The sequence below is a fragment of the Neoarius graeffei genome, chromosome 12, assembly GCF_027579695.1.
Source record: "Neoarius graeffei isolate fNeoGra1 chromosome 12, fNeoGra1.pri, whole genome shotgun sequence".
Taxonomy (NCBI): domain Eukaryota; kingdom Metazoa; phylum Chordata; class Actinopteri; order Siluriformes; family Ariidae; genus Neoarius; species Neoarius graeffei.
Window position 1 is genome coordinate 56,287,865 of NC_083580.1, and position 138,623 is coordinate 56,426,487.

Consider the following 138,623-nt stretch of genomic DNA (forward strand, 5'->3'; position numbering starts at 1 on the left):
CCTGTAGAAGTTGGCTGCCAGGGGTTCATAGGAACATCTACCCAGTGCATCTTGAGGAGCATAGGAGTATCTGGCCCCGAACTCAAGAAGACACTCCGGGACGTTTCAGAGGAGTTGGAACAAGGTAGCTTCTGGCTTTGGCTGAGAAGAAAGGATCAGGCATGGGGAAAACAAGGTCAGCTAGGGTCAGCTGCAGGGGGGCGGTAGAGAGACATCCCCATCATTGCTCCTCCACTACCACAAGATGTTCCATGATTAATGGAGCAAAACATCAATGAAGGGTGGTTCCCGGCTGATGACCCTGCAGCTGTCCTTAAAGCACTGTTGGAGGTACAACAGGCAGCAATGCCCAGCAGGTAATCCTCTACCTGTACTCCCACCTAAACCAACCCATCTAGTACCAAAATGTATACCACAGTAAAAGTCACAGATCACATTTTTCCCCATTCTGATAATTTATTTGAACAAGCAAGTCTTTAAATGTTCTCATACAATTGGTCTGAATACTAGTTAATGACATCATGTATCTGATAATTCTATGCCAAAAACCTCAACCCTATTAGTTTTAACCATGTTATAACCCATATGGTCAAAGTTTTCTGATATTCAGCATTAAAATGATTTTTTAAGGTTTTCAAGAGTAAAAGTATCACAGTAGAAACAATATCAAGAGACAATATAGGAGCAAAGTTATTTATTCAATACTCAGCATATTAAAAAAAACAAAAAAAACCAAATGCTTTCTCTTACAGTTGGTACATCGGCAGTGTACAGAGAGTAGTACAGGGTTCTGTGTGTCCACACTTGTCCTGCTCTCCAGCTTTCTGCCAGTCCAGCGCAGTCTTTCTATTTCCCTGTACCACCTCTGCCGTAGCCATACTCTCATAAGTACTCTGGGTGGCTTTGTGTAGATCTAGTGTGTAGGTGGGAACGATGTTAAACAGGATGAAGCCGACGGTGATCACCACAAATGACACAATGTAGAGGACCGAGAACTGTAGGGGGGAAAGGGAGAAAAAAAAAGTCATTGAGTGTTTGGATAAGCTTAGTACACTACATAACAGATTTATAAAGTGGAGAAAAGTAAAGAAAGCCAAGAGAACATAATTAGGTATGCTTTCTAGGAGGGAGGGATGGCTATCTCCCCCATCAATCACAGTAATATTAGCCAATCATGGGTATCAGAGTTCATGGATGTTGAAGAGGGCAGACAGTGATTTCCTCTGAATGTGTTACACTGCCCTGTGATGCAGCATGAGCAGCAGTTTGAAAATATGTGGTTGGCCGGTTTCACATGTCTCAGAAAAAGCATGCGTTTGTCTTGATAGTTTCTCAACTTTGACAAAACCCCAACTGGGCTTAATAAATACTGAATTAGTATTAGTATTATGACTGAATTAGCCAGCTGTGTTCTTTAAAAATATCACAGGAACTAGGAATTTGCCTTCACTAAGATTCGGCCTTGAAATATAGACAAAATAAGGAGCCTTAAAACATAGTTGTTCCTTCGCTGTCTTCCAAGCGTTTTGTCCAAGTAATCTTGGAAAAGCACAAATGCTGCTCTGAATTGTTTACAGTATCAACAGTATAAATCAGTAATTGCGACTGTCAGTAAAATGATCATGAACTTGCTCCTATTTCCACTGTAACTTTTGCAAGTCTACAGCTGCTATACTGGTAATTATTAACAGAGCAGAGCCCCATACTTAACAGAAATGCATTGACTTGATTTTGATGGCTTTGACTATATGAACGACGAACGTATCTCAAACACATGACCACCGGACAATTAAATATTTTATATTATATATATATATATATATATATATATATATATATCTTTATTTACATACAATAGATGGGTTTTTATCAGCACTTATTTTTAATTTGCTTTTTAGAAAATAACATGGGATTATTTACTAACACATTTCACAGAAAATGTTCACAACACTTTCATATCTCATCTCATCTCATTATCTCTAGCAGTTTTATCTTGTCCTACAGGGTCGCAGGCAAGCTGGAGCCTATCCCAGCTGATTACGGGCGAAAGGCAGGGTACACCTTGGACAAGTCGCCAGGTCATCATAGGGCTGACACACAGACACAGACAACCATTCACACTCACACCTACGGTCAATTTAGAGTCACCAGTTAACCTAACCTGCATGTCTTTGGACTGTGGGGGAAACCGGAGCACCCGGAGGAAACCCACGTGGACAACATGCAAACTCCGCACAGAAAGGCCCTCGCCGGCCACGGGGCTCGAACCCAGGACCTTCTTGCTGTGAGGCGACAGCGCTAACCACTACACCACCGTGCCGCCCACACTTTCATATTAAACTAGTTAAAATGGTTTTATTACTCCACTAACTTGTTGGATAATTGACAGTTTCGGTCATGTAACGGTGGTAGAGGAATGCAAGTGCAGGAAGACTTCTATTGAAAGCACACGAGTAAACAGATCCAAAACATAGACAAAGGCAGAGTTGAAAAACAGGCAGTGGTCAAGTGAGGCACAAAGAGGTAATACAATACTCACAATCCAAAAATATAAACACGGTCAAAACCAGAAAAGCGTTATAAAATACAAGGCATTCGTAAAGACAATGTGTTACTAAGAGTCCTTATATGTATGCACTGTGATTGCACTCTAATGATGTGTGTGCGCTTTACAGTCTGGCTGCGCTCGAGCTCCAACGCGTGACAGTTGTAACCAGACAACTGTTTGATACATCAAGTTTGACATTCAATCGTAACTATGTAGTACTGATGTAAAGAGAAAGCACTGGTTCACTGCTGTCCACCAGGCACCCAGCAGAGTCACGCCATAATAAATGTCGTGGTGTTGTTTCTGGTGCATGGCATGCGGTGTCAAAGAAAGGAATAAATATGTATTCTTAACTGTGACGTGTATCTCATTATTGCATCACTGTCACAAGACAATGCAGAAATTTATTAACATGAAATACACTACACAATTCGATGGTTCATATGCTATAATATTATTATTCTATTCAGGTTGATTTTGTGCCCTTGCAAATATATTGCTCATGCACTCATCAGGAGCTCCGCTTTTAGGCACTGCCTCAATATCTTTCTCAGAAATACTGCAGATTTGCACTATACATGCGATTACTGGTACATCTGAACTGCCTTATGAATCAGTTTTTGTATTTTATATTTCATTAATATACAGAAAACCTGCCATAGTGCATATATTATATTTTATGGCAACACTGGACACTTTACATACACTTGTTTTTGTTAAGTATATAGATTTTATATTTTGTATGTACTGAATTGGGAGTCTGTTTCTGTTGTACAACATAAAAAAATAAAGGTCTTCCACTTGGGTCCTCCCACTAATCCCCAGTATATCAGAAGACCAAAACCCACCTTGTACTGAAAGAGTACAATGCCGCAAAAGAGACTGAAGAGGTCAGCCGTGAGCAGCGAGAGGTTCACTGCTGTAGCACTGGTCATCTTCACCACCACAGGCATGAAACTGTACAGGCCGTACATGCACAGCATGTAGGCAAGGAAGAGCAGACCTGCGGAAAAAAAAAACATTCAGCTGATTATCATTCTCATCTCATTATCTCTAGCCGCTTTATCCTTCTACAGGGTCGCAGGCAAGCTGGAGCCTATCCCAGCTGACTACGGGTGAAAGGCGGGGTACACCCTGGACAAGTCGCCAGGTCATTATAGGGCTGACACAGACAACCATTCACACTCACAGTCAATTTAGAGTCACCAGTTAACCTAACCTGCATGTCTTTGGACTGTGGGGGAAACCGGAGCACCCGGAGGAAACCCACGCGGACACGGGGAGAACATACAAACTCCACACAGAAAGGCCCTCACTGGCCACGGGGCTCGAACCCGGACCTTCTTGCCGTGAGGCGACAGCGCTAACCACTACACCACCGTGCCACCCAGCTGATTATCAGTGTTCTCTAATATAAACACTATTTATACCAGAGCGCTACTGAATTCTGATTGGTCAGGAGGTGTTGATTAATTTTCTGTGACAGCAGCTCAAACAGCTGCAAATCACAGGCATACTGTACATCAATGCGCTCTTTCTAGTATCTTATTGTTTCTACAGTAACAGCTCATTCACAGGGACGTGTATGGCTCTTTGTATAACCCAGATTTAATAATAAGCAGATTAAAACTGTATGGTTACTTAAAGAATTCTTTAAGGAGACGTTTGCAGTTTGACCTTTCTTGGTATCAATGACAAGCTGCATTTTTGTTTTTTTAAACTTGAAGGGAGGCTGGTGAGGGAACAACTGCCATTATAAAAAACTTGTTTCGCGGATGTTCCACAATAGTTAATGTAACTATAAATGGAGAAAAAGTGCAATGTGTCATTCCTTAAGGAATTAAAATGTTGTGGTTTGTGTTGACAGTCAAACTGCTGTGGTATAAAAGGAATAAATCACTTCAGGACATATACTCATAATCAAACTATCAACTTCAGGGTGGTATCGTTAACTCCGCTTCATCACACCACCTGTCGCTGATTATTTTCCTGTAACAGCATATCCCAAGGTGTTTTATTTCTTACATAAATATTAGGAAAACTAAGAGCACCAATGTGAAAATGCTCACATATTATCCAGTCCCAGCTGATCTTACTGACCGCTTCAATCTCAAGTCCAGCCCTAAAGGACAAAAGGACACAGAGGATTAAATCAATATTGAATTTCTGACTCCTCAAATGTAAGAGTTAAAACTGTTACCAGTATTACACAGTGTTAGATGTTTAGAAATGGTCATAATTGTTAGAAAACAAACAACAACTATGATTATTATGTGAGGAGACATTTGCTTAGAAACATGTTAAGGATTAAGCAGTAAATCTACCTGTATCTGTGCTCAAGAGTTCAGCAAACTCAACATTAACAAAATAGCTGAAATAAAACTAAAATATGCTCAGGTTCAAGAAGTCAGGAAAGATATAAATAATAGTAGTAATAATAAAAGGAAATGTAGGCGTTAGTAATCTTGATGAACATCACACTCATTTTAAAAATCCTCCCACCAGCCCAAGGCAACGTTACAGTGGAGCAACTTACATTTGTACACCACTGATCAGTGTCCCGAAAAGTCCCATCATGCCCAAGAACTCCACCCTGCTCAGGTTCTTCACTGTGTATTCCTGACACAAGTTAGACACGGCATACAGAGCAGCGCTGATCAGCACCAAGCCGTCACCCAGTAACACGTCAGAGTCTGACAGACACAAAGAGACAGGAAATACAGACCTGGGATTTTAGAATAAACACAGTTACAGCTTGATTTTTGGTTGGTTGTTTTATTTTGCACATTTAAAAAAAAAACAGCAGTATGAATACAATGATAATAGTCTGGTACGCGCTGGGGGAGGGAGAAAAGCCTCTTTGGCTTGTATGAAGTTGTCCCCATCTAACATCAAATTCTAAGCTAGTACAATAATAAGCAAGTTTTTAACAAGCTATCAATAAAATAAATAAAATAGTATAATTAAAATAGTATAATTAATACAACAAAACTAACAGTATGATTATCAGCAACAATCTACAGTAGATATAAAAAGTGTACACACCCCGTTAAAATGATCGTTTTTTCTGATGTAAAAAAAAATTAGACCACGATAAATAATTTCAAAACTTTCCCACCTTTAATGTGACCTATAACCTGTACAATTCAATTGAAAAACAAACAAATCTGTTAGGAGGAAAAACAAAAAATAAAAAACGTACAATAAGCTGGTTGCATAAGTGTGCCCACCCTTAAACTAATACTTTGTTGAAGCACCTTTTGATTTAATTACAGCATTCAGTCTTTTGGGTTCACACCCGCCATCAATTAAAATGACTCTGATTAACCCCAAATAAAGTTCAGACATTTACTCAGTTTTATCCTCCAGCAAAAGCCAGGGTTCACAGAGAGCTTACAAAGCATCAAAGGGATCTCATTGTTGAAAGGTATCAGTCAGGAGAAGGGGACAAAAACATTTCCACGGCATTAGATATACCATGGAGCACAGTGAAGACAGTCATCAAGAAGTGGAGAAAATATGGGACAACAGTGACATTACCGAAAACTGGACGTCCCTCCAAAATTGATGAAAAGACAAGATGAAAACTGGTCAGGGAGGCTGCCAAGAGCCTACAGCAACACTGAAGGAGCTGCAGGAATTTCTGGCAAGTGCTGGTTGTGTACTACATGTGACAACAATCTCCCATATTCTCCATATGTCTGGACTATGGGGTAGGGTCGCAAGACGGTAGCCTTTTCTTACAAAGAAAAACATCCAGGCCTGACTACATTTAAACAAACAAACAAACAAACAAACAAACAAACAAACAAACAAACAAACATCAACTCTCCCAAAAGCATGTGGGAAAATGTGTTATGGTCTGATGAAACCAAGGTTGAACTTTTTGGCCACAATTCCAAAAGGTATGTTTGGCGCAAAAACAACACTGCGCATCACCAAAAGAACACCATACCCATGGTGAAGCATGGTGGTGGCAGCATCATGTTTTGGTGTTGTTTTTCTTCAGCTGGAACAGGGGCTTTAATCAAGGTGGAGGGAATTATGAACAGTTCTAAATACCAGTCAATTTTGGGCCAAAACCTTCAGGTGTCTGCTAGAAAGCTGAAGATGAAGAGGAATTTCATCTTTCAGCATGATAATGACCCCAAGCATACATCAAAATCAACAAAAGAATGGCTTCCCTAGAAGAAAATTAAAGTTTTGGAACGGCCCAGCCAGAGCCCAGACCTAACTCCAATTGAAAGTCTGTGGGGTGAACTGAAGAGGGCTGTGCACAAGAGATGCCCTCACAATCTGACAGATTTGAAGCGCTTTTGCAAGGAAGAGTGGGTAAATATTGTGAAATCTAGATGTGGCAGGCTGATGGACTCCGACCCAAAAAGACTGAATGCTGTAATTAAATCAAAAGGTGCTTCAACAAAGTATTAGTTTAAGGGTGTGCACACTTATGCAACCAGCTTATTGTACATTTTTTAATTTTATGTCCCCCCCCAACAGATTTTTTTGTTTTTCCAATTGAATTGTACAGGTTATAGGTCACATTAAAGGTGGGAAAAGTTTTGAAATTATTTATCGTGGTCTCATTTTTTTTACATCAGAAAAACCGATCGGGCGGCACGGTGGTGTAGTGGTTAGCGCTGTCGCCTCACAGCAAGAAGGTCCTGGGTTCGGGGCCGGCGAGGGCCTTTCTGTGCGGAGTTTGCATGTTCTCCCCGTGTCCGCGTGGGTTTCCTCCGGGTGCTCCGGTTTCCCCCACAGTCCAAAGACATGCAGGTTAGGTTAACTGGTGACTCTAAATTGACCGTAGGTGTGAATGTGAGTGTGAATGGTTGTCTGTGTCTATGTGTCAGCCCTGTGATGACCTGGCGACTTGTCCAGGGTGTACCCCGCCTTTCGCCCGTAGTCAGCTGGGATAGGCTCCAGCTTGCCTGCGACCCTGTAGAAGGATAAAGCGGCTAGAGATAATGAGATGAGATGAGAAAAACCGATCACTTTAATGGGGTGTGTACACTTTTCATATCCACTGTATAAGTGAACAGCATAATCAATTTAATTCATCTCATCTCATCTCATCTCATTATCTCTAGCCGCTTTATCCTTCTACAGGGTCGCAGGCAAGCTGGAGCCTATCCCCCCTGACTATGGGCGAAAGGCGGGGTACACCCTGGACAAGTCACCAGGTCATCACAGGGCTGACACATAGACACAGACAACCATTCACACTCACACCTACGGTCAATTTAGAGTCACCAGTTAACCTAACCTGCATGTCTTTGGACTGTGGGGGAAACCGGAGCACCCGGAGGAAACCCACGCGGACACGGGGAGAACATGCAAACTCCGCACAGAAAGGCCCTCGCCGGCCCCGGGACTCGAACCCAGGATCTTCTTGCTGTGAGGCGACAGCGCTAACCACTACACCACCGTGCCGCCCATCAATTTAATTACAATATTAAAAGTAAATAAAATACAAAATATAAAAGTAGGACACAAAAAGTGGATGAGGGATTGTCAAGGCAACAATATCTATAGCTTTGATTGTTTTAATAATCTAAGAGTCTAAATGTTACTTGGGTAGGAAAGCAGGTTTTTTTTTTTTTAGGCGTTTTGTAAAAACTGAGAAGTGAAGTGGCGGCTCTGATAGAAGGATTAAGACTGTTCTACACCTTGACACGTCTGAATTTAACATTGGCTTGGGATAGAGTAGTTCTAAAGAGGGGGATATGTAAGAGACTCCTTTGGCGGGTAGGGTAATTGTGCACCAATGAATTAAGACTTATAAAATGTTTTCAAATGCCTGAGGAAGACTGTTTGAAAGGAACTTAAATGCAAAAAGACTAAATTGTAATTTTGTTCATATCAAGGACATTTAAAATTTTTAAATGCTGAAGTACAGAAGCTGCATGTGTATAAAATCTGGAACCAGTAGCTATCCACGCAGCTATCCGCTTCCATTAAATACTCAAAAGGTCAGATAGATTTCTAAACCATTTGGCTTAGGTTTAGGTTCAATCTTAAACTCTGGCTTTTTTGTACATTCTGTGAAAGCAAAAGCTAGGTAATAGCCTTGGTGTAATCCTAAATGTGGGTTTATTGTGAGACTTCTATTTAACCAACATCTCTAAAACAACTTAGAACAGAAATACAGTACCAGTCAAAAGTTTGGACACACCTTCTATTCTAATTCAATGGCTTTACTTTATTTATATTAATTAAAAGGACACTTCATGTCTTAAAATGATGGACTGTTGTTTCTCTTTACTTACTTGAGCGGTTCTTGACATAATATGGATTACTACAGTTGTGAAAGAGGGCTATTTACTGTATTTTATTATTTACTATTTGATCTCAAATGCATTAAGAAGGCAAGAAATTGCACCAATTAACTTTTGACGAGGCATAGCTGTTAACTGAAAAGCATTCCAGGTGACTACCTCATGAAGCTGGTTAAGATAATGCCAATAGTGTACAAAGCGTCATCAAGGTAAATGGTGGCTACTTTGACGAATCTAAAATGGTGAAACATTTTGTTTTTTTAACGCTTGTTTACCATATAATTTCACATATGTTCAATATGTTTAATGGTTTTGATGTCTTCAGTATTGTTCAACAATGAAGAAAATTGTCAAAATACAGAAAAACATATGAATGAGTAGGAGTGTCCAAACTTTTGGTTAGTACGATATACTAACTCGACATCATGCTGAGAGTCTAGTGTATGCTTTTCTAACCTCTAGATTTGACTAAGTCAGGGTAAACAAGTCATGAACACCCAGGAAGAAGCAGATTTCATGTCTGGGCTACTAGTGCTTTATTCATAGTTGCCTGACGGACAAGAACTACATCCTAAAACTACTTCTACAAAAACTACTTCCTATTGGCTTCTGTGAAAGAGGTTTTCATTTAAATGTTTAAACTTAACATGCTTCACACACCTCATGAATTTGGCACCCCATATGATGAGAAAGTGACAAAGTATTTTGATTTGTTTGTGCACACAAGAGAACTTTTTTTAGAGAGATTAACCATTAAATGCTCATTAATAAGTCATCATCCCATTTACACCCATACTATTCATCCATCCATCCATTATCTCTAGCCGCTTTATCCTGTTCTACAGGGTCGCAGCAGGCAAGCTGGAGCCTATCCCAGCTGACTACGGGCGAAAGGCGGGGTACACCCTGGCCAAGTCGCCAGGTCATCACAGGGCTGACACATAGAGACAAACAACCATTCACACTCACATTCACACCTACGGTCAATTTAGAGTCACCAGTTAACCTAACCTGCATGTCTTTGGACTGTGGGGGAAACCGGAGCACCCGGAGGAAACCCACGTGGACAACATGCAAACTCCGCACAGAAAGGCCCTCGTCAGCCATTGGGCTCGAACCCGGACCTTCTTGCTGTGAGGCGACAGCGCTAACCACTACACCACCATGCCACCACACCCATACTAATTAGTCCAAATGACGTGTGTGCATGCTTTACAGCCTGGCTGCACTCCGAGCTCCAATACGTGACAGTTGTAATCAGACAACTGTCTGGCAAATCAAATTTGACATTCGATGGTAACTATATAGTAATGATGTAAAGAGAAAGTGTTGGTTCACTGCTGTCCACCAGGCACCCAGAGTCGCACCATAATAAATGTCGTGGTATTGTTTCTTGGGCATGGCATGCGGTGTCAAAGAAAGGAATTAATATGTGTTCATAACTGCAATGTGCATCTCATTATTACATCACTGTCACAAGACAATGCAGCAATTTATTGACGTGAAATACACTACACAATTTGATTGTTCATATCCTATAATATCAGTGTTCGAAATACCCGTCTGCAGTCTGCAGAATGATTTTCAAGATTGCAGAAGAAAAATTAAACAACCTGCAATTTGCAGAATGAAAAAATCAGGCTTGGGATACAATGGTTCTCAATTTAGCAAACTAGCAGCGCTGTAAATAAACTGAAACCTGCGCCGCGTGAACCTGACAGCGTTTTCCAGGTCAAAGTTGAACAATATTTACGTAATACCGACGAAAGGCGACGACAACCAAATAAGGGCAGTTGCCATTTTCCGATGTAAGATTTCGTCACTTTTAATACCCGCCGGGAGGACCCGACAACTACCTCGGCAGTGTTCGGCAGTTTCCGCCATGCATCTCCCAGAATTCAATACGGCACAACAAACATGGCTCCCAAGAAGAGGATTGTTTCTTCGGGGCAAGAGTCCGACAAAAACGCCAAGAAAACAAGGACGATTTTATCGTATCTTGGCAAAACCGACAGCCACCGTGACTCCAACAACAACAGCAACAGATCGCGCGTCCGCGAGGGTGACAAAAATGAAGACAGTCGCTGCTGACTAGTTCTTATCTTGCATACATATATATTGGTAAATTGTATAGGTTTGTATATATTGTATTGTTGAATCATGCAAAATTATACTGATATTATATCCCTTTTGAAGACAGCAACAGTATTTTACCTTTATTCATAGATACTTTTGAATATTTTGTTTTCTCATACCAAGCTACACTAATACATGTTTTGTGTACATGTTCTATTTTTTTTTTACTAGTGCTGTCTTGCCTGTGGTGCAGACTAGCACAAAGTAAAACAGTTGCCCTGTAAGACAAAGCTCATAGGTTCAGTTCTGTAGCTCAGTAGTTCTGTAGCTCTCAGTTCTGCCATGATTAGTTTGTACCCAGTTCTCTGTTGTTCGTTTAGAGCAGTGAAGCCCCTGCAGTAGTTCTCAGTTCAGTTCATGACCTTGCACTTTAGAAGCCAGGCAAACACAATGAACCCAAACGTCTTTCCATTTGCCAGTTGGGTTTTATTCCTTAATGGCATCAGTTCTTTGCATCATCGTAAGATGTAACAGAGTGTAGAATTGAAACCTTGCTTTCAATTTAAAACTACAGGTTGCAGATGCAAACACTGTGAATGAAGTACATTTTGGGTAACAATCTATTGTTCAAGCTAGAAACTTAATCTTGACAAAATGTAACATGACGTGTAACATGAAAATGAATGTTTTGTTTCTTGAAGAACAGTTGTGTTCTATTTTTTATTGTGGTGATACCTTAATTAGTATGTTGTGTGGAAGGATAATGTGTGGGTGTGATAACTAGTACATTTCTGAATTAGTTGGTATACTTCAAGTTGTAGTAGCCCGTAGTGTCAGGGCGAGGGGGATGAAAGACCTGTGGAGGTATCATGGAATGATAACTTTGCTGCAGAGAAGGATCTGTGAAGACTGAAATTAAAAATAGAGTGAGAGAATAAAGAATTACAGTAATGCTATGAGTTGTAAAGCTAGATATGATGTAAATATAGGCATTATTAGGTTGAGAAGGGTGTAGTATGGAGGCTTGTGTATTTGCAGAAAATATTTCCAAATTGCAGAACAAAATTTTGACATTCTGCAATATTGCAGAACACTGGAAAAAAGTATTTTGACCACTGAATATTATTATTCTATTCAGGTTGATTTTGTGCCCTTGCACAAACTCAACAAGAGCTTTGCAACAGGGAATGGGTTCCGTTCTTGTTCGTACACCAAATTTTGAATTGTTCGGAGCATTTTGACCAAAAAGAAATTGGTTCAGAATCTGAATTTGATTCCCAGCTGGAACCAAAATATAGCTGGTTTTTCCAGCACAAATCAGTGGGTGTGTCATTAGTTTGGAGAGAAAGCGGCGCACAGCAATGGAGCATGCAATGGAAAAGGATACATCTTCAGAAAAAAAATGGACTGAAAACAAATATCTACAATAACAAAACAAAAGCTCTCAATGCAACACCCTCCATTCATGATGCGTCCTTGATTTCAATGGTTCTGTTCACAACGGGTAAAAACGTGGGCCGGTTCGCTAGCTGGCATCAAGGTTCAGAGAATCCTGAACAGAACCGGTTCAAGGTCCCGTTCCCTGTTATTTGAAAAGGGGTATGAACGATTCAACTCTCTCTGGTGTTTCTTGCTGATCTCCTGCAGCAGTATAACCCATCATTAGCACTTCACTTTCAAAACCCTGGAATAGTGTTCCAAATGTTTCTTTTTCAAATCCTCAACCCAATAACCATTTTTAAGTCCAAATTAAAAACCTGGTCTAATTTTAGTCTTTGTTAAATAGATTATCCATGGTTTGCAGTAGTTCCTATAGAGTCCTGGTTAACTCATTAGGGATTTACACTGGTTCTGTAAGGTTTAGATCATAAATTATTTGTTTTGATCTTCTATATGTAAAGCTTATTAGATTATTATGAACACGTTACAAGAGCCACAACAAAAACAACAGGAAAGGAAAAAAGGCAGTGTATAATAGCTGATGGAGAGTACCCACCCGAGCCCTGGTGTCTTCCAGCAAGCAGGTTGGCTCCCACCATCGCGCCGACCCCAAGCAGACACACAACCACGGCGATGAAGTGTAGCAGCCTGTAACAGGTCTTCAGGAAGAACCACGAGAGCACCATCAGCACCGGGATCACAAAGCAGTCCAGCAACTACAACACACGAAACACCTGATGAATACATACACCCATTTAAACATACAAAAATAACAACACTATTTATAATTAGCTTTGATCAAATTTCTTTACTATTTAGAATTTTTTTAATAAACTCAACAAAAATAAAAACTTTACACTCGTTTCAAAGTCAATAATTTGAACATTTTGGAAAATAGGTTTGAAATAACGATTGTATTCAATTATCTTGTCATTAAAGATGCTATAGCATACAGATCATGTTTGTCATGGAATCGGTTCCACCGGAAATGCGATGACAATGTCCATGATCAAAAACTGTGAGTCACAACTTAATGCAGAGCAGAGCGCAGGCGATTTCGAATGGTTTGGGCAGTCACTCGACCTCCAAACAATTCATTCCCAGTGGATGTGGCAGTGACAAACTGATTACGCAAATGACGTAAGACAATCTGTCGGTCTTCTGCGTGTGACGTCACACGTGGTCGACCAGGACGGGGGCGGTCGGCTGTGGTGCCAGTTTGATGGAGACGTGTCTGGAGATTATGGATGGTCTGTCAACTGCATCCCATAACCCTCGCAACGTCAGTGACGGATGTTCCCGTATTCAGCATGCCAATGGCACGTTCACGCTGAATGTTTGACAGTCGTGGCATTGCAAATTAACGAATAATTAACCATAAAACCTTGTTTTCTGAGATGACACTCTACTCTGCTACCGTGAGATCAATAGGTCACGTCACTTGTGTCACGTGGAAACGTGATTTTAGCGTGCAGTGCTCTCGCACGTGCTACGTAGGCCCGACCAGTAGAATGAATGTGTGACGTAATGCCCTTGACAATGCATTTAACCATAATCACAACAAGAACTCTTTCAAGAAAAATTTCTCTAAACACTATTTGAAAAATAATGAGTGTCAAGTTTTTATTTTTGCTGAGTATACATTGACGAAAATGTCCATTTACTTTGCAGTTACTGATCCAAAAAGCAGTTACTATTTTATTAAGTATATAAAATTTTTAATGGTTTTAAACTTTATATACTTACTTATATATTATACATACTGCTATATATACACTAACTTAATATTTATCTCATCTCATCTCATTATCTCTAGCCGCTTTATCCTGTTCTACAGGGTTGCAGGCAAGCTGGAGCCTATCCCAGCTGACTACGGGCGAAAGGCGGGGTACACCCTGGACAAGTCGCCAGGTCATCACAGGGCTGACACATAGACACAGACAACCATTCACACTCACATTCACACCTACGGTCAATTTAGAGTCACCAGTTAACCTAACCTGCATGTCTTTGGACTGTGGGGGAAACCGGAGCACCCAGAGGAAACCCACGCGGACAACATGCAAACTCCGCACAGAAAGGCCCTCGCCGGCCACAGGGCTCGAACCCGGACCTTCTCACTGTGAGGCGACAGCGCTAACCACTACACCACCGTGCCGCCCACTTAATATTTATATACTAACTTATTATATATCGTATACTATCACTATTACATATACTATATATACACTGATATATACTTTAACTATGCCTATCATGTAATATACTATGCTTTTTATCTACCATATACCACTAAACACACTGCACGTGTATGTATCTGTCCACAAAGTATTTGCACTGCTCATTACACTCTTATTTGCACTGTGACTGGTTACTGCCAACTGCATTACCTCACTACCTCCCACACAGAGCTGTATATTCTATTATTTGCTCTTATTGGTAATGTTTTATTTCTCTGGTATTTTGTATTTTAGGTTTTTTATACGACCTCCTTGTATAATGCTATTTAGTTTTTGTATTCATCTTGTGCAATGCGGAAATGTTACTGGATACCTTGAATTTCCGTCTGAGATTAATAAAGTATCTGTCTGTCTGTAACGTTGTTTACAGAGAAATGGGTCAAGATGGGGATGAACACATTGTGGAATTAAAAGTTTACACGCCATAATGTGCATGAAATGAAAAAGAATAAGCAAATAGGATAAACCAGATCAAAGGATGGCGCTCAAGAGCTTCAGTATATCTCATTAGGAGAGTTTCAAACTTTAAACAGGTACATAATCACATCTCACAATCACCAAAGGGGAAAAAAAAGCTGTTTCTGTACATCAAGCAGTTCACACGATAAGAGAAGACTGTATACAAGCTGAAGTGTTAGGAAATGATCTGAGAAACATGAAGCAATACCTGAATGCTTGTAAGTGTAGTAAACTGGTAAGCCTTCACGACTGTGTAGTTTGCCTCAATATCCGTGATTGCCATCAGCAAATACTTCCACCACTTCTTTTTCAAAATCTGAAAAATGCTCTCATCGCCTGTGCAGAAGGGAACAGATTTAAATCAAGAAACTGTGCAGCTTTTTAAAAAAATAGCACATAACCATAAAGCGATAACCTTAACGTGTGCACTACAATATTCTCAGGACAACAAACCTCCTTATAAAGCATATTAATCACTAAGACTTTCTCACACCTTATAACATTAATAGCAAAGAAAGTCTGCTTCAATTTGAAGAGTCTATTGTTCACTGTCTATTAACAAATTCAGTATAATTGATTAAGAAATTTTACAACAAATCCTACTTATAAAAATGATTTATACTAATTTACGTGATGTGACAAATTCATACTATAACATGATACATTTCTCATTAAGAAAGATCTACACCATCTCCAGTGAACTGATGAAAAAATGCAAAAAATAAAAACAGAACTCATTGTGTAAATATGACGCAGTAATATAGCATGCAATCTGAGTTCATAGAGCATAATACGCATTGCTATGACGTGCAATGCATTTTCACAAATAACTATAACAAAAATCTAATTTACCTTATATATTTAAAATCAGGGCGGCACGGTGGTGTAGTGGTTAGCGCTGTCGCCTCACAGCAAGAAGGTCCGGGATCGAGCCCTGTGGCCGGCGAGGGCCTTTGTGTATGGAGTTTGCATGTTCTCCCCGTGTCCTCGTGGGTTTCCTCCGGGTGCTCTGGTTTCCCCCACAGTCCAAAGACATGCAGGTTAGGTTAACTGGTGACTCTAAATTGACCGTAGGTGTGAATGTGAGTGTGAATGGTTGTCTGTGTCTACAGTATGTGTCAGCCCTGTGATGACCTGGCGACTTGTCCAGGGTGTACCCCGCCTTTCACCCGTAGTCAGCTGGGATAGGCTCCAGCTTGCCTGCAACCCTGTAGAACAGGATAAAGCAGCTAGAGATGATGAGATGAGATGAGATATTTAAAATCAGTACAATTTGAACTGCACTGTTATTGGAAAATAATCAATATCAAGGTGGTAAGAGTGACTCTGGTTTACATCAGACTGCATCTCACCATCATGTCACTGATCATTTTTCTATAACAGCATAATTTATTTATTGTAATAATGGTAATTTATTTAATCTCATCTCATCTAATTATCTGTAGACGCTTTATCCTGTTCTACAGGGTCGCAGGCAAGCTGGAGCCTATCCCAGCTGACTATGGGCGAAAGGCGGGGTACACCCTGGACAAGTCGCCAGGTCATCACAGGGCTGACACATAGACACAGACAACCATTCACACTCACATTCACACCTACGGTCAATTTAGAGTCACCAGTTAACCTAACCTGCATGTCTTTGGACTGTGGGGGAAACCGGAGCACCCGGAGGAAACCCACGCAGACACGGGGAGAACATGCAAACTCCGCACAGAAAGGCCCTCGCCGGCCACGGGGCTCGAACCCGGACCTTCTTGCTGTGAGGCGACAGCGCTAACCACTACACCACCGTGCCGCCTATTTATTTATTTAATACTAATAAATTATTTATTTCAACAAACACAGGTTTAGTTAATAATTCATGTTTTATTGGCTGACATTCCAACTGCATGTGTAGGCTATTAATTACACTAGCATGTTATTATTTTGGATTATGTTATGCCATACATTCAGTTTCATGCACAAACTGATAAGGAACACCCATAAAATAGAAATAAAAATGGCAATTATCAGCAGTGAAAATGGGGCCTAGAATACACTAGAGACCATCTAATAATTTAAAATCTTCTGGGGATGCCCCCCCAGTGGGAGGGGGATACCCCCTCTTGCACTCTCCCCCACTGCACCAGGCCCAGGTATCACACGCATTGCTCCACCCCCTACTTCCTTCTTTCCACCCCCTTTCTTAATGAAACCCCTGCATATAGTATAGTATATTTAATGGCTATCCATACAGATTGGAATCAACCTCATACCTCCCCTGAGTGACAGAGTGGTGATGTAGGTCAGGAACAGCAGAGCGTAGTTTAGGAAACTCTGCAGCATTGGTGTCTCCACATGAGCTTCTGCCAGATACTGACTAGTCACGGCCGTCCCACAGATCAGCATGGACAGGACCTGACCCAGCATGATGGTCTTCAAGAGATGGCTGGGGGATGAATAGGGATGAATACAGAGACAGAATGGTCAATAAACCCCACAAACGTATTACAATAGTATGTCTGATCTTGAAATATGGCACACAAATCTTAAATTATATAAATCACTGCTTGAAAATAAGTATGTTGTTCAAATGCTCAGGTGGCCTGTGACCCTCATTCTCTCTGGTCCAATTTGAAAATTTGCATTAAAGGAAGAAGAGTACCTTTAAAGCAGCACTAGGTAGGAATTTTACCTTAAAATATCTTCTCTGAAATAATTTTGATGGTACATTGACTTGTAATAGGGAGAATGTCTTGTCTTCCATTCCGAGTCTGCGCCTGGTTTACCAGTTATAGCGCTATGTAACTCTGGTGGCGTGCCCCTGAGACATCTCACGAGAACTGCGTAACGCTTTACGGCACTTTGGCTAGCTTCCAAAATCGGCCAATAATGGTAGCAGAAAAATAAGCTAAATCAGTATTCTCAGTAGGGACATTATGGCAATCGGGGTGAAAAAGACTAAAGACGACGCTGTAAAGGGAAGCCAGGAAGAGAAAATAAAAAAGAGAGAGAGTGACCAAGAAAGAAATCAGACAAGAGTAAATCTTGAACTGGATTTTACTCGTTGGTGAGAGCAAAGAGCAATAAAAGACTACAATACAAACACTGAGCTGGATTTCTTTCTGTAGAACTAGGAAGGGATATTACATTAGCTGCCTTGCTATGTGTTGTATTGCTTCACTTACTTGATGTTTGGCCATATGAGCAAAGTTGTCAACTCGCTAGCTTTTGATCATAAACCAAGTCAGCGCATTTCGACGGAGATTTAGTTGCTAGCGACATCCTGAGGTGATGTTTGAAATCTTGCTAGACAACACTCAGACACTGGTGCTGGTAATAAGTGCTTGTGTTGGTTGTAGTCTAGCTTTGTTGGCAAGCTTGCCAACCAAGTTTGCAACAGTTTATGTCAGGGGCATCCGAGTTTTGGAAGGTTAATTTAGTTGACTAGCTGTTCTTTGTCCATTAGCATCCCCCCAGTATTAGATATGTCGGCACCAAACTATGCCCAACATTTGAGAATGGCGCGTCAAAACGGCGCGTTGATAAGCTCTTCCCTTTACTACGTCAGCAAGGGAGATGATCCCCACGCCCCCCCTCTGGATTCCCACCCACTGTATGGATTGCCCTGCCCAGTTGTAGTGAGGAGACCATAGAGGACACAACAACATGGCATCACCTAAGCGAGCGAAACATGGAAATTGCGCTGTACATGGATGTGACAACACAGAAAAGAGTCTGTTTTTGCTGCCGACGGGAGAGCCCCTGAAGACACAGTGGCTTAATTTTATTTACTTCAATAATACGCCGTCGAGTCTACCTAAGACGGTGTATGTTTGTCGGAAGCATTTTCCTGAGGAATGTTTCCACAACTTGGGACAGTACAGGGCAGGTTTTGCACATCAACTGTCACTGAAGCCTGGGTCCGTACCAAGCATCCCTGCCGCATCAGCCACAAACACTGAACAAGTAAGTGTATACCTGGTCGTTTTGCCGTGTTTTAAAATCGGTGCATTAGCCTAGCAATGGCTACATTAGCTGTGCAGCTAACCGCTTCCTGCAGTTAGCCAGGTAATCTGCGCTACAAAACTAAAGAGCATGCAGCATGCTCTGTTAAACTGAGTTTAGTCTGGAAATTGACTGTAACTTATGAGCTTATGTTTGACTATTGCTCCGCAATGCATGTCTTCTGTTGGATAAGCGATATGTTGCTGTAGTGGCTGCTTCTATCCTCTTTGGTTATGGAGTGCGTGTTCAAGCCTAGGGTATTATACATTCGTAAACTACCACTCCGAACACTCTCACTCTCTGTTCTCTGTGTCACGTTGAGTTTACGAAAGGAATCCGAGGGAGAACGGGGTTTTGTCTTAGCAGCGTGGCTACAGGCGCTGATAGCAGCGAGTATGTGTGTGCGCAGCTTGGTCAAGCCCCTCCCCCTCCCCCCATGGCCCGCCCTCACCCTCTACCCTTCCCCGCCTCCTGCTTCTCATTAGCAAAACGACGCACTGGGAAAAGCGCTGAAATGGGGCTTTCTCCCAGGAGGCTATATTTACATGCCGAGGGTTCATTTCGAGAAAGGCTGCGGATATAACATCCGGAAGCCTCCACGAGCCCGTTTAAAGCATCAATAAACCACCATGCCATGGGACCTTTAACAATAAAAGAAGTAAATGAAGACATCAGTTTCTTTACTGGACAACATAACATTTATGGCAACGAGGATTGATAGGATTCAAGAGTCATCCAAATGGTCAGTAGAACACAACAACTTTCCAATGACTTTTGAAGTCTACAATTGGATAGCCAAGTTAAGCACGAACAAACCCAAACACCTGGCTTGGGTAATGATGAGAGCCAATGGCGTGATAGAAGTGGTTGGTTGTTCCTGCATTGCAGGGTTAGGGAAATCCTGCAGTCATGCAGCAGCTATCATCTGGAAGGTAGGCTATGTCAGAGTAGAGCGATTGTATTATTGTATTGGTTTACTAATAATGTAGTGTTTATATATTGTAAGCCGCTTTGGACAAAAGCATCTGCCAAATACCATAACCATAACTATAACCATACCATGCTGTCAAACTTTGGAAACAATAAACATACCATTCTTAAATAATTCCTTGTCTATGTATTTGTCCAAGTTTCTTCAACTTCTTAACTACCCTGACCATTCCAGATATTGGATGGTATTTGTAGGCTATTTGTTTACACTAGAACTTCAGCACTGGTCGCTCTTGGATTCTCTCAGCTACATGCACTTATTGTTAGTCACTCTGAATAAAATGTCAGCTAAATGACTGTAATGTTTGAATAAGGTACAATATCATTCATCATCTCTAGCCGCTTTATCCTTCTACAGGGTCGCAGGCAAGCTGGAGCCTATCCCAGCTGACTACGGGCAAAAGGCGGGGTACACCCTGGACAAGTCGCCAGGTCATCACAGGACCGACACATAGACACAGACAACCATTCACACTCACGGTCAATTTAGAGTCACCAGTTAACCTAACCTGCATGTCTTTGGACTGTGGGGGAAACCGGAGCACCCGGAGGAAACCCACGCGGACAACATGCAAACTCCGCACAGAAAGGCCCTCGCCGGCCCCGGGGCTCGAACCCAGGACCTTCTTGCTGTGAGGCAACAGCGCTAACCACTACACCACCGTGCCGCCCAAGGTACAATATCTAAACAACAATTACATAAAATTAATATTGTTGATTCAGGTCCAAAATGCAGTAGTTAGTGGAAAGACAGGAATCGTATGTACAGATGAGCAGCAGATTCCATTCATAAAATCTTTAAGCTTTCGCGAGTTGTTTGTGCACCCGACAATGGCACACATTGAGCCAGAAAAAGACATGATTTAAAAAGACATTATCCTCTGACTAAAACATGGTTGTCGTAGCTAGCTCTGCTTAGCTCCCTCAGCCTCAGCTGCTTGGATAAACCGGAACTCAAAAACCAGCATCCGGGAGAGGCAGGTGTCATAGTGATCCCCATTGTGTCTCACAGGAAAGCCATGGATATATTGTGAACTTGGAGGACAGCAAATTAGATGCAAAATACAAAGATACTCGCTATGTCATGTTAAGAAATACTTCTGACAATTCTTTTGAACTAGTTAATACTGAAAATGGAACTCTAGTGATTAGGAATGCCAAGCACCTCTGACATGCGCCCTTGCCATTGGAGTTTAACATCCCTGAACCAGTGATACCAACCATGGACATGCCAGCAACTGAGGACATATCACAACCACAGCACCTGCCTGCCGTAGAGACACCTCAAGAGACTGTCATTGTACCAGAAACTCAACCACCAGATCAACTAACCACCAGATCCAGGAGGGTTGTCAGGAAACCAGCCCGCTTCAGAATATCCATCCATCCATTATCTGTAACCACTTATCCTGTGCAGAGTCGTGAGCAAGCTGGAGCTTATCCCATCTGACTAAGGGCAAGTTGCCAGGTCATCGCAGGGCTGATACATGGAGACAAACAACGATTCACACCTATGGTCAATTTAGAGCCACGAATGAACCTAACCTGCATGTCTTTGGACTGTGGGGGAAACCGGAGCACCCGGAGGAAACCCACGCAGATACGAGGAGAACATGCAAACCCCACACAGAAAGGCTGTCGCCGGCCACTGGGCTCAAACCCAGAACCTTATTGCTGTGAGGCGAGAGTGCTAACGACTACACCACCATGCCGCCCCACTTCAGAATACAATTATCTCATCTCATTATCTCTAGCCGCTTTATATCCTGTTCTACAGGGTTGCAGGCAAGCTGGAGCCTATCCCAGCTGACTACGGGCGAAAGGCAGGGTACACCCTGGATAAGTCGCCAGGTCATCACAGGGCCGACACATAGACACAGACAACCATTCACACTCACATTCACACCTACGGTCAATTTAGAGTCACCAGTTAACCTAACCTTCATGTCTTTGGACTGTGGGGGAAACCAGAGCACCCGGAGGAAACCCACACAGACACGGGGAGAACATGTAAACTCCACACAGAAAGGCCCTCGCTGGCCACGGGGCTCGAACCCGGACCTTCTTGCTGTGAGGCGACAGCGCTAACCACTACACCACCGTGCCGCCCGAATATGATTATGTGGAAGAAAAAAAAATGTTGTCAATGTTATTTATGAAAGATTGTGATTAGGATGTAACCCTATCGGTGTTATCCTTGTCTCATGGAGATTTGTAGTTTTTTCCAGATGATAAACGTTATCTAACTTCAGTCCTGTCTCAGGCTAGCATGTAAATCAATCAATCAATCAATCAATCAATATCACGCCAAAACATTTAATCAGTCCTTCTCAGTTTCATGTCAAATAAGCTTTGAAAACTCGCAACTTTACAAACCTCTCAGCTGACTTGTAATAGATTACACTGCCCAATGTATATTTCGTGCCTACAGCATAAATAAGCAGGTGATTATAGAAACTCGCGCATGCTGATTGGTCGAGAGATTCAAACTATTTCTTCATAATCACCTCGAGCGACCGTAAGTGAGGAAGAATTAGAAATTATGAAATAAAACGCTGTTCCTAAAAGCACAAAAGATGCTACCAAGTTTGGTCTAAACCCATTCAAAGGTAAGGTGGAATTGTGATTTATTCTTTCGAGTTCAAAACAAAGTATTTTATGTGACTCGGTGTAGATACAAGTCATGCTTTGAGCTCCTTCATGGACAGCTGTGCGTTTGTTTCCAGGGCTCGAACCCAGAACCTTCTTGCTGTGAGGCAAACTTCACACAAGCCCGCACCATGCCTTTATTACATCTCCATGCCTCTTTTGAAGTTTTTAAATATATATATATATATATATATATATATATATATATATATATATGGGCGGCACGGTGGTGTAGTGGTTAGCGCTGTCGCCTCACAGCAAGAAGGTCCGGGTTCGAGCCCCGGGGCCGGCGAGGGCCTTTCTGTGTGGAGTTTGCATGTTCTCCCCGTGTCCGTGTGGGTTTCCTCCGGGTGCTCCGGTTTCCCCCACAGTCCAAAGACATGCAGGTTAGGTTAACTGGTGACTCTAAATTGACCGTAGGTGTGAATGGTTGTCTGTGTCTATGTGTCAGCCCTGTGATGACCTGGCGACTTGTCCAGGGTGTACCCCGCCTTTCGCCCGTAGTCAGCTGGGATAGGCTCCAGCTTGCCTGCGACCCTGTGGAACAGGATAAAGCAGCTAGAGATAATGAGATGAGATGAGGCTCACTGATATTCACCTCGATCACACACTCACTCACTCCACCTACAAATACAATGGTAGTTAATCAAAACTAAAACTTTGTTATTCTTTATTAGTCTTCATCTCTATCACAATAAATAAAACTATGCAGTCATGTGTGTAAAATCCTGTAATATTACTCTACCTTGTCAGTGGACATTTTTCTTTGGCTTCTGCCAGTGTTACGGTTGGAGCTTCAGCTTGTAAACAAACACACAGCTGTCCATGATGTCGCTCAAAGCATGACTTGTATTTACGTCAGTGGTGTAAAAGTGAGTGTAGTAAATTCTGTAACTGTAGGGGGAGCCAGAGAGCAGAAAAATACCATCCATCCATCATCTGTAGCTGCTTATCCTGTTCTACAGGGTCACAGGCAAGCTGGCTATCCCAGCTGACTATGGGCGAGAGGCGGGGTACACCCTGGACAAGTCGCCAGGTTCTCGCAAAGACAAACAACCATTCACACTCACATTCGCACCTATGATCAATTTAGATTAGATTAGATTAGATTAGCTTAGATTAGATTAGATTCAACTTTATTGTCATTACTCATACAGGGTAACGAAATGCAGTAAAATTTAGAGCCACAAATTAGCCTAACCTGCATGTCTTTGGACTGTGGGGGAAACCAGAGCAGACACGAGGAGAGGACGCAAACTCCACACAGAAAGGCCCTCATCAGCCGCTGGGCTTGAACCCAGGACCTTCTTGATGTGAGGCGACAGTGCTAATCACTACACCACTGTGCTGCTCCAGAAAAATAACAGTGCTCATATAATGGAGCTTTAAAAGCAAGTTCTCATATAATGGAGCTTTTATAACAAGCCGTTTAAGCATTTAATAGCTAAGTTTGACTATCCGGAATTACCATTACAGATATCAACAACGTCAGTCTGACTAGTCGTAATTTCATTGTGACTCGTACAAATTTGAATTGAAGATATCTATAATGTCAGACAGCACGGTGGTTAGCGCTGTTGCCTCACAACAAGAAGGTCCAGGTTCGAGCCCCGTGGCCGACGAGGGCCTTTCTGTGCGGAGTTTGCATGTTGTGTCCGTGTGGGTTTCCTCCGGGTGCTCCGGTTTCCCCCACAGTCCAAAGACATGCAGGTTCGGTTCATTCGTGGCTCTAAATTGACCGTAGTCAGCTGGGATAGGCTCCAGCTTGCCTGCGACCCTGTACAGTGCCTTGCAAAAGTATTCATACCCCTTGAACTTTTTCACATTTTTCCACCTTACAACCACGAACTTAAAAGTTTTTTATTGAGATTTTATGTGATGGACCAACACAGAGTAGCACATAATTGTGAAGTGAAATGAAGATGATAAATGGTCTTCAAAATTTTAAACAAATAAAAATCTGAAAATGTGGTGTGCATTAGTATTCAGCCCCCTGTACTCTGATACCTCTAAATACAATCCAGTGCAATCAATTGCCTTCAGAAGTCATCTAATTAGTTAATAGAGTCCTACTGTGTGTAATTTGTACTCTCAGCATAAATACACTTGTTCTGTGAAGGCCTCAGTGGTTTGTTAGAGAACACTGAAGAACAAACAGCATCATGAAGACCAAAGAACTCACCAGACAGGTCAGGGATAAAGTTCTGGAGAAGTTTAAAGCAGGGTTAGGTTATAAAAAAATATCCCAAGCTCTGAACATCTCAAGAAGCACTGTTCAATCCATCATTCAAAAATGGAAAAAGTATGGCACAACTGCAAACCTACCAAGACATGGCCGTCCACCTAAACTGACAGAGCGAGCAAGGAAAGCATTGGTCAGAGAAGCAGCCAAGAGGCCCATGATCACTCTGGAGGAGCTGCAGAAATCCACAGCTCAGGTGGGAGAATCTGTGCACAGGACAACTATAAGTCGTACACTCCACAAATCTGGCCTGTTTGGAAGAGTGGCAAGAAGAAAGCCATTGTTGAAAGACAGGCATAAGAAGCCATGTAGGGGACACAGCAAACATGTGGAAGAAGGTGCTTTGGTCAGATGAGACCAAAGTTGAACTTTTTGGCCTAAATGCAAAGCGCTATGTGTGGCGGAAAACTAACACTGCTCATCACCCTGCACACACCATCCCCACTGTGAAACATGGTGGTGGCAGCATCATGCTATGGGGATGCTTTTCTTCAGCAGGGACAGGGAAGCTGGTCAGAGTTGATGGGAAGATGGATGGAGCTAAATACAGGGCAATCCTGGAAGAAAACCTGTTGGAAGCTGCAAAAGACTTGAGACTGGGAAGGAGATTCACCTTCCAGCAAGACAGTGACCCTAAACATACAGCCAGAGCTACAATGGAATGGTTTAGATCAAAGAATATTCATGTGTTAGAATGGCTCAGTCAAAGTCCAGACCTAAATCCCATTGAGCATCTGTGGCAAGACTTGAAAATTGCTGTTCACAGACGCTCTCCATCCAATCTGGCTGAGCTTGAGCTATTTTGCAAAGAAGAATGGGCAAAAAATTTCAGTGTCTAGATGTGCAAAGCTGGTAGAGACATACCACAAAAGACTTGCAGCTGTAATTGCAGCAAAAGGTGGCTCTACAAAGTATTGACACAGGGGGATGAATACTAATGCACATCACATTTTTCAGATTTTTATTTGTTTAAAATTTTGAAGACCATTTATCATTTTCGTTTCACTTCACAATTATGTGCTACTCTGTGTTGGTCTATCACATAAAATCTCAATAAAAAAACTTAAGTTCATGGTTGTAAGGTGGAAAAATGTGAAAAAGTTCAAGGGGTATGAATACTTTTTCAAGACACTGTAGAACAGGATAAAGTGGCTAGAGATAATGAGATGAGATGGGAGATCTATAACGTCATTCTGACTAGTCACAACTGAATTACAGATATCAGCAGTGACATTACTCAAAACGACATTCAACTCGTCACACATCCTAAATAACAATTGCAGATATCTGTAATTCATCCATCCATCCATTATCTGTAGCTGCTTATCCTGTTCTACAGGGTCGCAGGCAAGCTGGAGCCTATCCCAGCTGACTATGGGTGAGAGGCGGGGTACACCCTGGACAAGTTGCCAGGTTATCGCAGAGACAAACAACCATTCACACTCACATTCGCACCTATGGTCAATTTAGAGCCACCAATTAGCCTAACCTGCATGTCTTTGGACTGTGGGGGAACCCGGAGCAGACACGAGTAGAAGATGCAAACTCCACATAAAAAAAAAGCCCTCATCAGCCGCTGGGCTTGAACCCAGGACCTTCTTGCTGTGAGGCGACAGTGCTAATCACTACACCACTGTGCTGCCCCAGAAAAATAACAGTTCTCACATAACAGAGCTTTAAAAGTGGATGGGTGTAGTATTATAGCAAGCCATTTAAGCATTTAATAGCTAAATTTGACTATCCAGAATTACCATTACAGACATCAACAATGTCAGTCTGACTAGTGATAATTTAATTGTGACTCGTTCGAATTTTAATTGAAGATATCTATAATGCCATTCTGACTAGTCACAACTGAATTACAGATATCAGCAGTGACATTACTCAAAACGACATTCAACTCATCACACATCCTAAATAACAATTGCAGATATCTGTAATTCATCCATCCATCCATTATCTGTAGCCACTTATCCTGTTCTACAGGGTCACAGGCAAGCTGGAGCCTATCCCAGCTGACTACGGGCGAAAGGCGGGGTACACCCTGGACAAGTTGCCAGGTCATCACAGGGCTGACACAAAGACACAAACAACCATTCACACTCACATTCACACCTACGGTCAATTTAGAGTCACCAATTAACCAAACCTGTATGTCTTTGGACTGTGGGGGAAACCGGAGCACCTGGAGGAAACCCACAGGGAGAACATGCAAACTCCATGCAGAAAGGCTCTTGCCGGCCACAGGGCTCGAACCCAGGACCTTCTTGCTATGAGGCAACAGTGCTAACCACTACATCACCGTGCCATTTTTCCAAATAATAGTTGCAGATGGGGCAGCACGGTGGTGTAGTGGTTAGCGCTGTTGCCTCACAGCAAGAAGGTCCTGGGTTCAAGCCCCGGGGCCGGCGAGGGCCTTTCTGTGTGGAGTTTGCATGTTCTCCCTGTGTCCGCGTGGGTTTCCTCCGGGTGCTCCGGTTTCCCCCACAGTCCAAAGACATGCAGGTTAGGTTAACTGGTGACTCTAAATTGACCGTGAATGGTTGTCTGTGTCTATGTGTCAGCCCTGTGATGACCTGGTGACTTGTCCAGGGTGTACCCCGCCTTTCGCCCGTAGTCAGCTGGGATAGGCTCCAGCTTGCCTGCGACCCTGTAGAAGGATAAAGCGGCTAGAGATAATGAGATGAGAATAGTTGCAGATATCTCAAATGTCATTATGACTTGTTGTGCATGACATTGCTCATGCAAGGCTTCCCATTGGATATTGGCCCAGCAAAGCATTATGGCAAGCCCTTTTAACATTTAATAGCTCAGTTTGACTATCCGGAATTACCATTACAGATATCAACATCATTTTGACTAGACGTAATTTCATTCTGACTAGTACGAATTTTAATTGAAGATATCTATAATGTCATTCTGACTAGTCAAAACTAGAGTTACAGATATCTGTAATTCAGTTTTGACTAGTCACAACTGAATTACAGATATCAACAGTGACGTCACTTTTCAAAATATTTGGCAGATCATTGACGTTTATTATTATTATTATTATTATTATTTTAATATACGGCGGCACGGTGCTGTAGTGGTTAGCGCTGTCGCCTCACAGCAAGAAGGTCCAGGTTCGAGCCCCGTGGCTGGCGAGGGCCTTTCTGTGTGGAGTTTGCATGTTCTCCCTGTGTCCGCGTGGGTTTCCTTCGGGTGCTCCGGTTTCCCCCACAGTCCAAAGACATGCAGGTTAGGTTAACTGGTGACTCTAAATTGACCGTAGGTGTGAATGTGAGTGTGAATGGTTGTCTGTGTCTATGTGTCAGCCCTGTGATGACCTGGCGACTTGTCCAGGGTGTACCCTGCCTTTCGCCCGTAGTCAGCTGGGATAGGCTCCAGCTTGCCTGCGACCCTGTAGAAGGATAAAGCGGCTAGAGATAATCAGATGAGATGAGATTTTAATATACATCAGTGATCTGCCAAATATTTTGAAAATTAAAGCCAGACTCTTCAGAGATGACTGTACTAATGTGGATGGGGAACATGACATAGATTCTCTCCAAGCAGACTTAAAGTCTTTGGAGTCATGGCAAAATACATGGAAAATGAGTTTTAATCCATCTAAATGTTCAATCATGGTAATTTCATCTAAGAGAAATCCTCCTCGGTGAGAGTCCTCCTTCTGTGGTCAAGTTCTGCACCAGCCAAACTCTCATCCATACTTAGGGGTCCAGCTGGATAGTAAACTCAACTGAAGGGAGCATGTGAAAAACACAATTTGTAAAGCAAACCATACTTGAGAAGAAATCTCTGGTTTTGTCCAAAGGAAGTAAAAGAAACCATGTATACAACCTTGGTGAGTCCTGTACACTGTAAAATATAATAAGTTGACTTTACTTAAAAAAAATATGCAAAGTCGTTGCCTCAAAAAAAGTCATTTATGTTGATTTAGATAAATTAGATTGGGTTAACTTATTTTTTGTGAGTTTGCAGTACTCAAATTAACTTAGATTAGTTTGATTACATTAACTTATTTATTTTGAGTTTGCAGTACTCACATAAACTTATATTAATTTGATTACATTAACTTATTTATTGTGAGTTTGCAGTACTCATCTTATATAATTTTGATTACATTAACTTATTTATTTTAAGTTTACAGTACAAGTTAATGTAATCAAAATTATATAAGATGAGTACTGCAAACTCACAATAAATAAGTTAATGTAATCAAATTAATATAAGTTTATGTGAGTACTGCAAACTCAAAATAAATAAGTTAACCCAATCTAATTTATCTAAATCAACATAAATGACTTTTTTTGAGGCAACGACTTTGCATATTTTTTTTAAGTAAAGTCAACTTATTATATTTTACAGTGTATTAGAATATGCTTGCTGTGCTTGGGATCCATACAGTCTCATAAATAAGGTGGAAAGTGTCCAACGGAAAGCAGCACGCTTCTGTACGGGAGACTATGCTGCTATGCACTGATGCTTTGGTAAACCCAAAGATAGCAGTGTCACACAGATGCTAGCTGAACTTGGGTGGGATACACTGGCTGACGGAAGAGAAAAATGTCATTTAGTTATGTTATACAAGATTAGAAGGGGATGGTGGACATTGATCAAGACAAATTCATAAAATATTCAACGGCAACTGGCACAAGAAGACTTCAACTTCACATCGATATCCCATTTGCAAAGAAAGGCATTTATAAGAACTTGTTTGTTTGTTTGTTTGTTTTTCCCCCGAGAACATGCCGAGCCTGGAATGCTCTTGATCATACCATTGTTTTTGCCCCATCACTAGAGAGTTTTAAAGGAACACTGTAGCAGGCATTAAAGTCTCCAAAGTTAGCGACATGTTGATACCCACCCTTCTGACTTCAACTTCAGAAGGTTCAGAAGAAGGTTCAAAATGATACTCAACTCATCGCACATCCTAAATAACAATTGCAGAAATCTGAAATTCAGTTTGGACTGTTCCAAATAATAGTTGCAGATATTTCAAACGTCATTATGACTTGTTGTGCATGACATTGCTCATGTGAGGCTTCCCACTGGATATTGGCTCGGCAAAGCATTTGTTTTGAACCAAATTTGAAGACTTAGCAGAGGACATGGCGGTCGCAGTCGTGGATAAGATAGAAAATGCCATGAAATAGAAAGAGCTTATCACGTGCATGGGCTTCAGCGTTAAAAACCCTGTCAAACACCCAAGATTCTGCCTGCTCTGACATGGTAGTATGGTTTTCCCGTCTCCCGCTTGCTGTAGCATTGATTCTGACATAACTACAGATATCTGTGGTGTCATTTTGCCTAGTCAAAACTCTAATTCAAGATATCTGTAATTATATTTTGACTAGGCAGAATAAGCATTAAAGATATCTGCAATTTCAGACATCTCTAATCTAAATTAATTTCAAGATATCAATAACTTGATAATAGATATCTATAATTACATTATGACTGTCTGTCATTCCAGTTTGAGAATACAATGTTATTCTGACTAGTCCTAATTCAAGTTCAAGATATCTACAACTTCATTCTGACTATCTGAAACTTAATTTAAGATATCCAAAAAGTACAATGTAGATATCTTCAACTGAGGGGACTTAAAGATATATTGAACTTGAATTAGGACTAGTCAGAATTAAATTGTAGATATCTGAAACTGGAATTAGAGATAGTCACAACTGAGTTTCAGATATCTGCAATACGAATACAAGGTATTCGCAAATGAACTGTAGATATCTATAATGAGAAACCCCATACAAATGAATTGTATTTAGGCAAAATTACAACCCCGATTCCAAAAAATTTGGGACAAAGTACAAATTGTAAATAAAAACGGAATGCAATAATTTACAAATCTCAAAAACTGATATTGTATTCACAATAGAACATAGACAACATATCAAATGTCAAAAGTGAGACATTTTGAAATTTTATGCCAAATATTGGCTCATTTGAAATTTCATGACAGCAACACATCTCAAAAAAGTTGGGACAGGGGCAATAAGAGGCTGGAAAAGTTAAAGGTACAAAAAAGGAACAGCTGGAGGACCAAATTGCAACTCATTAGGTCAATTGGCAATAGGTCATTAACATGACTGGGTATAAAAAGAACATCTTGGAGTGGCAGCGGCTCTCAGAAGTAAAGATGGGAAGAGGATCACCAATCCCCCTAATTCTGCGCCGACAAATAGTGGAGCAATATCAGAAAGGAGTTCGACAGTGTAAAATTGCAAAGAGTTTGAACATATCATCACCTACAGTGCATAATATCATCAAAAGATTCAGAGAATCTGGAAGAATCTCTGTGCATAAGGGTCAAGGCTGGAAAACCATACTGGGTGCCCGTGATCTTCGGGCCCTTAGACGGCACTGCATCACATACAGGCATGCTTCTGTATTGGAAATCACAAAATGGGCTCAGGAATATTTCCAGAGAACATTATCTGTGAACACAATTCACCGTGCCATCCGCCGTTGCCAGCTAAATCTCTATAGTTCAAAGAAGAAGCCGTATCTAAACATGATCCAGAAGCGCAGACGTCTTCTCTGGGCCAAGGCTCATTTAAAATGGACTGTGGCAAAGTGGAAAACTGTTCTGTGGTCAGACGAATCAAAATTTGAAGTTCTTTATGGAAATCAGGGACGCCGTGTCATTCGGACTAAAGAGGAGAAGGACGACCCAAGTTGTTATCAGCGCTCAGTTCAGAAGCCTGCATCTCTGATGGTATGGGGTTGCATTAGTGCGTGTGGCATGGGCAGCTTACACATCTGGAAAGACACCATCAATGCTGAAAGGTATATCCAGGTTCTAGAGCAACATATGCTCCCATCCAGACGACGTCTCTTTCAGGGAAGACCTTGCATTTTCCAACATGACAATGCCAAACCACATACTGCATCAATTACAGCATCATGGCTGCGTAGAAGAAGGGTCCGGGTACTGAACTGGCCAGCCTGCAGTCCAGATCTTTCACCCATAGAAAACATTTGGCGCATCATAAAACGGAAGATACGACAAAAAAGACCTAAGACAGTTGAGCAACTAGAATCCTACATTAGACAAGAATGGGTTAACATTCCTATCCCTAAACTTGAGCCACTTGTCTCCTCAGTCCCCAGACGTTTACAGACTGTTGTAAAGAGAAAAGGGGATGTCTCACAGTGGTAAACATGGCCTTGTCCCAACTTTTTTGAGATGTGTTGTTGGCATAAAATTTAAAATCACCTAATTTTTCTCTTTAAATGATACATTTTCTCAGTTTAAACATTTGATATGTCATCTCTGTTCTATTCTGAATAAAATATGGAATTTTGAAACTTCCACATCATTGCATTCCGTTTTTATTTACAATTTGTACTTTGTCCCAACTTTTTTGGAATCGGGGTTGTAGTTTGAATCTTACTGGTCAAAACTGAATTACAGATATCTTGAAATAGAGCTTTGACTAGGCAAAATGATGCTGCAGATATCAGTAATGAATATCCAGTCCAGCTATTAAATGTTTAAACGGCTTGCCATAGGTGGTAAATGGGAGTGTGATAGGAGAAATGTCCTGTACTGTATGTGGCAATATCAGCTTCTGACACTCTGGTTAAAGGATATGATCACTGAAAACTAACTGAAATCTAGTCACCATATCAATTCTGGGACAGGGTTTCTGTTTTTATGTGTCTAAAGTGGAATAAACTTGGAGAAATTGTGTAATTTCTAATATAATAAACTTTCGTTCAACCGGCGCAGCCATCATGACGTCAGAATTGCTTCCCATGAGAGCACGCATGTATCCTTGACTTGCAAGTGACTTCAAAGCAAAATAGAAACCCGGATGTCAGCCATGTTGGTGGATATACAAATGCAGGGTCAAGCTACATTCCATACAAAACAAAGTCACACGTGCGCAACTCTCTTTGTTTTTCCACTGCTTTAAGCGTTCTTTTAGCTATGCCATATCTTTGTGCTGTATATGGTTGTGGTCACAACAGTACTCGTGACCATAGCTCATTCCGATTGTTTAGAATTCCGTCCATGATTCGGAAAAAGGGTGAGGAAACTCTGAGGTTTCGTATGGAGAGGAGACATGGAATCAGGACATTTCGTCCAATGACCATTTCATCCAAAGCCTTTTTCATACGCACTATCAATTATTTTATATTTCAGGTATGCAATGACAAGGGCGTTAACTCATCCCAGGGTCAGCAAGTGGCAAGGGCCTACGCGGTTACCCCCCCCCCCCCCCCCCCCCCCAGTACGCTCTTTAGTGTCGAAGCGCACGTACTATGGCATTCATTTGCTTTACAAAAATGTGTTTTGCTTCAGTCAAATTCCATTGAGAATTCCTCCTTTTTTCAAACAAACAAATACCTGAAACATAAAATAATTGATCGTGCGTAAGAAAAAGGCTTTGGACGAAATGACCTGTACTCATACTCGATGGTCGGTAGAAGCGTCTTATCTTCAGAAAAGTCTGACTTTTTAAATAATATGGGTCAAAACCACACATCTGTCTTCTCTTTGTTTCGAATTTTTGCTCAATCATTCAAATTATGGTAATACTGAGAATTCAGCATTGTGTATAGACACGCTTTCAGTGGCTGCCATCCTAGTTGCTTTGTATATCCACCATCATGGTGGACGATCATGATGTAGCACATTTTGATCGTGTGGTTGCAAGTCATTTATACGTTTATCTCGAAAGTGAGTGATATGCTGTAGTCCATATAGACTATAAAAATACTCTACTGCTAATATGTCTGTGAAGGTTCTCAGTCATCCAGGTCGTAATAAACCGTGGTTGCTTAAGAAGGCAACTGGACTTGCTTGAAATTCTTGAAGACGTTTCACCTCTCCTCTGAAAGCCTTCTTCAGTAAGCTTCTTCTGTAGGGGACCTACCGTACACCTACAGAAGATGATTCAACGACCCAGGTGACCTCATTGACTCTCCTTAGGGTTGCTTTTGGTCCACTAGAGGATAAATACCTGGAACTTCCCACTAGTCAGACAGAAGTGAAGAAGCCTTTTGGAGGAGAGGTGAAATGTCTTCAAGAATTTCAAGCAAGTACAGATGCCTTCTTTAGCAACTCTACTGCTAACTTTTACCGCATGCAAGAAGCCAAAAGTAAAATTCTCTTAACATGGAATCCAGCAATGAGGAAACAATTATCCCAGTTCAAAGTAGCGAAGCCATTGGTTTAAAAGGCTAAAAGGGATCAAGCCTGGATCTGGCTTCAGCAACTTGTACGTCATCAATCCTGCAGCCTCATTTTGACTTTTCACGGTGTTCGTGGTGCAGATGAATATTTGCAGCGTACAAGTATTTTGACCGATGCCCTAACTTGGCCACTTTTAAGTGTGAAAATAATCAATATCCTTTCAGAATTACTACCTCAACTTAGTGCTACTTTGAATTACACATCAAAGTGCTTAATTACAAGTATATTCATATTTCACAATTCATTTCCTTTAAAAATGTAACAGTGAAGCAGAGCATGTTCCTCTTGGCGGTAATGTTTTCCAACCAAGACTGTGAAGATGTCTTCAAGAGACCGTCCTTGGATGAGCCCGCTGCTAAAATCAATTCTTAAGCAGAAAGCAAGATCACAGAGGACAGGTGGGAGACATCTAAACGAGCTGTCTGAGAAAATCGGAAAGATCATCGTAGAGAATCGCCAAGCTCTTGCTTCAGGGAAGCTTGGATCGTGTGCATGGTGGAGAAAAGTTGACCAACTTTCTCTCAGGAATGATAAAGGTAGATTTATTTTAGATCAAGAGTTTGTAAACGGATTGAATGACTTCTTTGGAGTTCTGTGCTGTGATCGAGACTACATCAGACCAACTCAAGTAGAGATCGCAGATAGCGAGCCGGCCCCTCAATTAACCACTCGTCAAGTATTTCATGCCTTGTCATGTATCAAACACACGGCTACAGGACCAGATGGGATTCCTTTTTGGGTCTGGCGTGATCACGTGGCAATATTTACACCTGTTATTGAGTCAATCTGGAATTGATCGTTAAAACAACAGTACTGGCCTAGCTGCTGGAAGGAGGCTAATATTAAGCCCCTCCCCAAAGTGGACATTCCTGAAATACACGAGGACTTTAGAGGAATAAATGTCACCCCGGTGATTGCTAGAACTTTTGAACGAACTGTTTATGGTAGTTTTAGTAAAGATTGCATGGAAGCAAGTTTGCATATCGATCCGGTGGGAGTTGTTAACGCGCTGCTAAAAATGCAACATACGTTTCTTGAGTCTCTGGACAAAAGAGAAACTGCGGCTGTGAGAATGTTCACAATGGATTTTTCTAACACGTTTGATAATGTGAAGCATAATCTTTTAGTTGAAAAGCTCAAGCATGTTCCACTAAGTCCGTATATAATTAATTGGTATAGTAGCTTTTTATCAGACAGAAGGCAGCGTGTCGTTCACAATAATATTATGTGAATGGAAGTTAGTAAATAAGGGCACAATGCAGGGCAGCATTAGTGGCCCCTATCTTCAACTTATTTCTTAATGATTTAGAATTCAATGAGCACACTGAAGTATCATTAACTAAATATGCCGATGATTCAACTATTTTAGTTACGGTATTGAAAGAGTCCGTGGATAAGTCTGTTGTAGCTTTGGAACAGTTTATGGACTGGACAAGGAAAAATGGCATGGTTTGCAATTATAGTAAATGCAAGGAGCTTGTATTGCGCAAGCGAGGCAATGATGATGTACTTCCTGTGATCAGTAATATTAAACAATATGATAGTCTAAAAATCCTAGGATTAACTTTGCAAAGTAATTGTAAATTCAGTCAACATATTAAGAGTAAGCTGCATGAAACGAACAAAGGATTGTATATAATCAGAAGCTTGTGCAATGATGGATACAATCAGATTGAAATCGATCATCTTTTTAAAGTTGTTATTATTATGCCCAAGATTATTTATGGGTTACCCGTTTATGGGGCTAGTCAATCTGACTTAAATGTCGTTCAACGATTTTTAGAACATTGTCATAAAAGACGATATACATCGAACAAGTTAGATATTTCGGCTCTATTAGAAAAATGTGACAGGCGGTTATTTGAGAAAATATGTAATTGTAATCATCCGCTCTATAAATTACTACCAAGATATAAAAAGACCGCAATAAATCTTAGAAATAAATCTTGCTATAAAAATAAAATAAATACAGAGCGTTTTAAGAACAGTTTTTTTAATAGAGTAAATTATAGATATAACTTGGGTGTATAAATTAATATAACTTTAAGTATTATCCATAATTACATAGTTTCCATTATTCCTAATGTAAATTTGCACTTTTTATATATATTATTATATATTTTTATATCTTTAAACTTTGTAACACCAGATATGTATTTTATCTTATGAATAAAGACAGAAAAAAAAATAATACCCATGTAGCGATTATGTTTAGTAAAGCAGTTAAACTTTACTCCATTCTCCATGTTTCCTTTTGTGACCGGGATATCAGTGGTGGATACTTCTTTTTCTTTAAGTCAGGGGAAAGACTACCCGCAGTGCACCGAGACTGCTAAAACACCCGTGTATGTGCTGTTACAGGAAAATACAGGAAAGCAACTTTACTGTGACCAGCACGAAGTTGATTATTTTCTCATAACATATACAGTGTCTTGCAAAAGTATTCATCCTCTTGGTGTTTGTCCTGTTTTGTTGCATTACAAGCTGGAATTAAAATGGAATTTTGGAGGGTTAGCACCCTCCAAAAACATGCCTACAATTTTAAAGGTGAAAATTGTTTTTATTGTGACACAAGCAATAATTAAGATGAAAAAACAGAAATCTGGAGTGTGCATAGGTCAGGGGTGTCCAAACATCCATAAAGGGCCATGTGGCTGCAGGTTTTCATTCCAGCCATGCAGCCACACACCTCATTTGGCTCATTCAATCAACTGACACACCCACCCTTTAATCAAGGGTGGGTGTGGCTGCAAGTATTTGACTGTGTGAAGACAGTTCAGTTGATTGAATAAGCCAAGTCAGGTGTGCTGCTGCATGGCTGGAATGAAAACTTGCAGCCACACGGCCCTTTATGGATCAGTTTGGACACCCCTGGCATAGGTATTCACCCCCCTCCCAAAGTCAGTACTTTGTAGAGTCACTTTTTGCTGCAATTACAGCTGCAAGTCTCTTGGGGTATGTCTCTATTAGCTTAGCGCATCTAGCCACTGGGATTTATGCCCGTTCCTCAAGGCAAAACTGCTCCAACTCCTTCAAGTTAGATGGGTTGGATTGGTGTACAACAATCTTCAAGTTATGCCACAGATTCTTAATTGGATGGAGGTCTGGCCTTTGATTAGGCCATTCCAAGACATTTAAATGTTTCCCTTTAAACCACTCCAGTGTAGCTTTCACAGTATGTTTAGGGTCATTGTTCTGCTGGAACGTGAACCTTTATCCCAGTCTCAAACCTCTGGGTGGATCAAACAGGTTTTCCTCCAGAATTGTCCTGTATTTAGTGCCATCCATCTTTCCTTCAGTCCTGACCAGCTTTCCTGTCCCTGCAGATGAAAAATATCCCCACAGCATGATGCTGCCACCACCATGCTTCACTGTAGGAATGGTGTTCTCAGGGGGTTGGGTTTGCGCCACACATGGCATTTTCCATAATGGCCAAATAGATCCATTTTTGTCTCATTTGACCAGAGAATCTTACACGTGTTTGGGGAGTCTGCCACATGCTGTTGGGCAAATGCCAAATGTGTTTTCAAAAGCAGTGACTTTTTTCTGGCCACTCTTCCACAAAGCCCCACTCTGTGGAGTGTATTGCTTAAAATGGTCCTATGGACAGATATTCCCATCTCCGCTGTGGATCTTTACAGCTCCTTTAGTGTTATCTTTGGTGTCTTTGTTGCATTTCTGATTAATGCCCTCCTTGCCTGGTCTGTGAGTTTTGGTGGGCGGCCTTCTCTTATCAGGTTTGTAGTGGTGCCATATTCTTTCCATTTTGCTGGATTTAATGGTGCTCCCTGGGATATTCAAAGTTTGGGATTTTTTTTTTAACCCAACCCTAATCTATACTTCTCCACAACTTTGTCTCTGACCTGTTTGGAGGCTCCTTGGTTCTCATGTCACTTGCTTAATAGTGTTGCAGAGTCAGGGTCCTTCCAGAATAGGTTGATTTATACAGACATCATGTGACAGATCATGTGACACTTTGCACACAGGTGGATCTTAATCAACTAATTATGTGACTTATGAAGTGAATTGGTTGGACCAGCTCTTATTTAGGGGTTTCATACAAAAGGGGGTGAATTCTTATGCACACTGCAGATTTTTGTTTTTTCAGCTGAATTATTGTTTGTGTCACAATAAAACAATTCGCACATTTCAAGTGGTAGGCACGTTGTGTAAATCAAATGGTGCTAACCCCCGAAACAATCCATTTTAAGTCCGGCTTGTAATGCAACAAAACAGGACAAACATCAAGGGGGATGAATACTTTTGCAAGACACTGTATAATGTTCAGGAATGTTTTAATCTTCTTATACCACAGCAATTTGCTTATTAATGAACAACACATTGTAGGTTTTATCCATTTATAGTTACATTTACTGTTGTGGAATGTCTGTTATAATGTAACAGCAACAAAGAGTTTCCAGCATCTGTCTTTGAGTGGAAAACTTCAACTTACAGCTTTACCAGAGTGAAACAAAGAGCTGAACACTGGAGACTCCTTCCATAAATGTTAAGTGAACACATAATGAGAGGAATCGTCATCATAGCAATGACTATACATTTTTCTTTATTAAATAAAATAAAATGATTTATTATTAGACTCGGTACCTGTGGAGCTTCCACATAAGTCCCTGCGAATGAGTTGTAACTATGCAAATGATAAGGTACGATGATTAGAACGGGTGCATTTGTCTTGCAGATAGAACTGTTAGGAAAAAAAATAACCTTCTGATCAATATAATATTGAAATAGTAGGGGTGTAACGACACATCATGACGTGATGCATTAAAAATGTGATGTGCATCATGGAAGTGTGCAATATCAATTATGCATGGAATGCAGTTGCACTATTTAAACACCAGATGTGTTAAAATATATAGAGACCATGCTGGTCACATGATCACGTTCTTCATAGAGACCCTGTGAGCTCGGTAGTGAACAACAGCTTCAATAACTCTGGATGGCGACAACCAGCATGAATTATACGTTATAAGGTTACACTACTACATTACAGCTTTTTAAACAACACCATCTCTACACCTCTGAGCTACACTGCCTAAGAAAGAGGCTGCAGAAACCGGTCATTTTAGCCAATTTGCAACTCTCGTACATCATATTGATGTAGGAGCCAAAGTCGTGGACGTTGTCTCCTTACGGTAAACATTTTGGCGAACTCCGTGTTTGCGTCATCTCATTCGATGGTATTGTTTCAATCCCATTGGTCGTTGCCTCAACTGCATCACCACAAAGTTGAGAGCAGTTTAACCCAGTACCTGCATACTTCACTTCGTCAGCAGATTTTTCACCAGTTATTGCTCAATTTCACCGACACTTCATGGTCGCTCATCGCCGTGAATTGCTTCCTGCGTGGACTAACCTTTACTGCTACGACACTGAAGTTGATTCTTTTGCTATACAGTGTTCATTATCAAGAACATTTTGGGGAGAACGTATGTTTTTTTTTTTAAGCTACAGTGAATCTGTAGTACGTTTTGTATACTATATTATGCCTCTATTCATAGCGGTTTTAATTTATATACATTTTTACACAGACAAACGCTGTTGTTTAGCATTGTTTATTTAGGTATGTAGGTTTTATTAAAAACCTGAACCCTATTAGTATTAACCATGTTATAATCCATATGGTTAAAGTTTTGTTACATTCAATGTTGAAAACCTTATTCATTTTTAAAAGTATAACACAAACCATGTCAAGAGACAATATAGGAACAAGTTATTTATTAAATACTCAAGATATAAAAAAAAATGCTCTTTTATAGTTGGTACATCTGCTTTAAACAGTAAAACTTTTTTTTTTTTGTAAAGTCACTTCGTGACAATGATTTAAGCACCAATGGAATACAACTTCATGAAGTGATAATCTTCTAGATTTAAAACAGGAGTTCAAAAGTATTACAGCTATATTCAGAAAAAGCAGCTTAAAAAAAAACAAGTATTAATCCTAATACCCAATATAAACACTGTAACCACTGACCATTGCAATCATGTAAAACCTTGTTTGACGTGAAAGAAACACTCCTCACGAACAGAATGCAACATTTAAACTTCAGACTAAATAAAACCGTATCAACTGTACTCAGCCAAGTTCAGGAAAACCCCTTCATTATGTAACGTAAAAGCTGAATCCAATCCAATAAAAATCAACAAAAATATAAATCGTTACTGGTCAAAGGAAAAAGGCACCGCCTTTAACAATCAGGCATATCTGACACTGTAAACTCTACACTGTAGAGTGTTGGGTTACACCCTGCATTTCAGTGTACAGAGAGTAGTACAGGGTTCTGTGTGTCCACACTTCTCCTCCTGCTCTCCATCTTTCTGCCAGTCCAGTGCAGTGTCTCCGTCTGCCTGCACCGCGTCTGCCGTAGCCACACTCTCATAAGCACTCTGGGTGGCTTCATGTACATCTGGTGTGTAGGTGGGAACGATGTTAAACAAGATGAAGCCGATGGTGATCACCACAAATGACACGATGTACAGGACTGAGAACTGGGGGGGGAGGAAAGTCAATGTATGGATAAGCTTAGTACACTGCATAACAGATTTATGAAGTGGAGAAAAGTAAGGAAAGCTAAGAGAGCACAATTAACCATGCTTTCTAGGAGGGAGGGATGACTATCTCCCCTGTCAGTCACAGTAACATTAGCCAATCAGGGGTGGCTGTGAGCTCAGTGTATGCTGAAGAGGGCAGAAAGTGATTTCCTCTGAATGTGTTACACTGCCCTGTGATGCAGCATGAGTAGCAGTTTGAAAAGATGTGGTTGGCTGGTTTCACACATCTTGGAGAAAGCACGCGTTTGTCTTGATAGTTTCTCAACTTTGACAAAACCCCAACTTATTAAAGGCTTAATAAAAGGTTGCGCTGTCTGACTGAACTAGCCAGCTGTGTTCCTTAAAGGAACAGTCCACCGTATTTCCATAATGAAATATGCTCTTATCTGAATTGAGACGAGCTGGTCCGTACCTATCCGAGCTTTGCGCAACCTCCCAGTCAGTCAGACGCAGTCAGACGCGCAGTCACTCCTGTTAGCAATGTAGCTAGGCTCAGTATGGCCAACGGTATTTTTTGGGGCTGTAGTTAGATGCGACCAAACTCTTCCGCGTTTTTCCTGTTTACATAGATTTATATGACCAGTGATATGAAACAAGTTCAGTTACACAAATTGAAACGTAGCGATTTTCTATGCTATGGAAAGTCCGCACTATAATGACAGGCGTACTAACACCTTCTGCGTGCTTCGGCAGCGCATTGATATCTGAGCTCCGTATCAATGCGCTGCCGAAGCGCGCAGAAGGTGTTAGTACGCCTGTCATTATAGTGCGGACTTTCCATAGCATAGAAAATCGCTACGTTTCAATTTGTGTAACTGAACTTGTTTCATATCACTGGTCATATAAACCTATGTAAACAGGAAAAACACGGAAGAGTTCGGTCGCATCTAACTACAGCCCCAAAAAATACCATTGGCCATACTGAGCCTAGCTACATTGCTAACAGGAGTGACAGCACGTCTGACTGCGTCTGACTGACTGGGAGGTCGCGCAAAGCTCGGATAGGTACGGAGCAGCTCGTCTCAATTCAGATAAGAGCACATTTCATTATGGAAATACGGTGGACTGTTCCTTTAAACATTTCACAGGAACTAGGAATTTGCCTTCAACTAAGATTCTGCCTTGAAATATAGACAAAATAAGGCGCCTTAACACACAGATGTTCCTTCGCTGTCTTCCAAGTGTTTTGTCGACATCATCTTGGTAAAGCACAAATGCTGCTCTGAATTATATTCAATATCAGCAGTAAAACTCATTAATTGCAACTGTCAGTAAAATGATCATGAACTTGCTCCTATTTCCACTGTAACTTTTGCAAGTCTACAGCTACTATATACAGTATGTTATTTACCAGCTGGGAGGTCCGTATCGTGAAATACCGTGACCGAGGTCTTTAACTGAACGAATGTTATTAACTGAATGTGTTTCTTTGCAAGGATTGGATATTTTGAATAGTTGACTAGGGAATTTAATTGTAGTTGCTTTCAATTTGAGATCAGTATAAATGAGTTTGTTCTTAGACATCTAGAAATGGCTGAACTTCCTCCCTGTTCTATAGGAATTGGACTAAAGAAAGATTCTGACTGCCATAAACTAACATACAACAGAAATTGTAAGTTAAATACACTCTCAGTATAGTTTGGAGCAAATTTCATTAATTAATAAAATTTCATTTTAGAACGTAAAGTTTCTTCTACTTGTTGCAGCTTTGCTATATGCAGCTTTCTGTTTGTGGCTATACTTGGCAATTTTCAGTGGAGAGCAACCAATTGACACAATGCTTTTGTCAAGTGATTCAGCTACCTCACCAGTGTATGTTGGATCCACATCTACACACATGCTCTCTTGTTCTGATTCTGTAGAACCTGCTGAATCTGCTTGGCTTAAATGTCCTTTCACTCTCTGTGAACATTTAGAACACAATTTTTGTCCAGGTTTAATATTTTTATTTATCAGTTTTGAAAGTGAATCTGCTGTTTCAGGAAGAATTGAACGTAATTCTGTTTTAACTTTTTTCTTGTGCCTTTCATACAGATCACAACAACTTTCCTGTAGCTCTTCATATTTCATCAGAAACAGTTTCTCATGATGCAGACATACTGTGTCTGTGCTTGAAATGTTCTCAAGTTCAGTTCTCTGTTTAATTAATGAAATTTGCTCCAAACTATACTGAGAGAGTGTATTTAACTTACAATTTCTGTTGTATGTTAGTTTATGGCAGTCAGAATCTTTCTTTAGTCCAATTCCTACAGAACAGGGAGGAAGTTCAGCCATTTCTAGATGTCTAAGAACAAACTCATTTATACTGATCTCAAATTGAAAGCAACTACAATTAAATTCCCTAGTCAACTATTCAAAATATCCAATCCTTGCAAAGAAACACATTCAGTTAATAACATTGGTAAATTTTCTCAGTGCTCTGTATTACAATGTATTTAATATAATCCAAGCAATATAATGTTATCTGAACAAGTATGCAGTTTACAGACTCTAAAACTATAAGATATGAGCCACCTGTTCTGGTATCAAAGGTCACCTATTGTGCTGTGTTGATATTGATAAGGCTGGCTGTTGACTAGTACACAATAGCTGGTCATTGATTGCTAATGTCACACAGTCTTAGATTAAAATCAATTTACAAATAATTAATACTGAGCATTAATTGAAATGTTATTTAAAATTGAGGAAGAAACATGTCTCCTAACCTACTTGAGCCTTATTGAAGCATTTATTAACCCTCAAATATCAGTTATATGAAAATATATCAAATTCGAATTTGGTGAAAATGGATTTTTTAAACCCCTGTAGTTTAAAAATACTTGAGAGACACAAAACAAAAATTTGGAAATATAAAATATGGGTCTTTGGGATTACTGAAAAAATTTTACAAGTTCCTAACTGCTATCCCACATTGGATTTCTTGCTACTGAAAATGGCATGTTTTAGAAATCGGCGAATTTCAAAACCCTATTACAGACAAACTAGGAATAGTGGAGACTTGGTAAAACTGAAATTGGTAGATATTTGTGTAGATTTGAATAACATTCTTAGTTTAAGCATTACTGCCACAGGCAAGCTTCCAGAATGAGTTAAAATGCAAATTTGTCTTTTTAATTTCCTTGTTAAAATCACCATCTAATATACAATGACCATTGAAATTCTAAGTTGAAGCTTGTAGTACAAGACATTGAGTCTCTCTGTGCAAAATTTTAGGTTTCTATCTTGCATAATAAAGATTATATTGCACTTTGAAATATGTATGCTTTGAGCAAAAAACAAACAAAAAAAATCGAAAAATTAAAATGCCTGTATCTCTGAAACTATTGGTGATCGGAAGCTCAAGTTTTGGGGATTAACTTATTTTAATAGTATCTCTGAGCCCTCCAAATTTCATTGAAATCTGAGATGGTCGAGCATAACCTCTTGTTAATTTGGCATGGAATGACCCAGATGGGTTTTTACATAGCACTTATTTTTATTTTGCTTTTTAAAAAAAATAATGTGGAATTATTGACTAACATTTCACAGAAAATGTTTGACGGATTCATATAAAACTCGTTAAAACAGTTTTTAGTCCACTAACTTGTTGGACAACTGGCAGTTTCTGTCATGGAAGGATGGTAGACGACTGTAAGTGCAGGAAGAGTTTTATTGAACGCATGCTCGCAAACAGATCCAAAACGTAGACAAAGGCAGAAACGTAAAACAGTTAGTGGTTGAGTGAGGCACAGACAGTATGTCACAGGCCAAAAACAAACTCTGTCTAAACCAGAAAAGCAATACAAAATACAAGGCTTTCACAAAGTCTGTGTGTTACTGAGAGTTATATGTATGAGCTGTGATTGAGCTCTAATCAGGAACAGGTGCATGCTAATTAGTCCTAATCATGCGTGTGCGCTTTGCAGTCTGGCTGTGATCCGAGCTCAAATACGTGACCGAGGTGTCAAACAATTGTCTGGTTACATCAAGTTTAATATTCAATCGTAACTATATTCCAATTCCAAAAAAGTTGGGACACTGTAAACTGTAAATAAAAACAGAATGCAATTATTTGCAAATCTTAAACATTATATATTTCATTGAAAATAGTACAAAGACACCCTATCTAAAATGTTGAAACGGAGAAATTTTATTGTGCATTTATTTTTTCAAAAAAAGCATTTTGAATTTGATGTCAGCAACATGTTTAAAAAAAATTGGGACGGGGCATGTTTACCAGTGTGTTGCATCATCCCCAATTTTTAACAACACTGTAAACGTTTGAGAACTGAGGAGACCAACTGCTGTAGTTTTGAAAGAGAAATATTGTCCCATTCTAGCCTGCTATACAATTTCAGTTGCTCAACAGTTCAGGGTCTCGTTTGTCATTCTGCACTTCATAATGAGGCAAAATGTTTTAAATGGGAGACAGGTGTGGACTGCAGGCAGGCCAGTTTAGCACCCGGACTCTTACTATAAACCCATGTAGTTTTAATATGTGCAGAAAGCGGTTTGGCATTGTCTTGCTGAAAGAAGGAAGGCCTTCCCTGAAAAAGATTTTTTTCTGGATGGCAGCATATTGCTCTGAAACATGTATCATCCAGCATTAATGATGCCTTCCCAGATGTACAAGCTACCCATGTCATGTGCACTAATGCACCCTCACAGATGCTGGCTTTTGAACTATGCACTGATAAGCCGGATGTTCCCTCTCCTCTTTAGCCTGGAGGATGTGGTGTCCATGATCTCTAAAAAGAATTTCTACTTTTGATTCGTCAGACCTCGGGACAATTTTCCACTTCGCCTCAGTCCATCGTAAAAGAGCTCAGGCCCAGAGAAGGTGGCAGTGTTTCTGGATATCGTTTATATCTGGTTTTAACTTGCATTTATGGATGCAATAATGAACTGTTTTCACAGACGATGGTTTTCTGAAGTGTTTCTGAACCCATACAGTGATTTCCACTACAGACACGTGTCTGCTTTTAATGCAGTGTCGCCTGAGGATCACAGGCATCCAATGTCAGTTTTCAGCCTTGTCTCTTGCATACAGAGACTTCTCCAGATTCTCAGAATCTTTTAATGATATTATGTACCATAGCTGTGATCCCCAAATTCTTTGCAATTTTACATTGAGGAACGTTATTCTGAAATTGTTGCACTATTTGCCCACAAGTCTTTCACAGAGCAGTGAACCCCTCCCCACCTTTACTTCTGAGAGACTCTGCCTCTCTGGGATGCTCTTTTTATACCCAATCATGTTACTAACCTGTTACGAATTAACCTAATTAGTTTTTTAGCATTACACAACTTTTTCAGTAGTTTGTTCCTAACTTTTTTGAAACGTGTTGCTGACATCAAATTCAAAATGAGCATATATTTTTCAAAAAACAATAAAATTTCTCAGTTTTAACATTTGGCATGTTGTTTTTGTATTATTTTCTATGAAATATAGGGTTTCCATGATTTGCAAATCTTCACATCCTGTGTTTATTCATGTTTTACACAGTGTCCCAACTTTTTTTTGGAATTAGGGTTGTAGTAATGATGAAGAGAAAGCGCTGGTACGCTGCTGTCTACCAGGCACTCAGCAGAGTCACACCATAATAAATGTTGTGGTGTTGTTTCTGGTGCATGGCATGTGGTGTCAAAGAAAGGAAGAAATATGTATGTGGCTGTGATGAGCATCTCATTATTGGCATCACTGTCAGTAGACAATGCAGCAATTTATTGACGCGAAATACACTACACAATTCGATGGTTCATAAACTATTCTATTCAGGTTGATTTTGTGCCCTTTCAAATCTTTTGCTGTACCAGTGATTACTGGTACATCTGAACTGCCTTATGTATCAATTTTTGTATTTTCTCATCTCATCTCATTATCTCTAGCCGCTTTATCCTTCTACAGGGTCACAGGCAAGCTGGAGCCTATCCCAGCTGACTACGGGCGAAAGGCGGGGTACACCCTGGACAAGTCGCCAGGTCATCACAGGGCATTTTTGTATTTTATATTTAATTAATATACAGAAAACCTGCCATAGTGCATATATTATATTTTATGGCAACACTGGACACTTTACATACACTTGTTTTTTGTTAAGTATATAGATTTTATATTTTGTATGTACTGAATTGGGAGTCCGTTTCTGTTGTATAACATAAAAAATAAAAGGTCTTCCACTTGGGTCCTCCCACTAACCCCCAGTATATCAGAAGACCAAAACTCACCTTGTACTGAAAGAGTACAATGCCGCAAAAGAGACTGAAGAGATCAGCCGTGAGCAGCGAGAGGTTCACCGCTGTAGCACTGGTCATCTTCACCACCACAGGCATGAAACTGTACAGGCCGTACATGCACAGCATGTAGGCAAGGAAGAGCAGACCTGCGGAAAAAAAAAAAAATTCAGCTGATTATCAGTGTTCTCAAATATAAACACTATTTATACCAGAGTGCTGCTGAATTCTTGATTCTGATTGGTCAGGAGGTGTTGATTAATTTTTTGTGACAGCAGCCCAAACAGTAAAGCAGTTGCAAATCACAGGCATACTGTACATCAATGCACTCTTTCTAATGTATTATCATTTCTATAGTAACAACTCATTCACAGGAACATGTATGGCTCTATATATAATCCAGACTTTATGATGAGCAGATTAACACTGTATGGTTACTTCAAGAAAAAAAATTCTTTAAGGAGACGTTTGCAGTTTGATGTTTCTTGGTATCAATGACAAGCTGCTTTTTTTTTTTTTTTTAAAAAGCTTGAAGGGAGGCTGGTGAGGGAACAACTGCCATTATAACAGAAACTTGTTTCGCAGGTGTTCCACAATATTTAACGTAACTATAAATGGAGAAAAAGTGCAATGTGTCATTCCTTAAGGAATTAAAATGTTGTGGCTTGTGTTGACAGTCAAACTGCTGTGGTATAAAAGGAATAAATCACTTCAGGACATATACTCATAATCAAACTATCAATTTCAGGGTGGTATCGTTATCTCCGCTTCATCACACCACCTGTCGCTGATTATTTTCCTATAATAGCATGCCCCCAGGTGTTTTATTTCTTACATAACAAATATTAGGAAAACTAATAGCACCAATGTGAAAATGCTCACATATTATCCAGTCCCAGCTGATCTTACTGACCGCTTCAATCTCAAGTACAGCCCTAAAGGACAAAAGGACACAGAGGATTAAATAAATATTGAATTATTGACTCCTCAAATGTCAGCATTAAAATTGTTAACAGTATTACACAGGTGTTAGATTTTTAGAAATGGTCACATTTGTTAGAAAACAACAATTATGTGAGGAGACGTTTGATTAGAGTGCTGTGAAAAAGTATTTGATTTGCTCTATTTACTTACTTATATATTATACATACTGAGATATATACACACTAACTTAATATTTATATACCAAATTATATATCGCATACTAATCACACTATTACATACACTATATGTACTGATGTATACTTTAACTATGCCTATCATGTAATATACTATGCTTTTATCTACCATATACCACTAAACACACTGCATGTAACTGTCCACAAAGTATTTGCACTGCTCATTACACTCTTATTTGCACTGTGACTGGTTACTGCCAACTGCATTACCTCACTACCTCCCACACAGAGCTGTATATTCTATTATTTGCTCTTATTGGTAAAGTTTTATTTCTTTGGTATTTTGTATTTTAGTTTTTTTATACGACCTCCTTGTATAATGCTATTTCGTTTTTGTATTCACCTTGTGCAATGTGGAAATGTTACTGGATACCTTGAATTTCCGTCTGGGATTAATAAAGTATCTATCTATATCACATTTAAATGTGACAAACTAATTTTAATATTAGAGAAAGATAGCCCAAGTAAACACAAAATGCAATTTTCAAAAGATGATTTCATTTATTGATATGGGGGGGTTAAAAAAAAAAAAGTTACCCAACCCTACCTGAAAAAGTAATTACCCCTTCAACCAAATTTAATTGAGAATTGTGTTCAATTTCACTAGCTACACTCAGGCATGATTACTGCCAGACCTGTTCAATCTAAATATCACATAAATAGAACCAGGCTGGCAATGTGAAGTAGGCTAATAGATCTTAAAAAGATGCCGCGAAGTAAAGAGTTTCAAGAACAGACGTGCAACAAAATAATTCAAATCTATCAGTCTGGAAAGGGTTACAAAGCTATTGCCAAGGCTCTGGGACTCCAGCAAACCATAGTGAGAGCCATTATCTACAAATGGAAAAAACCTGGAACAGTGGTGAACCTTCCCAGGAGTGGCTGGCCTTCCAAAATTCAACTAAGAGCGCTTTGACAACTGATCCAGGAGGTTCTATTTAAAAAAAAAAAAAAAGCCCAGATGAACTTCTAAAGAACTGCAGGCCTCACTTGCCTCAGTTAAGGTCAGTGTTCATGATTCTACAATAAGGAAGGCACTGGGCAAAAACAGTATCCATGGGAGAGCTGCAAGGCAAACCACTGCTGACCAAAAAGAACACAAAGGCTCGTCTCACACTTGCCAAAAAGCATCTTGATGACCCCCAAGACTTTTGGGATAATATTCTGTGGACTGAGGAGTCAAAAAATAGAACTTTTTGGAAGACATGGGTCTTGGTACATCTGGTGTAAGACTAACACAGCATTCCAAAATAAGAACATCATACCAATGGTCAAACACGGTGGTGGAAGTGTGATGGTCTGGGGCTGCTTTTCTGCTTCAGGGCCTGAAATGACTTGCCATAATTGATGGAATCATGAATTCTGCTCTCTACCAGAAAATCCTGAAGGAGAATGTCCGCCCATCAGGTTGTGACCTAAAGCTCAAGCGCAGCTGGGTTATGCAGCAGGACCATGATCTGCAGCACACAACCAAGTCCACCTCTTAATGGCTCAAAAGAAATAAAATTAAGGTTTTGGAGTGGCCTAGTCAAAGTCCTGACTTGAATCCAATTGACACGCTGTGGCAAGACCTTGAACGAGCAGTTCATGTTCGAAAACCCTCTAATGTGGCTGAATTGAAACAATTCTGCAAAGAAGAGTGGGCAACATTTCCTCCACAGCGATGTAAAAGTCTCATTGCAAGTTATCGCTGCCAAGGGTGGCCCAACTAGTTATTAGGTTTGAGGGGGCAATTACTTTTTCACATGGGTGATACAGGTTTTAATTAACCCTTTACTTTTGATAAATGAAGTGATCATTTAAAAGCTGCATTTTGTGTTTACTTACATTGTCTATTGTGGCAGCGGGGGCGTGGTCAAGCGCCGGTCTGTGACAGGAGGGCGGAGTCAGGGAAGGTAAGTGGCAGAATCACGTCACGTGAGAGCAATTAACCTGTGTTTGTGTGTCTTCCCAGTGACTGCGCCCTATATCAGGAGGGAGAGCGAGAGCAGAAGGGGCTCATCCCTGGACGAGACACTGATATATGTGTGTGTCTCTGTGCGTCCGAGATTGTTAGACTGAAAAGTGTGGCAATAAAAGCCTTGTTTCACCTGATCTCTGTCCTGTCGTCCTCTGTGCTCCACCCACCCACAGGGGAAATACCACAGTGGTGCCGAAACCCGGGATCGTGGAGCACCAAACCAGCAGCCCCATGGAATCCTCCCCGTTCGCCGATCTGGTTCACGCCCTCGCCACGGCTCAGCAAAGCCAGCACCAGGCGCTCGTCACGCTCCGAAAGGAGCAGGAGCGGCGCTTCGAAGCCCTGGTGCTGGCCCAGCAAGAAGATCGCGAGGCGTTCCGGCATCTCCTCGCGTCGGCGGGGTCCACCAGCGCTCCGGCCGCGGGCCCATCTCCCCTCATTGTCACCAAGATGGGCCCGCAGGACGACCCCGAGGCGTTCATCACGTTGTTTGAACAGGTCGCCGAAGCCTCGGGGTGGCCGATGGAGCAGTGCACGGCGCGCCTCCTCCCCCTGCTCACGGGAGAGGCACAGCTGGCCGCGCTACAGCTCCCCGCCGACCGCCGGCTGGCCTACGCGGACCTCCGCCGGGCCGTCCTCCAGCGCGTGGGGCGCACACCGGAGCAACAACGCCAGCGCTTCCGCGCGCTGCGACTGGAGGAAGTCGGCCGGCCGTTCGCGTTCGGCCAGCAGCTCCGGGACGCCTGCTGGCGGTGGCTGAGGGCCAACAATCGCGACGCCGAGGGAGTCGTCGACCAGGTGGTACTGAAACAGTTCATCTGCCGCTTACCAGCCGGAACCGCGGAGTGGGTCCAGTGCCACCGCCCGGCATCGCTGGATCAGGCAGTCGAGCTGGCGGAGGATCATCTGGCAGCTGTCCCGGCGGCAGGACAGCAGATGGCATCGTCTCTTCTCTCCTCATCTCTCTCGCTCTCTCCCTCTCCTTCTGTGTCCCGTCCTCGCCCTGTTCCCCCACCGCGGAGGCGGGGGCCGGCACCACCCCAGCCGGCCCGCCGCACCCGCGGTGCCCACCCGTTTCTCCCTTCTGTGTCTGTCTCTCCCCCACCTCAGGTGAGTGAGCCCCAGATCACCGGTGCAGAGGGAAAGCCCGGGCCGGTTTGCTGGCGCTGCGGGGACCCGGGCCACCTTCAACAGCAGTGCACAGCAATGGAAGTGGGCGCGGTGGTTCGGATCCCCGACGCGCCAGAGGCCGCCCTCGATCGGGCCGGAGCGTATCGCATACCGGTGAGTATTCAAGGGGCTACATATCAGGCGTTGGTGGATTCTGGTTGTAATCAGACCTCAATTCGCCAAAGCCTGGTTCAAAACGAGGCATTGGGGGGAGCACAAGGGGTGAAGGTGTTGTGTGTGCACGGGGATGTTCACAGCTACCCTTTGGTGTCGGTCCACATTATTTTCAGAGGGGAAAAATTTATAGTGAAGGCGGCGGTTCATCCTCGCCTTACCCACTCGTTAATTTTGGGGACTGATTGGCCGGGATTTCGGGGTTTAATGACGCATCTAGTAGAGAGTGGGTCCTGCCATTTGACAGGGGGAGGTCCCGGTGTCGCTTTGGCGGGAGCAGCTGTCACAGAGCCGTCTACGTCATCTCCGCGTCAGAGTGAGGAGCCGCCGGCTCCTCCTCTCTCTCTTGGGGAATCCCTCGTGGATTTCCCATTAGAGCAGTCGCGAGACGAGACTCTGCGGCATGCGTTTGACCAAGTGAGAGTAATTGATGGTCAAACGCTCCAGCCGAACGCCACCCCGTCCTTCCCCTACTTCGCGATTATGAAGGATAGATTATACCGAGTGACGCAGGACACTCAAACTAAAGAGCGAGTCACGCAGCTTTTAATTCCGAAAAGCCGCCGGGAATTGGTATTCCAGGCGGCTCACTTTAATCCCATGGCTGGACACTTGGGGCAGGATAAAACACTAGCCCGAATAATGGCCCGATTCTATTGGCCGGGGATTCGCGGCGATGTCCGTAGGTGGTGTACGGCATGCCGCGAATGCCAGTTAGTAAACCCAGCGGCCATTCCAAAAGCGCCTTTGCGCCCTCTACCGTTAATCGAGACCCCGTTTGAGAGAATTGGGATGGATCTCGTCGGGCCATTAGATCGGTCAGCACGAGCGTACCGCTTTATATTAGTTCTGGTGGACTATGCAACGCGATACCCGGAAGCCGTGCCTCTGCGCAATATCTCAGCACGCAGTATTGCAGAGGCACTCTTCCGCGTCATCTCCCGAGTTGGAATCCCGAAAGAGATTCTGACTGATCAAGGCACTACGTTTATGTCACGAACACTGCGCGAACTGTATGGGTTATTGGGGATTAAGCCGATCCGCACCAGCGTGTATCACCCACAAACGGACAGTTTAGTAGAACGATTCAACCGCACCCTCAAAAATATTAAGAAATTCGTAAGTGAGGACGCACGTAATTGGGATAAGTGGCTCGAACCCTTGCTGTTCTCAGTGTGAGAGGTCCCCCAAGCCTCCACGGGGTTCTCCCCGTTCGAATTATTATATGGGCGTAAGCCGCGCGGCATCCTGGACGTGCTGCCGGAAAATTGGGAGGAGGGACCTTCACAAAGTAAGAATGAAATTCAGTACGTTATGGACCTGCGCGCAAAACTCCACACGCTCACCCACCTAACTCAGGAGAATTTGCGGCAGGCCCAGGAACGGCAAGCCCGCCTGTACAACAAGGGTACGCGCCTTAGAGAGTTCACTCCGGGAGATAAGGTACTCGTACTGTTGCCCACGTCGAGCTCCAAATTGATCGCCAAGTGGCAAGGACCCTTTGAGGTCACACGGCGAGTCGGGGATGTCGACTATGAGGTGAGGCGAACGGACAGGGGTGGGGCGCTACAGATTTACCACCTCAACCTGCTTAAACTCTGGAACGAGGAGGTCCCCGTGGCGTTGGTGTCGGTAGTTCCGGAGAAGGCGGAGCTGGGGCCAGAGGTTCAAAAAGGGACATTGGCATCATGTACCTCTCCGGTCCCCTGTGGAGACCACCTCTCCCCGACCCAACTCACGGAGGTCGCCCAGTTGCAGACCGAGTTTTCGGATGTGTTCTCGCCCCTGCCCGGTCGCACTAACCTCAGAGCACCACATAGAGACGCCCCCGGGGGTGGTAGTGCGTAGCCGCCCTTACAGGCTACCCGAACACAAAAAAAAGGTGGTTCGGGAAGAACTTCAGACCATGCTTGAAATGGGCATCGTCGAGGAGTCCCACAGTGACTGGAGCAGCCCGGTGGTCTTGGTACCCAAGGCCGACGGGTCGGTCCGGTTCTGTGTGGACTATAGAAAAGTCAACGCGGTGTCTAAATTCGATGCGTACCCAATGCCTCGTATTGAGGAGTTGCTCGATCGACTCGGCACTGCTCGCTTTTATTCGACACTGGATTTGACGAAGGGATATTGGCAGATCCCCTTGACTCCACTATCCCGAGAAAAAACGGCCTTTTCCACACCGTTTGGTTTACACCAATTCGTCACCCTTCCGTTTGGGCTGTTTGGGGCGCCCGCGACGTTTCAGCGGCTGATGGACAGAGTCCTCCGCCCTCACGCCACGTATGCGGCAGCATATTTAGATGACATAATCATCTATAGCAATGACTGGCAGCGGCACCTCGAACATCTGAGGGCCGTCCTTAGGTCGCTGAGGCGAGCGGGGCTCACAGCCAACCCAAAGAAGTGTGCGATTGGGCGGGTGGAAGTACAGTATCTGGGCTTCCACTTGGGCAACGGGCAGGTGCGTCCCCAAATTAATAAGACGGCAGCAATTGCGGCCTGCCCAAGGCCCAAGACCAAAAAGGGGGTGAGACAGTTCCTGGGGCTGGCTGGCTATTATCGCAGGTTTATACCTAATTATTCGGACGTCACCAGCCCGCTGACTGATCTCACTAAAAAGGGGGCACCAGATCCGGTCCAGTGGACGGAGCAGTGCCAGCGGGCTTTCTCAGAGGTAAAGGCTGCACTGTGTGGGGGGCCACTTCTACACTCCCCTGACTTTTCTCTCCCTTTTATGTTGCAGACCGATGCGTCGGACAGAGGGCTGGGGGCGGTTTTGTCCCAGGAGGTGGAGGGGGAGGACCGCCCTGTCCTGTATATCAGCAGGAAGCTGTCGGTGCGTGAGGGGCGCTACAGCACCATAGAGAAAGAGTGTCTGGCCATCAAGTGGGCGGTTCTCGCCCTCCGGTACTACCTGCTGGGGCGCCCTTTCACCCTCTGTTCGGACCACGCACCCCTCCAGTGGCTCCACCGCATGAAAGATGCCAACGCGCGGATCACCCGTTGGTATTTGGCGCTCCAACCCTTTAATTTCAAGGTGGTCCACAGGCCGGGGGCGCAGATGGTCGTGGCGGACTTCCTCTCCCGTCAAGGGGGGGGGGGAAGTTGGCTGCAGGCCGGACGGCCGCCCGGCCTGAATCGGGCGGTGGGGGTATGTGGCAGCGGGGGCGTGGTCAAGCGCCGGTCTGTGACAGGAGGGCGGAGTCAGGGAAGGTAAGTGGCAGAATCATGTCACCTGAGAGCAATTAACCTGTGTTTGTGTGTCTTCCCAGTGACTGCGCCCTATATCAGGAGGGAGAGCGAGAGCAGAAGGCATCCCTGGACGAGACGCTGATATATGTGTGTGTCTCTGTGCGTCCGAGATTGTTAGACTGAAAAGTGTGGCAATAAAAGCCTTGTTTCACCTGATCTCTGTCCTGCCGTCCTCTGTGCTCCACCCACCCACAGGGGAAATACCACATCTATCTTATATTAGACTTAGTTGGATGACCTAAAACATTTAAAATGTGACAAATAAGTAGCCTTGCTAATGTGACTTCAAAGCTCTCCGAGCATTTGGTCTGGCCAAGATATTAAGCCCAACAGTTTCCCAGAGCCCGTGGTTGACCCGCCTCCCTGAAATGCCTCAGTTTGCTACTGGTCGAAGCCAGAAAAGGCTGTGACGAAGCTTAAACCAATCACATCACTCTTTCCTCTGACGTATGCGACGCGACAGGGCTAACTGGTAGATTAAACTCTTACCGAAGCCGGTCGGGAGCAAGGCGAAAACGTCCTTCCTTTCAATAAATACCTCCAGGGCTGCTCTTTGCTCCGTTTTCAATGAGAACTTCCCGTTGAATGCTTTCAATACAGCATCTATGCGTAATAGATGCGGAAGTGTGAATGAAGCACTTCCGGCATAGATTCTGTAAACAATCTATGGCTTCCCGTCGCAGTTCTACTACGTCAGTGCCTTGAACACGCCTCTACCCAGGGCCGTTGGAGATGCTCAAAGTTGATTGGTTCCCGATTTTTCGGGAGCTTGGAAGAGCTGTAGATAGCTTGCCTGGCCAGACTAAGCTCGCAACAGGCCCTCGTGTTGGGTCACGCTTAGGATGGGCGGGCCCAGGCTAACAAATAAGCAAACATGGAAGGAATCAGCAGGAGGCAAATACTTTTTCACAGCACTGTAGAAACATGTTAAGGATTAAGCAGTAAATCTACCTGTATCTGTGCTCAAGAGTTCAGCAAACTCAACATTAACAAAATAGCTGAAATAAAACTAAAATATGCTCAGGTTCAAGAAGTCAGGAAATATATAAATAGTAGTAATAATAAAAGGAAATGTAGGCGTTAGTAATCTTGATGAACATCACACTCATTTTAAAAATCCTCCCACCAGCCCAAGGCAACGTTACAGTGGAGCGACTTACATTTGTACACCACTGATCAGTGTCCCGAAAAGTCCCATCATGCCCAAGAACTCCACCCTGCTCAGGTTCTTCACTGTGTATTCCTGACACAAGTTAGACACGGCATACAGAGCAGCGCTGATCAGCACCAAGCCGTCACCTAGTAACACGTCAGAGTCTGACAGACACAAAGAGACAGGAAATACAGACCTGGGATTTTAGAATAAACACAGTTACAGCTTTCATTAAATACTCAAAAGGTCAGATACATTTCTAACCCATTTGGCCGAGGTTTAGTTTCAATCTTAAATTCTGGCTTTTTTTTTTTTTGTACATTCTCATCTCATTATCTCTAGCCGCTTTATCCTGTTCTACAGGGTCACAGGCAAGCTGGAGCCTATCCCAGCTGACTACGGGCGAAAGGCGGGGTACACCCTGGACAAGTCGCCAGGTCATCACAGGGCTGACACAGACAACCATTCACATTCACGGTCAATTTAGAGTCACCAGTTAACCTAACCTGCATGTCTTTGGACTGTGGGGCAAACCGGAGCACCCGGAGGAAACCCACGCAGACATGGGGAGAACATGCAAACTCCATACAGAAAGGCCCTTGCCGGCCACGGGGCTCGAACCCGGACCTCCTTGCTGTGAGGCGACAGCGCTAACCACTACACCACTGTGCCGCCCACTATTTAACCTATGTCTCTAAAACAACTTAGAACAGAAATACAGTACCAGTCAAAAGTCTGGACACACCTTCTATTCTAATTCAATGATTTTACTTTATTTATATTAATTGAAAAAAAAAAAAAGGACACCATGTCTTAAAGTAATAATGGATGTCGTTTCTCTTTACTTAGTTGAGCAGTTCTTAACATAATATGGATTAATACCGTTGTGGAATAGGGCAATTTACTGTATTTTATTATTTACTATTTGGTCTCACATGCACCCAACTCCCAACTGCTCCCCGGGCGCTGTTAGTATGGCTGCCCACTGTTCTGGGTACGTGTGTGTGCTCATTGCTCACGTGTGTGCATGTGTGTGTGTTCACTGCTTCAGATGGGTTAAAATGCAGAAAGGAAATTTCACAAGTGTGTGATGAATAAAGTTGTGCTTTCTTTCTTTCATTAACAAGGCAAGAAATTAACTTTTGATGAGGCACAGCTGTTAATTGAAAAGCATTCCAGGTGACTACCTCATGAAGCTGGTTAAGATAATGCCAATAGTGTGTAAAACATCAAGGTAAACGGTGGCTACTAAAATGGTGAAACATTGCTTTTTTTTAACCACATAATTTTACATATTTTCAATGTTATTTCATAGATTTGAGGTCTTCAGTATTATTCTACAATGTAGAAAATAGTCAAAATACAGAAAAACTTATGAATGAGTAAGGGTGCCCAAACTTTTGGTTAGTACTATATGCCAACCCGACATCATGCTGAGAGACTAGTGTATGCTTTTCTAACCTCTAGATTTGACTAAGTCAGGGTAAACAAGTCATGAACACCCAGGGAGAAGCAGATTTAATGTCTGGGCTACTAGTTGTCTGCCGGACAAGAACTACGTCCTAAAACTACTTCCTCTTGGCTTTTGTGAAAATGGTTTTCATTTAATGTTTACACTTAATATGTGCTTCACACACCTCCATGAACTTGGCTCCTATTATGATGAGAAAGTGAAAGTATTTTGATTTGTTTATGCGTACAATTTTTTTTTGAGAGATTAACCGTTAAAAGTTAATTAATGAGCCAGCACCCCATTAACACCCAAATGATTCCAAACTTGTCTGATTCATTGGTGCATCATTTGTGTGTGCAAAATAAACATATGTCCTTCATATATGGGGTGCTGGGTGATACGTGACCAAGAAAATAACGTTTAATAACTTGAACTAGAAAAGCACTTGCACTACGTTCAGACTGCAACCTGAAACGACCCATATCCGATTTGTTGTGAAATCCGATTTTTTTGTTAGGCCGTTCACATTACCAATTATATGAGACTTGTATGCGATCTCCAATATGAACGGAAAACGACCCAAAAGTGTCCCGCATGCGCAAATTGACACGTAATAAGCACATCTACGTAATACGTAAACAACAACAAAAAAAAAAGCGCACTCTTCAAGTTTGCAAGTAACGCATGGAGATGAGGCGAGACCTGGCGATGTGGTTTTTGTGGCAGCGGCGGAACTCACACAATAATCTGATTAATGTGGGCAGCAGACTAATGAGACCGAAGGTGTCAAATTACTGGAAATTTCCAGAACAATCTTATAATCTTGTAATACAGGATGGTTTAAGTTATAAATCAGTTATAGAAACTGTTTTATTTAATCAGGCTAACAGATCAACATCCAGGTCCCTACCAAATCCACCATTAGCTTGATCAATTCTATAAAAGTCTATTTAAATTCTGAAAACTGTACAAATGTTGTTTTCCACCAAAGAGGCGGGATTAGCCAACGCAGAATAGTGACATTTGTCTCTTGTTGATGACGTGTAGGTCGCATGAATGCGACCTGTCCGGTCAGACTGCAGTCGCATGTGAAAATAACGGATATGCATTGGAATTAGGACCACATATCCAAGCGGCCTGGGTCGCATGTGAAAAAAATCGGATCTGTGTCATTCAGATTGTCAATAATGGCCCTTTTCCACTACCCTTTTTCAGCTCGCTTCAGCTCACTTCAGCCCGACACGGCTCGCGTTTCGACTACCAAAGAACAGCACGACTCGGCTCGCTTCAGCCCTGCTTAGCCCCTAAAACTCGCACCGTTTTGGAGTGGGGCTGAAGCGAGCCAAAGCGAGCCGAGTGAGGCTGGGGGCGTGAGCAGACACTCCCCTGTGCACTGATTGGTGAGGAGGAGTGTCCTCACATGCCCACACATGCCCCGCGAGCACACTGGGATCTGTAAACACCGTAAACCCGGAAGAAGAATAATTACGAATTACGAGAATTTCTGAAGCCTTATGCGCCTCGCCTCATCTATACGCTCTTGCCAGTATCTGTTGGCGTTGTTGGTGACAACAAGCCACAGCACCAAGATCAGCAACACTAACGACTCCATGTCCTCCATGTTTATTGTTTACTATCCGGGTCGTGAGACTACCGCTTAAAAGATCACTGATGTCACTGTTTGCGCCGCCTAGCGACATCACGTGACGTCCACCCACTTTCGCTAACTCCACCCAATGTGTCCACCCACTTCCAGCCAGCACGGTTCAGCGCGGTTGTAGTCGAAATGCAACTCCAACAGCCCCACTCAGTTCGACTCAGCACGGCACGGCTCAGCCCGACTCAGCCGCGTTTGTAGTGGAAAAGCGGCATAAATCGGATACAGGTCGCACATGGGCAAAAAAAAAAAAATAAATTGGATATGGGTCGTTTCAGGGTGCAGTCTGAACGTAGTCTTGGAGAGTGCAGACCTCCGCCAAGAATCCTTTAAATAAATAAATAAATAAATAAATAGGGATCCAGAAGGTGATCCGGATCACCGCCAAAATTTAATGGATTGTTACTTGTGCCCAGTCACACCTCTGGAAAAAATTTCAGAGCAATCTGTTCATTACTTTTTCCGTAATGTTGCTAACAGACAAACCAACAAACAGAAACAAACAAACCAACGCTACCAAAAACATGACCTCCTTGGCAGAGGTAATAACAAAGCACACATGTTGATTTTATACACACAGATAATGCACAAACCAATCAGACACTCATTCGGGTGTTAATGGGGTGTTGGGTCATTTAAAACAAAACATTTAACAGTTAATTTCTCAAAGTGTTTGAGCACAAATTTTGATTTTTGCATGCACGAACAAACCAAAATGCTTTTACTCATGTTCTCATCATATGGGGTGCCAACTTCACAAAGGTTCTTCACACACCTCGATCCTGCAAGTACAAAGCAAGCTACTCCTTCCAAATCCCATCACCATAACAGATGATGTTTTCATAATCATGAGCATGCAGGTATGTGCCAACACATTGGAAATCAAGCAAAATATACTGCTGTGCAAAGTCATCCTGCTTTCTATACAGTCACCCCACATATAGAGAGAAAATATAGACGTGAGCCAGACTCAAATGATGTGAGAAAAAAAATGTCACATCCCATAGCTGAAACTTTCACTAACAACCTCATGATTTTTTGCTGATGTGCTACATCAAACGTCATCCAGACAGGACTATCGCTACAGTCTCCCTTTCTGTGAGAAATCATGTACTTGTTTTCACTTTCTAGTATAACTTTTTATACTTAAAAATTCAAAATAACACAAAACAAGTTATCAAACAAACAGTCATGAGTTGCAAACACCATAACAGGCGGGAGGGATTTACCCAGTACTAACCTGTAAAACAGGTGAATAAAATAAGGAAATGACACAGGTGGGGCGGCACGGTGGTGTAGTGGTTAGCGCTGTCGCCTTACAGCAAGAAGGTCCGGGTTCGAGCCCCGTGGCTGGCGAGGGCCTTTCTGTGCGGAGTTTGCATGTTCTCCCCGTGGGTTTCCTCCGGGTGCTCCGGTTTCCCCCACAGTCCAAAGACATGCAGGTTAGGTTAACTGGTGACTCTAAATTGACCGTAGGTGTGAATGTGAGTGTGAATGGTTGTCTGTGTCTATGTGTCAGCCCTGCGATGACCTGGCGACTTGTCCAGGGTGTACCCCGCCTTTCGCCCGTAGTCAGCTGGGATAGGCTCCAGCTTGCCTAAGACCCTGTAGAACAGGATAAAGCGGCTAGAGAGGATGAGATGAGATGTTTACTGCTGAAATGCACAGACAAGAATTATTGCACATAGATACTTTGACATGATTGTAAGTAAATAAACAGATGCACTTTGGATGAAGAACTGGAGAGCAGCAGCCTGTGTCATTTCCTTATTTTATTCACCTGTTTTACAGCTACTATCTTTATTACTGTGTTACCACTCTTGAGACCCATAATAATAGTCCAGGTGTGCCTCCTCCTCATTCTTCATGTCTCAGTCATTTCCCCTCCCCTTTGTTTCCTGTTTGTGTACGAGCACGCATGTGTAGGTATGGCTCTCTTGCTTCAGCCAATCAACTCCTGCTGCCAATCTGTCTGCACACCTGCAATCTATCCAGCAATCAAGCTCCAGCAGTATTTATACCCTGGCTCTGCAATCCACTCTTCCCCAGATTGTTCAGTCTACTAGTTTGGTACTATGTGAAGGCTGCCTATAACTGGTGATGTGCATGTTTTGACTAGCTGACTCTCCTATGCTTCAACTCCATAGCCATCCTGTTACCAGTCTGCCAGTCTCCTCAGCTCTCCTGGAAAACCCCTGATCTTCTGCTTGATTTGGTTTATTAAATCTACCCTACCTGCTGAACTTTGAGTCTCATGTTTGGGTCCAGTCACCTCTACACACTTAACAGAATGATCTGGCCAGCATGGGCCCAGCAGATTCAAACCCAGAACCAGACACCATTCTAAAGGTAGTTTCCATTCAAAGACAACTACTTGGACAAGATGACCAAAATAGCTCATTCAGACCCTTGCAAACAACTATCAGGCAATGGTAAATCAAATGACCCAATTAACCAATTAAGTTGCCTTGTTAACTACTCAACTCACTCCTGCAGCTCAGCCCAGTCAGCTTGTTCCTACAGCTCTGCTTCCAGTGTCTGTCACCCAGAGAATCATATACTCCAGACCCAAAGCCCTTTGCTGGAGACTTGGATAAATGCAGAGGTTTCCTTCTCCAGTGCTTCCTGGTGTTTATCCAGTGCCTGTTAACTTTCCCTTCGGCTCCCATCCAAGGTACATCATATTGTGGGCTTGAGGGGAAAGGCTTTGGCTTGGGTGGGGCCAATAAATACCAATCAACCTGTTGCCAATCTTTCACTCAGTTTGTTGTAAAGTTTAAGTATGTTTGATCATTCTGACCATTGAGGAGATGCCTCTAAAAGGTCTGTTAAATCTCCTTCAGGGAACAAGCGTGCTTGACTACTCAGTGGCATTTAGGATACTGGCAGCTGATGCTGGGTGGAATGACCAGGCCCTACAGCCTGGTGAGCAATTAAAGGATGAACTGGCTTCTCATGATGAATCAAATAACTTTGATTCTCTTGTCTCCCTTACCATCAGACTAGGTAATTGGCTATGTGAACAATGCAGGGAGAAGGCTGGTTGGTTTCAAACACCACTCACCCCTCGTCATGTGTCCTTCCTTGTGAGAACTGGAGTTCACTCAAGCCCTGAGACCCAAATCTTTTCACCTCCCACTACTTCAGATAGGGAGCCCATACAGTTGGGCCAGGCCAGTCTTTCTCCTGCCAAGCATCTCTGCAGGTTTAGAGCAGGCGAGTACATTTGCTGTGGAAAGCTTGGGCACTTCCTAGCCACCTGCCCAGTTTGACCAGAAAGACAGGGTTCACCAATAGTTGGGAATACTGGCAAGCTAAACAGTTCCCGCTGCTCTAGATTCCATAAAGATGCAAATTCAAGCTACCTTGTGTCCCCAGCAGTTTTCCATGCTTCCAATTGATTTGATTGGTGCAGAAGGTAATTTTTTTTTGGATGAAGAGTTGGCCCTCCAATCTGGCATTCCCCTCTAACAGCTTAAAGCTCCATGCATTGCCAATGCTTTAAATTGAGAATTTCTGGCTCGAGTCACTCACTGTACTGTTCCTGTAACTTTGGTCCTGTCTTACAAATCAGAGAGAATACTGAGTTTAAGATCTCCTCTCCTAACGCTCCTTTGGTTCTGGGCCATCCCTGGTTGAAACAGCACAATCCTCATATTGACTGGTCTGCTGGTAAAGTTAGCTGGAGTTCATTCTGCCACTCTTCTTGCCTATGTCTCCTCAAGCACAGACAGCGCAGGCAGAAAGTCCTCTTATTTCCCACCAGCTAGCCTGCTGCACCCTCTCCCTGTCCCCGGTCACACGTCGCTCTTGATTTTGTCACTGATTTACCACCACTGATTTAATCAGTGTTGCCACAGGTTTGTCCCCATTTTAAACATTTTTGGGTTATCTTCCACCTCTCTTTCTCTCCCAGGAGAGTGAATTTATTGTACCGGCAGCTCTGCTGTTGCCGTATGATTTGGATAGAGACCCGTGCTGCCCTGCTTCGCACCTCAGAACAAAATAAATGCGTCGCCGACTGCCACAGAACCCTGGCTCTGGCATACAAACTATGTCGGGAGGTTTGGCTTTCTTGAAAAAAAACAACAACACTAAACTGAATCCAGACAGCGCTCTCCCCATTTCCTTGGCCCATTTGTCATTGATGGCATCATAAACCCATCTACTGTTAAACTGAAGTTACTCAGTACTATGGAAAATCCACCCAACATTTTATGTCTCAGTTAAAACCAGTATTTTCTAGCCCTCTATGCCCTCCTTCCGAACCCCCTCCACCCACCTGGGTCATCAGCAATATTCCTGTATACTCTGTCCAGTGGCTCCTGGATGTGTGTTGGTGTGGTTGGGGTTTCCAGTACCTTGTGGATTGGGAGGAATATGGTCCTGGGTCCTTCATCTTGGAGCCTGACCTCATTAAGCATTTCCATTGGGCCCATCCAGACAAGCCTGGCAGGTCACCTGGAGGCTCCTGTCGAGAGGGAGGTTCTGTCATAGTCCAGTTGTGGCTCCTCCTCATTCTTTGTCTCAGCTGTTTTCCCCTCCCCTTTGTTTCTCATTTTGTCTGTGGGTATGGCTCTCCAGCACTCCTGCTTCAGCCAATCAACTCCTGCTGCCAATCTGTCTACACACCTGCAATCTATCCAGCAATCAAGCTCCAGCAGTACTTGTACCCTGGCTCTGCAGTCCAGTCTTCACCAGATGGTTCAATCTACTATTTGGATACAGTATGAAGAACTCCTGTAACTGAAGTTGTCTCTTGTATGTTTTAACTAACTGTGACTCTCCTATGCTTCAGAGCCATGGCTGTCCTGTTACCAGTCTGCCTGTCTGCTCAGCTCCCCTGGAAAACCAGACCTTCTGTTTGCCTTTATTTATTAAATCTACTCTACCTGCAAAACTGCTAGTCTTGAGTCTCACTTTTGGGTCCAGTCACCTCTACACACCTAACATCAGGAGCATATCATTAGTTTGGAGAGGAAGTAGAGTGCAACAATGGAGAACACCATGGAAAAGGATGCATCAGAAAAAATGGATCAAAAACAAGTCTGCAATAATGGAACAAAAATTTGCAAGTAATCAAGGTACACTGCCATCTTGCTAACATTTACTCCCGTTGTGAATTGTGCAACGCCTTCTGTTCACGATGCATCCTTGATTTCCAATGGATTTGCTCAAAACTGATAGCCAGTGATCCAGCCCACATTTAGTATCAAGGCTCGAAGAATCCTGAACAGAACTGGTTCAAGAACTCATTCCCTATTGGTCAGAAAGGGGTATGAATGATTGATTCAACTCTGGTGTTTCTTGCTGATCTCCTGCAGTAGTATACTTTCAAAATCCTGTAATAGCATTCCAAATGTTTCTTTACTCGGTCCTCAACCCAATAACTTTTTTTTTTTTAACTACATACAGATTTAAAAACCTGGTCTACTTTTAATATGTTGAATAGATTTGACAATGGTATGTATTAGTTCCTCTGGAGTCCTGGTTAATTCGTTAGGAAGTTACACTGGTTCTGTAAGGGTTAAATCATAAATTCTTTGTTTTGATCTTTCAAGAGCCACAACAAAAACAGGAAAGGTGTGGAGGAAGGCAGTGTATAAGAGCTGATGGGGAATACCCACCTGAGCCCTGGTCTCTTCCAGCAAGCAGGTCAGCTCCTACCATTGCACCAACCCCAAGCAGACACACAACCACAGCAATGAAGTGCAGCGGCCTGTAACGGGTCTTCAGGAAGAACCAGGAGAGCACCATCAGCACCGGGATCACAAAGCAGTCCAGGAGCTACAACACACAAGTTGATGAGTACACACCCATTTAAACTTACAAAAATAACACTATAATCAGCTTTGATCAAGTTTCTTTACTAGTTTGAATTTCTCAATACATTGATAAATGTACATTTACTTTGCAGTTACTGATCCAAAAGGCAGTTTTAAAGCCAATACTATTTTATTAAAGTACATAATTTGTAATGATTAATGTTTACAGAAAAACCTGTCTAGATGGGAATGAACACATTCTGGAATTGTGTACATGCTGTAATGAATGAATGAACAAACCCTTTGTCACTAGTTACAAGTACTGTACCAGCGAAATTGGCCATCAACCTGTCCGTACACATACATACAATTGACGCGGGGAGTAGACAGGACAGGAAGACAGGGATGAAAAATACAGAGTAACATGAGGGGAGGGGAGGAGAAAAAAGCAACCCCCACACTATGCTCCTGTGTGGAGTACAGTGTGGGGAACATTAAAAAAAACACCTCAGCACATAAGCACAAAATAACACAGTACACTTTATAACATGAAAAACTCGGGAGTGAGGGTGGGGGCGATCATGGGAGGGGCAGAGGTATAGGTAACCCAGTGCAAACAAGCAGTCTGGTCCTGCAGCCATGACAGCGCTGGTCACGCTCCCGCTTGCCACACTGGGGGTAAAAAGCGGCGACCGTGGGAAGTGGGGGAAGGAAGCAAGAGCGTCTCACTGCAGTGATCTTCGGGGGGAGTTGTTGTTCCAGCAACAGCCTTGGCCAAGGCCAGTGCTGTCCGAGGGAGCTGAAAGCAGATAAGATTGGGATTGTTTGGTCTTGGGGCGAGTAGACACATTCTTTTACACGACTACTCTGTTTGTCCATTCTGGTCTCCATCTCAATCAATTTTCCTTTGCAAAGCCAAAAACTTCTCCATGATGTTACCCGTGTTGCGGTTCAAGTTCTGAATAGCCACAGTCTGAGTGCCGACAGCTCTGCCCACCGCTTCAATCATGTCAGGCAGCTTTTATGGGGCTTTGGACAGCTGTCACCGTTTTGATTTCCTCGATAAACCAGGGCAATGCCTAATCCAATCAGCAAAAGTCCTGTAATCATGGTTCCGAATAAGTAGATGTCTTCAATGTCCTCCACAGAAAGAACTGCCAGGCACATGACCTGCCACCTCTCCCACGTGGCCATCGTGTAGCCAGCTGCGAATGTTCCGACAGGACAGGCCAGTTCCCCCGAACCCAGGCTTCTCGTCGAGAAAATTGTCAATTGCGTGAAGAGACCAGTTTATCAATTCCATGATTTTTAGTTTGGAGAGCAGTGCAGAGAGAGTCTCTCAAAAGTATAGACAATAGGCAGACGAGACAGAGAAGCAGAAGCAGGGAAGATATGGGAAGGAGAGGCAGAGAAATGCGACCTCCTTCCGTGAAAGCGCGGAGAAAAAAAAAAGACAAAATGAAAAAATATACCAGATTGAAGGATGGAGCTCAGTAGCTTCAGTATATTTCATTAGAGTTTCAAACTTTAAAACGGGTACCTAATCGCATCTCCCATTCAAAGAAAAAAACAAACTGTACATCAAGCAGTTCACACGATAAGACTGTATACAAGCTGAAGTGTTAGGAAATGATCTGAGAAACATGAAGCGATACCTGAATGCTTGTAAGTGTAGTAAACTGGTAAGCCTTCACGACTGTGTAGTTTGCCTCAACATCCGTGATTGCCATCAGCAAATACTTCCACCACTTCTTTTTCAAAATCTGAAAAATGCTCTCATCGTCTGTGCAGAAGGAAATTGATTTAAATCAAGAAACTGAGCTTTAAAATGGTACATAGTGATAACTAACTTTTTTTTTTTTAAACTTAAGGTCACCTCCTACTTAACACCACCCCCAATCTCAATTTCCGGAAATTATTTCCTCAGAAAGTGACCAATATTTTGCTGCATCTCTAGTAACTGTTAACCATTTTCCTTGCTTAATGTTACTTGGTAAGGATTAAAACATGAGTATACCATTATAAGAAATTACATGGCTTTGTTGAATATAATGGATAAGACTGCTGCTATGAATAGTTCTAATCATAGTGTCCGAAGAACCACATCCAATCGTATTAATCTGCAGAAAGAAGCCCTTGTTAATCAAAATAACAAGGTTGGCTCATTCACGACACCCTGTGGCAAAAACAATAATATATAGATTTAGGCTACATCCACACGACAACAGCAACGAGATTTTTTTTTTTTTAAATATCGCGTCCACATGGGCAACGGATCAGTAAAATATCAGGTACATATGGCAACGCAACGCTTGCTGAAGACGATGCAATACACATGCCACACCTCTACGTGCGCTGTAAGACGGTCCCATCGGAGACACCAGAACAATAGAAGTAGACGCATGCGCATAAACCCCTTCTTCTGTAGCATCAGCCACATAAAGTTTTGATTATTAATCAGTAGCGTAAAACGAAAGACGCGGAAAGAGGAATGAATGGGGGTAGATGGAAGCCGGTACGCCAACATTGATATCCTCCGGAATTATTTAATGGTCCGGAATAAATTGAATGCTACACGTTGATGGATTACTTTGTTCTTCTATGCCCTTTTTGAGGAATGTATTGTCGGACTTAAACCAACATCTAAACAGGTGAGATCGCTCCTTTTTTCCCCTATTTTTGCTGGCGGGATTGTTTTTGTTTTTGGAAAGCGCACGGGCGGTGCGCGGTTTGGTACTGCTTCCGCAGTGTTTGGACTAAAGACTCTGCCCTAAGGGCTATTCTCTCACTCTCTCACTTTGCACCATTACACATTACACATCACAGTGAAAATATTTTGTAAGCGCGTTTCATGAACCAAGTTATAGGATTTGTTGACAACTCGCATCGAGTTCGTTACACTTCTACCCGGCGTGAAGCACTGACAGTCATGTGGTTGTGACATCATCGTAAACAAATCCGTTCTACTCATCCAGACAACTTCGCAACGGCGCCGTTGCCAGATTTTTCCACTCTGGAACCCGTTCTCAAAAGATTTTGTTTTGGGGCACCCAAAACGCCGGTGCCATGTGGACGCCAGGCCGAAACGATAAACAATTTTATCAGATTCACATGAATCCGTTGCCGTATGGACAGGGCCTTAGGCACTGCCTAAAAGTGGAGCTCCCATCTGTTTCTGGATTGTAGAATTTTCTTATCATAGCCAGTCTCTTGTGTTATTTCTTTACTGGCTAGCACTGGCCACTAGGCGGTGTGTATGAGTGGTGGTACACGGACAAACCACAAAAAAAAAAAAAATCAAATCGACTCGATAGGTTTACCATTTTTTTTCTTAGGTATGGTGCTGTGCGGGAGCTCCGCTATTACTCCATCAGAAAGCACCATGAGAGAGCTGTCTAATATTAACCCTTTCACCACTGCAGACCACTATTCCAGTCTCACTGTAGTAAGGAAACCCCTTCTGGAAAAAGTTATGCAGTGGTGAAAGGGTTCGTTTTAATGTTCCGTTTAACATGAATGATAATGCCCAGTACCTTAATCTTAAGAAGGCTACAGAGTTTACATCGCAATGGATGCAGTTCCAACCGTAGAATCTAATGGACTTTTTGTTAACAGAAGCAATAAAATTAAGTCAATAGTCTATTTAGTAAGTAGCCATACAATAAGTGGGATGATGTATAGTGGGACAGCCACATACTGTGAAATAAACCCCTTCAGGGTGATTCACAGGCTCCATCTGCTGCGTGTTGGGCTCGTGGGTTTATTTTGCAATAATGACCGGCGCACTATATCTTATCCCTTACATAATCCATAATACATTCCACTTACACCACAGCAATTTGCCAACAATTAGTTTATTTGCATCATGTGTTAAGTTGACTTAACATCTTATGTTAATAAGCAAAGAAAGTCTTCAATTTGAAGAGTCTATTGTTTACTGTCTGCCTAACAAATTCAGTATAATTAAGGAATTTTACAACAAATCCCACTTATACGTATTTGTACTAATTTGCGTGATAACGAATTCATACCATAACACATGGTACATTTCTCATTAAGAGCGAGCCACACCATTTCCAGTGAATTGATAAATATACAAGATTCATTGTGTAAATATGATGCAGTAATATAGCATGCAATCTGAGTTCATAATGCATAATAGGCATTGCTATGACATGCAATACATTTTCACATAACTAACAAACAATCTAATTTACTTTATATATTTAAAATCGGCACAAATTTAATTGCGCTGTTATTGGAAAATAATCAAGGTGGAAAAGTAACTCTGGTTTACATCAAGCTGCATCTCACTGATCATTTTCCTATAACAAGTATTCCTAGAAATGTTTTATTCCATACATACAGTATAGCATGATATTTAATGACCATCCATACAGACCGGATCAACCTCGTACCTCTCCTGAGTGACAGAGTGGTGGTGTAGGTCAGGAGCAGCAGAGCGTAGTTTAGGAAACTCTGCATCATTGGCGTCTCCACATGAGCTTCTGCCAGATACTGACTAGTCACGGCCGTCCCACAGATCAGCATGGACAGGACCTGACCCAGCATGATGGTCTTCAAGAGATGGCTGGGGGATGAATAGGGATGAATACAGAGACAGAATGGTCAATAAACTCCACAAACATATTACAATAGTATGTCTGATCTTGAAACATGACACACAAATCCTAAATTATATAAATCACTGCTTGAAAATATGTATGTCGTTCAAATGCTCAGGTGGCCTGTGACTCATTTCCTCTCTGATCCAGTTTGAAAATTTGGATTAAAACTTGTCACCTGTGCGTAAGCTGTGAATTGCTTCCTGTGTGGCCTAACCTTTACTGCTATGACCTTTTCCTATACAGTGCTCATTATCAAGAATATTTTGGGGAGACTCTATAAACGTATTTAAGTTATGGTGAATCTGGGGGTGTCGTGGCTCAGGTGGATGAGGCGCCATGCCGTGGATCCAGGGACCCGGGTTCAGTTCTGGCCCGAGGTCATTTCCCGATCCCTCCCCATCTCTCTCTCCTGCTTGTTTCCTGTCTCTACACTGTCCTATCCAATAATAAAAGGTGGAAAAAAGCCCCAAAAAATCTTAAAAAAAAAAAAAGTTATGGTGAATCTATAGTATATTTTGTATACTATATTATGCCTCTGTTCATAGCAATTTTAATTTATGTACAGTTTTACACAAGCACTGTTAAGCATTATTTAGGCATGTAGGTTTTATAAAAACCTGAACCCTATTAGTCTTAACCATGTTATCCATATGGTCAAAGTTTTGTTCCATTCAATGTTGAAAATCTTAGATTCATTTTTTGAAAGTATAATACTATAAACAAAATGTCAAGAGACAATAATGGAACAAAAGTTATTTATTAAATACTAGGGCTGTAACGATATGCGTATCGAAATCGCGATACGCAGAGCCACGATCCGTATCGCGATACAAGAAGGCAGAATCGTGGTACACCCTTTCAAACTTCTCCTCAGCCCAAAAACAGAGGCGCTTCCAAACTTCAATTTATGAATACTTTACTTTTTATTTAAATTACATTTTAAACTTACTTAAATTACTTTTTTTTTTTTATATCTATTAGTAAGTCGTTTTTTCGCCGACCTGCGACAATCTTCTGCGAGTCACGCAACGTCCACACTCGCCACTGGCAGAGCATTCATTTCTTTTAAGCGGTCGCCATTCTGGTTGTGACGGCGGGAGCGAATCTGTAAACAAGCAGCTCATTGGCTGGCTAGGTGTGCCACAAGCCAATCACAATCACTTGACCGGAAAGGCATGCAGTGTTGCCAGATTGGGCGGGTTTAGGTGCTTTTTGGCTGGCTTTGAACATATTTTGGGGTGGAAAACGTTAGCAATATCTGGCAACACTGAAGGCATGTCTGCTTGGGCGGAAGCCTTCTGCGGCAGTTACATTTTGACACGCGAGCAATGTTTCACCATAAAAATTCCGTAATTTCCATCTGTTTTCCGCGATCACAGAAAATCATTGGCCCTATGAGAGTGAGACAGTGAGAGCCACCCCCCCCAAAAAAAATCTTAACGGATTTACACGATTTGGAAAAATGACTTTCAGAACCGAAAAAAACAGAGCTTCCGGCTCAACAGTATTATTTTGAGAAATAAAACAATCTTTGGATATACATTTGTTCATTTTTGCATACATATTCAGGGGTGATAGCGTTCCAGCGCCGCGCCAGATTTCTGGCGTACCGCGGCGCCAGAAAAAAAAAAAAAATCTAGTTCGCCCATTATCCTGTGTCATTCTGAGATGCGCAGATAGACAGTAAAGGGAATTCGTTCCCTTTACTGTCTATCTGCGCATCTCAGAATGACACAGGATAATGGGCGAACTAGATTTTTTTTTTTTTTTCCAGCGCCGCGGTACGCTGGAAATCCGGCGCGGCGCCGGAACGCTATCACCCCTGCATATTACTCATTCTCTGCAGTGGTCTGAATTATTTGTTATTAAATAGTTAATGTAAGTAAATAAATGTTAAGTCAAATTTACTACTTTAAAAAAACATTTTTAAAAAAATCATGGGCGTATCGAATCGTGGGTCAAAAATCGTGATTCGAATCGTGAGTTGGGTGTATCGTTACAGCCCTATTAAATACTCAAGATATTAAAACAAATGTTCTTTATTAGTTGGTACATCTGCTTTAAGCAGTAAAACTACTTACAAAAAAAAAAAAAAAGACAAGCACCAATGGAATACAACTTCATGAGGGGATAATCTAGATTTAAAGTAGAAGTACAAAATTATACCTCTGTCTATAGCAATTTTAATTTACGTACAGTTTTACACAGACAAATACTCGCATCTCCCATAACCCGGTACGGAACAGAAGTGTCACGTATTTTCTTATTTGCCTTCCGGGTTTTTATATGCTGTTTTGTCCTGCAATACTATTTTTGTGACGTTTATTTACATAAATGTATAATCTTACCTTTTTTTGTTCCAGTTTCACAGAGACATCTGTCAAGTCCACCGTTTTTATTAATCGGTACTTACATTAGTCGTCCCGTCACGTATGATAAATAAAGTTAGAAGAAAAACAAAGTTTTAGTTGTTTTATTGTCAAAACACGGGATTTCTTTGTGACGTCACGCCGAGGTATATTCCGTAATTGGAGCTCCAGGCTTTTAGATCAATTTCGATTGTAAATATCGTGAATATAACGTTAATACAATGTGATGGGATATAATAATACTGGATAATCAAAGAATACATGACAGAGTACAAGTATGAAACCCCTGAATATTTAGAAAACGTAACGGTCTTGTAATGTCCCGGTTCATACTTTCCGTCCCGGGTTATGGGAGACACCCAAATACTGATGTTTAGCATTGTTTATTATACAGGGAAAAGGAAAAAAAAAAAAAAAGTCTTTTAAGGTCAATTTTTCTCAAAATCAAATTTAAAATCAAGCTGTAAACGCAATATCATGAATCAAATCATGACCAGAGTGCTATCATCATTACACCCCTATTAAACAGTCTTTGCACAGCATTTAGTATGAGGAATATGAAACCTTACCAAGTAAAAACATTCTTCATTATGAGGTTCCTCGGTCCACAAACCAACGCTCTCCAGCTCCCAGGAGCCCTCAGGCCCACACGGTCAGGCATTGTATCAAAGAGTGAAATGTTTGCCGGCTGAAACAAACCAAACGTTACATGAGAGGATTTCAGATTTACTGAGTCTGTATGCAGGAAGTAGTAATCTCTTAAAAAATTGAGCTCATTAATGATAAACTGCAACGCTCACTACAGTAATCAGACTTCTCAGAGACAAACATGTAACTGCAACTAAAATGTTTAATCACAGAGCTCCAAAAAGCTGCAACTAAAAGACTGTAAAGTGACAAACGGCATGTTTTTTTAAAAGGTCTTGAGCACTATAAAATAAAAAACCCTCTTTGAATCAGCATGTCTATATTTAACGATCCTTGATTATTCCAACGATTTTGACAATTATCCACTTGATAAAACCTTTGAAAGCTGTAAAATAAGGGTTCTCAAACTTTTTGCAGTCAAGAACCTCTTTAACTGTAAAATACATTTCACAGACCCACTGAGCACGGATTACAAATGATACTCTCAAGAGTTAATAATAGTTAAGCTGCTTGTTCAAATGTGTACTAATATTCTAGCTAAGTACAGGAGCCTTAAAGCTTTTCGCTTTGCTTAAACAAGTAGATGTTTTTCATCGGTCTAATACAACCCCGATTCCAAAAAAGTTGGGACAAAGTACAAATTGTAAATAAAAACGGAATGCAATAATTTACAAATCTCAAAAACTGATATTGTATTCACAATAGAACAGAGACAACATATCAAATGTCGAAAGTGAGACATTTTGAAATTTCATGCCAAATATTGGCTCATTTGAAATTTCATGACGGCAATACATCTCAAAAAAGTTGGGACAGGGGCAATAAGAGGCTGGAAAAGTTAAAGGTACAAAAAAGGAACAGCTGGAGGACCAAATTGCAACTCATTAGGTCAATTGGCAATAGGTCATTAACATGACTGGGTATAAAAAGAGCATCTTGGAGTGGCAGCAGCTCTCAGAAGTAAAGATGGGAAGAGGATCACCAATCCCCCTAATTCTGTGCCAACAAATAGTGGAGCAATATCAGAAAGGAGTTCGACAGTGTAAAATTGCAAAGAGTTTGAACATATCATCTACAGTGCATAATATCATCAAAAGATTCAGAGAAGCTGGAAGAATCTCTGTGCGTAAGGGTCAAGGTCGGAAAACCATACTGGGTGCCCGTGATCTTCGGGCCCTTAGACGGCACTGCATCACATACAGGCATGCTTCTGTATTGGAAATCACAAAATGGGCTCAGGAATATTTCCAGAGAACATTATCTGTGAACACAATTCACTGTGCCATCCGCTGTCGCCAGCTAAAACACTATAGTTCAAAGAAGAAGCCGTATCTAAACATGATCCAGAAGTGCAGACGTCTTCTCTGGGCCAAGGCTCATTTAAAATGGACTGTGGCAAAGTGGAAAACTGTTCTGTGGTCAGACGAATCAAAATTTGAAGTTCTTTATGGAAAATCAGGGACGCCATGTCATTCGGACTAAAGAGGAGAAGGACGACCCAAGTTGTTATCAGCGCTCAGTTCAGAAGCCTGCATCTCTGATGGTATGGGGTTGCATTAGTGCGTGTGGCATGGGCAGCTTACACATCTGGAAAGACACCATCAATGCTGAAAGGTATATCCAGGTTCTAGAGCAACATATGCTCCCGTCCAGACAACGTCTCTTTCAGGGAAGACCTTGCATTTTCCAACATGACGATGCCAAACCACATACTGCATCAATTACAGCATCATGGCTGCGTAGAAGAAGGGTCCGGGTACTGAACTGGCCAGCCTGCAGTCCAGATCTTTCACCCATAGAAAACATTTGGCGCATCATAAAATGGAAGATACGACAAAAAAGACCCAAGACAGTTGAGCAACTAGAATCCTACATTAGACAAGAATGGGTTAACATTCCTATCCCTAAACTTGAGCAACTTGTCTCCTCAGTCCCCAGACGTTTACAGACTGTTGTAAAGAGAAAAGGGGATGTCTCACAGTGGTAAACATGGCCTTGTCCCAACTTTTTTGAGATGTGTTGTTGTCATGAAATTTAAAATCACCTAATTTTTCTCTTTAAATGATACATTTTCTCAGTTTAAACATTTGATATGTCATCTATGTTCTATTCTGAATAGAATACGGAATTTTAAAACTTCCACATCATTGCATTCTGTTTTTATTTACAATTTGTACTTTGTCCCAACTTTTTTGGAATCGGGGTTGTACAAACCCACAAAAACATTTTATACACATTCAAGTAAACAGTCAAACAGAATAAGAAGTAAAAATAGGATGAATGAGAAATGAAAGAAATACAGAAAAAAAAAACTAAATATCACTCAGATAAAATGACATGGTGCAGAAGGAGTGACCATGTCCAATATACCAAAACAATTGATATTTTTACATCTATACATTTTGTGTTCATTGCTTTCTGGGTTATTCCATGCCCTTCCCCCTCAGATTTTCTTCACTAAAATGTTCCTTTACCCACCAGATAAACAAATCTGAAGTTTGAGCCGTGACAGTCTGATAGTTTCTGCTTTACAGCCCTTTTTCTGAGGGGGTTAAGGCCCCCAAAATGGTAGCCATAAAATTTGACGCCATGTTCAGAATTTAATATTGAATTAAATAAATCCAGAAACCCAAACTTTTTGATGAGTCGGGATTAAGTGGTAGAAATCACAAATACAGCAAAAATATTATTACCTCACCCGCAACAGATTAAGCAGGGCGAAGTATTGTAATCGGTGCGGTTTGTTTGTGTCTAACAATCTAGCATCTAGACGGTTGCACTGATTGACTTCAAATTTTCAGGGTAGGTGGGCAATGGTCCGTAGATTACCTGATTAAATTTTGGGGGTAAAAGTGAGTGTAGGCAATATGAAATGATACTGTGAAAATGTTTTTTTTTGAATGATGGTCTGTTTTCTCCCTGAAAAGTCCCCTGACCAGATCGAGCCAGTCAACACGTTTTAACATGTCCTTAAAATGTTCAAATATACACTTTATATTTTAACTTCCTGTTAACACTTGTGTAGAAAAATTTACGAGTATGGCCAAAAGTATGTGGACACCTGACCATCACACCCACACAGTAATGTGAAAAGAGAACATATTTAAACAAGCAAACGTTTCACTTTCATTGATGAAGGCAATATATTAAACACACCCACAAAATTGACATTTTGTAGTCATTTTCATAAACAAATAAAAACAGTGTCACCAGCAAAACAAACCTCGCCCGGTAGCACTTATAATGAATATGAAGGAAGTTCACCTTGTGTGTGAACATACGTGGCCAATAAACATGGTTCTGATTCACACACCGTACTGCTCTCAGCCAATCAGAACACATCTGAATGAATAAGAAGGAAGAGATTGCAAAAAAACAAAGATTTTGATCTTTTTGGTGACCTTGACCGGATGATCCTCAAAATGTTGGAGGTTCTATTTGAGACCAATGCCCATCTATCCTGAAAGTTTCATGAAGATTGGTCCAGCTATGGGGCGGCACGGTGGTGTAGTGGTTAGCACTGTTGCCTCACAGCAAGAAGGTCTGGGTTCGAGCCCCGTGGCCGGCGAGGGCCTTTCTGTGTGGAGTTTGCATGTTCTCCCCGTGTCCGCGTGGGTTTCCTCCGGGTGCTCCGGTTTCCCCCACAGTCCAAAGACATGCAGGTTAGGTTAACTGGTGACTCTAAATTGACCGTAGGTGTGAATGTGAGTGTGAATGGTTGTCTGTGTCTATGTGTCAGCCCTGTGATGACCTGGTGACTTGTCCAGGGTGTACCCCGCCTTTCGCCCGTAGTCAGCTGGGATAGGCTCCAGCTTGCCTGTGACCCTGTAGAACAGGGGTGTCAAACCTGATCCATAAAGGGCCTTGTGGCTGCAGGTTTTCATTCCAGCCATGCAGCAGCACACCTGACTTGGCTCATTCAATCAACTGAACTGTCTTCACACAGTCAAATATTTGCAGCCACACCCACCCTTGATTAAAGGGTGGGTGTGTCAGTTGATTGAATAAGCCAAATCAGGGTGCTGCTGCATGGCTGGAATGAAAACCTGCAGCCACACGGCCCTTTATGGATCCAGCTATTTTCCCATTATGTTAACAAAAAACAAACAAACATAGAAACCCCACTGAAAACAATACCTCGCTTCCTGGTGGACTCCGCCCCAGGTGAGGTAATTTAAAATAAATTAAAAAAATATTTTATACACACACACACACACACACACGTTTGTTTCACTATCCCAGTGAGGACCTTCCATTGACAATTATTATTGCAGTTAATTAATGCTGTGCCTGCACCTCAACCTAACCCCAGTAATGAAAAGGAAACTTTTCGGTGCTTTAAATTAAAAAAAAAAAAAAAAACCAGCAGCAATTTCCTTATGGGACCATGCAAATGTCCCCACAAGGTTGAAATTGTCAGATTTTATTATCCTTGTGAGGACATCTGGTCCCCAGTAGTACATAAAAGTGCACGTGCATGCACTCACACACGGAAGTTCTCACTTCTTCCACTCTCCGTCTCCTCCTTTGAATTTCACTTGTTTTCAGTCTCTTCTCCCGTCAACCTTTTTGTCATTGTTGTTGTCTATCGCCCTCCTGGCCCTGTAGGATGTTTCTTTGATGAACTAGACATCCTATTCAGCTCCTTCCCAGAAGATAGCACCCCACTGATGCTCCTGGGAGACTTCAACCTCCACCTAAAAGCCTCCCATTCTGCTGCCTTCCTTCCTCTACTCCTTTGATCTCTTTCTGCTGCACTCTCCTTCAACCCATAAAGCTGGCAACCTTCTTGACCTGGTCTTCCTCAGATCCCACAATTACCCCTCGCCATCTGTCTGACCACCACTTCATTTCATTCGCCCTCCCTCTTCCTCTCCACCCATCAGCCCACCCCGTTACAGTCCGTTGTAACCTCCGCTCCCTCTCTACCTCCTCGGTCACTGCTTCCCTCCCTCGAATCCTTTGCCAGTCTCCCCACTGAATCTCCTGCATCCTCTCTCTCGTCATCACTTTACACATTCTCTCCTCTTGTCTCCAGGCCAGCAAGATCTTCCCTCCTAGTCCCTGGATGTCCAAAACACTTCGCTCTAACAGAAATCGGTCAACGTACAGCAGAGAGGAAGTGGAGAAAATCCAGAGCCCTTGCCGACCTGTCTTGCTGAGTTCACAGCCTTGCTCAAATCAGCCAAGATCAAGTCTCATCACTCCGAAATTTGATGTTAAAAGAACTCTCCAAGAACCCCAAAATTTCACCACTGGATCTCTTGGTGTGAAAGTGTATCAACATACATCTACAAATCAGAAGACTTTTTATACAACTGTGTGCTTCCAGCAGGAGGTTGGGGAAGAAACATATATGGAAGTGATGGTCAGGTGTCCACATACTTTTGGCCATATAATGTATTTAGATTACATTAATAATTATTAATTAGACTTATAATAATTATTATTCTTTCCCCAAGTCTCTGTCCTCACAAGCTGTCTAGAATAATCTCAGTCAGGTTCAATGCCCGAACTGATAATCACATCAGTTTTTTCTTTGACACAAGGTACACCACCACTCTTGCTGGAGCGGTTGGGGATTAGGTGCCTTGCTCCAGGACACTTAACTCTTTACCTCTTAATGATGACATATGACGCCGGTGTATGCGCACCATAATGACGACATTTGACGACTGAATTTGCCTCTACATATGTATTTTTTACCCTTTACAGGTATCCTAGGTGAATATTTATGATAAAATGTATACATTTTGAAAAGATAACTGAACGTTATATAAAACATCTTTGTAAAGTTGCAGTAATCATTTATTGTACACCATTTGACATGAATTCTTGGTTCTCACACAGGTATTACTCACCTTTCAGACACTACCTGTGAGTTGGCGAATGTTGAAACATAACTTTGAGTGATTTTTGTATTCTGTGTCATGCCCTCTTTTCAAAAATGTATATGATTGTTTCAACATAATGAAGGAGAAAACTGATATGAACAAAACCTTGTCTTTAGACTTTTTTTCTTGTAAACATGTTCTAAGGAAGGCGGCACGGTGGTGTAAGGCAAGGCAAGTTTATTTATATAGCACATTTCATACACAAAGGCAGTTCAATGTGCTTTACAGAAGTAAAAACAAAAACAGTAAACAATAGAGAAATAAAATTACATAAAATAATTTTATCTAAAATAATTAATTAAAAGAATTAAAAGAATTAAAAGAAAATAAGAAAATGCCAAAAAGAAAAAGGAGAAAGAGGAAAAAAAAAAACCTAGCAGAATAAAATAGAATAAAGTTAAAATAAATTTAAAACATGCAGAGAAAAAGATTATAAAAAATGTAAAATATTAATTATTTAACAGAAAGCATCTGAAAACAGCTTGGTCTTTAACCTAGATTTGAAGCTGCCAACAGCAGGAGCATTTTTAATGTCCTCTGGGAGTTGGTTCCATAGCTGTACTGCATAGTAGCTAAAAGCTGCTTCACCACACTTTGTTTTAACAACTGGTTTTAATAGTAAATTTTTCTGTTGCGATCTGGTAGATCTGATTGGGTTCGGCCGCTGCAACATATCAGAGAGGTAATTGGGCCCTGTACCATTTAGAGATTTGTACACCAGCAGCAATGCTTTAAAGTCAATTCTGTAGCTTACTGGAAGCCAGTGAAGGGACCTTAGAATTGGAGTAATATGCTCTGTTCTTTTTGTTCGTGTGAGAACCCTAGCCGCTGCATTTTGAACCAGCTGAAGTCGTTTGATGGTCTTTTTTGGCAGGCCTGTGAAAAGGCCATTGCAGTAATCAACCCTACTAGAGATGAAGGCATGTATTAGTTTTTCCAGATCATGTTTTGACATAAGTCCTCTTAGTGGTGTAGTGGTTAGCGCTGTCGCCTCACAGCAAGAAGGTCTGGGTTCGAGCCCCGGGGCCGACGAGGGCCTTTCTGTGCAGAGTTTGCATGTTCTCCCCGTGTCCGTGTGGGTTTCCTCCGGGTGCTCCGGTTTCCCCCACAGTCCAAAGACATGCAGGTTAGGTTAACTGGTGACTCTAAATTGACCGTAGGTGTGAATGTGAGTGTGAATGGTTGTCTGTGTTTGTGTCAGCCCTGCGATGACCTGGCGACTTGTCCAGGGTGTACCCCGCCTTTCGCCCGTAGTCAGCTGGGATAGGCTCCAGCTTGCCCGCGACCCTGTAGAACAGGATAAAGCGGCTAGAGATAATGAGATGAGATGTTCTAAGGGTGAACAGTATATACATATGTCTGAAGATTCTCAGTCATCCAGGTCATAGTAAACTGTGGGTAGTAAAAGAGAGCAACTGGACTTGCTTGAAGACGTTTCACCTCCCATCCGAAAGGCTTCTTCAGTTCTGTCTGACTAAGGCCAAGTTTACATTAGACCGTATCTGTCTCGTTTTCTTCGCGGATGCACTGTCCGTTTACATTAAAACGCCGGGAAACGGGAATCCGCCAGGGTCCACGTATTCAATCCAGATCGTGTCTGGTCCGGTGCTGTGTAAACATCGAGGATACGCGGATACGCTGTGCTGAGCTCTAGCTGGCGTCGTCATTGGACAACGTCACTGTGACATCCACCTTCCTGATTCGCTGGCGTTGGTCATGTGACGCGACTGCTGAAATACGGCGCGGACTTCCTCCTTGTATCACCTTTCATTAAAGAGTATAAAAGTATGAAAATACTGCAAATACTGATGCAAATACTGCCCATTGTGTAGTTATGATTGTCTTTAGGCTTGCCATCCTTCCACTTGCAAGTGGTAAGTGATGTGCGCTGGGATCACACACACAGCGGCTCAGTCCCGAATCACTGCTTGTGCACTTCACTCGCGCGCTCTGTGAGCTGCACAGGGCCGGAGTGCGCACCCTCCAGAGGGCACTCGCTGTTCAGGGCGGAGTGATTTGGAGCGCAGGATGCCTGCGGAGCCGAGCGTATCCGTGTATTGGTGTTGCTGTGTGCACGCGAATCGTGTATTGGCGTTGCTGTGTGCACGTGAATCGTTTTAAAAACGTTAATCTGATGATCCGCTGATACGGTCTAATGTAAACCCCACCTAATAGGGAGTATCAGGTATTTATCCTCTCATGGATGAAAAGCAACCTAAGGTGTTGTTGAGTCATCCTGTTGGTGTGGGTCACTGGGGGCTGGGTGTGAACAGCCTCGAGAGTCGTTGGGGTGATCAATGGAATGCTGATTCTCCAGATGCCCCTTTTCCACCAAAGCAGTTCCAGGGCTGGTTCGGGGCCAGTGCTTAGTTTGGAACCGGGTTTTCTGTTTCCACTGACAAAGACCTGGCTCTGGGGCCAGAAAAACCGGTTCCAGGCTAGCACCAACTCTCTGCTGAGCCAGAGGAAAGAACCGCTTACGTCAGTGGGGGGGCGGAGTTGTTAAGACCAACAACAATAAGACCGCGAAAGATCGCCATTTTTAAGCAACAAGAAGCAGCAGCTGTACAAAGTCATCCATTATTATTGTTGTTGCTGCTGCTTCTTCCGTGTTGTTTTTGCTTCGATATTCGCGCCAAGGTTTATGTAAACGTAGCGCCGTAACTGACGTATACAGCGATGTAACTGACGTGGCTCCGCTTAGCACCCCGAGCGATGGAAAAGCAAACTAGTTCTCAGCTGGCTCGCAAGTTGAACGAGTTGTGAACCAGCGCCAGCACTGGCCCAGAACCAGCCCTGGAACTGATTTGGTGGAAAAGAGGTATCTGTCCTCCTGCGAGTCACTGAAAACAGCTGGGTTTTGGTGTGCATTCAGTTCTCTGGGAAGTGTGCCAAGAACTGCATTGTAGGTGGCTGATAAATGATGTCTTAGACCACCACCTCTGTTCAGTGATGGCCGTTCCAGGTTGACAAAAACGGCTTCTTTAACTCCTCGCTCATACCAAGCGCAAAGCACAACTTTTATTCATCACACACTTGTGAAATTTCCTCTCTGCATTTAACCCATCTGAAGCAGTGAACACACACATGAGCAATGAGCACACACACATACCCAGAGCAGTGTTGGCTAACAGCACCCAGGGAGCAGTTGGGAGTTAGGTGCCTCGCTCAAGGCCGTCCTATATTAACCTAACCTGCATGTCTTTGGACTGTGGGGGAAACCGGAGCACCCGGAGGAAACCCACACGGACACGGGGAGAACATGCAAACTCCACACAGAAAGGCCCTCGCCGGCTGCTAGGTTCGAACCCAGAACCTTTTTGCTGTGAGGCGACCGTGCTAACCACTACACCACCGTGCCGCCCTACAATCCTCTCTGGCTAAAATGCATACGTTGCAATCCTGAAATGAGTGTCCTTTGTTGTTAAGATGAAGAGAGACAGCAGAGTCCTGGCCTGAGGAACGGGCTCTCCTGTGTTGAGCCATGCGCCTGTGAAGCGGTTGTTTTTTTTTCCCCAATATATTCCTCACTGCACTGAATTGCATACACTACGCTGTCCTGTTTGTGTCTGGACCAGTTTCTGCTTCACGGTGTTACTGGGTCTGAAATGTACCAGAGTGTTATGTTTGTAGAGGATCCTCCTGAGTTTCTCAGATAGAGCAGAAATGTAGGGAATGACAGTGTTTGTTCCGGTTATCCTCCTTGTCCGTTATGTTCCTTTTTCTGCTCTTGAAGAAAGCCCAGTTGGGATTTCACCTCTCGTCCATGAGAGGATAAATACCTGATACTCCCAATTAGTCAGACAGAACTGAAGAAGTGTTGTTTTACAATCAGGGTACAAAGTTTGTGTCACAGGGGTCCAAAATTCAAATTGATTCAAACTGGTTCTTGTACCAGTTTTTAAGTGAAGGACAAGTTAAAGAACAGATAGGCATGCGTAATAGTTTGTATTATAACAAGATTAAGTGTAGCTTTAAGCAGGGCTGGGAGAAACAAATGAAGTGATTCTCGGAAAGGACTTTTTTTTTTTACAATTCAGAATCCACTACTTCCATAGTGCTTTTAAATACAAGGCTGTAAGCTTTGTGTTAGTTGTCTCTAATATTTATGTCCCAATATCTTGACCACATTTTAGGATGAAAATCATCATTTTAGATATCGCATCTCATTATCTCTAGCCGCTTTATCCCTCTACAGGGTCGCAGGCAAGCTGGAGCCTATCCCAGCTGACTACGGGCGAAAGGCGGGGTACACCCTGGACAAGTCGCCAGGTCATCACAGGGCTGACACATAGACACAGACAACCATTCACACTCACATTCACACCTACGGTCAATTTAGAGCCACCAGTTAACCTAACCTGCATTTCTTTGGGGGAAACCGGAGCACCCGGAGGAAACCCACGCGGACACGGGGAGAACATGCAAACTCCACACAGAAAGACCCTCGCCAGCCACGGGGCTCGAACCCAGACCTTCTTGCTGTGAGGCAACAGCACTAACCACTACACCACCGTGCCGCCCTCATTTTAGATATGTTATTTTATATTGAAAAATTAGCTGTCTCGGAGAGGACATTTTTTTGACACAATTACATACTAATTTGATCAAAATAGCCTGAAAACTTACTGGCATTCAACATTAAAACTTAACTATGTTTCCAATGATATGGAACCAAATATTTGTTTTATGGTATAAAGAATGATTTAAGTGCATCCCTTTTGGAGCTACCTGTGGCCAAAAAAGCACTTTTTCTAAATGACACGAGTAATTTTGCTAAATATGACATACACTACCGTTCAAAAGTTTGGGGTCACTTTGAAATGTCCTTATTTTTGAAAGAAAAGCACTGTTCTTTTCAATGAAGATCACTTTAAACTAATCAGAAATCCACTCTATACATTGCTAATGTGGTAAATGACTATTCTAGCTGCAAATGTCTGGTTTTTGGTGCAATATCTCCATAGGTGTATAGAGGCCCATTTCCAGCAACTCTCACTCCAGTGTTCTAATGGTACAATGTGTTTGCTCATTGCCTCAGAAGGCTAATGGATGATTAGAAAACCCTTGTACAATCATGTTAGCACAGCTGAAAACAGTTGAGCTCTTTAGAGAAGCTATAAAACTGACCTTCCTTTGAGCAGATTGAGTTTCTGGAGCATCACATTTTGTGGGGTCGATTAAATGCTCAAAATGGTCAGAAAAATGTATTGACTATATTTTCTATTCATTTTACAACTTATGGTGGGAAATAAAAGTGTGACTTTTCATGGAAAACACAAAATTGTCTGGGTGACCCCAAACTTTTGAACGGTAGTGTACAGTATAATGCCATACATTCACCAAAAATAACGTTATCACCAATTTTTTTTTTTTGCATGGTAAATAGAGCTATCACAGGGCTACAATAAACAACCAAGTTTATTTAGTCAAGCCTTTTGATATTGAAGATAATAAGTGTTAAATGTGATTTTTAGCTTGCGTACCCTGATTGTAAAACAACCCTTAAGCCAATCCTGCTAGTCCAGGGACTCGAACCAGTAACCTTTTGGTCCCAAAGCTGTTTCTCTAACCATTAAGCCATGATTCCCCTAACTGAAGAATCAAATCTAGATCATATTAAAATATAATGCTTAGAACTAATTTCCTGGTTTCATAAAAGGGAGAAAAACATGGTCAAATTAATTTACACCAATCCAGCCAAGAACAAAAAGTAAACATGTGGACAAGCTTCCTAATTATTAGTTATATCACATCCGACATGATGTAAAACAATAACCGCAAAAAAAAAAAAACCACATTATTGTGCTAGCCAAGTGCTCTAAAGGATACAGCTAGCATGTTAGCTAGGAAAACTATTCCGTACAATAGCAAAAATAATAATTAAAATATATATATAGGATTAAGTTTCAATTTACAATCAAAATCTGTATTCACAATAATAACGACCATATTTAACTCGGTTTCAGACAAAAGCATCACTTACATCCACTCAATCAAGACATCCTACCGGCAGCACCGAGTCCCATGCAGCGATGAATCAGTAACAGCCTCACTTTCTGCAAGAACTCGGCTTTATCTCAAATGTCCTCATCCCCTATACACGTCATAATACAGAACGTAAGGACTATTAGCTCATATACCCTACCTAGCACTTTTTATGATTTTTTGGTGTCATTTGGAACGCGACACATTGCGCTTTGCTCAGCCTCGTCAGGGGCAAATCAGAGACCGTGCTGAGGCAAGCTTATGAATATTAATTAGCCCTGTGCTTCCCTAATATGTAATTGGCTGAGATGAAATCGAGGAGTTGAAACCACGTGATCAAAATGTTCTACGTCATGATGGTCCGTCATGATGGTGGATATAGCGGTGCTTGAAAGTTTGTGAACCCTTTAGAATGTTCTATATTTCTGCATAAATATGACCTAAAACATCATCAGATTTTCACACAAGTCGTAAAAGTAAAGAGAACCCAGTTAAACAAATGAGACAAAAAAATATTATACTTGGTCATTTATTTATTGAGGAAAATGATCCAATATTACATACAGTTAGGTCCATATATATTTGGACACATTTTTTTTTTTACCTGTTTACTGAAACATATTCAAGTTATAGTTATATAATGTACATGGGCATAAAGTCCAGACTTTCAGCTTTCATTTGAGGGTATCCACATTAAAATTGGAGGAAGGGTTTAGGAGTTTCAGCTCCTTAAAATGTGCCAACCTGTTTTTAAAGGGACCAAAAGTAATTGGACAATTGACTCAAAGGCTATTTCATGGGCAGGTGTGGGCAATTCCTTCGTTATGTCATTCTCAATTAAGCAGATAAAAGGCCTGGAGTTGATTTGAGGTGCGGTGCTTGCATTAGGAAGATTTTGCTGTGAAGAAAACATGCGGTGGCGGCACGGTGGTGTAGTGGTTAGCGCTGTTGCCTCACAGCAAGAAGGTCCTGGGTTCGAGCCCCGGGGCCGGCGAGGGCCTTTCTGTGTGGAGTTTGCATGTTCTCCCCGTGTCCGCATGGGTTTCCTCCGGGTGCTCCGGTTTCCCCCACAGTCCAAAGACATACAGGTTAGGTTAACTGGTGACTCTAATGCCGCTTTTCCACTACAAACGCGGCTGTGCCGTGCCGAGTCGAGCTGAGTCGAGCTGAGCGGGGCTGTTGGAGTTGCATTTCGACTACAACCGCGCTGAACCGTGCTGGGTGGACACATTGGGTGGAGTTAGCGAAAGTGGGTGGACGTCATGTGATGCCGTTAAGCAGCGCAAACAGTGACATCAGTGACAGTGGCGGAACAAGTCAGAGCCGGGCCGGGGGCGGGGCAAATGACCGGGCCCTTTATTAAAGCTTATCATGACATCATTTTAGGCTACAAAATGTCCGCAACTGCGGTGTTTACCAATTTCAACACTACCGGGTGCAACTATGTTATTTAGTACATCAAGTCCTTCAAACGAACATGTAACTCAGAAACAAAAAACATTAGGATACTGTACATGGCTCATAATAAAACATCAATAGCCTATACTGCGCACATTATTTGAAGGGCATACGAATGAGCGCTCAGAGGTTGCAACGCTGACAGGAAGAGTCAGAAATAAAAGGAGGGCGGTGCAAACCTCACTGAATGCACTGTGTTTACCAATTTCAACACTACGGGGTGCAACTATGTTTGTACATTAAGTCCTTCAAACGAACATGTAACTCAAACAAAAAACATTAGGCAACATACTGTACATGGCTCATAATAAAACATCAATAGCCTACTGCGCGCATTATTTGAAGGGCATACGACGAGCCTTGCGCTCCGCGAACTCGTGCACGATGCTCTGTATGTCACTGATTCAGTGAGCTTTTCAGCGGTAGTCTCACGACCCGAATAGTAAACAATAAACATGGAGGACATGGAGTCGTTAGTGTTGCTGGTCTTGGTGCTGTGGCTTGTTGTCACCGACAACGCGGACAGATACTGGCAAGAGCGTATAGATGAGGCGAGGCGCATAAGGCTTCAGAAATTCTCGTAATTCATAATTATTCTTCTTCCGGGTTTGCGGTGTTTACAGATCCCAGCGCGCTCGCGGGGCGTGTGTGGGCATGTGAGGACACTCCTCCTCACCAATCAGTGCACAGGGGAGTGTCTCCTCACGCCCCCAACCTCAGTCGGCACGGTTTGGCTCGCTTCAGCCCCACTCCAAAACGGTGCGAGTTTTAGGGGCTAAGCAGGGCTGAAGCGAGCTGAGTCGTGCTGGTTTTTGGTAGTCGAAACGCGAGCCGTGTCGGGCTGAAGTGAGCTGAAGCGAGCTGAAGTGAGCTGAAAAAGGGTAGTGGAAAAGGGCCATAAATTGACCGTAGGTGTGAATATGAGTGTGAATGGTTGTCTGTGTCTATTGCCGCTTTTCCACTACAAACGCGGCTGAGTCGAGCTGAGCGGGGCTGTTGGAGTTGCATTTTGACTACAACCGTGCTGGCTGGAAGTGGGTGGACACATTGGGTGGAGTTAGCGAAAGTGGGTGGACGTCACGTGATGTCGTTAAGCAGCGCAAACAGTGACATCAGTGACAGTGGCGGAACAAGTCAGAGCCGGGCCGGGGGCGGGGCAAATGACCGGGCCCTTTATTAAAGCTTATCATAACATCATTTTAGGCTACAAAATGTCCGCAACTGCGGTGTTTACCAATTTCAACACTACCGGGTGCAACTATGTTATTTAGTACATCAAGTCCTTCAAACGAACATGTAACTCAGAAACAAAAAACATTAGGATACTGTACATGGCTCATAATAAAACATCAATAGCCTATACTGCGCACATTATTTGAAGGGCATACGAATGAGCGCTCAGAGGTTGCAACGGTGACAGGAAGAGTCAGAAATAAAAGGAGGGTGGTGCAAACCTCACTGAATGCACTGTGTTTACCAATTTCAACACTACGGGGTGCAACTATTATGTTATTTTGTACATTAAGTCCTTCAAACGAACATGTAACTCAGAAACAAAAAAAACATTAGGCGACATACTGTACATGGCTCATAATAAAACATCAATAGCCTACTGCGCGCATTATTTGAAGGGCATACGACGAGCCTTGCGCTCCGCGAACTCGTCCACGATGCTCTGTATGTCACTGATTCAGTGATCTTTTAAGCGGTAGTCTCACGACCCGAATAGTAAACAATAAACATGGAGGACATGGAGTCGTTAGTGTTGCTGGTCTTGGTGCTGTGGCTTGTTGTCACCGACAACGCCAACAGATACTGGCAAGAGCGTATAGATGAGGCGAGGCGCATAAGGCTTCAGAAATTCTCGTAATTCGTAATTCTTCTTCTTCCGGGTTTGCGGTGTTTACAGATCCCAGCGCGCTCGCGGGGCGTGTGTGGGCATGTGAGGACACTCCTCCTCACCAATCAGTGCACAGGGGAGTGTCTGCTCACGCCCCCAGCCTCACTCGGCACGGCTTGGCTCGCTTCAGCCCCACTCCAAAACGGTGCGAGTTTTAGGGGCTAAGCAGGGCTGAAGCGAGCTGAGTCGTGCTGGTTTTTGGTAGTCGAAACTCGAGCCGTGTCGGGCTGAAGTGAGCTGAAGCGAGCTGAAGTGAGCTGAAAAAGGGTAGTGGAAAAGGGCCATATGTGTCAGCCCTGTGATGACCTGGCGACTTGTCCAGGGTGTACCCCGCCTTTCGCCCGTAGTCAGCTGGGATAGGCTCCAGCTTGCCTGCAACCCTGTAGAAGGATAAAGCAGCTAGAGATAATGAGATGAGATGAGAAAACATGCGGTCAAAGGAGCTCTCCACGCAGGTGAAACAAGCCATCCTTAAGCTGCGAAAACAGAAAAAAAAAACCATCCGAGAAATTGCTACAATGTTAGGAGTGGCAAAATCTACAGTTTGGTACATCCTGAGAAAGAAAGAAAGCACTGGTGAACTCATCAATGCAAAAAAGACCTGGACACCAACAGAAGTCAACAGTGGTGGATGATCGCAGAATAATTTCCATGGTGAAGAGAAACCCCTTCACAACAGCCAACCAAGTGAACAACACTCTCCAGGAGGTAGGCGTATCAATATCCAAATCTACCATAAAGAGAAGACTGCATGAAAGTAAATACAGAGGGTTCACTGCATGGTGCAAGCCACTTATAAGCCTCAAGAATAAAAAGGCTAGATTGGACTTTGCTAAAAAACATCTAAAAAAGCCAGCACAGTTCTGGAAGAACATTCTTTGGACAGATGAAACCAAGATCAACCTCTATCAGAATGATGGAAAGAAAAAAGTATGGCGAAGGCGTGGTACAGCTCATGATCCAAAGCATACCACATCATCTGTAAAACACGGCGGAGGCAGTGTGATGGCTTGGGCATGCATGGCTGCCAGTGGCGCTGGGTCACTAGTGTTTATTGATGATGTGACACAGGACAGAAGCAGCTGGATGAATTCTGAGGTATTCAGAGACATACTGTGTGCTCAAATGCAGCCAAACTGATTGGTTGGTGTTTCATAATACAGATGGACAATGACCCAGAACATAAAGCTAAAGCAACCCAGGAGTTTATTAAAGCAAAGAAGTGGAATATTCTTGAATGGCCAAGTCAGTCACCTGATCTCAACCCAATTGAGCATGCATTTCACTTGTTAAAGACTAAACTTCAGACAGAAAGGCCCACAACCAAACAGCAACTGAAAACCAGTGCAGTAAAGGCCTGGCAGAGCATTAAAAAGGAGGAAACACAGCGTCTGGTGATGTCCATGAGTTCAAGACTTCAGGCAGTCTTTGCCAACAAAGGGTTTTCAACCAAATGAGCATTTTATTTACAATGATTTAATTTGTCCAATTACTTTTGAACCCCTGAAATGAAGGGATTGTGTTTAAAAAAATGCTTTAGTTCCTCACATTTTTATGCAATCATTTTGTTCAACCCACTGAATTAAAGCTGAAAGTCTGAACTTCAACTGCATCTGAATTGTTTTGTTCAAAATTCATTGTGGTAATGTACAGAACCAAAATTAGAAAAATGTTGTCTCTGTCCAAATATTTATGGACCTAACTGTATCTGTGAGTGGCAAAAGTATGTGAACCTTTGCTTTCAGTGTCTGGTGGGACCCCCTTGTGCAGCAATAACTGCAACTAAACGTTTTCGGTAACTGTTGATCAGTCCTGCACACTGGCTTGGAGGAATTTTAGCCCGTTCCTCCATACAGAACAGCTTCAACTCTGGGATGTTGGTGGGTTTCCTCACATGAACTGCTCATTTCAGGTCCTTCCACAACATTTCGATTGGATTAAGGTCAGGACTTTGACTTGGCCATTCCAAAACATTAATTTTATTCTTCTTTAACCATTCTTTGGTAGAACGACTTGTGTGCTGAGGGTCGTTGTCTTGCTGCATGACCCACCTTCTCTTGAAATTCAGTTCATGGACAGATGTCCTGACATTTGCCTTTAGAATTCGCTGGTATAATTCAGAATTAATTGTTCCATAAATTATGGCAAGCCATCCCGGCCCAGATACAGCAAAACAGGCCCAAACCATGATACTACCACTACCATGTTTCACAGATGGGATAAGGTTCTTATGCTGGAATGCAGTGTTTTCCTTTCTCCAAACATAACGCTTCTCATTTAAACCAAAACATTCTATTTTGGTCTCATCTGTCCACAAATATTTTTCCAATAGCCTTCTGGCTTGTCTACGTGATCTTTAGCAAACTGCAGATGAGCAGCAATGTTCTTTTTGGAGAGCAGTGGCTTTCTCCTTGCAACCCTGCCATGCACACCATTTGTTGTTCAGTGTTCTCCTGATGGTTGACTCATGAACATTAACATTAGCCAATGTGAGAGAGGCCTTCAGTTGCTTAGAATTTAGTCTGGGGTCCTTTGTGACCTCACTGACTATTACACGCCTTGCTCTTGGAGTGATCTTTGTTGGCCGACCACTCCTGGGGAGGGTAACAATGGTCTTGAATTTCCTCCATTTGTACACAATCTATCTGACTGTGGATTGGTGGAGTCCAAACTCTTTAGAGATGGTTTTGTAACCTTTTCCAGCCTGATGACCATCAACAACGCTATTTCTGAGGTCCTCAGAAATCTCCTTTGTTTGTGCCATGATACACTTCCACAAACATATGTTGTGAAGATCAGACTTTGATAGATCCCTGTTCTTTAAATAAAACAGGATGCCCACTCACACCCGATTGTCATCCCACTGAGTGAAAACACCTGACTCTAATTTCACCTTCAAATGAACTGCTAATCCTAGAGGTTCACATACTTTTGCCACTCACAGATATGTAATATTGGATCATTTTCCTCAATAAATGGCCAAGCATAATATTTTTGTCTCATTTGTTTAACTGGGTTCTCTTTATCTACTTTTAGGACTTGTGTGAAAATCTGATGATGTGTTAGGTCATATTTATTCAGAAATATAGAAAATTCTAAAGGGTTCATAAACTTTCAAGCACCACTGTAGGATGGAAGCTGCTGAAAGCGTGTCTGTATATAACTGTGTGTTTGACTTTCTAATTGGCAGAACAACGGAAGTAAGAGTAGGCACGGAGTATTCTAACATGTATTTCGTAGAAAATGGAACTCCACAAGGCAGTCTGTGTAGTCCGGTGTGATTTAACATAATGATCAATGACATTTTCGAGCAGGTGGAATATGATACTGGGAAAGCACTGTATGCAGACGACGGGGCCCTCTGGATTAGGGGTAGAAATGTAGGATATGTTTAGAAGAAAATGCAGACAGCAATAAAAACAGTAGAGAAATGGTCAAAGAAATGGGGGTTTAAGCTATCAATATCAAAGTCCCAGGTAATCTGTTTTTCTAAGCAGCAAAAATCACTTTCACTGAAACTATATGGTCAAACACTTGAGTAAGTCAGAGTGGTTAAGTTTCTTGGGATTATTTTTGATGAGAAACTCAAATGGAGACAGCATATAGAGCAAGCGAAAGGAAAATGTAAGAAAATCAACAGTCTTCTGTGTTGCTTGTCAGGACGGGACTGGGGGGCAGCAAGGTTGTCATTACTAAACATTTACTGGGCACTCATGAGAGCAACATTAAGGCCAATTTATGCTGACAACCCAGTCCTCGCAGATGGCGTCGCAGATAGCGTCTGCGTAGCCCCCCCACCTTCGCAGACGCTCTGCGCGCACCTCCCGAAAATTGTGACCACCGCAGAAGACTCGCAGACAAGAGGGCTCTGATTGGTCCACTCTACATCTGCTGTACACGCACTTCCGCTTCCCTACTTTCCCGGTTTGTTTTGTTTTCACGACCGGCATTTTTAAAAACACGAGCGAAGATGGAGCAGCACGAAGAGCGGTTGATTGAGGAAGTGAGGAAGTACGTACATCTATACGACTCCAGTTCTAGTCATTATAAAAAAAAAAAGTTCTAGTCATTATAAGTAACCAGAGGATAAACACTCCACTAACCACACCCACCAACTACTCCTAGCGACTTCGCGCCCCCTTGCATTGTGCCAGTGAATAACATCGCGCACGCCTATTACTCCCCGCTCAACAATAAATTACAACTGTCTGCGAAAAGCTATCTGTGAAAGCCTTGTCGCAAGAGCATGCAGAGGCCTTTAGATTATGGTCGTGTAGTCTATATGTCAGCGGCAAAAAGTAACCTTAAAAAATTAGATGTAGAGCAAGCACAGGCCCAATGAATATGCTGCGGCGCATGCAGGTTGAAATGGGAGAAATGCCATTACATATTAGGAGAGTTAAGCTTATGTTGGCATACTGGGTTAACTTAGAGGGGCACAATATGGAACTCCACATACAATATTGGCACCCAACAAAGGCCATCCTGCAGGAGTGGTGGGAACACAACAAATCAAACTTTTACAGTTTTGGATGGATTGGTAATGTCAAGGCATGTGAAGCAGGTCTACACAGTCACCAGTACAGCAAAACAGTTCCAATTTCAGCTATCCCTTCCTGGCTGTATGTGATGCCATCTGTTGATCTGAATTTACAAAAAGAAATTAAAGAAAAGTTCAAACTAGTACCTGCTTGTTACATTGTCCAAAGCTACATACAACAATACTTTGCGGATAAGATAGTGTTATTTACAGATGGTTCAAAGAACCCTGAATCTGGACGCACTGGTGATGCAGTGTATATCCTACAATATGGCACAGCTATAAAAAGGAGAACAATAGACCATCTTTCGGTATACACAGTTGAGCTTGTGGCCATAATGCTAGGATTACTATGGGTAGAGGAAAACAACCAAAACAATACACTAATAGCAACAGATATTTTATCAGCACTCATGAGCATCAGGTCAGGGAAATCATGCAGGCAAGATATCATAAATGAAGTATATCATATCATATACAGAATACACAGAATGGGTTTAAGTGTACGGTATGTTTCATTTGGGTTCCTGCTCATGTAGGGGTAGAAGGAAATGAGGGAGTAGACATATTGGCAAAACAATCAGTGAAATTCAATACAAACAATTCATCTGCAAATTCCATTATGTAAAGTCAAAGTCCTTCCCGCACCATACATGGCATGCTTGGCGGCGCCAATCTCCATTTCATAGCCCTTGGCCTCTCGTCTATATTACATAGCTAGGGTTACAGTGGGGGGGCTGGTCCTCTGGTAACCGTGAGAGTTTGACTCCCCACTTGCATTTGTATTGCAGTGTGCCTTGCCAGAAGGCACCATTTTTACGATGGTCTTTGGTATGACCCAACCATGAGTAGAACTCGCGATCTTCTGATCAAGAGCCGGACACACTAACCACTAGGCCACTTGCTGGTCCGTTATGTAGAGCTGAGGCTAAAACCATCATTAAGAGTCAAACAGAAAAAAATACAGCAGGAGTACTGGGACACCAGTGATGGAGGATGACATCTCATCTCATCTCATTATCTCCAGCCGCTTTATCCTTCTACAGGGTCGCAGGCAAGCTGGAGCCTATCCCAGCTGACTACGGGCGAAAGGCGGGGTACACCCTGGACAAGTCGCCAGGTCATCACAGGGCTGACACATAGACAACCATTCACACTCACACCTACAGTCAATTTAGAGTCACCAGTTAACCTAACCTGCATGTCTTTGGACTGTGGGGGAAACCGGAGCACCCGGAGGAAACCCACGCGGACACGGGGAGAACATGCAAACTCCACACAGAAAGGCCCTTGCCGGCCCCGGGGCTCGAACCCAGGACCTTCTTGCTGTGAGGCGACAGCGCTAACCACTACACCACCGTGCCGCCCCAGGATGACATCTCTACAATATATAAAAGCATGTGGGTGTTGGGAGAAAGGTGGGGAGAAACAGAACAGAAGAAACCGTCATCACCCGTCTAAGAATAGGCCATACAGCACTCAACAAGACACTTCATGTAATAGGAAAATAGGAAAATATCTGACTGGGTTATGCAGATATTGTAATCAGCCAGAATCAGTGCAGCATGTAGTAGTGGAATGTGACTTCTATTAGGAGGAAAGAAAGAAACTAAGTGAAGCACTTAAAGAAATAAAGCTTAACTTCACAGTAGAGAATATCTTAGGTAAGGCATTATGGCCAACTAATAACATTTTTAAAAGAAACAGGTGTAATAGAGAAAATTTAGTTTCCCCCCCGCCAATCTTCTGTTCCTGACGGCACGGTGGTGTAGTGGTTAGCACTGTCGCCTCACAGCAAGAAGGTCCTGGGTTCAAGCTCAGTGGCTGGCGAGAGCCTTTCTGTGTGGAGTTTGCATGTTGTCTGCGTGGGTTTCCTCCAGGTGCTTTGGTTTCCCCCACAGTGGTTAGGCTAATTGGTGGCTCTAAATTGACTGTAGGTGTGAATGGTTGTTTGTCTCTGTGTCAGCCCTGCGATAACCTGGCGATTTGTCCAGAGTGTACCTCGCCTCTTGCTCATAGTCAGCTGGGATAGGCTCCAGCTTGCCTGCAACCCTATAGAACAGGATAAGTGGCTACAGATAATGGATGCAGGGCCATCGACGGGGGGGACAACCGGGTATTTTGTCCCGGGCCCAGGCATGAGGGGGGGGGCCCCAGAACTGGTCCCTCATGAAGATGCCATTAATCATTCTGTTTCATTTCAAAATGTGTTGATTTGGGGGAGAAAAATGTGCTATATTTGCATTCAATGAATGATTTCTGGTTCTTTTGCCTTTGTCTTCGAAAATAGATTCAAGAACCCACCTACCACCCCTAATGCAGAAATGGTTTGGTCTTTGATTAAGGCGCCAAATAACACGGCACTATTCCATCATAATGCTTCGACAATAAGCGTGCGAGCCCGTTTGCCAACATGCACAAGTCAGGAGCAAAGAAAAGAAAAGAGAAAAAGAGATGAAGAAGCCAAGAGCCTCAGGGGCTCACTGCATAGATATTTTAGAAAAGATTCAGATGATGCAGCAGGTGGTGAAGGCAGTGGGGCAGCTGAGCCAGGTAAGACACAGATAACTTTTTTCCAGCCCCGTAATGTAACCCCAGCACGTGCGACGCGCCATTCATAATTATAAAGTAGGGGATAGCAGGGTACACTGAGTGAACACTGAAATGCACAGGGCATTGAATTATTTCATAAACATATCGGTTTAATAACACTGTGTTGCATATATCTCAATGAAGCAAAGAATAGCACATTGGCCCGCAATCATATCCAAATGTTTTAGGCACGCTTGCTGAACTGCGCTGAGCTGGACTCCGGTTAGCTGAAAGCCCGTGGAACGCTGCCTCTTGTTAATTAAACCTTATTTGTTGGAAATCATCCCGTGTAGATACGACGGCATGTGAAATTGCCAGCTAGATAGAGTTTAATGTAACAAATGGGCTATAAATGGGGTGTTTTGAGGTTAGTCTGTTGCAAAACATTAAACTTTCGCTTAGACTGGATACTCTTCAAACAATTCCCTTGCTCAAGTGAAAAATGATAGGCCTGTATGAAAAGCGCAATTAATGAAAGTAGCCTAATAAGCCCTAAATGAATAAAACAACCTCTGTTTTATTGTTGTTGCTTACACGTTAAGATTTTGAAATCTTCTCGGTCCAGTTCTATATTCAGGGAACGTTGTAATCCTTTTGGTTTATCCGTAATAAACGTGTCAGCCCCCAGGTCAGATAGGCTAATGTTACGTGGTTGGGAGGGTGTCAATTTTTTTTGTAACATTCTAAATCGAGTACGGAAAGGACGTTTATGAAAAACAAGACAAAAAATACACTGAAAAACTCACTGTACACATCACTAGTGGTGATGCTTCTATGTTCAGATTTTGGGAAAGCCATAACTCCGTTCTCATTGAGGCCCAGTTCCATCCCGTAAACAATCATTTTGGTTTATCAACTACCTGCGCTCAAACATGTCACAGGAGAGGCTCAATGAGCTGGCTATGCTCTCTATAGAGCGCGAACTTGCAAAGAAGCTGGACTTCAATGACCTTATTGACGACTTTGCCACAGCAAAAGTCCGGCGCATTGCATTTCGCACCTGAATAGTTGCAGACTAAGGAAATGTTCAAACTATAAATATGTTGAAATGTTGAAATAAAATGGTTGACTGTTATAATGGGCTTGGAATACCTGTTATTTAAGGGTTGGAGTGAATGGAGACTGTGAAAAGAGAGGTTGGGTGTGGGTGGTTGCTGTGTGGCGATGTGCGTGCACGCGTATGTGTGTGTGTGTGTGGGGGGGGCACTCAGATTATTTGGGGGGGGGGCCCACTCAGATTATTTTGTCCCGGGCCCAGCCAAAGCTGTCAACGGCCCTGAATAGATGGATGGATATTCTGTTCCAAACTCCAGTCCAGTAGGTGGTGGTAACGCACCTTTAAGCTATCTTACCAACTGCCATTAAACCCAAAAGAAGAACAAAAGCGTGTCTGTAAATAATGCTGAATTTTCTCAGTATTACCACGATTTGAACGGTCGAGCGAAGATTCGATACAAAGAGAAGATAGATATGTGTTGGTTTTGACCCATATTATTTAAAAAAGTCAGACTTTTCTGAAGATAAGACGCTTCTGCCATCCATCGAGTACAAATCTTTGACTTGCAAGTGACGTCAAAGCAAAATAGAAACCCGGATGTCGGCTATGTTGGTGGATATAAAAACGCGGGGTCAAGCGACATTCCATACAAAATATAGTCACACGTGCACAACTCTCTTTGTTTTTCCACTGCTTTAAGTGTTCTTTTAGCTATGCCATATCTTTGTGCTGTATATGGTTGTGGTCACAACAGTACTCGTGACCTTGGCACGTTCCGATTTTTTTTTTAGAATTCCATCCGTGATTCGGAAAGACGGCGAGGAAACTGTGAGGCTTAGTACGGAGAGGAGAAAAGGGGATCAGGACACTTGGTCCAATTACCATTTCGTCCAATAGTTAAGACATTTCCTCCAAAGCCTTTTTCATATGCACTATCAATTATTTTATATTTCAGGTATTCCAGTAGGGCAGCACGGTGGTGTAGTGGTTAGCGCTGTCACCTCACAGCAAGAAGGTCCGGGTTCGAGCCCCGTGGCCGGCGAGGGCCTTTCTGTGTGGAGTTTGCATGTTCTCCCCGTGTCCGCGTGGGTTTCCTCCGGGTGCTCCGGTTTCCCCCACAGTCCAAAGACATGCAGGTTAGGTTAACTACTCTAAATTGACCGTAGGTGTGAATGTGAGTGTGAATGGTTGTCTGTGTCTATGTGTCAGCCCTGTGATGACCTGGTGACTTGTCCAGGGTGTACCCCGCCTTTCGCCCGTATTCAGCTGGGATAGGCTCCAGCTTGCCCGCGACCCTGTAAAACAGGATAAAGCGGCTAGAGATAATGAGATGAGATGAGGTATTCCGGTGTTTGTGAATGAAAGCCCCGCGAGACCACTGCTTCACGCCTAAAGATTTAACTAAAAATTAATAACTTGGCCAACAGAGCTCACAGCGAAGCCAAATTTTATAGGCGCCTCCCCCTTCGAAAGAGCATGGTCTCGGGTTGATAGGACTGTGCCTCGGCCCGGGATTTGTGAACGAAACCCCTGTGAGAGCACTGCTCTGCGCCTGAAGATTTAATATGATCCGGCCGGAAACATAGAGATGCAAGCGAGCAGCCTGCAATGACAAGAGAGTTAACTCATCCCAGGGTCAGCAAGTAGCACGGGCCGACGTGGTTACCCCCCCCCTTAGTACGCTCTTTAGTATCGAAGCGCATGTACTTTGAGTTTTAACTAGCAGGTGGTAAATGTGGTGAGAGGTAGTTTTTATCATTTGAGAAACATTGGAAAGCTAAAACCAACATTAGCTCCAACAGACCTAGAAACAGTTATTCATGCTTTTATTACTTCTAGGTTAGACTACTGCAATGCACTTTATCTGGGCTTGCCTCGTTCCACCCTCACACGCTTACAGGTGGTCCAAAACGCTGCAGCTAGGCTCCTTACTGGTACAAAGAAAAGGCAACACATCACTCCCATCCTAGCACAGCTACACTGGTTACCTGTGAGGTACAGAATTGATTTTAAAGTATTGTTGTTTGTTTTTAAAGCCCTAAATGGTTTGGCCCCTCAGTACATTTCTGATCTCCTCTTACCTTGTTCTGCTCCCATATCCCTCAGGTCTTCATCACAACTTCTTTTTTCAGTGCCCCACACACGCCTGAAAACCAAAGGTGACCGAGCCTTCTCTGTTGCTGCCCCTAAGCTCTGGAACAGTCTTCCTATATGTCAGATCCTCTCCCACCATTGATTGTTTTAAATCCAATTTAAAGACGCATTTTTTCTCCCTGGCGGCACGGTGGTGTAGTGGTTAGCGCTGTCGCCTCACAGCAAAAAGGTCCGGGTTCGAGCTCCGTGGCCGGCGAGGGCCTTTCTGTGCGGAGTTTGCATGTTCTCCCCGTGTCCGCATGGGTTTCCTCCAGGTGCTCCAGTTTCCCCCACAGTCCAAAGACATGCAGGTTAGGTTAACTGGTGACTCTAAATTGACCGTAGGTGTGAATGTGAGTGTGAATGGTTGTCTGTGTCTATGTGTCAGCCCTGTGATGACCTGGCGACTTGTCCAGGGTGTACCCCGCTTTTCGCCCGTAGTCAGCTGGGATAGGCTCCAGCTTGCCTGCGACCCTGTAGAAGGATAAAGCGGCTAGAGATAATGAGATGAATGAATGAGATTTTTTCTCCCTTGCTTTTGGCACAATCTGAGGTAGTAAATTCTATTTTCATTTTAATTTTGATTTTATTTTCAATTTTAATTAGTGATGTCAAGTCTACCCCTTTCAATTATTTTAATTACTTTTATAAATTGTTTTGTTCATTTATCTTTATATTTTACATATTTATGCTATTTTTCTACTTTTTTTTTTTTTGCTAGCTAGGGTTTTAATCTAGTCCAATTTCTTTATTTATTCTGTTTCCCTGTAAATGTTGTTCCAAATCTTGTGTTATGTTGTGAAGCACTTTGGGGCCAACTTTGTTGTATTTAAATATGCTATATAAATAAAATTACTTGACTTGACTACTATGGCACTCATTTGCTTTACAAAAATGTGTTTTGCTTAGGTCAAATTCCATTGAGAATTCCTCCTTTTTTTGAACAAATACCTGAAATATAAAATAGATAGTGCATATGAAAAAGGCTTTGGACGAAATGACCTGTATTCGTACACGATGGTCAGTAGAAGCATCTTACCTCTCTGATATGTTGCAGCGGCCTAACCCAATCAGATCTACCAGATCAAAACAAAAAAATTTATTATTAAAACCAGTTGTTAAAACAAAGTGTGGTGAAGCAGCTTTTAGCTACTATGCAGTACAGCTATGGAACCAACTGCCAGAGGACATTAAAAATGCTCCTGCTGTTGGCAGTTTTAAATCTAGGTTAAAGACCAAGCTGTTTTCAGATGCTTTCTGTTAAATAATTAATATTGTCTTCTTTTTTTTATAATTTTTACTTTCTCTGCATGTTTTAAATTTACTTTAATTTTAACTTTATTCTATTTTATTCTTTATTCTATTCTGCTGGTTTTTCTCTCTCCTCCTATTTCTACTTTTTATTTCTACTATTGTTTAATTCTTATTTTCTTTTAATTCTTTTAATTAATTGTTTTAGAATAAAAATAAAATTATTTTATGTAATTTTATTTCTCTATTGTTTACTGTTTTTGTTTTTACTTCTGTAAAGCACATTGAACTGCCATTGTGTATGAAATGTGCTATATAAATAAACTTGCCTTGCCTTATCTTCAGAAAAGTCCGACCCATATTAAAATAATATGGGTCAAAACCACACATCTATCTTCTCTTTGTATTGAAGTTTCGCTCGATTGTTCAAATCGTGGTAATACTGAGAAAATTCAGCATTGCGTATAGACACGCTTTCACCGGCTGCCATCCTAGTTGCTTTGTACTGTATATCCACCATCATGGCGGACACTCATGACGTAACACATTTTGATCACGCGGTTGCAAGTCATCTATACAGGTCATTTCATCCAATGACCATTTTGTCCAAAGCCTTTTTCATATGCACTATCAATTATTTTATATTTGTTTGTTTGAAAAAAAAAGGAGGAATTCTCAGTGGAAATTGACTGAAGTACAACCCCGATTCCAAAAAAGTTGGGACAAAGTACAAATTGTAAATAAAAATGGAATGCAATGATGTGGAAGTTTCAAAATTCCATATTTTATTCAGAATAGAACACAGATGACATATCAAATGTTTAAACTGAGAAAATGTATCATTTAAAGAGAAAAATTAGGTGATTTTAAATTTCATGACAAAAACACATTTCAAAAAAGTTGGGATAAGGCCATGTTTACCACTGTGAGACATCCCCTTTTCTCTTTACAACAGTCTGTAAACGTCTGGGGACTGAGGAGACAAGTTGCTCAAGTTTAGGGATAGGAATGTTAACTCATTCTTGTCTAATGCAGGATTCTAGTTGCTCAACTGTCTTAGGTCTTTTTTGTCGCATCTTCCGTTTTATGATGCACCAAATGTTTTCTATGGGTGAAAGATCTGGACTGCAGACTGGCCAGTTCAGTACCTGGACCCTTCTTCTATGCAGCCATGATGCTGTAATTGATGTAGTATGTGGTTTGGCCTTGTCATGTTGGAAAATGCAAGGTCTTCCCTGAAAGAGAGGCCGTCTGGATGGGAGCATATGTTGCTCTAGAACCTGGATATACCTTTCAGCATTGATGGTGTCTTTCCAGATGTGTAAGCTGCCCATGCCACACGCACTAATGCAACCCCATACCATCAGAGATGCAGGCTTCTGAACTGAGCGCTGATAACAACTTGGGTCGTTCTTCTCCTCTTTAGTCCGAATGACACGGCGTCCCTGATTTCCATAAAGAACTTCAAATTTTGATTCGTCTGACCACAGAACAGTTTTCCACTTTGCCCCAGTCCAATTTAAATGAGCCTTGGCCCAGAGAAGACGTCTGCACTTCTGGATCATGTTTAGATACGGCTTCTTCTTTGAACTATAGAGTTTTAGCTGGCAACGGCGGATGGCACGGTGAATTGTGTTCACAGATAATGTTCTCTGGAAATATTCCTGAGCCCATTTTGTGATTTCCAATACAGAAGCATGCCTGTATGTGATGCAGTGCCGTCTAAGGGCCCGAAGATCATGGGCACCCAGTATGGTTTTCCGGCCTTGACCCTTATGCACAGAGATTCTTCCAGATTCTCTGAATCTTTTGATGATATTATGCACTGTAGGTGATATGTTCAAACTCTTTGCAATTTTACACTGTCGAACTCCTTTCTGATATTGCTCCACTATTTGTCGGCGCAGAATTAGGGGGATTGGTGATCCTCTTCCCATCTTTACTTCTGAGAGCTGCTGCCACTCCAAGATGCTCTTTTTATACCCAGTCATGTTAATGACCTATTGCCAATTGACCTAATGAGTTGCAATTTGGTCCTCCAGCTGTTTCTTTTTTGTACCTTTAACTTTTCCAGCCTCTTATTGCCCCTGTCCCAACTTTTTTGAGATGTGTTGCTGTCATGAAATTTCAAATGAGCCAATATTTGGCATGAAATTTCAAAATGTCTCACTTTCGACATTTGATATGTTGTCTATGTTCTATTGTGAATACAATATCAGTTTTTGAGATTTGTAAATTATTGCATTCCGTTTTTATTTACAATTTGTACTTTGCCCCAACTTTTTTGGAATCGGGGTTGTAGCTTTGACACTAAAGAGCGTACTAAAGGGGGTAATCATGTCGGCCCGTGCCACTTGCTGACCCTAGGATGAGTTAACTCCCTTGTCATTGCAGGTTGCTCGTTTGCATGTCTATGGCTGGATCATATTATATCTTCAGGTGCAGAGCAGTACTTTCACAGGGGCTTCGTTTGCAAATCCTGGACCGAGGCGAGGTCCTACTGACCCAAGACTGTGCTCTTTCAAAGGGGGAGGCTTAGAGGGAGGTGCCTGTAAAAGTTGGCTTTACTGTGAGCTCTGTTGGCTGAGTTATTAATTTTTAAGGCCGGCTGGATCATATTAGATCTTTAGGCACTGAGCAGCAGTCTCACAGGGCTTTCATTCACAAACACCAGAATACGTGAAATATAAAATAATTGATAGTGCGTATGAAAAAGGCATTGGACGAAGTGTCCTCCTCTCCGTACTAAGCCTCAGAGTTTCCTCGCCCTCTTTCTGAATCATGGACAGAATTTTTAAAAATCGGAGCATGCCATGGTCACGAGTACTGTTGTGACCACAACCATATACAGAACAAAGATATGGCATAGCTAAAAGAATGCTTAAAGCAGTGGAAAAACAAAGAGAGTTGTGCACGTGTGACTATGTTTTGTATGGAATGTCACTTGACCTCGCATTTGTATATCCACCAACATGGCTGACATCCGGGTTTCTATTTTGCTTTGACGTCACTTGCAAGTCAAGTTGCATTGGAAACGATTCCTAATGGCTTGTAATAGTGTTTTTGTATTTATTTTCTTTTTTGCTCATTTTATTTTATTTTATGTTTTACCATGGTTAATTTTGATATTCACCACTGTAATGTCTATTTAAAAAAACAGCTCCCCCTTGTGGAAGTCCATGACTCTACAATAGAAGATTAATACTTAGAACCTAGAACTTTGTCCATCCATCCATTATCTGTAACCGCTTATCCTGTGCAGGGTTGCGGGCAAGCTGGATCCTATCCCAGCTATGGGCGAGAGGCAGGGTACACCCTGGACAAGTCACCAGATCATCACAAGGCTGGCATATAGAGACGAACAACCATTCACACCTACGGTCAATTTAGAACCACCAATTAGCCTGCATGTCTTTGGACTGTGGGGGAAACTGGAGCACCCGGAGGAAATCTACGCAGACATGGGGATAACATGCAAACTCCATGCAGAAGGGCCCCCATCAGTCACTGGGCTCAAACCCAGAACCTTCTTGCTCTGAGGCGATAGTGCTAACCACTACACCACCGTGCCGCCCCCAGAACTTTGTGTGCTTGTTATATACTTCTCATCAGCAGATGATCAAACCTTTATTGCTGAACAATCTGCTGTCATACCATGGGGGACGCCATGGCCTAATGGTTAGCATCCTTGGGACCAAAAGTTTGCTGGTTCGATTCCCTGGACCAGCAGAAATGGCTGGAGTGCCCTTGAGCAAAGCACCTATCCTCCAACTGCTCCCCAGGCTGCTCTGGGTATGTTGTACATCGCTCTGGATAAGAGTGTATGCTAAATGCCGCCACAGTCCAAAGAAAGGAATAAAACACTTGAGGATGCGCTGTTCGAGGAAAACACTCAACCACAGGATGATGTGATATGGCCCAGTGCAAAGTGTAATTGCTGTTACCACCCTAAAGTTGATTATTTTCCAATAACAAAAGAGCCTTTTAAGTGTTTTATTCCTCTGATACCACGTCAATTTTCCTCTGCTAAAAATTCATATTCATTAAAGAACAAAATCATGCTTTGGATCAGTTTATAGTTAATGTTGTGGAATGTCCACAAAACAAGTCAGTTCCTTTTACCACTTACATTATAGCAGCTATAAACAGTTGTTCCCTCGCCAGCTATCTATTTTTTCTCTCATGAAATTAACAAGACAAAAAAAAGCAATTTGTCATGTATACAGAGAAATCACAAAGCATTAATGTCATCCTGAAGATGTTCCAATATCAGAAAACCAAAAGTTACAGCTTTACTCTGCTCTGACTGTTACGAAGGACTGTTCAAATGTTTATCTCAATATAATTACTGCTATCTCAGAAGTTTTGTAAACTTGGTTATAACATGCTTGTACTAATGCTACAACTTAAGTATATATACTTATGTAACTTATAGTAATGTTACACATGCATTACATATAATGAATAACGAATTAATAGTTATTAATCAGGCCTACTTAGTTTCTTATATATTTCCTAGAAAAAATTACTCATCACAAATTACCATCATAATCTTTTCAATTTTAGCACGCTCATTAGTCCAATGTAATAACCATAACTGTACTTCCCATTTATTATTTATACAGCCATTATGGAGCCACCATAGTCCCTTTGCTCAAAACTGTTTTTATATTTAAACTTACCCAAATTCTGAGAGGCTTCTTTCCAGACTTGAAACTCTGCAAGAAAGTGTTCAAGGACTGTATACATTTCTGAACACCAAGAAGACTGACACCACACATTCTCAAAGAGGAAAAGATAAGGCTTCAAGGACAATAATGTCTTTATCTCAAAAATAAACAGGACCATGTGATACTTTATAGCAGGCTTGTAGTATTTGAGTCCAGGACTCAGACTCAAGTCCGACTCATGCCCTAATTTTAAGGACTCGTGACTTGACTTGGACTTGAGCACTGATGACTTGGACTCGTGCATTAACCGCATTCAGACTCGTGAATTGGACACGAGAACTCTGATTTTTTTCTTTATTTTTTGTAACATACCATAATAAAATAATTGGCATGAGATATTTATATCTACATTAATTTTATACTAATTTCGTGCAAGAGAATGCACATTCACCTGTTCATACGTCATGTTCAGGAACAAACTAACGTTAATGATGCTAAAATGCCTGGAGAGAACACCCCTAGGACTGTCCACTTTGCTTATACAGACTTCTCATACAGTGGGAAAAAAATGCACCGCTACTGTATGTGTTCCATATGTAGAAGAACTATCAAGGAGACGACGGGGACAACCTCAAACTTCAGTCATCATTTGGCAAGACTCCATCCAGAGAAGGAAGTGACACGCTATGTTCATTGCCCTGTTGATAGCGGGGCTTGCTTGCTGACTGATGAACTAGCTAGTGTTAACCCTCTCTCATGTTATTTGCCCTGTTGATAGTGGGTGGGGCTTGCTGAGCGATGAACAAGCTTTTTATCTGTAGCCTGTTAACTAAAATGGGGCAGTCGAGCAGTAACGTTAGTCCAACACAGTAGCAGAGATGCTTTCACATAAAGGCAGCAACAGCCACCATCACATGGTGCGGTTGGAGTCTTGTTCTCGGACTCGACTCGGATTAATAGTGGACTCGACTTGAAATTTTCTGTAATGACTTGGACTTGAACATTGGGGACTAGAGACCAGACTCGACTCGAGGTTTAGTGACTCGACTACAACACTGCTTTATAGTGCTGGGATATTTAGGAGCACATGCACATTTTGGCACATGGAGATGTGCCAAAATGCAAATGTAGCCTATAAAATAAATAACTGGATTATTGATTTGTATTAATGAATAATTTTTTAAAGAGAAATGACAAGATGATGATGATGATGATTGTTTTTAGATATTTGACCCTATTAATTTGTAGAAAATACTAAGAGGTTATAAATACTGTTCATTCATAATGACCATTTTATTAAACATGCCTACCTTGTTGGTCCTCCTCCCATGTGTGATTTTTGAACATCTTTTTCCAGATGTAGTCCCCCTTTGCTGTTATAATAACCTCCACGCTTCTGAGGAGGCTTTCCACCAGATTTTTGGTGCATGTCTATGGGATTTTGCATTTATTTAGCCACGAGGATTAATGAGGACAGGCACTGGCATAGTGTGAGGAGGCCTGGCACACAGTAAGCGTTATAGTTCATTGCAGCAGTGTTCGGTGGGGGTTATGGTCAGGGCTCTGTACAGGCCACTATAGTTCTTCAACACCAACCTTGGAAACCATGTCTTTCTTTATGGACTTTGCTCTGTGCACAGGAGCACTGTCATGCTGGAAAAATGCTACAGCATACAAAGACATGCTTTACTATTGTGTGCTCCTATGTTTATGGCAACAGTTTGGGGAAGACCCACAGTCAGGGATCCACAAACATTTGACCATATGGTGTATAATATAGCCTATTTTTAAAATATATATCTTTATATTTCATCCATTTTGGCAGGTCTGGTGTTCCTTACTGAGCACAGAGTGGGTCTAGAGAAATCATACAGTACTGATGCGCCTCTTGTCTTGTGATTACGTAGAAGGAAAATGTTTGAATATTTGATCGATGAAATATCACAGACAAAAAGCTGGTAAATTCTGTGAAAACATCATTAGATGTCTCGTGTACTCTCGTGAGATTTGGAAGACGTGAACTAACTGCAATGAGAATAAATAGCACGCGAGCATAAGTTAAACAAACATGGCGACCTTTGAGTTTCCGAAAGCAGGAAGTGGTACCAAATTTCCCAGTGTTTTGTCAGTGGAAGGCTCTCGTTTGTCCTCATACAACGAATAATTCTATTTTGTTGGTAGAGTTGATATCTAAAAGTTACTATATTAAAGAATTTAACATTTTCAGTACAAGCATGAATGAATTCATAGGCCCCAGGTTTCTAGCTTGCAAATACTGGTCCATTTCTGAATTGATGTCGGAGGCTGAGGCCGTGTAGCGGCTGATTCGATGGTGACAAAACCATCAGAAATGTTTTAATGGCATTAAAATATACAATTTCAAAGCATTTCAGCTTATTTTTATGACATTTATACTGGTATCAAAACTTGCAAGTGGATCGTGTCTCTGCTGACAGTGTACAACAGCACGTGTTTAGTGTCTGACAGCACTGAGCAGTGTTTATTTTGATGGGTCAACGACCTTTATATTTGATAAATCGCAGATTAGTCTTAGACCATTACAGATATTTGTTATTATAGCCCTACACTACAGTCTATCAGATGCAGATCTTGACTTTAGATACATTAAAACACTGGGATATTTCCAACATATGAATTTCTTTCCAAACTAGTAATATACAAGGAAATTTAAGCATTAGGTATAGATCTTGTAAATAAGTGATTGAAAAAATAATATATACTGACTGTGCAGAAAATTTTGCCAGGCTGATCTTTCACATGCTGTACACACGGAAATGCAAAAAAAAAACCCACTCTTTATTGAACTTCCTTTTAAAATGCACACACTTTCTTTTCTTTGGTGTACTTATACTTGGGCCATCATAATCTGACATGATTACACAAATGACCAATCATGCGTGCAAGATGTAAATTATATATGGTAGAGATCAATAATTATAAAGATACATACAGTTAGGTCCATATATTTGGACACTGACACAAATTTTGTTTTTTTACCTGTTTACTGAAACATATTCAAGTTATAGTTATATAATGGACATGGACATAAAGTCCAGACTTTCAGCTTTCATTTGAGGGTATCCACATTAAAATTGGAGGAAGGGTTTAGGAGTTTCAGCTCCTTAACATGTGCCACCCTGTTTTTAAAGGGACCAAAAGTAATTGGACAATTGACTCAAAGGCTATTTCATGGGCAGGTGTGGGAAATTCCTTCATTATGTCATTCTCAATAAAGCAGATAAAAGGCCTGGAGTTGATTTGAGGTGTGGTGCTTGCATTTGGAAGATTTTGCTGTGAAGAAAACATGCAGTCAAAGGAGCTCTCCATGCGGGTGAAACAAGCCATCCTTAAGCTGCGAAAACAGAAAAAACCCATCCGAGAAATTGCTACAATATTAGGAGTGGCAAAATCTACAGTTTGGTACATCCTGAGAAAGAAAGAAAGCACTGGTGAACTCATCAATGCAAAAAGACCTGGACACCCACAGAAGAGAACAGTGGTGGATGATCGCAGAATAATTTCCATGGTGAAGAGAAACCCCTTCACAACAGCCAACCAAGTGAACAACACTCTCCAGGAGGTAGGCGTATCAATATCCAAATCTACCATAAAGAGAAGACTGCATGAAAGTAAATACAGAGGGTTCACTGCATGGTGCAAGCCACTCATAAGCCTCAAGAATAAAAAGGCTAGATTGGACTTTGCTAAAAAACATCTAAAAAAGCCAGCACAGTTCTGGAAGAACATTCTTTGGACAGATGAAACCAAGATCAACCTCTACCAGAATGATGGAAAGAAAAAAGTATGGCGAAGGTGTGGTACAGCTCATGATCCAAAGCATACCACATCATCTGTAAAACACGGCGGAGGCAGTGTGATGGCTTGGGCATGCATGGCTGCCAGTGGCACTGGGTCACTAGTGTTTATTGATGATGTGACACAGGACAGAAGCAGCCGGATGAATTCTGAGGTATTCAGAGACATACTGTGTGCTCAAATCCAGCCAAACTGATTGGTCGGCGTTACATATTACAGATGGACAATGACCCAAAACATAAAGCCAAAGCAACCCAGGAGTTTATTAAAGCAAAGAAGTGGAATATTCTTGAATGGCCAAGTCAGTCACCTGATCTCAACCCACTAGTTAAAGACTAAACTTCAGACAGAAAGGCCCACAACCAAACAGCAACTGAAAACCGGTGCAGTAAAGGCCTGGCAGACAAGGGCGTAACTTTGTGTTCAAAGTTGGTGGGGACATTTCCAGGCATGATACTTCCCTTCAAGGGGGGTCAGGGGGCATGGTCCCCCTGGAGAAAATTTAGAAAGATCCCGTTTTAAGGCTTAATTTTGATGCATTTTGAGATGCGTACTATGGCCTCACTACTTTTATGAAAACCATTTCAGGGCAGGCTGTCAATGGGTATGCAGTGAAAGGCTGGAAACATGATGGACCAAACAAATGTAGAACTGGGGGGGATCCTGCCCCAGAAAATTTTGTGAATCTTCACACATAAATAAAGCAATCTGATGCACTCTGATGGGTAAAAGGTGGTAAAATACACCTACCAAATACTCTCTTGCACACTGGTTGATTGAACATACTTTACATATGAACTATATACACATTACACATTATTACTAGATTCTGTGGAAGGACTTGTGTCCTGCAGTACAACCGCTATATGAAAAAATACACAATAAACAGTATCATCTTAAAACATTCATTGCCATCTTTTTATTGTTGATTCTAGTGTCACAAAAAAACAATAGGGCCACCAACAATGCTCAGTCAAAACAGATACAAACTAAGGGGGTAAGGGATAGCACATAAACAGGACTACTCAAAACTAAACCAGGACTATACACGAGCCAGGTCTAAACCAGAACTTCAATGTCTCAGCCAGGGCGAACACGGATCACATCAGGACTAAACCAAGGCTAAACCACAAACAAGAGCAAACTAAACTAGAATTAATATAATAATAAACTAGATTATACCTGGACTAAACCAGGATTACACCAGGTCTGGGAAGAAACAGGTGTAGCAGTTTCAACAAGGCACAAATTAATAACATAATCTTACATATAAAGGAAATCTAGGTGATTTTATAATCTGTGTAATTTGTGCAAACCACAAAATGTATTTGCAAGTCAAACAATTCAATTCAAATTATTACAAAATTTAAAACATTTCAAAAAGAAACGAACATCTCAACATTAGGGACGAACATCACAATAATGTAAAAAAAGCCTCCAGTTTACAGTTATTTAAAAAATAACTAGACAGGGACACACTAACGAGTGCAAACCCCGCCTTTTCCCTATTAAAATACATTGGGCGAAAATTTCGAAGTTCTGCCATGACCTTGACCTTTGACCTCCAAAATTTAATGGTTTCCTTCCTGGGTGATTGGCAACACGTACAAAATTTGGTCCAAATCGATCCATTGGTTCTTGAGATATCTTGCAGACACACAGACAGACAGACAGACAGATACACACACACACAGACTGACGCAGGTGAAAATAATAACCCCTCCGACTACTGTCGGCGGGGTTAATAATAATTAAAAAGAAACAAAAAAATGAAACTTCCCTTGCCCTCCATGTAAGACTATGCACCACAGTATTCATTTAAAAGTACCAAACACCTTCCTTCTCCTGTCACTTACTTCCACAAACTGCTGACAAATGTCTTTAATGTTCACATTGTCCAGTTTGGTCCAATGAGTCGTTGGTTGCTACACACATAGCAGAGAGCTGCCGCCAATCAGGTTACAGCTCTCAAAACAGCAGCTAAGCGGCGGCAACAGCGGGGCTTGTCATTCATGGGATAAAACAGGGGAAAACAGTCGCGCGTGTCTCTAAACGTTCGGAAAAGGCGTGAAATGTTGGTGGGGACTGTCCCCTGCCCTGTCAAAGTTGGTGGGGACATGTCCCCACCTGTCCTTATTAAAGTTACGCCTGTGCTGGCAGAGCATTAAAAAGGAGGAAACACAGCGTCTGGTGATGTCCATGAGTTCAAGACTTCAGGCAGTCATTGCCAACAAAGGGTTTTCAACCAAGTATTAGAAATGAACATTTTATTTACAATTATTTAATTTGTGGGGCGGCACGGTGGTGTAGTGGTTAGCACTGTCGCCTCACAGCAAGAAGGTCCGGGTTCGAGCCCCGTGGCTGGCGAGGGCCTTTCTGTGCGGAGTTTGCATGTTCTCCCCATGTCCGTGTGGGTTTCCTCCGGGTGCTCCGGTTTCCCCCACAGTCCAAAGACATGCAGGTTAGGTTAACTGGTGACTCTAAATTGACCGTAGGTGTGAATGTGAGTGTGAATGGTTGTCTGTGTCTATGTGTCAGCCCTGTGATGACCTGGCGACTTGTCCAGGGTGTACCCCGCCTTTTGCCCGTAGTCAGCTGGGATAGGCTCCAGCTTGCCTGCGACCCTGTAGAACAGGATAAAGCGGCTAGAGATAATGAGATGAGATTATTTAATTTGTCCAATTACTTTTGAGCCCCTGAAATGAAGGGATTGTGTTTAAAAAATGCTTTAGTTCCTCACATTTTTATGCAATCATTTTGTTCAACCCACTGAATTAAAGCTGAAAGTCTGAACTTCAACTGCATCTGAATTGTTTTGTTCACAATTCATTGTGGTAATGTACAGAACCAAAATTAGAAAAATGTTGTCTCTGTCCAAATATTTATGGACCTAACTGTATGTACATCACAGCAGCTGTCACATGTCTGTAGGCTTATAAAAGCAGTTTCAGAAGTGGTCCAGTAGTCAGACTGTTGTGAATGAAAAGACCAGATTTCATTTGTCACTTGTCAGCATGATTGGCAGAAGTGCCCAATCAAATAACCCCATACATAACAGAAGACCTACAACCCCTATACTGTACGTGTGTGTGTGTGTGTGTACGTACTTGTTCAATAAGCTGTTAATTAGTCCAAAAATACTTATTGGTGAGTTTAAGCTGAGAATATAAATATATATACAGTGGTGGAGGCAGAGGGAAGCGGGGGGACTGCCCCCCCCAAAATTATGTTGGGGGGCTGTGCCCCCCCCAAGTTATGATGGGAGTCTTTTGACTATTTACAAGGAAGAAAAGGAGAGAGTAGTGTGAATAAACAGCCCACTGCGTGCCTTTGTTTTCCCTTATTAAATCCCACTGCTTCCCTTCATCCCAGCACCCCAGCAGCATCCCTTTGTACTGTAGGTTAGTAGCACCCATTCGCACCAAAACCTATGCAAATTAGCCTGGCTCTGACGTCACCGATTGCCTCCGCTTTCTGGGATTTTCCTTATTTGGCTTACGCAGAACTGCAAAACCCATCACTTTTAGTAGACAAGCTGATTTACGAATATTCTGTGGACTAATTAACCCATTGCTGTGGCAACTGTCTAGCCATGTCTGGTCTCCTTGGGTACTTAAGCCAAAGCGGAGACCCTGTGACAGCAAGGCTATGACAGTGTCGCTACAGTGGTGCTTGAAAGTTTGTGAACCCTTTAGAATTTTCTATATTTCTGCATAAATATGACCTAAAACATCATCAGATTTTCACACAAGTCCTAAAAGTAGATAAAGAGAACCCAGTTAAACAAATGAGACAAAATATTATACTTTGTTCATTTATTTATTGAGGAAAATGATCCAATATTACATATCTGTGAGTGGCAAAAGTTGTGAACCTTTGCTTTCAGTATCTGGTGTGACCCCCTTGTGCAGCAATAACTGCAACTAAACATTTCCGGTAACTGTTGATCAGTCCTGCACACCGGCTTGGAGGAATTTTAGCCCATTCCTCCGTACAGAACAGCTTCAACTCTGGGATGTTGGTGGGTTTCCTCACATGAACTGCTCACTTCAGGTCCTTCCACAACATTTCGATTGGATTAAGGTCAGGACTTTGACTTGGCCATTCCAAAACATTAACTTTATTCTTCTTTAACCATTCTTTGGTAGAACGACTTGTGTGCTTAGGATCATTGTCTTGCTGCATGACCCACCTTCTCTTGAAATTCAGTTCATGAACAGATGTCCTGACATTTTCCTTTAGAATTCGCTGGTATAATTCAGAATTCATTGTTCTATCAGTAAAGGCAAGCCATCCTGGCCCAGATGCAGCAAAACAGGCCCAAACCATGACACGACCACCATCATGTTTCACAGATACAAGGTTCTTATGCTGGAATGCAGTGTTTTCCTTTGTCCAAACATAACGCTTCTCATTTAAACCAAAAAGTTCTATTTTGGTCTCATCCGTCCACAAAACATTTTTCCAATAGCCTTCTGGCTTGTCCACATGATCTTTAGCAAACTGCAGAAGAGCAGCAATGTTCTTTTTGGAGAGCAGTGGCTTTCTCCTTGCAACCCTGCCATGCACACCATTATTATTCAGTGTTCTCCTGATGGTGAACTCATGAACATTAGTCAATGTGAAAGAGGCCTTCAGTTGCTTAGAAGTTACACTGGGGTCCTTTGTGACCTCGCCGACTATTACCTCTTGGAGTGATCTTTGTTGGTCAACCACTCCTGGGGAGGGTAACAGTGGTCTTGAATTTCCTCCATTTGTACACAATCTGTCTGACTGTGGATTGGTGGAGTCCAAACTCTTTAGAGATGGTTTTGTAACCTTTTCCAGCCTGATGAGCATCAACAACGCTTTTCCTGAAGTCCTCAGAAATCTCCTTTGTTCGTGCCATGATACACTTCCACAAACATGTGTTGTGAAGATCAGACTTTGATAGATCCCTGTTCTTTAAATAAAACAGGGTGCCCACTCACACCTGATTGCCATCCCATTGATTGAAAACACCTGACTCTAATTTCACCTTCAAATTAACTGCTAATCCTAGAGCAGGGGTGTCAAACCTGATCCATAAAGGGCCTTGTGGCTGCAGGTTTTCATTCCAGCCATGCAGCAGCACACCTGACTTGGCTCATTCAATCAACTGAACTGTCTTCACACAGTCAAATACTTGCAGCCACACCCACCCTTGATTAAAGGGTGGGTGTGTCAGTTGATTGAATAAGCCAAATCAGGGTGCTGCTGCATGGCTGGAATGAAAACCTGCAGCCACACGGCCCTTTATGGATCAGGTTTGACACCCCTGTCCTAGAGGTTCACATACTTTTGCCACTCACAGATATGTAATATTGGATCATTTTCCTCAATAAATAAATGACCAAGTATAATATTTGTGTCTCATTTGTTTAACTGGGTTCTCTTTATCTACTTTTAGGACTTGTGTGAAAGTCTGATTATGTTTTAGGTCATATTTATGCAGAAATATAGAACATTCTAAAGGGTTTCACAAACTTTCACTGTGTGAAACACTGTGTGTGTGTGTGTGTGTGTGTGTGTGTGTGTGTGTGTGTGTATATATATATATATATATATATATATATATATATATATATATATATATACACACACACACACACAGTAAGCACTGCCTAAAAGCAGAGCTCCCGATGAGTGTAAAATTTGTTCGTAAATAATCCAACGTTTATTTAAAAAAAAGAAGCAAATTAAAAATAAGCACTGGATAAAAACCCATCTGTCTTATGTAAATAAAGATACAAATTTAATTATCCAGTGGTCAAGTATTTGAGATATGTTCCTTTGCACTTATGATCAGGTTCCCTGTGGTTGCAAAAAGTCATCAAAAATCAGGTCGATGCTTGACCATATTCTCAGCTTCATTCGGCTATAAATCCTGACAGAGCATAGACATTACTCTTCAGATTTTTCTGATGTGGGTGTTTTTTTTTTTCCATGTCTTGGCGGGTCAGCTGGTTTGGATATCATTTTGCGGGTTTGACCCAACAGATTCGGGTCTGAAATTAAAAACTGTGTAAATGCTTCAAGTGTCCACTAGAGGTCACTATTGGCTATAACATACAGGGCTGTGCCTCATGTGAAACTCATTTTAGATAACATTTTCATGTGGGCGGCTCGGTGGTGTAGTGGTTAGCACTGTCGCCTCACAGCAAGAAGGTCCGGGTTCGAGCCCTGTGGCCGGCGAGGGCCTTTCTGTGTGGAGTTTGCATGTTCTCCCCGTGTCTGCGTGGGTTTCCTCCGGGTGCTCCGGTTTCCCCCAAAGACATGCAGGTTAGGTTAACTGGTGACTCTAAATTGACCGTAGGTGTGAATGTGAATGGTTGTCTGTGTCTATGTGTCAGCCCTGTGATGACCTGGCGACTTGTCCAGGGTGTACCCCGCCTTTCGCCCGTAGTCAGCTGGGATAGGCTCCAGCTTGCCTGCGACCCTGTAGAACAGGATAAAGCGGCTAGAGATAATGAGATGAGATGAGACATTCTCATGTAAGTCATGTCAAAAAAGGAAATTGTAGAAGTGTATAATTTTTATTAATCGTAGCTTAAACACTTGAATGAAAATGAGGGATTCTTAAAGTTTTACAGCCAGGCCCCCCCTCCCCCTCTCCTCTTTAGCTCATCAGTACAGATTTATTTTACTATTTCAGTATTGGGTTCATGATTCAAATGTATAAAATGATTTAGTATGATTATAATATAAATATTATACAATATAATAAGATAGTTATATTTTGTTTATTTATTGGCGCCATAAAGCTTTTTATTAGTGAGTTTATCACTGACAGACCACAGTAGGCCCAGTCTGACGTTATTCTTAGTCTTTCTTCGCTTCTCGGCCTTTTGGCTAAGATCAAGTGTAGTATCTGTTCTTATCAGTTTAATATCTGATATGTCCTTTAGGGCGGCATGGTGATGTAGTGGTTAGCGCTGTCGCATCACAGCAAGAAGGTCCTGGTTCGAGCCCTGTGGCCGGCGAGGGCCTTTCTGTGCGGAGTTTGCATGTTCTCTGCGTGGGTTTCCTCTGGGTGCTCCGGTTTTTCCCACAGTCCAAAGACATGCAGGTTAGGTTAACTGGTGACTCTAAATTGACCGTGAGTGTAAATGGTTGTCTGTGTCTATGTGTCGGCCCTGTGATGACCCAGCGACTTGTCCAGGGTGTACCCCGCCTTTCGCCCGTAGTCAGCTGGGATAGGCTCCAGCTTGCCTGCAACCCTGTAGAATAGGATAAAGCGGCTAGAGATGATGAGATGAGATATGTCCTTGAAATGAGAATGTTATATTAAACAGATTTTTAGAACAGGAAACTGGGGCTTGCTCCTTCTGCTCCATGCATCAACCTGGCATTGTAGTACCTCCAGGAATGGTGCCTTTGTTCAAATGGGTGGCACGGTGGTGTAGTGGTTAGCACGGTCGCCTCACAGCAAGAAGGTTCTGGGTTCGAGGCCGGCGAGGGCCTCTCTGTGTGGAGTTTGCATGTTCTCCCCGTGTCTGTGTGGGTTTCCTCCAGGTTTCCTCCCAAAGACATGCAGTTACGTAGGTTAACGTGGAGCGGCCTTGGGTTGAAGTGCCCTTGAGCAAGGTACCTAACCCCTGACTGCTCCCTGGGCGCGCTAGTGTGGCTGCCCACTGCTCTGTGTGTGTGTGTGCGTGTGTTCACTGCTTCAGATGGGTTAAATGCAGAGGATGAATTTCACTGTGCTTGAATTGTGCATGTGACAAATAAAGGTTTCTTCTTCATTCTTTCTTTCTTTTTAAATCAGAGCTTGGATTAAATCTATTTAATTCACATGACTAGTCAAGCCAGGTAATAACTCCAAGAAAACAAAGGCATTCTGCTGCTTTGGATATTGCACACCAGTACAGATTTAATGATGATTAGAAAGCATACTTCTTTCTTTTTTATTTTATGGAAGCCTTTATTAAGATGAAAACAAGGAGAGGATCATGAATACCCAGCTGCAGATGGACCTGTTAGAGATCCTGAAGAACATGTTCCTGTGTCAGAAGACATTGACGGAGGAGCAGATCAAGTGGCTGGTCGAACACAAATACATAAAGAGGGACGAGATGGATATTAACAGGTTTGTTTCTGCACACATCTCAGAACACAGCAGGATCTTACAGGAAACCAGATTAACTGCTGGCATGCAGCCTGAATGATATACTTTTACAGTACAACAACAACAAAAAAGGAACATTAGGGCAAACAGAGATCAAATAAAGAGCTTTGATTTGTTACTACGTTGACTGATTAGATTCTGAATTGAGCTGGTCAGATGGTGTGGTCATGTGACTATAATTTATCCTCAACATGGTTTGGAGCAATAAAGGGCAAGTCAAAACCTTTATATTTAAGGGGAAACATATCATGAACCTCATTTATCAAGCTCGATATGAATGAATTTATGGCTCTCAGGAGCATTTACACAAGAAATGTGGTATTCCTGGAAATCAAGTTAGTTGGGGAAAATGTTTGTGTTTTACAAGAGCTCCTAAGTTTGTGTAGGTTTACAGTACCGTGCAAAAAGTCTTAGGCACATGCTGTAGACCAAAAATGGCTTAAAAATAATGAAATGAAATGTTTCAATATTTATAAAAATACTATAAACAGGAAGCAGTAAGCCATAATAAATGAAACAGTCAATATTTGGTGTGAGACGACCCTTTGCTTAAAAAAAATAGTCTCAGGTACACTGAGTGCAGTTTTATAAGGAAATGAGCTGTAGGTTTTACTGAGCATCTTACAGAACCAGCCACAGTTCTTCTGGACACTTTGACTGTCACACTCGCATCTTCATTCTGCAGCAAAACCCAGTAACATTCATTATGTTTTATTTTTTAATCTGAAAAGTGGTCTTTTATGTAATATGCTGCTCGGATACAAACTTTTTTTTTCCTGTAACATTTAATTTTGTGCTGGAAAATGAACATGTGGAACTCTAAAAATGTCTTTGTACTGAATCAATAATGGAGACATCCATCCATCCATCCATCCATCCATGAATGCTTGTCCTGTACAGGGTCGCAGGCAAGCTGGAGCCTATTCAAGCTGACTACGGGCGAAAGGCGGGGTACACCCTGGACAAGTCACCAGATCGTCGCAGGGCTGACACAGAGACAAACAACCATTCACACTCACATTCACACCTACGGTCAATTTAGAGCCACCAATTAACCTAACCTGCATGTCTTTGGACTGTGGGGGAAACTGGAGCACCCGGAGGAAACCCATGCGGACACGGGGAGAACATGCAAACTCTACACAGAAAAGCCCTCGCCAGCCACTGGATATTGGATCATTTTCCTCAATAAATAAATGACCAAGTATAATATTTTTGTCTCATTTGTTTAACTGGGTTCTCTTTATCTACTTTTAGGACTTGTGTGAAAATCTGATGATGTTTTAGGTCATATTTATGCAGAAATATAGAAAATTCTAAAGGGTTCACAAACTATCAAGCACCACTGTATCTGTGTGTGCACACAGATTTGGTTCTTGGGGCTCACAAAGAGTTTTTTGAAAAATACACTTAAACTGGAGAGAGAGAGAGAGATGTTCATATGTATCAATGTGTGTGCATTACGTATTAGTTTATCAGGTGTCTGTGCATAGTTATATATTTATTGGGGTTCACAAAGAGTTTTGTGAAAAATACACTTTCTCTGTTTAGAGAGAGGGGTGCGCACGCGTGTGTGTGTGTGTGTGATTTAGTTCTTGGGGTTCACAAACAGATTTGTAAAAATACACTTAAACTGGAGAGAGAGAGAGAGAGAGAGAGAGATTCATATGTATCAGTGTGTTTGCAGATTTGGGTCTTGGGGTTCACAAGGAGTTTTGTGAAAAGTACACTTAAACTGGAGCGAGAGAGAGAGGTTCATACTGTATGTATCAATATGTGTGCGTGTTTTGATTTACGTATCAGTTTATCAGGTGTCTGTGCATAGTTATACAGTTAGGTCCATAAATATTTGGACAGAGGCAACATTTTTCTAATTTTGGTTCTGTACATTACCACACTGAATTGTGAACAAAACAATTCAGATGCAGTTGAAGTTCAGACTTTCAGCTTTAATTCAGTGGGTTGAACAAAATAATTGCATAAAAATGTGAGGAACTAAAGCATTTTTTAAACACAATCCCTTCATTTCAGGGGCTCAAAAGTAATTGGACAAATTAAATAATTGTAAATAAAATGTTCATTTCTAATACTTGGTTGAAAACCCTTTGTTGGCAATGACTGCCTGAAGTCTTGAACTCATGGACATCACCAGACGCTGTGTTTCCTCCTTTTTAATGCTCTGCCAGGCCTTTACTGCAGCGGTTTTCAGTTGCTGTTTGTTTGTGGGCCTTTCTGTCTGAAGTTTAGTCTTTAACAAGTGAAATGCATGCTCAATTGGGTTGAGATCAGGTGACTGACTTGGCCATTCAAGAATATTCCACTTCTTTGCTTTAATAAACTCCTGGGTTGCTTTGGCTTTATGTTTTGGGTCATTATCCATCTGTATTATGAAACGCCGACCAATCAGTTTGGCCGGATTTGAGCACACAGTATGTCTCTGAATACCTCAGAATTCATCCGGCTGCTTCTGTCCTGTGTCACATCAATAAACACTAGTGACCCAGTGCCACTGGCAGCCATGCATGCCCAAGCCATCACACTGCCTCCGCCATGTTTTACAGATGATGTGGTATGCTTTGGATCATGAGCTGTACCATGCCTTCGCCATACTTTTTTCTTTCCATCATTCTGGTAGAGGTTGATCTTGGTTTCATCTGTCCAAAGAATGTTCTTCCAGAACTGTGCTGGCTTTTTTAGATGTTTTTTAGCAAAGTCCAATCTAGCCTTTTTATTCTTGAGGCTTATGAGTGGCTTGCACCGTGCAATGAACCCTCTGTATTTACTTTCATGCAGTCTTCTCTTTATGGTAGATTTGGATATTGATACGCCTACCTCCTGGAGAGTGTTGTTCACTTGGTTGGCTGTTGTGAAGGGGTTTCTCTTCACCATTGAAATTATTCTGTGATCATCCACCACTGTTGTCTTCTGTGAGTGTCCAGGTCTTTTTGCATTGATGAGTTCACCAGTGCTTTCTTTCTTTCTTTCTTTCTTTCTTTCTTTCTTTCTTTCTTTCTTTCTTTCTTTCTTTCTCAGGATGTACCAAACTGTAGATTTTGTCACTCCTAATATTGTAGCAATTTCTCGGATGGGTTTTTTCTGTTTTCGCAGCTTAAGGATGGCTTGTTTCACCTGCATGGAGAGCTCCTTTGACCGCATGTTTTCTTCACAGCAAAATCTTCCAAATGCAAGCACCACACCTCAAATCAACTCCAGGCCTTTTATCTGCTTAATTGAGAATGACATAACGAAGGAATTTCCCGCACCTGCCCATGAAATAGCCTTTGAGTCAATTGTCCAATTACTTTTGGTCCCTTTAAAAACAGGGTGGCACATGTTAAGGAGCTGAAACTCCTAAACCCTTCATCCAATTTTAATGTGGATACCCTCAAATGAAAGCTGAAAGTCTGGACTTTATGTCCATGTCCATTATATAACTATAACTTGAATATGTTTCAGTAAACAGGTAAAAAAACTAAATTTGTATCAGTGTCCAAATATATATGGACCTAACTGTATGTGCATATTTGTGTGTGTGTGTGTGTGGGGGGGGTATTGGGGTTCACAGACAGTTTTGTGAAAAATACACTTTCTCTGTTTCGAGAGAGAGAAAGAGATAGGGGATGCATATGTATCTGTGTGTGTGTGTGCTGTATCAGTTTATCAGATCTCTGTGCATAGTTATATGCATCTCCGTGCATCTCTCTCTCTGTGTGTGTGCGTGTGTGTATGTGTGTGTGTGTCCATCTCTCCCGCACATGCTCAGATGCAGAGGCTCCCCCTGGCCTGCGCGCGCTGGTCTGCAGGCGGGAAGAAAGGGGAGCGCGCGCGTGAGTGAGAAAGAACGAAAGAGAGAGAGAGAGGAGGAGGAGGAGGCTCGGGTCGCCGCTGCATCCCTGGAGGAGCAGAGCGAAGAGGAGAAAAGAGAAGAGGGGAGAAGAGAAGAGAGGAGACGCCGCCGAGAGAGCGGAGCGGTGCTCAGGTACGGCATTACTGTGCGCGCTAGGCTCGGAGTGTACACTGCTTTGAGACTGTTCAAAAGCCCAGGTTTTAGATCCGGCGTTTGATTTGATTCAGTCCGATGTGTGTCGAGGTGTAAATCTGTCCACCTGACGGCGATCTAACGGCACAAGCGAGCGCCAGCATGCGCTTTCTGCTGTTGTGCGCGTGCTGAGCGAGCTATTTCGCTGCGAATACTATATCACTGATATATATATATATATCTTAGGTTATTGCTTGGTACTGAAATTCCAAATGTATTTTGGAACAATGCCAGAAAACTTACAAATACATTTTATAATTACATCTCGTCATTTGTGCATGTAGTGCATTTAGTTTATCACATCTTTATACATATTGTATTTTTCCCATACTGTATGTGGTAAACTAAATGCACTACATGCACACCTTATCTCAGCTAAAATATTACAAGGTGCAATTATTGTGTCATGCGATAATTTCCACTAAAATATTAAAGAACCCTTACATCTATAATCTTTGGGATTTTTGAAGCCTGTGATGTGATTCACATCCTGTAAATTGAGAAGTAAGTCAAAGCCAATGCACAGGCTGGTTTCTGGTTTCCTGTCAGATTCAAAGGAGCTGGGCAGGAACCACAGTAGATGGCCCGACGCCACCACACCCCACCGTTATCCCACCCCATCATGCAATAGTGTCTGCAGTGCCAGATCTGGGATACCCTCGGAAAAAGAGAGAGAGAAAGGAGGGGAGACATAGAGGGGGCGTTCTACCGAGCCGTTTGGGCTGTTTTTGTTTCCTCTAGCCAACCAGTCCATCTGTCTCTATTTCTCTCTGCCTCTCTTGCTCTTCATGCTCTCTGCAGCCCTTTTCCTCTCCCTGAATTAAAGCCCCCTGTCTCATGGGATGCTTATCCTCCAGGACTTATTTTCAGGAGAACTTGGGCATGACCAGTGATTTGTCACCTAGAATATCATTTACCTGCTTCCTATATAAAGCCAAGGCATTAAACTGCATCCATTTACCCGTCTGCTTGTAAAGTTTTATGAGAATGCTGGCCGCGATGAGGTGTCAGTTGAAACGTTGGATAAATGCTTCACTGCACATTAGCTGATATATTATGGCTACTTTAAAATGCATTCAGATCACTTTTCCGCTGCATGTGTCAAACTATGGATTCATCAGTCTGGTACTAAGTATTGCTCTCACAAACGCTGGCTCGAAACACTGGCTCGGTGTGGTACCTGATTTTATATACATACTATGGACCAAATATCGAATAAATATGGCTCGATTTATGATGTATGTAAATGGCAAGTGCATTATGGGTTAAAAGTGAGTAGTGGTTCTAGAAGGGGTCCAGGGTACCTCTATACCACAGTACCTCTATAACAACAAAACTGGACCCGATTATGGCCCCTAGCTGTGGAATATGAAATATTTTTATCACTTTTTGTATTTGTAGAACATATTGCGTAGCTCTTTCTCAGAAATAAAGCACCAAACTGGACTTTTTCTTGTGGCTAGTGTGGTATTATAAAGGGTGAATGTTTTTCATTTATTCGTTTGTGGGTTGCAGGAGGGCTGGAGCCAATCCCAGCTGACATTGTGAGAGAGGCAGGGCGCCAAGCTATCGCGGGCTAACACAGAGGGCCAGACGTCCATTCACACTCACACCTACAGCCAATTTAGAGTAGCCAGTTGACCTAATCTGCATGTACTTGGACTGTAGGAGGAAACCGGAGCACCCAGAGGAAACCCATGCAAGCATGTAAGAAAATTCAAACTCCACACAGAAAGGCCACATTCGACTGGCAAACTCAAACCCAGAACCTGCTTGCAGTGAGATGACATTGCTAACCATTATGTGCCACCTGGTGCAAGCTTTTCTTGCAACAGAGAATTGTTCTCCATAATGTCCAGAGGTGGACAGCAACGCAGTACATTTACTTGAGTACTGTACTTAAGTACACTTTTTGAGTATCTGTACTTTACTTGAGTATTATTTTTTTTGACAACTTATGACTTTAACTTCACTACATTTGAAAGACAAATATCGTACTTTTTACTCCATTACATTTCTATCAAGGTCCTCATTACTCGTTACTATGAAGCAGCTTTGAAAGTGGATGTTTTTTTCTTTTCTTGTCTAAAACGCGATTGTTTTTTTTTCTGCAGGTGACACTGAGACAGCCGATCAGTAATCACTAGGGTCACGTCACATCCATAGACTGTATAAAATCAAATTCAATGATTTCTCCGCAGCATTATTTAACACGATCAGTTGACGGCAGAATGGAAGGAGGCGGTTCTTCTGGGGAATGCACGCACTCATGTTTCAGTTTTCTGAAAGGAATAAAGAGTCGTTTCATTTTAAATGTTTGCTTTGTTTGCCTAAAACGGAGCAAATCACAGCCTACAAAAACTTGCCATCTGACCTGCGGAAGCATATTGAGGTATATAAACGTTTTATTCCAAGAGAAAGCTTGTAATGAAGTTGTCTGTGCTTTTAGAGCTAGCGATAATGTTGCAATAGCTATGCAGTCTGGCTAATCAAATGACTTTCTATGGATTTTCCCGCCAAGTTGCCATCGCCTTGTCCACAGCTAATGTTAACACATACAGTAGATAGTTAACTTGGACACTGTTAGTTAGCATGTAAAAACAGAGTTATGCTTACATGAATAATGGTAACTTATCCGAAGTCCTTTCAGAAATATGTTTTAGCATAATCTTGCCAAATAAACAATGTACGTAGAAATCTTTCTTTTCTAGTAATGTTTGCTACCTAATATGTTTTTGAGTTTGATAAGATTTTGCTAGCATGTCAGGTGGAGCTTCACCGACCAGCTAGCTTAACATTAAACCACTTTGATTCTACAGGCAGATTCATATGTGCATGAATACACACACTTACATGCACACAAGACCTGTGAGATGGACAGTATTGTACTAGTCAGTCACAACAAATTGCTGGAATTTTTTTGTTTTGATGTCAGATGATGGTCTTGCATTTTTTTTGTCTCGCTTAAAGCAGTGTTGCTGTTGGGCAGTTATTAAGCTCGAGGTGTGGACCTGGGTTTTAATCAGGTTGGATTGTCATTTTTATTTTCTGAGCAAGCTGCATTTCCACTGTTGTCCTGATTAACATACACATACATGTGTGCACACACTGCCAGAGCTGGGTCAGAACACTACCATGCTGCTTTGTGGGGGTGGGGAGGAGTGTTATAATAAAAAAAAGAAAATGACAGTGGCTCTTTTTCAGTTCAGTTGTGTTTCATTTTGTAACATTCTACCAGGTGTTCTATTCTATAGGTTCTATAAGTTAGTCAGTAAATCCAGCTGGTTGTTTCAGAGGCGTTAGGTTTTATAAGCGTGGCAATAATACAACAATGCATTGACAGAAAATGTACTTTTAATACTTAAGTATTTTTAAAAGCAAGTACTTCAGTACTTTAACTTAAGTAAAAAATTGACTATACAACTTTCACTTGTATTGGACCAGTGGGATCTGTACTTTGACTTAAGTAATGAAGTTGGGTACTTTGTCCACCTCTGATAATGTCAGAAGATTGCGAGGCTGAATCCATGGCCTGGAGCCAAAAGTCAGCAAAATTGGCCATGTGTTCTAGGTTGGGAGGGCTGGTATACTCACTTTCCCTTGTCAATCAGAGTGACACCAGCCCATTAAGGGCGTCTGTGAGGTCATATATGCAGAAGAGGGTGGATAGCACTTTAAGGTCTCCACCTTAAAGTGATGTTTAAAGGTGTATTTATGTTTTCAGGTAAAAGGTACATATTTAAGATAGAAAAGATGTGCCCCTGCTGGTACCACTCCAGGAACAAGTAAAATTATAGTTTGAGACCTTTATTTCTTGTATTTTTTTGGTATGATCATTTATTGTGAAATAAGGTTATGTTTTAGGAATTTAAATCCCAGTTTGAGCTGTATTTTCATCACAGTCAGGTTTTAAACATGAGAATACACAGACAAGAGTATATTTAGTCAGGTGTGACAATACTTTGTGAAAGTGCTCTGCTTTGGGCCTGGGTGGCGAGTAACATGATTTGTTGTGAACTTGTCAGATTTTGCAATGGTTTGGAGAAAAGTTTGGTCTGTAAATGGCTTCTGAGGAAAATTCAAGTGATGCTAAACACAAGAATTGTCCAGTGTGTCATGGAAGCTAAGAAAAAATCTCATCTCATTATCTCTAGCCGCTTTATCCTGTTCTACAGGGTCGCAGGCAAGCTGGAGCCTATCCCAGCTGAATATGGGCGAAAGGTGGGGTACACCCTGGACAAGTCGCCAGGTCATCACAGGGCTGACACATAGACACAAACAACCATTCACACTCACATTCACACCTACGGTCAATTTAGAGTCACCAGTTAACCTAACCTGCATGTCTTTGGACTGTGGGGGAAACCAGAGCACCTGGAGGAAACCCATGCGGACACGGGGAGAACATGCAAACTCCACACAGAAAGGCCCTCGCCGGCCACGGGGCTCGAACCCGGACCTTCTTGCTATGAGGCGACAGCGCTAACCACTACACCACCGTGCCGCCCCAAGAAAAAATATTGGAAGAAATAATCATTTAAAAAAGCAATTGAATAAACATGAATAATAAGCATTATTTATATTGTTTTCAGGGGCAGTACGGTGGTGTAGAGGTTAGTACTGTCGCCTCACAGCAAGAAGGTTCTGGGTTTGAGCCCAGTGGCTGATGGGGGCCTTTCTGTGTGGAGTTTGCATGTTCTCACCATGTCTGTGTGGGCTTCCTTTGGGTGCTCCGGTTTCCCCCACAGTCCAAAGACATGCAGGTTAGGCCAATTGGTGGCTCTAAACTGACTGTAGGTGTGAATGTGAGAGTGAATGGTTGTTTGTCTATATGTGTCAGCCCTTCGATGACCTGGCGACTTGTCCAGGGTGTACCCTACCTCTCACTCGTAGTCAGCTGGGATAGGCTCCAACTTGCCCACAACCCTGCAAAGAATAAGCAGTTACAGATAATGGATGGATGGATATTGTTTTCAGTAGACAAGCTACTCAGCCATCGTTGATTTGTCGTTGAAGTGTAGATCATCATCAGCTGTCCATCTCTAGAGATGATGACTTCTTCATTAGGATGTGCAGAAACACAGGCCAGACACGAGGCCTGCACCAGAGTGACAGAGCCGTCCACAGCGGTGGCACGAATGGCCCGGCTGAGCTGCCATGGAATTCCTGGCCTTGTGAGCTCTTGTATACTATTCTCCTCTCCTAGTGAAGTGACTTGCACAGTAAGGTTAGACAAACAATGTCATGCCCCCATTGTGTTGTCTCTCTGGACCTCCAGACCTGATGCTAAGTGGTGCACAAAAGTGCCACAAACCTGACGGGTATGGAAGTTGCCCCGCAGTGACAACTGACTTGCCGAGTAATGCCATCCGTTGGCCATTTGAGTGGCTCTTCCACATGCCATCTGGAGGTGTGCCATTGACCCTGTTGGGTTCATCTGCCACACTGCACCGAAAAGCGCCCTGCTGCCAGTGCCTTATTGGTGATGTACTATTTAATCCATAGCTGGAACCCTGGCAGGTGATACCACGCCGGGTCAGAGTGGACCTGGTAGCAATGGTGATTAAGGGGTAACTCCATTTTCCCCAATACTCAAGTCCTCTTGGACCCGAGACTCACCACAGGATGCAGTTTACAGTCATACCCAGGACTATAAGTGTAGATAAATACAAAAGGAAAGAGATGTGAAGATCCATTGCACTGGATTTGATTGTAAAGCAGAACATTCAGTTCATCATAAATAGTGAATCATAACCAGACAATGTATTGTTTGACCAGATTGATAAATGGAATCCAGTTTCTAAAAATATGTTTTTGCAAATTATGTAGCAGATTAATCCAAAAATAATTAACATTGTTTTATTTAGCAAAGACTTTGCACACAGCAGAATTGACTAGTCAGAAAATATCTCCCATAAAGATGATGCCTTTCTCACATTGAGCACTGAACAGAAGATCAGAAGATGTGTATCGACAATCATGCCAAGAGAAAAGTTGCTACCTTGCTAGTTAAAGAGCAAACTGTTCTCTTTCACATTACTTCTACCCTGCTTTGTAATCAAAATTGTGTTGTAAATAGTCCCACAGAAATAGCATCTGGTCCTGGTCTACCTTTCCCAAGACGTAAGCTGTCACATTTCAGGTCTTCATGACATTTGGAATCTGAGCCAAAAAAGGCCCAGGTGCAAGCATATTTAATAATTGTGGTGTTACATTTTCAAACTGCAAGTACCTTAAACTTAGAACATTCTCTATTCATGCATGAGGCACAGTCTAATCCGGGTTACGTTCTGGCAGTCAGAAACATAAAGCATTGCTTGTTCACTGTGAGGATGCGAGGATCAGATCAATATCAGATATCAGTCTCATATCAGGAAAAATGGGATTAGTGTATTACTAGGCCAAAGTATACAGTTATTTTCAGTAACATTTCCAGTTCTGAAGCAACATGCTGGTTATGTACAGTGGATATAAAACGTTTACACACCCCGTTAAAATGATAGGTTTTACTGATGTAAAAAAAAAATGAGACCACGATAAATAATTTCAAAACTTTCCCCACCTTTAATGTGACCTATAACCTGTACAATTCAATTGAAAAACAAGCAAATCTGTTAGGGGGAAAAACATATAAACTTACAATAAGCTGGTTGCATAAGTGTGCACACCCTTAAACTAATACTTTGTTGAAGCACCTTTTGATTTAATTACAGCATTCAGTCTTTTTGGGTTCACACCTGCCATCAATTAAAATGACTCTGATTAACCCCAAATAAAGTTCAGACATTTACTCAGTTGCATCCTCCAGCAAAAGCCAGGGTTCGCAGAAAGCTTACAAAGCATCAAAGGGATCTCATTGTTGAAAGGTATCAGTCAGGAGAAGGGTACAAAAAAAATTGCATGGCATTAGATATACCATGGAGCACAGTGAAGACAGTCAAGAAGTGGAGAAAATATGGGACAACAGTGACATTACCGAAAACTGGACGTCCCTCCAAAATTGATGAAAAGACAAGACAAAAACTGGTCAGGGAGGCTGCCAAGAGGCCGACAGCAACACTGAAGGAGCTGCAGGAATTTCTGGCAAGTACTGGTTGTGTACTACATGTGACGACAATCTCCTGTATTCTCCATATGTCTGGACTATGAGGTAAGGTCAAAGAAAAACATCCAGGCCCGGCTAAATTTTGCAAAAAAAAAAAAAAATACATCAACTCTCCCAAAAGCATGTGGGAAAATGTGTTATGGTCTGATGAAACCAAGGTTGAACTTTTTGGCCACAATTCCAAAAGGTATGCTTGGCGCAAAAACAATACTGCGCATCACCAAAAGAACACCATACCCATGGTGAAGCATGGTGGTGGCAGCATCATGTTTTGGGGTTGTTTTTCTTCAGCTGGAACAGGGGCTTTAATCAAGGTGGAGGGAATTATGAACAGTTTTAAATACCAGTCAATTTTGACCCAAAACCTTCAGGTGTCTGCTAGAAAGCTGAAGATGAAGAGGAATTTCATCTTTCAGCATGACAATGACCCCAAAAAAGTTTTGGAATGGCCCAGCCAGAGCCCAGACCTAAATCCAATTGAAAATCTGTGAGGTGACCTGAAGAGGGCTGTGCACAAGAGATGCCCTCGCAATCTGACAGATTTGGAGTGCTTTTGCAAGGAAGAGTGGGCAAATATTGCCAAGTCTAGATGTGGCAGGCTGATAGACTCTGACCCAAAAAGACTGGATGCTGTAATTAAATCAAAAGGCGTTTCAACAAAGTATTAGTTTAAGGGTGTGCACACTTATGCAACCAGCTTATTGTAGATTTTTTTAAAATGTTTTTCTCCCTAACATATTTGTTTGTTTTTCAACTGAATTGTACAGGTTATAGGTCACATTAAAGGTGGGAAAAGTTTTGAAATTATTTATCACGGTCTCATTTTTTTTTAAATCAGAAAAGCCTATAATTTAAACGGGGTGTGTATACTTTTTATATCCACTGTACCTGCAGTTTGCTGTTCTCGCTATCAGTATTAAGGTATGGGAGTGATATCTTCAGCTTCAGTGCTTCCTACATGTAGCCTGAGGGATGAAGGAAGGAGACTTAGTGAGAGTAAGAAAAAAGAAAGGTAGAGTGCAAGTGTGGAATAATCTTGCTATCACAAAGCAGTGATGAGATAAACCCTAGCACCATATGCCACCTTGGCTTTCGAGGCACGACTGCAGTGTTTTCATTTCTCCAGTCATGAGAGCATGGAAAGCAACACTGACCCAGTGCTTCTCTCACTGTTTAATACTCACAGAGAATTAGCAGGAATGAATTGTTGCTGCTTCTACCACAGCACTTTTGAATTCTGGATTCTGATTTTGTATAACAGCAACCCTACAAGGCAAATCACAGCTTTAGATTAATCCAACCATTCTAATACGTTATAATTTTTCTGTAGTAGCAGCTTACACAGAGACTCGTGGTGGACGCTCCATATAAACCGATTAAAAGCTGAGCGTAATAGATTATTTGAAGTATTCGGTTAGGAGATGATTATTTGGATTCCGACACACACACAAAAAAAAGTCTTCAGAATGTACTGAAGGTACCCTTTATTTTACATTTCCCCTTGCTTTGCAGACATTCGACAACATTAAATGTAACTATAAACCGATGAAATGTACAAAATGTTGTTCTTTAACAAATTAATATATATTTAGGCACTGCCTAAAAGTGGAGCTTGCGATGAACGTATGAGTAAAATATTTGCAAGGGCACAAAATAAACCTGAAAAGAAAAATAAAACTAGAAAAGCACTCGGAGAGCGCAGACCTCCGCCAAGAATCCTTTAAAAAAATCCAGGATCCAGAAGGTGATCCGGATCACCGCCAAAATTTAATGGATTGTTACTTGTGCCCAGTCATACCTCTGGAAAAAAATTTCAGAGCAATCTGTTCATAACTTTTTCTGTAATGTTGCTAACAGACAAACCAACAAACAAACTAGAAAAGCACTTGGAGAGCGCAGACCTTCGCCAAGAATCCTTTAAAAAATTCCAGGATCCAGACGGTGATCCGGATCACCACCGAAATTTAATGGATTGTTACTTGTGCCCAGTCACACCTCTGGAAAAAAATTTCAGAGCAATCCGTTCATAACTTTTTCCATAATGCTGCTAACAGACAAACCAACAAACAAACAAACCAACGCTACCGAAAACATAACCTCCTTGGTGGAGGTAATAATCTTGGCTGGCTTTGAGTGGTCTATCAGATATATTCCATTCAGGTAACATGATATTGAACGAGTCAAAGACAAGTAGCTGAATGGAATATAGCTGATATACCACAAAAAAAAAGCCAGACAATATTATTATTATTATACATACATATTCCTTTTGGGTGTTCAATGCATCTTTCTCTTTCAAAATTCTTTCACAGTCTTCTGTATTTAACAAAGCAAACCTGGTGGCCATGTTTGTTTACAAATTGTTAGTCACTCGCAAGCATGGAAGTTTTACGTGTCTGTAGAAATTCGGACGGGTGGATGGAGCACAGAAGGACGGCAGGCCAGAACTGAGTTCAAAAAAACCTCTTTATTGGCACTTTTCAGTGATTTTTAATCTCTCCCAGCCACCCACGCACGCACACACACAAGTTGTCTGGTTGGGGAGAGAGCTCTCTTCCTCTGCTCTCTCTCTCCTTATATAGGGCACGGTCACTGGGGAAGACACACAAACACACATTAACTGACATCAGGTGTAGTGATTCTGCCACTTACCTTCCCTGACTCCGCCCTCCGGTCACAGACCGACGCTTGACCACGCCCCCGTTGCCACATACCCCCACCGCCCGACTCAGGCCGGGCAGCAGTCTGGCCTGCAGCCGACCCCCCCCCCCCCTTGACGGGAGAGGAAGTCTGCCACGACCATCTGCACCCCCGGCCTGTGGATCACCTTGAAGTTAAAGGGCTGGAGTGCCAGATACCAACGGGTGATCCGCACGTTGGCATCCTTCATGTGGTGGAGCCACTGGAGGGGCGCGTGGTCCGAACAGAGGGTGAAAGGGCATCCTAGCAGGTAGTAGCAGGAACTGTCTCACCCCCTTTTTGGTCTTGGGCCTCGGGCAGGCCGCAATCGTTGCTGTCTTATTAATTTGGGGACACACCTGCCCATTGCCCAAGTGGAAGCCCAGATACCGTACTTCCACCCGCCCAATCGCACACTTCTTCAGGTTGGCCATGAGACCCGTTCGCCTCAGCGACCCCAGGATGGCCCTCAGGTGTTGTAGATGCCGTGGCCAGTCGTTACTATAGATTATAATATTGTCCAAGTATGCGGCCTCATAGGTGGCGTGGGGGCGGAGGACCCTGTCCATAAGCCGCTGGAACATAGCAGGCGCCCCAAACAGCCCAAAAGGAAGTGTGACAAATTGGTGTAAGCCAAACGGTGTGGAAAAGGCCGTTTTTTCCCAGGATAGTGGAGTCAAGGGGATCTGCCAATATCCCTTTGTTAAATCCAGTGTCGAATAAAAGCGAGCCGTGCCTAGTCGATCCAGCAACTCGTCAATACGAGGCATTGGCTACGCATCGAATTTAGACACCATGTTAACTTTTCTATAGTCCACACAGAACCGGACCGACCCGTCAGCCTTGGGAACCAAGACCACCGGGCTGCTCCAGTCACTGTGGGACTCCTTGACGATGCCCATTTCGAGCATGGGCTCAAGTTCTTCCCGAACCACTTTTTTCTTGTGTTCGGGTAGCCTGTAAGGGCAGCTGAGCACTACCACCCCTGGGGGCATCTCAATGTGGTGTTCTATGAGGCGGGTCCGGCCGGGCAGGGGCGAGAACTCGTCCGAAAATTCAGTCTGCAACTGGGCAGCCTCCGTGAATTGGGTTGGGGAGAGGTGGTCTCCACAGGGGACTGGAGAGGTATGCGATGTCAATGCCCCTTTTTGAACCTCCGGCCCCAGCTCCGCCTTCTCTGGAACCAATGACACCAATGCCACGGGGACCTCTTCGTTCCAGAGTTTGAGCAGATTGAGGTGGTAAATCTGTAGTGCCCCACCCCTGTCCATTCGCTTCACCTCATAGTCAACGTCCCTGACTCGCCATGTAACCTCAATGGGTCCTTGCCACTTGGCGACCAATTTGGAGCTCGACGTGGGCAACAGTATGAGTACTTTATCTCCCGGTGCGAACTCCCTAAGGCGCATACCCCTGTTGTACAGGCGGGTTTGCTGTTCTTGGGCCTGCTGCAAATTCTCCTGGGTTAGGTGTGTGTGTGTGTGTGTGTGTGTGTGCGTGCGTGCGTGCGTGTGGAGTTTTGCGTGCAGGGCAATAATGTATTGGATTTCATTTTTGCTTGGTGAAGGTCCCTCCTCCCAATTTTCCCGCAGTACATGTAGGATGCCATGCAGCTTACGCCCATATAATAATTCGAACGGGGAGAACCCCGTGGAGGCTTGTGGGACCTCTCACACTGCAAATAACAGGGGTTTGAGCCATTTATCCCAATTGCGTGCATCCTTGCGAACAAACTTTTTAATTATATTCTTGAGTGTGTGATTGAACCGTTTGACTAAACCGTCCGTTTGTGGGTGATAAACGCTGGTGTGGATCAGCTTAATTCCCAATAACCCATACAGTTCGCTCAGTGTGCGTGAAATAAATGAGGTGCCTAGATCAGTCAGAATCTCTTTGGTGATTCCGACTTGGGAGATGACGCGGAAGAGCGCTTCCGCAATACTGTGTGCTGAGATATTGCGAAGAGGCACTGCTTCTGGGTATCGCGTTGCATAGTCCACCAGAACTAAAATAAAGCGATACCCTCATGTTGACCGATCTAATGGCCCGACGAGATCTATCCCCAATTCTTTCGAACGGGGTCTCAATTAATGGTAGAGGGCGCAAAGGCACTTTTGGAATGGCCGCTGGATTTACTAACTGGCATTTGCGGCATGCCGTACAACACCTACGGACATCGCCGCAAATCCCTGGCCAATAGAACCAGGCCATTATTCAGGCTAGTGTCTTATCCTGCCCCAAGTGTCCAGCCATGGGATTAAAGTGAGCCGCCTGGAATACCAATTCCCGGCAGCTCTTTGGAATCAAACGTTGTGTAATCGGCTCCTTGGTCTGAGTGTCCTGCATCACTCGGTATAACCTATCCCTCATAATGGAGAAATAGGGGAATGACGGGGTGGCGTTTGGCTGGAGCGTTTGACCATTGATTACTCTCACTTGGTCAAACGCATGCCGCAGAGTCTCGTCCCGCGACTGTTCTAACGGGAAATCCGCGAGGGATTCCCCGAGAGAAGGAGGAGGAGCCTGTGGCTCCTCGCTTTGATGCGGTGATGTCGTAGACAGCTCTGTGATGGCTGCTCCCGCCAATGCCACACCGGGATCTCCCCCTGCTGAACTACGGCAGGACCCACTCTTCACTAAATGAGTCATTAATTCCCGAAATCCCGGCCAATCAGTCCCCAAAATTATCTATTGGATAAGGCGAGGATTAACCGCTGCCTTTACACTAAATTTTTCCCCTCGAAAAAGAATGTGGACCGACACTAAAGGGTAGTTGTGAACATCCCCATGCACACACAACACCTTCACCAATTGTGCTCCCCCCAATGCCTCGTCTTGCACCAGGCTTTGGTGGATTGAGGTCTGATTACAGCCAGAGTCCACCAGAGCCTGATACGTATCCCCTTGGACACTCACCAGTATGTGATATGCTCTGGCCCGATCGAGGGCGGTTCCTGGCGCATTGGGGATCTGGACAACCATGCCCACCTCCATTGCCGAGCACTGCCGCTGGAGGTGGCCCGACTCCCCGCAGCACCAGCAAACCGGCCCGGGCTTTCTCTCTGCACCAGCACTCTGGGGCTCACTCGCCTGAGGGGGGGAAGAGACAGACATGGAAGTGGGAAACAGGAGGGCACCATGGGTGCTGCGGGCTGGCTGGGGTGGAGCCGGCCCCCGCCTCCGCGGTGGGGGAACGGGGCGAGGACGAGACACAGAAGGGGAGGGGGAGAGAGAGGAAAGGGGAGAAGAGGAGATCTGCTGTCCTGCCGTCGTAACAGCCACCAAATGGTCCTCCACCAGCTCGATGGCCTGATCCAGCGATGGCACTGGACCCACTCCGCGGTCCCTTCGGGTAGTCGGGCAATGAACTGTTCCAGTACCACCAGATCGACGATTCCCTCGGAGTCGCGGTTGTCAGCCCTCAGCCACCGCCGGCAGGCATCCTGGAGTTGCTGGCCAAACGCGAACGGCCGGCCGACCTCCTCCAGCCGCAGGGTGCGGAAGCGCTGTCGATGTTGTTCTGGGGTGCGCCCCACACGCTGGAGGATGGCCTGGCGGAGGTCTGCGTAGACCAGCCGGCTGTCGGTGGGGAGCTGTAGCGCGGCCAGCTGCGCCTCGCCCGTTAGCAGGGGGAGGAGGCGCACCGCGCCTCTGCTGCTTGTTCAAAGAGCGCGAGGAAGGCCTCGGGGTTGTCGTGCAGGCCCATCTTCGTTAGGGTGAGGTGGGGAGGGCCCGCGGCAGTGGAGGTGGTGGACCCCGCCGACGTGAGGAGGTGCCGGAACGCCTGACGATCTTCCTGCTGCGTCAGCACCAGGGCCTCGAACCTTTGTTCCTGCTCCTTCCGGAGGGCGACTAGTGCCTGGTGCTGGCTCTGCTGGGCCGTGGCGAGGGCGTGGACCAGGTCCGCAAAGGGGGAGGACTCCATGGGGCTGTTCTTCTTTGTGCTCCAACTCCTGGGTTTCGGCACCACTGTAGAAATTCGGACGGGTGGGTGGAGCACAGAAGGACGGCAGGCCAGAACTGAGTTAAAAAAAAACTCTTTATTGGCACTTTTCAGTGATTTTTAAACTCTCCCAGCCACCCACGCACGCACACATACAGGTCGTCTGGTTGGGGAGAGAGCTCTCTTCCTCTGCTCTCTCTCTCCTTATATAGGGCGCGGTCACTGGGGAAGACACACAAACACACATTAACTGACATCAGGTGTAGTGATTCTGCCACTTACCTTCCCTGATTCCGCCCTCCGGTCACAGACCGACGCTTGACCATGCCCCCGCTGCCACAGTCTCCGACGTGTGATGTCATGTTGTCTTGACAACCATGCAATATCGTCAACCATATTCAACACTCATTCTCCATTGGGTAGAGTGACGTAATACATGTAGGATAAGCGATATGCTAACAATACTGCATGCTATCAAACCAAATGAATGAAAACCGCTAGAAGGGAATAGAACACGTTTTTATTCCATCGGAAAAAGTGTCCTGTATGTATAATAAGATGGCATATGAACCATCAAATTGTATAGTGTAGTGTATTTTGCGTCAGTAAATAGCTACATTGTCTTGTGACAGTGATACCAATAATGAGATATGCATTACAGTTACAAATACATATTTATTCCTTTCTTTGACACTGTGTGCCGTGCACTAGAAACAACACCATGACATTTATTATGCTGTGACTCTGCTGGGTGCCTGGTGGACAGCAGTGCTTTCACTTTACATCATTACTATATAGTATTGGTCAATATCAGTCCACGGTAGTTTTAGATGATCTAAAACTAAGGAAGGATGCTCATAATTGCTATTGAACTATACAATAACTATGTTTACACAAGTGTGCCGCGTAAGAAATCATTCAAGCAAAAAAGCATAGAATGCAAAGATATGTTGCCCACTATGAAAAAGCCAGGAGGATAAAAACCTTTGGATAAGCACAGGATAAGCGGTTACGGATAATGGACGGATGGATTTCATTGTCCGGTGGTCAAGTGTCTGAGATACGTTGTCTTGCACTTATGATCGGGTTCCCTGTGGTAGTACATGTATGGACATTGTGTGGTCGCAAAAGCCAACAAAAATCAGGTTGATGCATTAATATATTCTTTTAAGTATGAAGCTCCATTCGAGCGCCACTAAAAAAGGCAAATTGTAGTCACCTGGCTCTCATTGTCACTGCTGAACCTGATCCAGGCTTGAGACTAACCACTTTTTGGTTGACTTGGCCAGAATTACAGCAATAGGATGGCTGGTTCCTTTCTGTACACTCACACCTATGGGCCAGTTAACCTAACTGCATGTCTTTGGACTGTGGGGGAAACCGGAGCACCTGGAGAAAGCCCACACAGACATGGGGAGAACATGCAAACTCCACACAGAAAGGCCCCTGTTGGTTACTGGGCTCAAACCCAGAACTTTCTTGTTGTGAGGCAACACTGCTAACCACTGCACCACCATGCCACCCCATGTGGCTCTAGGATGGTAAAATACTCCAGGATGTGAAGCTTTCAGAAAATAATCACCACCTTGTCGATGATTATTTTACTATGACAACATGCATTCAAATATTTTGTTCCTTACTTAATTTTTTATGTTATTGCTTTGACATTCAGGTCTTAACAGTTTCCTTCCAATTTAGTTGACACAAATTCCCATCAATCCTGCCTGCTCTCACCCACCCATGATACATATGTTCTTTCAAATTTAGTTGGTTCTGTTTCCCAAAATGTTCACAAATTAATCATTTAAAGCACTGTGATTCTGATCAGGATAAAGCATTTACTGAAGATGAATGAATGACGTAAATGCATGAAGCAGCGCCACATGAACAACCTGTGCATTCTCATGTTAACAAGTATGGCGTTTCTTTGCCTTGCAAGCATCCTATCTGACCACCTGTGTTCAGGTAAAACCTGTCCACTTCCATGACATTTTAGTCCTGATACAGCATCTCTAATCTGAGACACATCTGCTTTGAATTTGCATCGGGGCAGAAATGCACACATCTCTGTCCATTTGTCTTGAACAATTCTGTTTTTATCAAAACTTCTCCTTCTGACCTCTGCAGTTTTCTGTATCTGACAAGCTGCCTTCAGCTATGGCGAGTTTATTTGTTTGTTTTTTAGGCTGCATGAATTGGCTCTACTACAGTATTTGTGACTGCTTGGTTCAAAGTGGTGAAATACAATTCTGAGTTTGCATCTGGTCCATGGTCCACCAGTCGATGACCCTTGGTCTATGCCAAAGAAAATGGTCTATGAAGTGATAAGGAACTCATCGAGATGATTTGCAGCCTCAGAACACCATCAAAGATCGTGCCATTAGTCTGGAGGCAGTGGATGCAGAGCCAAAGTCATAATTAATCAGAGTAGAGGTCTGGGAGTAGAGATGATGAATAATTCACTGCAGCTCCAGCACTCTCACACAAAAGCAGTGAAAGAGCTGTGATTGACAAACTGCCCATGCATTTCAGACACCTCCACTGAAACACGGAGAGGGCAACGTGGGGGAATTGGCTCCCTAAAATAACCAGAATTCATTAGACCTTCCGTGGTCTGAAATGGCACTCTGAACACGTCCTCACCACCAGACGTAGTTATTCAGTATATATAATCACAAGAAAGGTCTTTGCTTCAAGGGAATTGGCAGGCCAGATGAATAGCAGCAGCTGAGGAAGTCATGTTCTTGCCTGACCTGCATTTGAAGAGCAGAAGCAGAGCGTGAAGATCAGCAGGGACGATGCCTCAGCATGCATGCATGGCAGTGCCCGGGTGGTTCAGGTGCTGTGCCCATCACATGGTCTGTGTCCGCTTCTGCTCGACAGCAGAGCGTGCTTGTAAAACTAACAAGATTAGAATGTTGTCTTGCTCTATCCCATAAACATATCACCCTGGCAACAGGAATCTGTTGCTAGCCACTTATGGCTCTGAAAAAAAAAAAAACATTTTCTCTGAAAGTAATGATCAAATCAATGCATTCAGGAGGTAAAAACTGATGGAATACTGGGAAATTAAAAACAAAACAAAAATTCATGTCAAAAGTAATTGAATCAAAATAGAGAGATTATTATTTCATAATCTGCAAATACAATACAAATACAGTTTTACATCTATATAATGTTCATATTGGATAAATGAATCCCAAATTATGTGAAAAAAATGACAAAGTGTTATGCTGACAAAGCAGACAATTACAGCTCACAGGGTTTGATGAACATCTCTCTCTTGTCACAATTTGGGAGGTGGACCCAGTGTATGACTCAAAAACAGAGGAGGTGGAACCAGATGCTGGATAGAGCTGATAGGTTGGGGCCAGGTGGCTGTAGAGAGCTAAAGGGGCGTGGCCAGTGCATAGTTTCAGATGAGCGAGGGGTAGGGCTAGGTGGCTGCATAGAGCTGCTGCTGGTGGTGGTGGTGAAGTGGCTCCAGAGAGCTTGGGCAGTGGTGTCTGACTTCAGAGAACAGATGGTGCAGGGCCAGGCGGATGGCTCCAGAGGCCTGTGGGGATGGGACCAGGCAGAAGGTCCAGAGTGCTGAAGGTTGAAGGGATGTGGCCAAGTGAAGAGCTGAAGGGTCAGACCAGGGGATAAAAATACTTGCATGAGTTGCCTGCACAAACTCTGTCAAAACTCTGCACATAAATTGGAAAATCTGTAAAAGTGAGGCATAAAGGAAATGCTGAATATCTGAATAATGTCACAGGAGAAGTGTCCAGTACTCTGTGGATTTTAAATGTATAAAATTACAATTTTGACATTGTGTTCAGCTACAAATGATACCAGTCTGGCGTGAAGGAAGTATGTAAAATGGAGAGGATGTAAGGACTGTAAAAAAAAAAAAAATCCTCCTTTTTGTCTGTGGGTGTTTTTTCCCCCCCAAACTGAATGTTGCGCAATAAGTGCAGTGCTCCTCATCAGTGGCCTAGTTTGCATTTGTCTTGGTGATTATTTGTTAGTTTTCTAATCAAACATAGGAAGCAGGTACAGGCTTGTTTAATGGCAGGTATGTGGATAGTAGGCAAGGAGAGTGTAACAGTGCTGTGATTGAAATCGAACACAAGTGATTTGTCAGCTTGAGACATCTCAGGGAACAGGGTATGAGGAGGTAATAACTCACCTTCAGCTCAAGTACATGCTAAAGCCGAGGCTAAATTCATCATGGTCGGTTTTCAATCCCCACAAGCATAAATTTGGTAAATATAAAAATAGAAACTCTGCATTGCTTTCATATACGTATGAAAAAGGTGGAAAAGATGGATTGGTGTGCAATCACTGATATGATGGGACTTTCTGGAAGGAGATTTTTTTTTCTTTATTTCTCTGACATTAATGGAAGGGATCTTCGGTGGTTATAATAGGATACTCTTCATTAACTTGAGGAGAGAGAAAAAGACAGGCTGGTAACAACTGTTACTAAGGGAACAACTGTTAATAGATGTTATAAATAATAATCTGATGGAGTTGCTGATTCCATCAGCAATCTGATGGAAGGACTGCTTAAAAGAAGACCTCCAACTCTTCGGGACCGACAGCAAGACTTGATATCAGACTGCATTGGCTCATCCAGCTTGGTGGTCCGAGCTACACACCAAAAAACAAGCTGTGCGAGGCCAAACTAATGTCCCAAGCAGCAGAAAGATGATGAAGGAGGCACAAAATGGCTACAAGGATCCCCCATTGTTGTAATTGATGGTGACCATAAATAATAATCAGGACTGACTTGTTTTGTGGACATTTCACAGCATTAAATGTAACTATAAGCATAAGAAGTATGATGTGTTGCTTTTTAATGAAAAAAGTGAAAGTAATTGACTTTACAGTGATAACAGTATCACTACTTAATTTCAGGCCACAGTACACCACCCTGTTGATTATTTTCCTTTGACAGTACACTGACAAGTAAAATATCACATACGTGTCAAAGCATATTCACCTTAAGCCAACATGTATACCAAAACTGACTCCAGCATTTTCACAGACACAGACTGCCATGGAATGGTTACCACCCCAAAATACCTGCCCCCTATGGCCCGCTGCCTCCGCCCTGGATCTTCACAATGAGCTGGTCTTCTCAT

At 42.5% G+C, this 138,623-nt stretch overlaps 2 protein-coding genes and 1 non-coding gene across 3 annotated transcripts; 1 reads left to right on the forward strand and 2 right to left on the reverse strand.

Annotated features, from left to right (window-relative positions):
- Nucleotides 1-746: 746 nt before the first annotated feature.
- On the reverse strand, nucleotides 747-23,478 carry LOC132894955 (solute carrier family 35 member F2-like). The gene is made up of 8 exons (XM_060935100.1): nucleotides 23,413-23,478; nucleotides 17,297-17,469; nucleotides 15,250-15,377; nucleotides 12,899-13,058; nucleotides 5,085-5,241; nucleotides 4,618-4,670; nucleotides 3,397-3,551; nucleotides 747-995 (listed from the first exon to the last, which is right to left on the reverse strand). The coding sequence occupies exons 2-8, from the start codon at nucleotides 17,448-17,450 to the stop codon at nucleotides 747-749; spliced, it is 1,056 nt and encodes a 351-aa protein (XP_060791083.1). The 5' UTR covers nucleotides 17,451-17,469; nucleotides 23,413-23,478.
- A 16,426-nt stretch (nucleotides 23,479-39,904) lies between these two features.
- LOC132895442 (solute carrier family 35 member F2-like) lies at nucleotides 39,905-84,341 on the reverse strand. The gene is made up of 9 exons (XM_060936075.1): nucleotides 84,200-84,341; nucleotides 72,241-72,359; nucleotides 69,093-69,265; nucleotides 66,330-66,457; nucleotides 64,537-64,696; nucleotides 55,807-55,963; nucleotides 47,798-47,850; nucleotides 46,910-47,064; nucleotides 39,905-40,639 (listed from the first exon to the last, which is right to left on the reverse strand). Exons 2-9 carry the CDS (start codon nucleotides 72,330-72,332, stop codon nucleotides 40,391-40,393), a joined length of 1,167 nt encoding a protein of 388 aa, XP_060792058.1. The 5' UTR covers nucleotides 72,333-72,359; nucleotides 84,200-84,341; the 3' UTR covers nucleotides 39,905-40,390.
- Nucleotides 84,342-114,429: 30,088 nt separating this feature from the next.
- On the forward strand, nucleotides 114,430-114,628 carry LOC132895818 (U2 spliceosomal RNA). The gene has a single exon (XR_009655851.1). It is a non-coding gene; the product is annotated as a U2 spliceosomal RNA (small nuclear RNA).
- Nucleotides 114,629-138,623: the final 23,995 nt, after the last annotated feature.

Excerpts from the sequence above, each read along its gene's own strand:
- LOC132895442 (XM_060936075.1), bottom strand. The coding sequence starts at position 72,332 with ATGCCTGACCGTGTGGGCCTGAGGGCTCCTGGGAGCTGGAGAGCGTTG. Across the intron at positions 66,458-69,092 it reads CACTCTGTCACTCAGGAGAG|ACGATGAGAGCATTTTTCAG; the intron begins GTACGAGGTTGA and ends CCTTCTGCACAG. Across the intron at positions 47,065-47,797 it reads CAGCTGGGACTGGATAATAT|GTCTGCTCTTCCTTGCCTAC; the intron begins GTGAGCATTTTC and ends TTTTTTCCGCAG.
- LOC132894955 (XM_060935100.1), bottom strand. The coding sequence starts at position 17,450 with ATGCTGGGTCAGGTCCTGTCCATGCTGATCTGTGGGACGGCCGTGACT. Across the intron at positions 4,671-5,084 it reads CTGATCAGTGGTGTACAAAT|GGCTGGACTTGAGATTGAAG; the intron begins GTAAGTTGCTCC and ends TTTGTCCTTTAG. Across the intron at positions 3,552-4,617 it reads CAGCTGGGACTGGATAATAT|GTCTGCTCTTCCTTGCCTAC; the intron begins GTGAGCATTTTC and ends TTTTTTCCGCAG.